General features: G+C 31.7%; 2 protein-coding genes across 5 annotated transcripts; both read left to right on the plus strand.

Moving 5' to 3' along the window:
- Positions 1-35,710: 35,710 nt before the first annotated feature.
- On the plus strand, positions 35,711-36,404 carry LOC127175711 (protein myomixer). The gene has a single exon (XM_051126967.1). It carries the CDS (start codon positions 36,177-36,179, stop codon positions 36,402-36,404), a length of 228 nt encoding a protein of 75 aa, XP_050982924.1. The 5' UTR covers positions 35,711-36,176.
- Positions 36,405-36,466: 62 nt separating this feature from the next.
- On the plus strand, positions 36,467-107,276 carry LOC127175708 (spectrin beta chain, non-erythrocytic 1). 4 transcript variants are annotated; one of them, XM_051126956.1, is made up of 33 exons: positions 36,467-36,922; positions 39,546-39,614; positions 44,593-44,745; positions 52,824-52,970; positions 53,482-53,673; positions 55,400-55,483; positions 55,883-56,001; positions 58,056-58,170; positions 58,352-58,423; positions 58,578-58,693; positions 63,658-63,820; positions 72,854-72,969; positions 73,054-73,135; positions 75,604-75,753; positions 76,761-76,910; positions 78,145-78,401; positions 78,479-78,599; positions 80,661-80,855; positions 80,972-81,124; positions 82,894-83,111; positions 84,708-84,891; positions 84,987-85,142; positions 87,188-87,502; positions 87,636-87,743; positions 94,961-96,889; positions 99,402-99,461; positions 99,595-99,675; positions 99,806-99,892; positions 100,087-100,178; positions 100,292-100,377; positions 101,756-102,028; positions 102,638-102,745; positions 104,626-107,276. In XM_051126956.1, exons 1-33 carry the CDS (start codon positions 36,467-36,469, stop codon positions 104,871-104,873), a joined length of 6,855 nt encoding a protein of 2,284 aa, XP_050982913.1. In that variant the 3' UTR covers positions 104,874-107,276. The 4 variants fall into 4 exon arrangements, with proteins under 4 accessions (XP_050982913.1, XP_050982914.1, XP_050982916.1 ...); XM_051126958.1 differs by lacking the exon at positions 36,467-36,922 and adding an exon at positions 39,037-39,196; XM_051126957.1 differs by lacking the exon at positions 87,636-87,743.
- Positions 107,277-128,977: the final 21,701 nt, after the last annotated feature.

Consider the following 128,977-nt stretch of genomic DNA (forward strand, 5'->3'; position numbering starts at 1 on the left):
CTAAAATATGCTTTTTGTTTGTTTTTTCCTCACCTGCTCACGTCAATTAACGTTATTGAATATATTTTATTTTTATTTATTTATTTTTTGTTTTGTTTGTTTTTGGTTGCTCATCAACCACGTGTGTTGTGTAAATACTTCACATTTTTTCCAGTAAGTTAATACAAATTTGAGGTGGAATGTACAAAAGTTGCACACAAAACCTTACCTTTTTTTTTTGCTTTTTAAAATCTGCAAAAATTGGCATAAAAACTTATACAATAATTGCTTAATGTTTTTTTTTTTCTTTTTCTTTATAGGAAAATGCTTAGTTGTCATGAAAACATTACAATGAAAATAAATACATTTATGTTTTTTTTTAATGAAGAATATTATTTCTTATTTGTTTTCCTAGTTTTGGAGTGAAATATGACTTGGACGTGTTAATGGCTGGTTTAATGAGATTTACCCTGTAGTCTTTAAAAAATGAAATGCATGACTGGAATCAAAGCCTAATCTTGAATATAGACACATGATCGAGATCCACATCATTGGAAGGATTCATAAACACAAACCGGCCCCACATGGACTCGGGAACAAGTCTCAGTGAATAGCAGACGAATGGAACACATTTTCCCATCATCCTGTTTTTTTTTTTTTTTTTTCCTCTCTTTGGTGTCTGTGACTTGTTCAGATGCTCCATCAGTTTTCGTGTGCTAAATGAAACAGCTTGCTGTTCGATTCCCTCTGTTCAGAGCCTATGCAAAAAACGAAAGCCGTGTAGCTCTATATTTCCTCTTGGTATATGTGTGTGTGATGAAGTATGCATGTGTTTCTATGTCCATTTGTTGCGTGTTTTAACGCAGTCAGCAGACTTTAGGAGATCAACACTGGATTTAAACCATTTAAAGCTTGAGGAACTTAAGACTACGAGTGTAGATCTAGATGCATGTGTTCATATGAGGGTCAAGAAAAGGTCATATTTCACCTCAAAATCAAAAGGAAAAATAGGATTTTATATTGTGCATAAATAAAATGAAGATTGAGATTTTTTTTTTTTTTCATTGCAACATTATTTTCTTGACACTTTAAGCACATTTTTCCCCTCCAAATGACTGATGCTAGTACTGGCGGAATTCTCAGAGAAATTGCATTTAATAAAATGCAAATTAATTTTAATTTAAAATGTCATGCATCTAATGTGAAAAACAAAAATTTTATTTTTAATTAAAAAATTATATATCATTTTTATATATAATTAAATAAAAGTTTTGGGGTGAAATATGGTCCACAAATGTTTTCAAGAGAAACTGAACTACTGCTACATTTACAAAACACATGTTAGCACAGGTACTTGAAATCAGATGTTTTAAATATTAGTATTTATTCATGCTATATGTTAGTAGAGGACGTATACTGTGCAAACGCTCAATGCCGTGGAGCAGAATGAAGTTTACGGCAGTCAGAATCAAAGCAGAAGCACAGCTGCTCATGAGAAATGCAGGACCTGTGCCAAAAAAAACGTGAATCACTGCCTCAAACACACCTCCACCGCTTCATTAAGACGCCGCATTTCAATATGAAGAGTAAACGGGTCGCTGTTAATGAGCCGCTCCATTCTTCATTTCATTTGGACCCCACATTTAGTTGTCTTTCCGTAGAAAACAACACCAGTGTCTACAAAACCTGTTCGTTCCTCTCGTGCCAAAATATCCAAGAATTATTTAATCACTGCCAAGACTGCTTTACTAATCCTGCCTTTTTATTTCTTTGTGCATCAGGTTAAAAAGTATTGATTATTAACTGATAAAACTGCCAAGTTCCAGAGAGGGTGAATCTCACATAACCTGTCAAGGCAATTAGAGTAAATTTAACCTTAAATACAAAATGAAGAAATAAACATTTATATTGTACTTTAAGAAAATTTGGATTTTTTAAATGTTTTTTTTTCCTACATTTTTTTTTTGTCAATATTTTTTATTTCATGTACACAGCATCATTAATGTGTATATATTTTTTTATTTTTATTTTTTATCATTTCATCAATGAGATATATATTCATTTGATTTTTTTTTTTTTTTTTAACTTAAAGACAATTAGGATTTCTTAATTTTTTTATTATTAATTACATATATTTTATTATTTTTATATATTTATTAATTCATATATTTATTAATTTTAATTTATTTCATTTTTTTTTTTTGCTTTAAGAAAATTATGATTTCTTATGCTCTTTTTTTTCCCCACAATTTTTTTAAAAATAATTTTTATTTTTATATATACATATATAAAACATAATAGTGATTTCTATATATAATATAAAATATAATAATGTTTAATGATTTAATATATAATAATGATTTCTTTTGATTGATTTTCTTTATATATATATATATATATATATATATATATAATTTTTTTTTTTGTTGTTGTCGTTTTTTACATTTATTTATTTATTTATTTATTTTTTGGTCTTAATTTGATTTCTGTTAATTGAAATATGATTGGGACATGTATTTGTGAGATTCACCCATGAAGCAAGATGAAATCTGCAAATTCTGGCAAAATATTGACCCCGAATGAACTTTTAACATGAGTGTATTATGAAATTGCAATTCCTCAAGTTGACTGTGTTTTTGTAAACTGCCTTTGTTTTTCTGAACTGCCATGTGACCAACCGTTCGCCGTCCCATGATGCATTGCTTATTCATTCTCGGTTTCCAATGCTAGATATTTCTGTGAAACTAAACTCAGAGGTGATGCATCTGTGAGATGTTACTGCCAACTGTGAAGAGGAAAAAAAGGTGAGGCAGATGTTTGTGAATGAATGTGTGGCGTGCGTGTCCTCATGTTGTGTTCTGCATACTGTGGAGCGTGTGGCATCTGCATTGAATGGTGTAAATAAATCTGATTTGTTCTGATGACTTTCTGCCAACCCGATCTGCCACCTCAGTATGAGTTTGTTCCTGTCGGCCGTCTGCGAGACAGACAAACACCCTCGTTTTTTGTACGCTAACCTCTGTTAATAAAATGTTTATAAAATTTATTTTCGCCAAAGATATGCAATTGCATTATATATGGTATTACTGAATAAAAGATGTTGTTTTACTTAAGATGGTTTTGTCCAGATGTTTGTACGTGAAATTTGATTTTGAATAACGTTTTAACACTTTGTCATCGCTTTGTCAACATTTTAACACTGTCATCATTTAAGCATTTCATACTATTTTAAAAAATAATATTTAAATATTATCTTATTTAAAAAAATCTTTTTATAATATGTAATTATATATGTATCATTTTATCTATAAAATAATCTATATAATAATATCATTATAATAAAATCTAAAGTAATATAATAAAAATAATTAATCATTATAGTTATGGCAGTATAAAATCTGAAAAGTTTATAAATTTATGTGTATAATATTTGGTAGAGAGAAATGATTGTTATAAAATTAAATATAAATGTTCCAAAATTATTATATAGATTTTTATTATTTGCATTACAATTTTCAAAATAGAAAATAGTCTTGAAAAATTAAAAATGAAATATTTTATAATATAACATTGTTAAATATATCACTTTTTTACTTATATTATATTATGTAATTATTATAAAATTATGTAATATATATTTAATATAATTAATTGGAATATGAATGTTATAAAGTTGCATCTAGTTGAAAATGTTCCAAAATTCTATATTAAATGATTATAGAGATGTTTATTATTTGCATTACAATTTTCAAAATAGAAAATAGTCCTAAAAAATTTCAAAAATATATTTTATAATATAAAATAATATAAAATATTATATAAAATAATTATAGAAATTATATTATATAATATATAATAATGTAATTAATTAAAATATGATTGTTATAAAGTTTCATCTAGTTGAAAATGTTCCAAAATTGTATATTATTATATGGAGTTTTGTTATTAACATTGCAATTTTTATAATATAAAATCATCATGAAAAATTAAAAATATTAAATAAAGTAATTCTATAAATTATATTTTATAAAGTTATATTAAAGTATATATATATATATTATTAGTTATATTAAAAATATTTATAAAATTATATTAAATATATTAAATATTAAATAAAATAATATAGAAATATAAATGTGTGTGTATATATATATATATATATATATATATATTAAAATTAATTAATTAATTAAAATATGATTGTTATAATGTTACATCTTGAAAATTTAAAAATAATTGTTAAAAATTAAAATATTTTATAATATTAAATTATATAAAAATATATATATTAAATAATCTAAATTATATATATATATATATAATTTATTATTTATATATATATATATATATATATATATATATATATGCAACATGTATGCAATTTTGATACATGATACATTTATTTACAGTAATTACATTTTTTAATATATTTTGTTTTTGTATATATATTAAAGTATGATTATTATAACATAACTCAGAATAATAATATAATACAAAATAAATAACTGACAAATGAAGCAATTTTGTTGTTTTTATACTGCATACAGGCATATAACAAATAAATATTTCAAATTAATCAGCATATTTATGTTTAATGTATTGAAACACTGTCCAACACTGAAGTTTTGAGATGAATAATCTGGACAAACGGCTCCATCTGCTGGTCATGAAATCAACTCAAGAGCTTCTTATGAGGCTTTAATTGATGATCATTTTGCTCTCTCCTGATGTTGTTCTCTCTTATAGACTGTATATAGTGTGTAAATCTACCGAAGCTTGTGTTTATCAGTGGCACTCAGTCAATCTGGCGAGTGTGGTTTGGTTTTGTGAATCCTGAGTCTCAGAAAAGCCTCCATTGATAATTAGCACAGTGTCTCATTCACTTCAACTCAACCAGAAATTACAGCCTCCCAACACGCTTCCGTAGCAACCGCACCACGCCAACAGTCGCCTAGCAACCAGACAGAACCCAAGCCTCCAGGCATGAACTATTGTGTGAGGAGAGACACATGAGATGATGAGGAGACGTTTAGTTCGGCGCATTTATGTCTTACAGTGCTTTTGTTTTGCCTTTACCAAAATGTGATCAAATGTGATTTAAAAAAAGTTGCACAACCTAACCAAACCAAATATTAGAATATAGCCTATATGAAAAAAAAGAAAACGTTTAGCAATATGTAATGGACTATAAAAAAATATCTTAAGTTAAGTATGCATATGCTTGTTTTCATAATAGTAATTTTTAAATATATTGCCAATTACCACCATTTTACCACATTGCTAAAATGATATTTGTAGAAAAAAATGACTAGTGTAAAGAAAAAATTAAAATTAATTAAAATAAATAAATGATTGAATAAATAAGTAAAGAAAAAAATAAATAATTGAATAAATAAATATTTCTGAAGGATCATGTGCCTCTGAAGACTGGAGTAATGATGCTGAAAATTCAGCTTTGATCACAGGAATAAATTGCATTTTACAATATATTTATATAGAAAACAGCTATTTCAAATTGGAATAATATTTAATGATTTTTACTGTATTTTAAAAAAAATAAATAAATAAACAGCCTTGGTGAGCAGAAAAGATTTTCATTGTAATTAATTCAATTCTAAATTAAATGTAATTTTGAAATTAAATGTAAAAAGATATATATATATATATATATATATAAAAAAATATATATATATATAAAATATAAATAAAATCTATATTACAAATATTGAAATTTATATTAAAAATATATTTAAAAATATTGAAATTAAATAATTTTTCCAGTACATTTGTATGATTATATCTATATTTTTATGTAGAATATTTTGTAAAAAATGTTCTATTATTTCATATTATTTTTTTATTTTATTTAAATTTATATATATATATATATATATATATATATATATATATATATATATATTATTATTATTATTATTTTTATTGGTTTTTTTTATACTTTTATTTTTCTTATGGTTTTTCAATTATATATTTAAGAGCAACTTCTTTCAGAGAAAAAAGAAAGAAAGAAAAAAAACCTGACATTTATTGGGAATAAAAGTAGTGATAAGGGGGAAAAATTTTTTAAAAACATTTTCATTAAATATGAGTATATCAATATTTTTTAATATCAGATTTTTTTTAAATGAAGAATATTCTGTTTTTAGGGATTCTTTCTTCGTCGTCTTCTTTTTTTCTAGTGTGAAGGAAAAAATCACTAAAAACATTCACAGTCCTCGTATCTATGATGGACAAACTTTCAGAGACAAAAACTTTGGGAGGAAACGAAACCAAAACAGACAGTCATCATATTCTTTCTTCGTGTTCCTGTGATGTTCTCGATCTCCTGTTCTTCAGTTCTCCACCAGATGGAGCCGTTGCTTGATTCTTTCATGATCTTTTCCATGGTTTTAAAGTTTTCCTGTTTGAAATTAAACTTAACAATGGACTTGTTTTCTTATCAAACTGATGTCTCATCTTCTTTAAAATGAAAAACATGGAAATGGATGAAGTCAATCATGAGAAGAGCAGCTGAAGGTTTGACTGACAGCACAAGCAGGTGAGGCCTGGAGTTCAGCTGTCCAATAAGCTTCTAAATCTCTGCGTCAGGCGGGACGGACGTGTGCGAGCCGGCCTGTGATTGGCAGCTGCTGAGCTGGAGCACAATGGAGGGAGTGTGGAGCAGCTGCCACTTCACCATCATGATGATTACAGACACGAGACTCCACAGCCTTTCATTTACAGAGCTGACCATCATCACGTCACACTCACACTAGTTAATTACACACCGATGGCCTTTTATCCAAGTATGGAAACCAGGAACATCTGTCTGTGAGTGTGAAGTTATAATTACATAAACTACTGTTCAAAGGTTTGAGGTCAGGAGGATACTTTCATTCAGTAAGCATTGATTGAAAGTGACAGAGAAGACATTTGTAATGTTACAGACGATTTCTGTTTCAAATAAATGCTGTTCTTTTGAACTTTTTGTACAAAAAAAGAGTCCTGAAAAATGATATGTATCACGGTTTCCACAAAAATATGAAGCAGTACAACTGTTTCGAACATTGATAATAATCAGAAATGTTTCTTGAGCAGGAAGTCAGTATATTAGAATGATTTCTGAAGAATCGTGTGACTCTGAAGACTGGAGTAATGATGCTGAAAATGCAGCTTTGATCACAAAAATAAATTACATTTTAAAATATATTCAAATAGAGAAACACTTATTTTAAATTGGAATAATATTTCACTTTTTTTCCTGTATTTTTTTTTTTTGTAATGTAGCCTTGGTGAGCAGAAGAGGCTTCTTTCAAAAACAAAACAAAACAAATAAATAAATAAATAAAAAATGTACCAGAAGGACAGGAATGATGATGATGATGATGATGATGAAGAAGAAGAAGAAGAAGAAGAAGAAGAAGAAGAAGAAGAAGAAGAAGAAAAAGAAAGAATCTCTAAAAACAGAATATTCTTCACTAAAAAAAAATTAAAAATGAAAAAATATTGATATACTCATATTTAATTAAAATGTTTTTAAAGATTTTTTTTTTCTTATCACTTACTTTTTATTCCTAATAAAGAAATGTTTCTTGAGCAGCAAATCAGCATATTAGAATGATTTCTGAAGGATCATGTGACTCTGAAGACTGGAGTAATGATGCTGAAAATGCAGGTTTGATCACAAAAATAAATTACATTTTAAAATATATTCAAACAGAGAAACACTTCTTTTAAAATGAAATAATATTTCACAATTTTTTTCCTGTTTTTTTTTTTTTTTTTTTTTTTTTTATGCAGCCTTGGTGAGCAGAAGAGACTTCTTTCAAAAACAAAACAAAAAAATAAAAAAATAAATATTGTGCCAAAAGGACAGGAATGATAGTGAAGAAGAAGAAAGAAACTCTAAAAACAGAATATTTTTCATTAAAAAAAAATGGAAATTATTCCAATTATTCATAATAGTTAGAAATGTTTCTTGAGCAGCAAATCAGCATATTAGAATGATTTCTGAAGGATCATGTGACACTGAAGACTGGAGTAATGGTGCTAAAAATGCAAAATAAATTACATTTTAAAATATATTTAAATAATGAAACACTTCTTTTAAATTGGAATAATATTTCACAATTTTTTCTGTGGTTCTATTATTTTTTATATCATAAATACAGCCTTGGTGAGCAGAGAAAACTTCTTTCAAAAGCAAAACTGTAAATAAACAAATGCATACAAATACATACAGTTATAACTGTATATTTATTTCAACAAAAATAGAACCATGTTGTTTGCATTTTTAATCTTTTTATTGGGAACGTGGCAACTGAGAACATGTTGAGTTTATAGGAGAGTCATCTGTCTGTGTTTGACCACAAAGAATTCACATCTGACCCAGTGTGTCATTATAAGAGATGCACTCACTCACACACTCACACACACACACACACACTGACTCGAGGTCACGAGAGCGCAGACAGTTGTCCTCTTGTTCACCACATCCAACTGCTGAAAGAATGCAAGTAAATAACAACTGCAGAAAGAGCAGATGCTGTGAGTGTGATGGTTTAGCGGCGCTGAGGCTCAAACTCGAGAATGACGGACAGCCTGTGAAACGCCCTGCGGGAGACAAAAGTAAAGGCTGTGTTTTAACATGGTAAAACAGTTTAGTGTGCTTACTCACTGCGAGCACATGCCCAATCATCTGTTACATAATTAACTGTTGTATAAATCTACTTTTTTCAAAAGAGAAAGAAAGTGGTAGAATTAGACGAATGGTTGCTGAATAGGTGTTGACACTTATGATTCAGTTCTTTTTACTAAATCAAAAACATAGAGCGTGTCCATTGTAATAAGATTTCCGACCTCATGACCCTCGTGAAAAAACCAGCATATGCTGGTAGGTATGTTTTGATGCTGGTTTAAGCTGGTCCTTAGCTGGTTTATGCTGGTCCTTTACTGGTGGATGCTGGTCCTTGACCCAGCAACATGACCAGCAAAAACCAGCTAAGGACCAGCTTAAACCAGCACCAAAACATACCTAACCAGCATCCCAGCATCAAAACATACCTACCAGCATATGCTGTTTTTTTCACCAGGGGACTCTCAAGAGCCGGTTCTCTTTAGTGAACCAACCAATAGCGCGACCAACGAAGTCCGATATTTGAGCCGTACTTTTTAGCGAATCAATTACATACAGGGAACCTCCCGAGTGCATGATTCTTATGAGTCGGTTCTTATTAGTGAGTCAAGAAAATAGCGCAACTGCGGTTCTTTTTAGCGAATCAATAACATAAAGTCCAATTCCTGGACGTATGACTCTTATGAGTCGGTTCTTTTTTAGTGCTTTAACAACATATAGCGCGACCAGTTTAAGATTTCCGAACTGACTCTTAAGAGCCGGTTCTCTTTAGTGAATCAATAACATTTAGCGCAATCGATGAACTCCGATTCCCGAACGTACGACAGTCGGTTCTTTTTAGCCAATCATCAACAACATAGCGCACCCAATTTAATAATATTTCCGGACGTATGACTCTTTTGAGTTGGTTCTTTTTAGTGAATCACCAACTTAGCACAACCGAGAACCGGCATCTAAGTTCCGATCTAAATCAAATGATTCGTGATTCGCGTTCCGTATAATAATTCGCGAACCATCATTTCAAATCGAGACTTCGAAGCGCGGTCGCGAATCATTCAATTCGCAAAAATGATTCACGAACCCGCTCCGAAGTTCCAGTCTGAACAAAAAGATTCACGAACCCGCTTCGATCAAATGATTCGTGATACGCCAAGTCCCAAACTGAATCAAAAGATTTGCGAACCCTTATTTTAAATCGAGACTTCGGGTTTGCGATCACTCAATTCGTGAAACCATTCATGAACCCGCTCTAAAGTTCTTTGTTTTGCTCCGAGGTTCCAGTCTGAACAAAAAGATTCACGAACTCGCTCCGAAGTCCCGATGTGAATAAAATGGTTCGGGATATGCAAAGTCCCGATCTAAATCAAATGATTCGTGATACGCGAAGTCCCAGACTGAATCAAAAGATTCGCGAACCATTATTTTAAATTGAGACTTCGGAGCGCATTTCGCGATCATTCAATTCGTGAAACGATTCATGAACCCGCTCTTTTTTTTTGCTCCAAAGTTCTATCTGTCCAAAAAGATTCACGAACCCGCTTCGAAGTCCCGATATGAATAACATGATTTGCCATACGCAAAGTCCCAACAAAAGATTCGCGCACCCCAGTCCTGATCTGAATGATTCGCGAACCATTATTTTAAATCGAGACTTCGGAGCGCGGTTTGCGATGATTCAATTCGTGAAACGATTCACGAACCCGCTCTTAAAGTTCTTTGTTTTGTTCCGAAGTTCCAGTCTGAACAAAAAGATTCACGAACCCGCTCCGACGTCCCGATGTGAATAAAATGATTCGCGATAGGCGAAGTCCCGATCTAAATCAAATGATTCGTGATACACGAAGTCCCAAACTGAATCAAAAGATTCGCGCTCTGCAGTCCCGATCTGAATAATGATTCGCGAACCATTATTTTAAATCGAGACTTCGGAGCGCGGTTTGCGATGATTCAATTCGTGAAACGATTCACGAACCCGCTCTTAAAGTTCTTTGTTTTGCTCCGAAGTTCCAGACTGAACAAAAAGATTCACGAACCCGCTCCGACGTCCCGATGTGAATAAAATGATTCGCGATAGGCGAAGTCCCGATCTAAATCAAATGGGATACGCGAAGTCCCAAACTGAATCAAAAGATTCGCGCTCCGCAGTCCCGATCTGAATAATGATTCGCGAACCATTATTTTAAATCGAGACTTCGGAGCGCGGTTTGCGATGATTCAATTCGTGAAACGATTCACGAACCCGCTCTTAAAGTTCTTTGTTTTGCTCCGAAGTTCCAGACTGAACAAAAAGATTCACGAACCCGCTCCGACGTCCCGATGTGAATAAAATGATTCGCGAAACGCGAAGTCCCGATCTAAATCAAATGAGATACGCGAAGTCCCAAACTGAATCAAATGATTCGCGCTCCGTATTCCCGATCTGAATAATGATTTGCGATTTCAAACCGATGCTTCGCGAATCCTTCAATTCGCCAAATGATTCACAAACCCGCTCTGAAGTTCTAAACCAAAAGATTCACGAACCTCTGAAGTCCCGATGACGTTAATGATTCGCGATACGCGAAGTCCCGATCTAAATAAAATAATTCGTGATACGCGCTCCGAGGTCCCGATCTGATTAATATAGCGAACCCGCACCGAAGTCCGATCTGAATCAAATGATTCGCGAACCCGCTCCGACGTTGCGATCTAAATTAAATGATTCATATGAGCCGGTTCTTTTTAGTCACTCTACAACATAGCGCAACCAGCGTATTCCGATTCCCGAACGCATGAATCTTATGAGCCGGTTCTTTTTAGTGACTCAACAACAGAGCGCAACCTGTGAGGTCCGATTCCCGAACGTTTGACTCTTGAGTCGGTTCTTTAGTGAATCAAACAATTTGCAACCGTTGAAATCACCTGCGCGGTAAACTAATCAAGATGGCCGCCGATCGAGTTTATTTACCTCAGACTCAGAGAAGACTAGAATAATCCATCGCAGGACTGCAAAGGCAAGATCACATTCACTGTGTTTATTGACATTTGTACTTGCATTAATGCTTTTACATTGTTAAAAATGCAATAGTTTGTTCATTTAGTGTATTTGTGATATGTTTCCCCAATGCTAACTAATGTTTCAGATTGTTGTTGTCAGCACTTACATGTTTCAAAGAAGCATTTCTGAGACTGAAACGTTGCATTTGCGCAATAGAAGTGATATAGAGTGTGCAGACATGTAATATTTGTTTCTATAGAGTAAATGACAAACAGTAAATAAGATATAGCTGCCTTTTTTGGCTCTAACTAGCCTACCAGTAAAGGAATAGGCCTTCAGTTTTCCATCCCAACATTTAGCATATCAATCTTAGCTTCAAACTAAATTTAGCTGCACATTTCTAGTATCAGAACAGATGTTTCTGTGAATCTCCACACCCTAAATAACATTCAATCCAACGAACAACAAAGACAACAACTGAGCTGCCATTGCAGTGCTGTAATGTTGTTTTCAGGACTTCAGATGGTTTTATTCGTCATGGACTGTAGCATTCATACTCATTTTGACATGTGGCTTTAATCCAGTGTTTCTGTATGTCTCAAATGTCTACTTGGTGATTGTTTCAATTTAAAAGAGGGTCTTTTTTATAATATTAGTAAGAGTTAAGAGGAATATCTTTTTACAGTGTTGGTGAAAGAGAAAACTTAAAGACCCGTACAAAATGAAGACTAATTTGACCATTTGTGAAAACAAGCATGACATGATCTAATATATTAATCTAGCTTTCCCTAACAAGCTTCGGTCAGACAGAGACATTTAGACGGAGAAAGACAGAAGGATGATGTCATGACACATGATCTAATTCCAAGGCTCGATGATTGGATCATGCATTTTCCCCTAATTTAGGGGTAATTAAATGAACAGTGCTTCTTTTCTGCACACTGTAATTCAGAAGGGACGCTGTGGCGACCCCCTAATCTTACTCTCAAATGAATGACTGCTAGCCACAGCCTTTTCCTGACAAGTCACCATTGAATCCTCTCATTTATTGAAGGAAGTTATTGCAGTAAAGTTCAACTTCGAAGGCACGCTAATTAATGTGTTCGATTTCAAGATTTATACATAAAGAGATTAATTATACAGTTTACTATTGCTTAAGAGATGACAATAATTAATATATCAGTGGTTTTGAACTGGTGTCACATGAACTAAAATCATTTCACAAGTCTGATCATTCACAGATAGTAGTGGTAAATGAAAACAATAAAATGCTGATAACCATAATAAATCATACAGCAAAATGCCATATTTTGTTATACTTATGTAATATTTTATTATTATTTATTGTATTAATTTAGTAATTGTGTTATTATTTTGATTTTTTTTTTGTGCTTTTTCTTTTGTTCTTTTTGTAATATTACTAGTTAATATTATCAGTTGTTATTCAGGTAATTATTATTTTTTTTTTTTCAGTTTTAGGTATTTATTTTTATTTTGTAAATTTAGTGCTTTAATGTTAGGTTAGTTGCCAAAGCAGTGTTTCTTTTTATTTTTTTAATCTAATATTTTTTCATTTAACAGCCTTATTTCATGGTTAAATAGTTTTATTTAAACATAATAACCCTGTTTTGTTATAAATGTTTGGCTGGTAAATCGCACTTCTGCTGATGTTTATGTATTTACAAATTAGTTTATTTTTTGTTTTGGGCCTTTAATGTTTCTGTTCAGTTTTATGTTTGATTTTAAAGATATTTTGCTTGTTTTGTACGATATATACTGTGTTAGGTTGTGACTTAATGTCCAATTGTATCCTCAAAAAAACTGAACAAAATTTTATAAATAGCAAAATAACTAAATAAATTAATAACTAAATAAATTTTTATTTTTTATATTTTTATTTATTGAATTAAAGTTTAGATAACAGTTTATAAATAGTATGAAGTCATTAACTAAATACCATTGCTGTATACCTGTGAAAAACATAGTTAACAGCATAGCAGTGTTTCTTTTTATTCTTTAATCTAATATTATTTTATTTCAGCTTTATTTCATTTACAGCCTTATTTCATGGTTTAATAGTTTTATTTGAAGGTAAAGCCCTGTTTTGTTATATATGTTTGGCTGGTAAATCGCACTTCTTCTGATGTTTATATATTTACAAATTAGTTTATTTTTTGTTTTGGGTGTTTACTGTTTCTGTTCAGTTTTATGTATGATTTCAAAGACATTTTACTGTTTTTGTACGGTAGATACTGTGTTGGGTTGTTACTTGATGTCCAATAAAAATCCAATATAAATTGGTTTTCAATTTTGTAAATAGCAAGAAAATAAATTAAATTAAAAATAATAAAATAAATAAATAAATAAATAAATAAAATAAAAATAATTATATTTATATATTTATTTATTTAATTTTTATTACATTAAATTTTAGATAACAGTTTATAAGTATGAAGTCTTTAACTGAAGACCATTGCTGCATACCAGTGAAAAACAAAAAATATTTAGTGTACCTTTAAATTTAGCTGCTAATATGATGTTAGCCATCAGCTGTGTGCAGATGAATGTGGGATTTAAACATCTGACTCGAGCAACTGGCACACTGACTTCAGCAAGATGGCAAATGCTGAGACGTGTGTTCTCCAGCTGTCGTCTCTCCGCCTGTCTCAAGGCTTGACCGTCACAAACATTTGTTCATTAGTGTATGAAGAAAAACACAAAAACACACAGGATCTTGTCCACTAGCTTTGCCTTCTTTAAAATAGAGATTCACAAAAGGTTTTTAATAGTTAAAAAAGGTTCTTCAGATTATTAAAAAGTTCCCTAATGCTTAAGGCAAAAATGGTTCACTGAAAGGTTTAAAAAAAAAAAAAAACGAAATGGTCTATGAAATATATTTTGTCTCTCACATATTTTGTCTTTCCTGTGGTTATTATGATCGTGCTGTTGAGGATGTACATCAGTTTAAATACCTTGGTTCTGTAATAGATGAAAAGTTGACGTTTGAGGCTCACATAAATGCTGTATGTAAGAAAGCCCACCAGCGTATGATTATATGTGGAATCTTTGTAGTTTTAATGTGGACAGTACTTTTATGAAAATGTTTTATACTTGTTTTATTGAATCTGTCATTACTTTTTCATTTGTGTGCTGGTATGGGTTATTTAACCTTAAAAACAGAATAGATTACAGGGTGTTGTTAGTGTGTGTGGTACGATTGTTGGAAGCACTTTGAGTGACTTGAATGACGTGTATAAAGCCAGGACTTTGAAGAAGTCTGAGTTAATTATGACTGATCCCAGCCATCCCTTGCATGTTTTAAAGTTGCTTACTTCCACTCATAGATATTATCTGCCTTTATTTAGGACTAATAGATTAAAAAAAATATACCAGCTGTCATCTGTCTTTTAAATTACTTTATGTAAATGATAAGCAAAAAATTTTTGCTTAGGGTTAGTGATTTGTTTGGGTTCTTACCTCAGTGATAACATGTACTTTTATAGGTACAGTCTTCAGTGAAGTCAACTGACTTTTGTAAATGTTTTGTAATTCTATCTTACATTTGCAGATGCAACATGTTGCAAACCCACAGAACACCTCATTTATTTTATTTTATTTTATTTTATTTTATTTTATTTTATTTTATTTTATTTTATTTTATTTTATTTTATTATTTTTATTATTAGATTTTTTCTTTATTTTAAAGCAACCATATAATAACCTTATAGCAAAGCAATGGCAAGTTGGCTTTTCAATGTGATTGCAACATGTAGTTCATATTATTTTTTTCTTTGCATTTATTTTTGGTGAGTATTTTATTTTATATATATATATATATATATATATATATATATATATATATTTTTTTTTTACTTTGTTTTATTTATTTTATATTATATTATATTATTCCAGTTTTATTTTGCATTTATTTTTGGTGGGTAATTATTTTATTTTATTTTAGTATTTTTTACTTTATTATTTTATTTTTATTTTATTTTAGTATTTTTTACTTTATTATTTTATTTTATAATTATTTAAGTTTATTCCAGTTATTTTTTGCATTTATTTTTGGTGGGTAATTGTATTGTATTTTATTGTTTTTTTTGTTTTATTTCATTTTATTTTATTGTAGTATTTATTTACTTTACTTTTATTTTATTTTGTTTTGTTTTATTTTATTTTATTTTATTTTATTTTATTCCAATTATTTTTTGCATATATTTTTGGTGGGTAATTATTTTATTTTATTTTATTTTAAAGCAACCATATATATATGTAGCAGCTTCAACACGGTGGAAACATGAATTAAATTATTTTTTTACATTTATGTTTGGTGGGTGATTATTTTATTTTATTTATTCTATTTTTTTAAACTTATTTTAAATTTCCATAAGCAACATTTCATTGCCGTTCAAGTATTGCGTGCTGTGTTGTTGTGCATTTGCTAAATAAACTTCAGGTTCCATCTGACCTAACACACACTTTCAACATACACACACAAGTGTGAAGTGGATGTCCAAACATGAGCTCATCTGTTATCTTTTTATTTCCCTAGATGATGTTTTGGAGATTAGGACGATGCCTGGAAGAGGACAACAAACACTTCTTCCTTCTGAGAGAAGACAAACACACATGCAGACTCGACAAGTAAAATGAATTCATATGATTTTCACAACAGTTTTACAGAAAAGGTTAATATTAATGTTCATAATTTCATAATGTCTTATGAATAATAGTTGCATTCAGTAGATTAGATCTGAGCGATAGTAGTTTTGCAGTGCATTGCATTGCATTTATTTGTATCTTTTTTCCACCTTAGTGCTATAAAAACGCACAGGCACAGACTAATAGGAATGTAGAAGATGCGTTTTGCCAGGGCTCGGTACTAATTTACGCATCTAGAGAAAGGCAAGAATTCACTCGTTACATCAGCAGACGGCCTGATGCGTCTGGCTCTCTGATTACAGCTAACGGGCTGTAAACATTTCCTGCGATTAAACGTCATACCTGCTGGGTGAGAAATGCGATAAATACTCTTAGTTTGCACTTCGACAGCTGCGTCTGTGTGTTTAACCAAACCTCTTAATGTTTCTCATAAACCTCCTACATAATGAAGGCTGCGGCCACCTGACCGCTGGCGATGACATCATGGGTCAAAGGTTAACCCTCCATCACAGTAATTGAAGGGGTAAAAAGTCCAGAGTACAGTAAGTGAGAAAACTCGGCTCCAACATGACATAGATCACCGCAGAACATGACTACATGTTGAATGACCTCATGCCGGTCCGTTTCCTTCTCGCTTGATTGCCACCCGAGGCGGACTTTATATTGAGGTGAATATAGGGACTCACCTAACCATTGTTAGGTGTTTGATTACTGGTGAAGTCTCTAGATGGTCTAGTCAGGGTTATTATAGTTAACCAAAACTACTTTAAAATGGAAATTTTTAATTACTTGAAAAAGTAAAGGTTAACTGAAATAAAATTGAATATAAAAAGAACTTTATTTTTTAATTTCTCCTAGTTTTCTCGTTTTCTCATTTTAATTTAGTGTAACGATGTACTAAAATAACTAAAGATGTACTAAAATAATACAACTGAAATAAAAAGTAAGACAAAAAAGCTACTAAAAATTATTTTCAAAATTACTAAAACTTTAAATTAAAATGAAATTTGAAAATCTAAAAATAAAGTAAACACTAAATCTAAATATTAATATAATTATGCTATTATCTCAAAGAACTGCAAAACCGCCAATATTTTTTACTTAAAAAAATATATATATTTTTAAATATTTTATACAGTAAAATATTGATGGTTTTAGCTGTGTTCCTTGAGATACTATTAGAATTTATATTACAATTTTTTTTATTATAATTTTTATTTTATTTTGAGTTAGTTTTTTCTTTTCATTTTTCAAGTTTTATTAGTTTAGTCTTTTATCATTTTTAGTAGTTGTTCTCATTTTTATTCATTTTTATATAAGTTATATTATTTTAGTATATTTTGCTTATTGTATTACACCAAGTTTAACTAAATTAAAATACAAAATGTTGCCTTGGCAACTAGTTGAAATAATTTTTAATTTTTTTAAATATATATTTTATCATTTCAACTAGTTGCCAAGGCAATATTTTTTATTTTAATTTAGTTAAACTTGGTGTATTACAATAAGCAAAATGTAAAATAATATAACTTTTATAAAAATGAATAAAAATGAAAAAAAAAGTTGTAATAAAAATTATAATTGTGTATCAAAGAAAAGTGCTAAATTCACAAAACAATTGTCACTTGAAATAAAATGAGCATTAACTGAAATAAAAAACATCTAATTAACCTAACCTTAACTTAAACGTTTTTCATTTCAACTAGTTGCCAAGGCAGCATTTTTTTTTTTTTAATTTTGATTTAGTGTAAACTAATAAAACTAAAATAAAAATGATTAAAAACAAAAAAATAAAAAAATACTAAAAATGATAAAAATTAAATTACTAAAAGTTGGAAAATGGAATGAAAAAATTAACTCAAAATAAAATAAATATTATAATAGTATTTCAAAGAAAACTGTTAAAATCACAAAACAAATTGTCACTTGAAATAAAATAAACTTTAACTGAAATAAGAAAATCTAATTGCCTAGCCTTAACTTAACCTTTTTTTTTAAATTTCAACTAGTTGACAAGGCAGTATTTTTTTAATTTACTGTAACTTGGTGTACTTAAAATAAAATGATTAAAAATTAAAAAAATAAAAAAAGACTAAAAATGATAAATTAAATTACTAAAACTTGGAAAATGGAAAGATAAAATAAAATAAAAATTAAATAAAAAATTAAATAAACATTAACTGAAATTAAAAAAATCTAATTAACCTAACCTTAACTTAAACATTTTTATTTTAAATAGTTTCCAAGGAAAGAAAAAACTAATTCAAAATAAAATAAAAATCAAGACAACATTTCTCATTTTAATTTGGTGTAATTTGATGTACTAAAATAACTACAAGTAAAAATGAAAAAAATAATAAAAAGCTATATAGACATTATTTAAAAAAGCTACTAAAAATGAAAATTACTAATATTACTAAAACTTTGAAATTGAAATAAAATTGAAAAATGTAAAAAAAAACCTCAAAATATTAAAAAATAAAAATAAAAAATAAAACATAATCTTTAAATAAAATAAAATGAAAAAAATATTTCAGCTGTTTGCCAGGTCAGCATTTCCCATTTAAATTCAGATTAAAATGATTTACTAAAATAACTAAAAATAAAACTGAAATTAAAATGAATGAAATGAATAAAAACTATATAGTTAAAAAAAAAAAAACTACTAAAAATGACAAAAAACAAAGTCAAGTATGTTTTATATATATGTAGTCTTAAACAATACAGATTGTTTCAAACTGTGATAAACAAGAAAATAACTGCCTCATGAAATAAATACAATTTCAATTGTAAATCAGAACGGTCTGTCACCAAAACGGCACTGTTTCTAGCTGCTGGATACGGCTTGGGTCTGTGGGTCTGAATGTCACTAATTGACTTCCGATTGAGACAAATATAGTTTTGATTGAGCGAAGCGACACAAAAGCAGGGTTCTTGTGCTACAGAGATGTATTGACTGAACGTGCACAGGCTTGAGCGCTGCATTATTCAGCCGGCTGTCTGCGTTCTTCCCCTCTGGTGCCGCTGATTGTAAATGGACACATTGTTCTGGTTTTAAATTTGGATCTGAGGGAACGATCTTGAGAAATGTCTATGCGTCTGACCACAAATCAAAAGTAGAGCATTTCGTCATTTGGCAAGTCTGAGACTCACAGATGTTTCATTTCAGTCGTTTAAGATGGTTATCAGTGTAGCCGGACACATTTGGAGCATTTTCTAATTTATTATTAGTAGTAATAGTAATGGTGCAGTATTGCAATCAAATAGTAGTACTAACAGCACCATCATAGCAATGTGAATCAAACTGTTTTTGCAGTTGTGCAAATTTAAATTTTATTTTATTTTATTTTATTTTATTTTATTTTATTTTAAAGCAAGTTTAAGATATGGAAAGGTACTATTTAAATTGAAATTATTATTATTATTATTATTATTATTATTATTATTATTAGTTGTTGTGCATAAATGACAATTTCCAGTTATTTCCAGGTGGGTACATTTGTTTATTTTATTTTATTTTATTTTAAAGCAAGTTTAAGATATGGAAAGGTACTGTGTAAATTGAAATTATTATTATTATTATTATTATTATTAGTGGTGCATAAATGACAATTTCCAGTTATTTCCAGGTGGGTACATTTGTTCTATTTTATTTTAAAGCAGGCTTAAGATATGGAAAGGTACTATATAAATTAAAATTATTATCAGTATTATTAGTGGTGCTTAAATGACACACTTAATTTTTTTGTTTGTGGTATGGAGGCAACAAAAAAAAAATCTAATTAATATTAAAATTAAAATTCTAATAAAAATCTAATTTTCCAGTTATTTCCAGGTGGGTAAATTTTATTTTATTTTTATAATATTGTTGCATAAATGATATTTAATGTTTAAGTTGTGGTATGTAGGCAACATAAAATTGTAATAATTTTATTTTTTATTTTAATTATGTTTGTAGGTAATTTATTTAATTAATATTAATAATATATTAATATAATTTAACAATTCTTAAAAATTAGTCCAGAAAAATATTTTAAGCATGCAAACCCATACATGCATATTTGACCAGTACATTGTAAGCATACTTTACATTTACGTATCTATGTATAAATGTGGACAAACTAAATGATCTAACTGAGAATGCAATGCTGTGTATGCAAATTACTTTACGAATTGTTACATAATACAACGACCCCATGAAACAAGTTGCATTTATGCTCTCAAGTAAGGCTTTAAATGTTCTCAGTATGATGCAAAATGATAGCAAAAATAGAGATAGAGTACCTTTGTAAGCACAAGTAGATTCTTTAGATACATTACTACATTGATATCCTAAATTATTGCATGCATCTTCTATATATGTGTCTCTCTTTCCTTCTCAGTGATGCACAGCAGTAAGATGGCTTGCAAAATAAGCAAAAGCACCTCCATGGTATCCGTGTCCCAGATCTTGCTGAAACTGAGAACAAGCCTTGTTTGAGATGTCAAATAATCAGCAGGAGTGTTACTGAGAATCACATGACTTAAAGTTGACATGTAGGTATATATATGGAGATTCAGATTCAAAGGTTGCATATGTACTGTGGACGTCCATGCAACCTCTAATGTTCATCCACCTCTGGGTTTATGCTTCTGCTTGGCATCAGGATACAAGCTGATCTCATTTGTTTGAGCACATGACTGCAAATGTAGAGTTCAGTTGGACTTTTACCATGTCTGTTCTCTTTCAGGAATACAATCACTGATGGAGTTCTGGAGTGACCTGAGTGGGGGAAGCATTTGGGAAACATGATTGACAGTAATCATTAATTTGGTAAACCAGTAAGTAATCACATAATAGCCACCTACAATACACTAGCAACATGATATAAACCCTCAGAACACATTAGCAACGTATAGCAATGACCTGGCAGGTATTAACACCACCACCATCATCACAATGAAAAAAACAACATTTTTTTGCAGTTACGCTTGTTTACATATTGAGTTTTTTATGGTATGGTGGAACAATAAATGTGAAATTATTTTTGCAAGTCTGTTTGGTGGTTAAATTTGAATATTTAATTTAATTTAATGTTACAATTTATTTTTTAATTTATTTTACCAAGCAACCTTGAACTAGTGAAAGATTTTATAAAAATGTGACATTATTATTATTATTATTATTATTATTATTATTATTGGTACGTACGTGACACTTGAATTTTGTGGTTAAGTTGTGGTATGGTCGCAATATAAAAATCTAATTTATGCATTTATATTTAGTGGGTCATTTTTAATTTAATTAAATTGTATTTTATTCTTGGTGTGCATGTGACATTTAATTGTTTAAATTGTGTTATGGTGGAATTTTGGTTGCATTTTATTTATTTTTTTATTTTAATTTTTACAATTTATTTTACTGTAAAGCAACTTTAAGCTATGTAATTTATATAATACAAATTTATAACAAATTTATTAAACACATTTATGATTTGATTTGATTTTATAATTTCTTTTTTGTTTATTTTATATAGCAACCTTGAGCTATGGAACGATGCTATATAAGACTATTATTGTTATTGTTATTTATTATTATTATTATTATTATTATTATTATTATTATTATTATGAAACTTCATTTTTAAGTTGTGGTATGGTCGCAACATAAAAATCTATTTATGCATTTATATTTGGTGGGTAAATTTTTATTTTATTTTATTTTATTTCATTTTTTATTTTTGTTGTGTGTAGTTGACATTTCATTTTTAAGTTGTGATATTATGGACTTATTGTTACTTTTATTTTATTGGTTTATTTTATTTTACTCTAAAGCAACCTTGAGGTATGTAATTTATATAATACTAATTTATTAAACTGGTGCATAAACGACACTTCATCTTTAAGTTGCTGTATTTAAAATGATTTTTGCAATTATGTTTGGTAGCTATATATATATATATATTTTAAAGCAACCGTGAGCTTTGTGTGATGTTAAGGTTCTTTGTGAAAAAATTATTATTTTTTTTATTATATATCATTATTTATTAGTGTAGCATGTTTTCCTGTCCAGATCAGTGGTGGTGCAGCTGTCACTGAGCTCCTAACTACTGAGTGTGTTATTTTAGTGGTGAATGGCCTCTTTTCGCTGGCGTTTCTTTGCGTCGATAACACGAGCTGTTGTCTAGGGTCAGTGAAACATGACTAGGGCCACACGGCTCCAGGTGTATGCAGACGTCAGCCATCAGGCATGCACTCCTCTGCGATTGTGCGTGTATATAACTCGCTACATATCTCTGGCACATTTCTGAGCATATTAAATCAATGATAAAGGGATGAAGTCATAGCCGTTGGGTGCCAGAGGGCCCGTTCAGACGGTTAATGTTCCTTAAAACCCGAGACGGAGCATTGAACAATTCACCCTGTTGTGTTTCGTCTTTAAATATGCACGCTTGAGGCGTAAAACAAATGAATGTGCATTATTTACTTTTGCGGGGACAGAATAAAGCGATTGAGAGATTCCAGGGAAGGTCAAGTGTCTAGGCGTCCCACGACAAAAACACGAGAGGTTTAGCTCACGACTCTGGAATTCAAGACAAACAAGATACTTGCACCGCAAATTTATGACTTCACCAGTACTTTGCCAGCGCTTTCGTCTGCCTCTCGGTTGACTTTCGCCTTTGTCTTCACAAACTTCTCATTCACCAGCTTGACAAGTCAAACCAGCCGTCCTCTCTGTGATGTTGTGTTAGCGCTCGCTGTCATTTCATTCAGCTGTCAGTTCCGTCATGTTTAACAATGAAATGAGTGGGTGATCCTGACCATAGCTGGTTGTTCGTGTTGCTGTATTAGTGTAGGAGAACAGCCAAAACCAAAATTCAAATTCTGCACACATAGACATGTTCAGTTCGCATGGGAATTGTATTATAACCAGATTTCAGTCAACACCTCTGCACTGCACTTAAATAAAACAAAGATTATTGGAGTACTTTTTAAGTAAAAAGTACAAATTTAGACTTTCTACTAAAACAAAGCCTAACTATATTCTACAAAAAAAGAACACCACAATGCTGGAATAATATCAGTGGTTGCCAAGGTGTTGCTATACAGTTTCTAAGGTTTTCTGAGTATTTTGATTGCATTGCTGTGATGTTATGGGTGGTTGCTAGGGTGTTATTACATTGCTAAGTTAAGGATGGTTGCCAGGGTGTTGCTGTACAGTTTCTAAGGTCATCTGAGTGTTTTCATTGCATTGCAAAGTTAAGGATGGCTGTCAGGGTGTTGCTAAGTTTTCTGGGTGTTTTAATAGCATTGCTTTTTTATGGGTGGTTGTCAGCGTGTTGCTATACAGTTTCTAAGGCGTTCTGAGTGTTTTCATTGCATTGCCGTGATGTTATGGGTGGTTACCAGGGTGTTGCTAAGGTGTTCTGAGTGGTTTTATTACATTGCTAAGTTAAGAATGGTTGCCAGGGTGTTGCTGTACAGTTTCTAAGGTGTTCTGAGTGTTTTCATTGCATTGCTATAATTTTATGAGTGGTTTTCAGGGTGTTGCTAAGGTGTTCTGAGTTTTAATTGCATTGCTGTGATGTTATGGGTGGTTGCCAGGGTTATACGAAGGCATTCTGAGTGTTTTAATTGTCTTGCTATGATGTTATGGGTGGTTGCCAGGGTGTTGCTAAGGTGTTCTGAGTGTTTTCATTGCATTGCTATAATGTTATGGGTTAGGGTGGCTGCAAGGTTGTTGCTATACAGTTTCTAAGGCGTTCTGAGTGTTTTCATTGCCTTGCTTTGATGTTATGGGTGGTTGCCAGGGTGTTGCTAAGGTGTTCTGAGTGTTTTTATTGCATTGCTAAGTTAAGGGTGGTTTCCAGGGTGTTGCTATACAATTCTAAGGTATTCTGAGGGTTTTTTGATTGAATTGCTGTGATGTTATGGGTGGTTGCCAGGGTGTTGCTAAGGTGTCTCAGGTGTTCTGATTGTTTTCACTGCATTGCTATGATGTTATGAGTGGTTGTCAGGGTGTTGCTAAGGTGTTCTGAGTGTTTTTATTGCATTGCTAAGTTAAGGGTGGTTTCCAGGGTGTTGCTATACAATTCTAAGGTATTCTGAGGGTTTTTTGATTGCATTGCTGTGATGTTATGGGTGGTTGTCAGGGTATTGCTGAGGTGTTCTGAGAGGTTTTATTGCATTGCTAAGTTAAGAATGGTTGCTAGGTTGATGCTATACTGTTGCTAAGGTGTTTTAATTGTCTTTTATTGCATTGCTCTGACATTATGGGTGGTTGCCAGGGTGTTGCTAAGGCATTCTGAGCGTTTTATTGCATTTCTATGATGTTATAGGTGGTTGCTAGGGTGTTGCTAAGGTGTTCTAAGTGTTTTTATTACATTGCTAAGTTAAGAGTGGTTGTCAGGGTGTTGCTATGCTGTTGCTACGTTGTTCTGATGGTTTTTATTAAATTGCTGATGTTGTAGGTAGTTGCCAGGGTGTTGTTATGCTGTTGCTAAGGTGTTCTGAGCATTTTTATCGGATTGCTAAATTAAGGGTGTTGTTATGCTGTTGCTAAGTTGTTCTAACGGTTTTGTTGCATTGCTCTGTTATAGGTGGTTGCCAGGATGTTACTAAGGTGTTCTGTGTGTTTTTATTACATTTCTGAGTTCAGGGGGGTTGCCAGGGTGTTGCTATGCTTGCTAAGTTGTTCTGAGGGTTTTATTACATTGCTCTGATATTATGGGTGGTTGCCAGGTTGTTGCTAGGGTGTTTTGGGTGGTTGCTTGGCCATTGCTTATTATTATACATTTTTATATTTTATAGAGACAGTTAAATAGGCTATTACATTAACACTTTTTGCCTTTATTTTAATGGCATCTAAGTATATTTAATTCCCCAAATTTAAATTATTTTTAGAGATATTTTGATATATTTTTTTTTTTGTCATTTTGATTTGTGTTTTTTAGCAAGTTCTTCAGTGCATGTTTATTCGTGAATGAGTGAAAATTGTTTCTGCATCATTTGTTTTTTTCATTGTGTTTGTTATTACTCAGTGTCTGCTCTTTCAAAGCTCTTAAGACTTAATTGAGTTTTTGGTTGTGTTTCAACTTTTGTGTTTCTCCTAAACTTTCTCCTCAAAGGAGAAATAAAAAACACAATCATGAGGAGTATTGAGAGGATAAAGTGGCAGCTCAGATCATGTTATTTCTCAATCATTTGGTTTTGGAAGTGATTGAGTTCATATTGAGATCATCTCTGATTTTAGATTGCAGACAGAGTTTGAGACATTGTTCAGATCTCTTTTAAAACTGTAGAGTAGAGACGTCAGGCCTTTTTCTTAGAAAGAAAATCTAGCAAAAGTCTCTGTTTGCTTTCACTGAATGTCTATAGTAGGAGAACCATTGAGATGAAAGATGCCATGACTCTTGGGGATCTGAAGAAAACCCCAAATCTAAGCATTAAAGTTTGGCCCTTAACTTGTACAGACGTGAATGATGCTGTTATTTTTCGAAGTGAATGAATTTTGGTCGTCTGCATTGGCAAACAGCATATTTTCTTCAGAAAATGTAAGTCTGTGATTTTTCTTTCCTGTGAAGAATCTTTGAAGTCATTGAGTATAAATGAGCAGCAGTTGACCCGCGTGCTTTTCCAGTGATCAAACACATCAGAAGGTTTTTCTTTCTCTGCGGTCGTAACGCCTGAGCGTCTCGAGCTTCTCCATTTATTCAGAGCATCCGAGTAAGAGATCAAACTGATGTGATACTTGCATTCTGTCAAGTAAATGGGCCCATTGTCTCCACACAGAGCTGTAATTTTCTCTAATGAGGCCCTTGATATATGCTGCGTGTGTGGCACGGATGTGGCTAGACGTATTTATTATGCATGGCACATGTGGTTTCTGCTCGTTTGTGTAAATAAAAGACATTCTGTTGATTTATTCTAACAAATGCACATCAGCCCACTTTTTTTAGCTTTGCTATGCCTGCAAAACTAGTTTCCATTCTGAAAGTTTGTGAAATGCATGGTCATGAAATAATTAATAATAATAATAATAATACTTTTACTTTACTGCTATTGCTATTAATTTCCAAAAAATGGAAAAAAAACCCTGGGGGACTGTAGACCATGTTTTGTTGAAATGTCATATATTACGTTTACAGACAGTTTCATTTGGGAAAATATTAGAATTATAATTTAATATCAAATGAAAAAAAAGTATATAATAATAATAATAATAATAATAATAACTGTTATTAATATTATTATTAAATAGCAGATGGAAAGATTTAATATATATATATATATTATTATTATTAGTAGTAGTAGTAGTAGTATTTATTAACTATTATTATTATTTTATTTAAATGTCAAAAAAATACATATGGAACGATTTTATATAACAATAAAAATAATTATTATAATATTATAATTCTATATAAATAATAATTATTGTTATTGTTGTTATTATCATTTATTATTATTATTATTATTAATATTGTTTTATCATATTTATTAACTATTACTATTATATTATTATTATATTAATTAAATAATACATTCAATATGGAAAGATTTTATATAACAAAAATATTATTATTATTATTATTATTATTATTATTATTATTATTATTATGTAATTAAATATCAAATGGAAGTGTTTTATATATAATAATAGTAATAATAATAATAATAACGATTATTTTCGTTGTTGATTATTAACTTATGTAATTATACTATTATTATTATTTTAATTAAATATGAAATGGGAATATTTTATATAATAGTAATTCTTATGATTGATTTTTTTTATATATAACAATATTTATAATAGCAGTAGTAGTAGTTTATTATTATTATTTATCATTTATTATTTTAATATTAAATAGAAATATTTGATATATATATATATATATATATATATATATAACCTTTGATAGATAAAATTATAGATAAATAAAAAGTAAATAATACTTTGAAAATCTTGTGTAAATTGTTATTATTGTCAACAGAATTTATTAATAATACAATGTTATATATTTATATAACAATGTTAATAATAATAACAGTAATAGTAATAATAATATAATAATTTTGTTTGTTTTAATTTTATTTTATTAAATTTTTCATTGAAAAAAAACAAGCCTATGTGTGCTTTTATTTTACTAATAATTTTTGCACTTGTTTTTGAGACAGTTAAGTACATTTAATCACCAAATTTATAATTATTTTTGAGTAATTTTGAGTTGTTTTTTTGAGATTTGTATTTTATAGATTTTTTTTTTAATTGTAATTTCTATTATTCTCATTGAGGAAATTATTTACATTAAATTTGTACAGTATATCTTATGTCATATTATGTTAAATACATACTCTTGAAAGGTCTACAAGAAGCTCATTACAAGGTAATGAGAATGAGATTGCATGTTGTTACGTAATTCAGTTGCGTGGGGAAGTGCAAATGAAAAATACTAGCAACAAGCAAGCAAAAGTTCATTTTCTGTAATCATAAAGCCTAGTACCCCCAAACCAAATCCTTATGATGAGAGTGAACAATCAAAGAGCAGAGAAAAGCATCCGACCACACGTTTTCATGAGCGCAGTCATGCCATGACATCAGCGCTCATCTCACAGAAGATTGTCGCGTTTATTGACTGCAGTAAAGCTCATGTAGGCCCACCGTATGCCAACCGGCATGTCTTTTATCATCATCTTGGGAGGGCATGATATCATCTAGGCCAGCGTCAACTTCCCGTAGCCAGATCATGTTCAGAGACGAGCACAATATTTATTTAAACAAGAACCATCCGCACACCTCGCTTATTTGATATGCCATAGACGGCAATCTTGCTGTCGTGGTTTTGGTCTGTTTTCTGTAATCTTCTTTATACAAATATTTCCCTTTTTAGTTTCTAACTAGTATTAAGACTAAGCCTAGTTTAAAGACTATTAAAACATCAAAAGAGAACTAGATTTGGCATTTTCCAACAAAATCATTTTTCTACCACCCTAAAATAAAAAAAATAAAAAAATGTTTTTCTGTAAAGTGATTGCCAGTGTGTTGCTATGCTGTTGCTAGGGTGTTGCTTATGTAATTTTTTTTTTTTTTTAATTTTTATTTTAAAATTCGAATTATTTGTTTGAATTATTTTGAGTTATTTACACCGTATTTATAAAATTTAAGTCTGTATATTTTAAATAAATACTCATTATGTTTAAAAACTTTACAATTTAAATAGTACAGCATACTTGTTTCATTGCAGTAGTATCATTACTATAATGTGGATTTTGGGAGAAAATGCAAATGAGACACAAGCAGGCAAAATTTTATTTTATTTTTTTTTATTGTCTTTTGCTTTTGCAGAGGTTTTTGGGTTGTTGTTTGACCGTTACTTATTATAATGTATTTTTATGTTTCTATAAAGTAAGCACATTTAGGCTGTTTTAACACTTTTTGCATTTATTTTATTGACAATTATGTATATTATGTATTTTAATATTTTAATGACAGTTATGTATATTTATTTATTTTAGATTTCCTTTTATTCTCACTGTAGAAATACAGTAAAATTTGCAATATATTTTTTAAAGCCAGAATATATTAAATAAATGCTTACACTTTTACAACTTAAATAAAATAGAAAGCTTTTTTTATTCATTATCATAACAACACAAGCGAGCAAATTATTATTATTTATTTATTTATTTATTTTTACTAAGGGTTTTAGGTTGCTGTTTGACCGCTGCTTATTGTAATGTATTTTTATGTATCTATAAAGAAAAATAAGCACATTTAGCCTGTTTTAACACTTGTTGCATTTATTTTAAGGGCATTTATGTATATTTAATTCCTTCTGTTTATTTTGTGATTTGTTTTGAATAAGAGTAATTTGATTTTTCATTTTATTTTAGAGTTTTCTTTTATTCTCTGTCGAAATATAGTAAAATTTGCAATATATTTTTTAAAGTCAGAATATATTATATATTATATAGATAAATACTCATACTATATAAAAACTTTACAACTTAAAAAATAATACTTTTTTGCATTGCACTAATGAGAATGAGGTCTTTGTCATTATCATAACACAAGCGAGCAAAAGATTTTTTTTTGTGTGTGTATTTTGTTTTTGCTAAGGTTTCTTGGTTGTTTATTATTATATTTTTTATGTTTTTATAGAGATAAGTAAGCACATTTAGGCTATTTTTATAAAACCTTTTGCATTTATTTTAATGACAGTTATGTATACTTGATCTCTTCTGTTTATTTTGTGATTTGTTTGAATTATTTTTCTGAGTAATTTGATTTGTTTTCATTTTATTTTATTTTAGATTGTTCTTTTATTATCTTTTTTTTTTGTCTTTTGTTTTTGCTAAGGTTTTTGGGTTGCTGTTTGGCTTTTGTTTATTATTATGTATTTTTTTGTTTTTATAGAGATAAACAAGCACATTTAGGCTATTTGCACATTTTATTAACACATTTTGCATTTATTTGAATGACAGTTACATATATTTTTTTTGTGTTACAGTAATGAGAACGAGATCTTTTGTCATTATCGTGAAATGCAAGCAAAATATTTTTTACATAAATTTAAACCATACTTTTGAGGTCATATCTGGCCAGCTTATCTGTATAAAATTAATTTTAAGAATTTTAAGTTGTATTTCAATGACCTCATTCCACATCTCCTAGAACCAGTAACTTTACTTTGTCAATATAAATATGTTTTGGCATGTTGTAGTACAGTTTCGAACTATCTTGCCTGAAAACTGTATTATTAGCACAGCGGAGGCTTTTGAGCTGCGGCATCATGTGAAATGAAGATCCAGCGTTTTCTGAACTCCACCCGTTTCGCTCGCGGCCCCTCCTTGTGTATAGAATTATCTCTGATGTTCAAGCTGCAACACATTAAAGGCTGTGTATGGATGACTTCATAGTGAAACCAGAGCCTTTTACAACAGTCATTAACCATGTCATAACCAGGACCGATGCAAGCACATGGACCGCCGCCGACTGACGGATCTGCTAAATGATGAACTAATCCTGAAATATGGGTGAAATGCTCAACTATTCATGTTAAAATGTCCTTTCTGAGTATTTAATGAGGCTTAAAAGACTGCGGATGAAAATTTGATTGCCCTGCAAGAAAAGAGAGCTCTGGAGTTTTCAACCATTGTATTGAAGCATTTCCTTCAAAATGCAAAAAGAAATAGAAATTAAATAGTTCAAACGTGTCAGGTGTGTATAGTAATGAGGATAGAAGTGAGTTTTGACTTGTTCAGATCTATTCTGAAACTGCCGGAGCATGTTTCCACCACTGAATAAAGAAATGTTAAAAGGTAATTGCGACTTTTTATCTCATAATTCTGACTTTTATTCTCAGAATTGTGATATATAAACTTGCAATTGTGAGTTAAAAAGTAAGAATCACAGGATATAAACTTCTGAAGCAGTTCTGATTTTTTTCTCACAATTATGACTTCTTTCTTGCAATTGTGTGATATAAACTTGCAGTGCTGATTTTTTTTCTCACAATTGCGTGATATAAACTCGCAATTCTGACTTTTTTTCTTGCAATTGCATGATAAACTCACAATTTAGACTTTTTTTTCTCAAAATTCTGACTGTCTCGCAATCGTGTGATATAAGCTCGTAATTTGGACTTTTTGCAATTCTTACTTTCTTGCAATTGCATTATATAAACTTGCAATTCTGACGATTTTGTATCTCGCAATTGGCCCTCACAATTCGGACTTTCTTTTCTCACAATTGCATGGTATAAACTCGCAATTCTGACTTTTTCTTGCAATTCTTACTTTTTTTCTTGTAATTACATGATATAAACTTCCAATTCAAACTTTTTTTCTCACAATTGCATGGTATAAACTCGTAATTCTGACTTTTTCTTGCAATTCTGACTTTTTTCTCATAATTGCATGGTATAAACTCGCAATTCTGACTTTTTTTCTCGCCATTGCATGATATAAACTTGCAATTCAGACCTTTTTTCTCACAACTGCATGGTATAATCTTGCAATTCTGACTTTTTCTTGCAATTCTGACTTTTTTCTTGTATTTGCATGATATAAACTTGCAGTTCTGACTTTTTTTCTAGTAATTGCATGATATAAACTTGCAATTCGTACTTTTTTCTCACAACTGCATGGTATAAATTCGCAATTCTGACTTTCTTGCAATTCTGACTTTTTTCTCATAATTGCATGACATAAACTTGCAATTCAGACTTTTTTTTCCACAGTTGCATGGTGTAATCTCGCAATTCTGACTTTTTTCTCACAATTGCATGATATAAACTTGCATTTTGGACCTTTTTTCTTACAATTGCATGGTGTAATCTAGCAATTCTGACATTTTTCCTTGCAGTTCTGATGTTTTTCTCGCAATTGCATGATTAAACTTGCAATTATTACTAACCATGATTCTAAGAAAAGAAATCAGAATGGACCCTTTTCACACGACTGTGATGACGCATTTTAACGGTCATCATCATTATAAATCATTGAAAGTTTTACGTGGGTGTTTCTCATGCTGCGTCTATGGGAGGGACAGTAAATTTGACATTTTTCTTTCTTCTGACTGACGATATGAGTCTCTCTCAGTTTTTTTCTCCTTTGAGTGAAAGTCGTGAAAACACTATCGTGGAGTTTTTCTTTTGCTATTTGAGCAAATTGGAATGCAAAAAATATATTTGTGGTACTCCCTTGCCCATTCACTGCTCTGATTTTACCCAACTATGACAACTTCTGCCATGAGAAACCCAGAAATGTGAGAAAGGTCCATTGTTTATCATGCAGTTGTGAGAAGAATGTCATAATTGTGTGAGATAAGTCGCAATTACCTTTTTCATTTTTTATTCAGTGGCGAAAATCAGCTTCCATATGAAGCTCCTTTGGAGATGTTGAAAGTCTCTTCTTGATCTCCATTCTTTTATCTTGGGGAAACAGACATTAAAGAAAACACATTTTTCCTCAGATATTTTGCAATATGTGCCCATTATGATTTCCTGCTTCTCTGTTGTGACATTAATATGGCTTTCTGTCATTTCAGAACACTTCATCATGGTCTCTTCACTTTTACTGTGAGCGAGTGAGAGATTTATAGCCTATGTTACGACCCCTCATAAAAACTGACATCATGTGTTATGGACAGGTCAAATGGCAGAGGTAACAAGGTTTTTACATTTTCTAATGATTTTCTGAAGATTTGTTTACACAAAACTGCTATGATTGCTAGGCCATTGCTATGCAGTTTCTAGGGTGTACAAAGTGTTTTTTTAGTGCATTACTATGAACTGACGCTACAGTGATCAAAAGTACGAAATCACTCATAACTCCTAAATCTGCAGTCACAGGCACAAGTGTTTTATATCATTGGAATCCTTGGATCACAGTGGACAAAATTTGATCAGATTCGAGTCTGGTGAAATTTTTGGGTATTTCGGATTTTTTTGCAAAACCTACTTTTGCGAACCAGTCCTGCGTTTTTCGCAAATCGGAACCAAACCACATTCTGTGGTTGCAGGACGAAAATCGTGGAGCTTGGCCATTTGGTGGCGCTATAAGAGGGAAAAAACATAATAATGGCTATACCTACACAACCATTTTTCCTATCAACATGAAAATAGCTGTGTACGGTCTTGGTCCAAAGTGCCATAAGTGTCTATAAAGACATTTGAGCATCTCAAAAAAACATTGGCCAATGAAGTTTGAGCACCTGTTTGACAAAATTAACAGTGGGCAATCGGAACGAAACTTGGTGGGCCTGTTTGATTCTCGGCCCCAAAGGTCTGTGAGAAATTTGAAAGAAATTGGCCACTGGGGGGGCGTTTTTCAAGGGTGTACATTGCACGGTTTTTCGCACACACATGCGATATTGGTATCATAGGTTTGGGCGATAATTCGATAACGATAATTATCGCGTTTTTTTTTTTTTTTCCTCGATAAAACGATATGAAGAGTTCGATAAATGTTCAGTATAATTTTTATGTGCCAAAAGCGGAACGAAACAGCACGACTCATTTGGATCGTGCCACATGGACCGTTTATCCGCTCGGACCAAAGTTCAAACTGCCGTGCTGCGCGAACCCGAGTTCACTAGAGAAGATGCATTTATTATCTTGATGTGGTGCGTATGCGCCTGGAAAAAACCTAGCGCATTGCAACCGCGCTGCTTCCGTTATGAGCGCAGTTATCACGCGCCTACATTAGAAATAACAAACTTGAGCGATATGTGAACGGCTCCGTCACGCAAGCACTAAACAACGCTGTGGGATCCAGTGTGAAACACTGACTCTGTGATTCAAACTAGTTTAAAGCTGTGTGCAATGAGACAGTCAGAAGGCTTTTCAGTCTACACTTCGCCATCATTTACCATGGATTTACTGTAGTAACACTCACTGCACCATGGTATTGTGGCAGAAATTTGGGATATTCACATAGAATTTTTACTACAGGAGTAATGGTATATAATTATAGTATGCATGTATTTGTGATTAAGCCATAGCATGTGTGCATTTATACTGAATGTTTTTAGACTACCGTTTTTCATACAGATAGGCTACCTATAAAACCACGTAGTTATATTTTTACCATGATATTGAGGCACCATTGTGTGTGGTTTTAACTGTGTTTATCATGATTTAAAATGTAACTGGGTCCAAATAAATGTAACCATATAAAACTGAGGTTGCTACAATTTTTACAGATATTACTGATTGATAATGAACAAAAATTTACCTCTGCATCCTCAAACTACTGTCAAATGTGCATTTCTAAGAGACAAAAAAAGCGATATTATTATTGTTATTATTATTATTATTATTGTCATTATCAGACCATCCAAACCTGTTTCTTGATTTGAAACAATATAACTTTAATTTTTCTATTTAGATATTTATTTTAAGGAAAATTAATGGTCTGGTTTCTACAACTTTCACTTTGGAGCAAAAATCTGACTTTAAACTAAAGATTTGACATTTATCGTGATAATTATCGATATCGACTGATATGAAAAAAATTATTGTGATTATTGTGAGTAGGGCTGTGAACGATTAATCGCGATTAATTGCATACAAAATAAAAGTTTAAGTTTGCCTAATATATGTGTGCGTACTGTGTGCAAATATTATGTATATATAAATACACACAAATTAATGTGTATATATATGAGAAATATGTTACTAATATACAAAATGGTTTTATTTATATATAATATAAATTATATAAAAATTATAATAAATACATATGCTTGTAAATATTTCTTAAATATATACATGAATGTGTTTGTATTTATATATACATAATAAATATACACAGTACACACACATATATTAGGCAAACTCGAACTTTTATTTTGTATGCAATTAATCGTGATTAATCGTTCACAGCCCTAATTGTGAGTTTTTTTGCCCATATCGCCCAGCCCTATGGTATCATATGATAGAACTTCTCATTCTGGACAACTTTGCCTCTAGAACCATTGCTGTCAATCAAACCATTTGTTAAATGATTGAGAAGATGTAAAAAACCTACTTTTGTGAACTAGTCCATAGGTTTTTCGCTCAGTGTGGGGAAAAAAACACTGTGGTATGGCAGAATAATTCTCTGGACTCTCTAGGTCCATAATTATTAAACATGTTTTAAATTTACCCTTTGGGAAGCTATTACAGGATCGTTTAGAAATGGAGCATGTCTGAGTTTACTCAAAATCCTGTAAAGTCTAAAGGAAAATGTGAAACTTCACAAAACCTGGTGAGCACATATGACAGGTGATTCCAAACAAGCATGCAAAGTTTTAAGGGGATCTGCTACTATATATATGTGTGTATGTGTATATATATATATGTGTGTGTGTGTATGTGTGTGTATGTATATATATATATATTCGATAGCGGATTGAATTGGAAAACGAATCGAATCGCAAGCTTGTGAATCAGAATCAAATCGAACACAACCATAATTTTAGTGCATTTCTAGGTGGTTACTATTTGTTTTTTCAGTGTACTTGGTGGTTTTTAGTACATTACTAAGGTGTTCTAGGTGGCTGTTGCTATGCGATTATACTTAAAGGTGTTTTGAGGAACTGTTAGGGCATTTTAAGAGTGTTCTTGGTGTTTGCCAGGTCATTTATATGTAGTTACTGATGTAGTTACTATGTTAATATTTAATATTCTAAAACAACTTTCTTCTTTTACAGACTTTCACTCCCGTCACGTCTGTTATCTCACTCCATCACGCTGTTTTCTCTGCTGTTCAAATCCGCTGTCTAAATGTGACCACTCAGCTCCACACGCTGTCAAGGGGTCAAAGGTCAGTCCCGAAGGCATCATTTGTTCTTAACACATGGCATTCCCCTGCCTAAATTAGCTTGTGCACTTTCATTGGGGCGAAACCTGTTGAAACAACTGTTCCCGAGGCCCAGAACAAAGACGTGAGGAGAAAGCCCACAGCGGTTCATTTGAGAGCGGACACCGAGGCGAACGCAACTCCAGATTTCACATCAGAAGCATAAACACTTCAGATTTTTTTGCATTTAATCGAAGCCAAGAATCTTTTCTGGAGAACATCTGAAGACCGTCTTCAGTTTTGGAATTTTGGAAGATTCCGAAACATGCCGACCTGCTATTTTTAAATATTTACACTACGTTCAAAAGGTAAGCGCTTCTGTTTTGCGTTGTTGCGTTGCCTCACCCCGACCGAGGGGGTCACCGAGGGGTCTCTTGCCGTCTCCGCCATCCGGCTCTTATCGCCAGGCTCCTCTGTTCTCAGTCAGAGAGGAAGTTTTGACAGCCAGACTTTACAGCCTCCTCTCCCCCTGCCTGCGCTTTGCACATGCTCTGACAGAAACTCCGGTTCGGTGACTTCATCCCTCATTCACGAAAGCTTCCCCTCCTCCTCCTTCCCTCTCTCCCTCTCTCTCTCTCTTCGCAGTCCGGCAGCATGCCAGCCGTTTTCCTCTTGCTGCGCTCTCTGGTTGTCAGTCTCCTTAGTAGCAGATTAGCAGCCTCTGCCGTGCAGCTCCTTCGCAGAAGCCTCACGGCGGCTGCTGGCCACCTCGGCACCGTGCTGCGCCACATCTGGGAGCGGATCAGTTCCCAGGAGTCCAAGGAGGCCATCCTGGGCTGCGTCCTGTGCATTCTCAACATGCACAAGAAGGTGGACAATTAAATTCGATAGGAACGAATATAGTTTGGACTTTCTATTTGCGATTTAGAAGTGCTGAAGTAATCATGTCAGAGAGCATCGTGAGGAAAATCCAACCTTTCACCATCGGGACCAAACTCTCGGCGCCAGCCGTGCCAAAGTGCTCAGACTTTCCCGACAGTTTTCTTCCAAACAGGACGTTCTCGGATAACTGCAAACTGAGGCACCTGAACGAACAGGTGTCTCTTTATCTCGGACACTGCGGACCCGCGGCGAAGCATCGGCGCGAGGAGATGTCCGACGACCACTTGAATCGAAACACGGTCTCTCCACCGAACACTGCATCCAGATCCATTCGTAAAATCACCATCTCCAGCCGAATGGAGGCTGCGATGGACAGACTGACTCCGGGGATGGAGCTGAAGAAAATAAGAGCCAACTCTGAGAATATTAATAACAATAACAACATTACAACTTCCAACACACAGCTGCCTAAAATTGTGGGTGTCAGCTGTGAGAATAAAGCCAGCTCGCAGTTCAAGGTAAGACGCGCTTGTTTTATTTCATTTGTAAATATGTGAACTTTAAAAAAAATCCAGTCAGAATGAAAGTTAATGAAAATATGCAAATGAGAATTCATGAGAAGTTTTCTTGTTTTATGTGATGGCGTCATTGCTTTTTAATGCAGGCGTACAAAGACTTTTGTGTTTTTACAAAAATCTGTTTAATATTACATAATGTGTAAGTAAAAAAAAAAAAAAAAAAAAAAAAAGTTGCTATCCTGAAAACCTAAAAGGCTGTTATTGTTGTAGTTATTATTATTATTAATGATGAAATGAGCATTCTTTTATATGTAAAATGCATAAGATACTTTATAAATGAGTGCTTTTATAGATGTAATGAATGAATGTATGAATAAAAAATATTTTTTATATTTTTACTGTGTTTATTATTAGGTTTAATTTAATATCAAGAGAAAAAATGCACAAATAAATCTAAATGATAATAGAATTATTATATTACAGTGTATTATATTATGTTATATTATATTACAATAATACAATTTAAATATAGATATAGTGATTAGAAAAGACAAAGGCACAAAAATCTAAATATGACTAATAATACAGTTATATTATTATATTATAATGCAATTTAAGAATAGATATTTAATAATAAGACAGAAAATGCACAAACAAATTTTAATATAGATATTTATGTTGATATGTGATTAGAAGAAATAATACTAATACATGTATAAACAATACTAATAGATGTATAATATTTTATTAATGTTACATAATGTGTAAGTTAAAAAAAGTCACTATCCTGAAAACCTGAAATATTAATGTTGCTTTTATTATTATTATTATTATTATTATTATTATTATTATTATTAATGGTGAAATGAGAAAATGAGCATTCATTTTATATGTAAAATGCATAAAATGCTTTATAAATTAGTTTTTTTTATATAATGAATAAATGTATGAATAAAAAATATTTTTGATATTTTTACTGTGCTTATTATTAGGTTTAATTTAATATTAAGACAAAAATGCACAAAGAAAAATCTAAATGATAATACAATTATTATATTATATTATATTATATTAAATTATTTTATATTATATTACAATAATACAATTTAAATATAGATATGTGATTAAAAAAGACAAAAAATGCACAAAAATTAACTATGAATAATACTATTATTATATTATATTATATTACAGTAATACAATTTACTATGTAAATATAACAATTTGATATGTGAATAGAAGACAAAAAATGCACAAAAATCTAAATATGACTACTAATACAATTATTATAGTTATATTATGTTATATATATATTATATGTTATATTATATTGTTATAATAATACAAATTAAAAATAGATATTTAATATTAAGACAAAAAATGCACAAACAAAAATTTTAATCTAGATATTTAATTTGATATGTGATTAAATGAAATAGTAAATGTGTATACATCTATGCTAATAGAAGTAATATTTTATTTTATATTTAAAGTGCATAAAATGCTTTATAAATGAGTGCTTTTATAGATATAATGACTGAACGTATGAATAAAAATATTTTTGATATTTCTACTGTGCGTATTATTAGGTTTAATTTAATATTAAAGAAATTATGTAAATAATTATATTACAGTAATACAATTTAAAAATAAATATTTAAGTGGATATGTAATTAGAAGAAATAATAAATGTTTATACATCTGTGTCGTTTCTAAACGTATGCCGTTGAAGATTTAAATTACATTACAGTAAATATTAAAAACAGAAAGGCTGTAAAATGCCATGTAAGTGCAGTAAACTTAAATTACATTGAGTTAAACGCGCTTACATAAGCTGCTCAGGCCAATAACGTTGCGTTTCTGTAATAAAATGGCATTCCCTGCTATTGAGGAGTTTTTTGAGAATCCACATGAGAAGTCGTTGTTTAGCAAAAGCTTCCGTAATCAAAACACGAGGAGATGCCATGGCAACGGCCGTACACAAATATACTACTGAAGGCGATCTCATCCGGGCTGATGATGTCATCACTCTCTCGCAGCTTTAATATTAGTTCATGCGAGTCCACGTCGAACTGATAGGCACGTCGTATTATGCGACTTACACAAGCTGGAAAAGGCAGGAGATGAGTGCGGTCGTGTGCTCAGGATCTGTGTGGTTCAGATGATGTGTTTATTATGTAACGCTGCTCTTCCTGGAATCACTGCTCAAGTTCAAATGATGTCAGAGGCTCGGCTGAAAGGCTTCATTCTGTTACAGTCAACCTTCAGGATTCAGTGTGTGCTCACTCAGGTTTTGTTTCATGTCAATGGGTCAGCAGGAGAAAAGCTTCTGTACGCTTTCGCTGTACGATATAGAAATAAACAGTGGGCTCCAAAAGTCTGATAGCACTAGTGAAAACGCTTCTGTTTATTTCTCATTTTTATTTCATTATAGATTATATGATCTGCATTTAGTATTTGATTTCTTCTTAATATATTAATACAATTAAAAAGTATATAAAATGTATATTAATATATGCATGTTTTGTTTTCATTGTATGTTTGGTCATGAAAAACCACAGTATTATTTGTCTTGGATAATGAATTTGAATCATGACAGCTCAATGTTCATGTCTTTGTTTAGGTGTTGTTGTGTAAAGATGGTGAAAAGCAGTGTAGTGGCGACCGAGAGAAATTCACTTCTTCTCCACAGGTAACTTTATGATTTGTTAGATTTACTAGCCTTAATGACTATATTCTGAAATGACTGAGAGCACAAGATTCAGATTTGCAGTTAGTCTCTGATTTTACATTTATGCGTTTAGCGGACACTTTTATCCAAAGCGATGGAAAAACAAACAATTCTTTTTAGTGGCCTAGTTTATACATTATTTATTTATTTCTTTTTCTTCTTAAAATATTTATAAAATCTTAATATAGTATATATTTTATATTTATTTCATATACATTTTTAAATGTATAAAAAATAATAATATGAATTATTATTATTATTATTATTATTATATATAATATGCTACATAGAAAATATAATACACTGTAATATATAAATAAGCCTTAATAAATATAAAATATAAAAATAATAAAATAAAATCCTTAATAAAATAATGGCTTATTTTCCTATTCTTTTTAAAAATAAGATTTAAAAAAAAAAATTAAAGCCATAAGGCAAATGAACTCCGAGATGACTTGCACTATCAAACAAGCAAGAAATTATTTTTTATAATTGTTATTATTATTATAATTATTATTATTAACAATTAACTTTTAAAAAATTTTATTATTAAAACCATATATTTTACTGTATTAAAATATTCTAATAACATACAAAAATAAATTTCATCACTGATGGTACTATTTTTTTTAAATTAGTTTTTCTTTCTGTGTTTGTATGTCAGTTATTTTGTATCATTGATATACTACTATAGTTTAATATTTTTATTATATTTTTGGATAATTTTTAATGTATTTTCATTTTCATTTTGATTTAAGTTTTTTATTTTTAATTTTGTGTTTTGTCATTTTAATTAGTTATTATTATTATTATTATTATTATTATTATTATTATTATATTTTGATACACAAAATAAATTTGAGTTATTTAATCATTTTTAATTTTGTTTTTGTCATTTTTTTATTAGTTTTATTATTATTATTATTAACAATTCACTTCATTTTATTATAAAAACAATTAATTTCGTTTTTTTTAATGTATTAAAATATTCTAAATATACAAAAATAGATTTGATTTCAGGTACTTTTTTAAATTAGTTTTTATTTTTGTGTTTGTATGTCAATTATTTTGTATCATTGATATACTATTATAGTTTAATTTTTTGTTTTAATTTTTTTATTACATATTTGTATTTTTTAATGTATTTTCTACTTTTATTTTAATTTTAGTTTTTAGTTTTTTTTGTTTTAATTTTGTGTGTTTGTTATTTTTATTAGTTTTATATTTATACAGGTATTATTAATTTTTATTTCAGCTGATGCTAAAAGAATATGAGAAATATTGCTTTATTATTATTATTATTATAATTATTATTATTATTATAAACTATTCACAAAAAAAAATTTTTGTTTGTTTTTCTTTTTTTATTTTAGTTAAAGTTGTAACTATTTTGTTTTGTTTTTCTTACCTTTATTAGTTATTTTACATTGAGCTATTTAAAAAAAAAAAATCTTAGTTGTTTTAAATACGTCTTTATAGTTTTTATTTTTTTTTTTTTTTCAATTCTAATTATTTTAGTAGATCAAAATTAATGTTTTTCACTTCCAGAACAGGCTTTTGCACTCTATAGAGTCACTTTTACAAAGTAAGCCAGTGGTATTGTAACTGTATCATCTCTCCGTTGGTGTATCGGTTTGCATTTCTTGTACTTGTTTCTCGACCTTTGTAAAAAGGTCTGAAGCACACGACTGACCCCAGACCTGTGTGCAGCAGAATTTAATTTTGACTGAATTCCCTCTTGAGTGGTTTGTGTTCAGCCATAGCCAGATGTATATAAGATAATGGGCTCTTGGAATTTAGGAAGTGATGTCAGTGGCGCAGCGGGCCAAACCTAAACGACTTATTATTTTAAGTGTTCAGTTGGGTTTTGCAGAGGAAAAAGCAGCGGTGAAACTTTTACAGCCGTTTTGGGTTAATGCGAGCCTCGGCCCTTAAAAAGCGGACCGCCCTTTGATGAGATGGCGGCTGCGGTCGGGGCCACCTGCGCTCAGCGCTGTTGTTCGCGAGGCACGATGCCTGCGAAATAAATGTTTACTCGCAACATTAAGGGAAATCAGCACTCAAAACAAACCGGTCGCAGCCTGACGTCTTCAGGCCAAGGCTTGAGTCATCTGCGATCGGGCGCCACGCGAGTGTGACCAGGCCGAGCGCATCGGCGATCTGGAAAACATGAGGTCATACAGGATGCGATGACACTCAGAGTCTCTGGACATGGACGGGACACGCCAATCCAAATGATGGAGCGCCTCAGCACATATGAGGCCTCCATTAGATTTACACACTGCAAAATTCTTTACCTTTAGCACTCCTTTTGTTTTGTTTTCCAGTAAAAGGATCTAAACAGACTTAAAACGACCTGAGAAGTAAATGATATTTAGTTTCTTGTATGTTCAATTAGGTGCATTTGTCTTAAAACACTGGCAAATTGGGTTTTCTTGCGAATTTGGAGTGTGTAAACCATTTTAGTTTATTTTATTATTATTACTTTGCTTAAAACAAGAAAAATAAATAAATATGCTTAATAAATAAATAAATGAATAAATAAAAATAAATATATTTTTGTCTAGTTTTTTAGTTTCAATTTTGTTGTTTTGTTGTAATTTTTATTAGTTTTAATATTTATATAGGTATAATTTTTTATTTCAGCTGTAGTTTTAGTTTAGTATAATCAAAATGCTAAAGGAAAATGTGAAATATTGCTTTATAATAATAATAATAATAATAAAGTTATTCACTTCATTTTATTATAAAAATAATTTATTTACATTTTTTGGAAAATGTTCTAATGATATACAAAAATAAATTTGGTTTTATCAATAAGGTACTTTTTTACTTTTTTTATTTAGTTTTATGTTATTATTTAGTATTTAGTTTTTATTTTTGTGTTTGTATGTTAATTATTTTGTATCGTTGAGATACTATTATAGTTTTTAATTTTTTTAATACATTTTTTTTATTTGTTTTAGTTTTGTATTTTGTGTTTTTTATATTAGTTTCAGTTTTAATTTTGTTGTGTTTTGTTTTTCTATGTGACAAATTTTCCTTATTGGATTTGTGACCAATTAATAAAAAAACATTAATTACAAAATATTAAATAAATTATTTGAATAAACTATATAATTTTAATAACTTTATTTTAAAATTACATTTATTTGCATTTATAATTAATACTTACAAAAACAGTATATAGAAAATATACTATAATGCATAAATAAAGTGCCTTTTTTAAATGTTTACATATATATATATATACACACATTATATATATTATAAATATATACATGTATATACATATACACACACACACACACAAAAGTTTTATTTTTGTATTTTCTGTTATTGTTGTTTTTTTTTTGTTTTTTTTTTTGTCATTTTTATTAGGTGGTTACTATAATATATAAAGTACCGTTTTAAATGTTTACATTTATTTATAATTATTATATATAACTTTTTTGTTGTTGTATTTAGTTAGTTTTTTTTTTTTTTGTATTTCCTGTTTTAATTTTAATTGTTTTAGCTGTTGTGTGTTTTTGCCATTTGTATTAGCTAATGTTTATATCAATATATTTTTATTTCCGCTAAAGTTTTAGTTATTTTAGTACATCAAGATGCTAAAAGAGAAGAAAAAAAGAATATATATATATTGCTTTAATTTATTTATCTTTTGGTGTTTTATATTCTTTCAGTTTTTTTTTCAAGTAACATTTTTTTTATGGTTTTGTCTGTTATACTTTATAAAACCCATATATATTTAATAATTATTATGATAAAGGATAAACAAATGGCTGAGTGGTTGCATTTGCTTCTCAAGTAATTGTATTTTTCTTAAAGGATGTTAAATATTGGAAAACAAGACAAAGACACAGATGAAGATGATTTTTATTTTTTTTTTGTAGGGCAATGTTTTTGCAACACAAACATATGATCTCATCTTTTATTTATGATTGTGATGATGTGTTGATGTAATGGGCCGCCCTTTCCTAACATTGCCACAGATGTTTCCTGACTTCATTTAGTTTGTCAAATCGTTCGAGCGCTTTAAATGTGTCCTCACCGCCATTATCGTCACTGGTTGTGCTGACGGTGGCTTTTCGTTACGTAAGACCGTCTGACATGAATTTGCAATTGCTTACTGTTTTATAACCCATGTCATTACCTGTTAAAAGCTAGCATGAAGTTAATCTAGCACGAGTTACGCACTTTCACAGAAACTCACATTATAATCACTGAAGCTGCGAAATGAAACTCTTAATTACATCTTTTCTGCTCTTTGTTGCTTATGGTGAGAGAATTTGTGCAACAGAACTCAGCGATGACTAATCTGAACGCTCTGATTGGCTCAGTTTTAGAACTGACTAATCTAAACGCGTCTGATTGGCTGTTGCGTTCGTAGGCGCAACAGAAACGTGTGTGATTGGTTAAAAAGTGCCTGTTTATCTTGAATTTGTGGGGCATTTTTTCATTTTGATGGATTTTTTTTTCTCCCACAAGCTCACGTTAACGTCTAAACCTGGTTGCAGACTTAAAATATTATGATTGGAGACACTGTAAATGAGTAGTACCTGAGTTCACCAATGTGTTTTCTCATTCCCTTCTTATACATTGTGTTGTTGTGGTTGATTCGTCACCTATTCAGGCATGAATGGTCCCGATGAGCTGCTCTTCCTCACACGTAGTCATCAATGACATAATCACTGTGGGAATTTACTTTGTGGTTTTGTGGCCCCACGTTCCAGTGATCTGAAATGACCCCGTTTCTTGCCCAGACTTGTTTCGCAGCTCTTCCATTCTGTAAGCGTCTTGCTCTCAATATAAACTCACGATGACATCACACAGGCTTCTCAGGCCCACCAGTGCAGCATTCAGATGTTTTAGCTTGTGTATATATTACCAGTTTTTCCCATGAATAAGTGATAATTTCATATTTCTTTCCACACAGACCCAGATACTCAGAACTCAAGCAAGAAAGGATGTGGCGGATAGTTTGCCCTGCGAGCACAAGGACATGTGTTTGGTTTCTAAAGTCTCAACAGTGCAGAATGAAAACAGTTTTACCCAACAAAACGCCATCTTCAATAAGGAGATCACTCAGGTAGGATTGCTGTACTTGTAAATAAAAATCGAGATTGCTTTAACAAATTGTTCACAGAATAAAAAATGAAACGGTTTAGCAGCACCATTTTATGTGTTATTCATTTGGATTTTATGCATTTGGCAGATGATTTTATTGCATTTAAGACATGCAAGGCATTTTCTTAAAACAGCAAAAAAATATGTAACAATATGGTCAATGTTGCTTACAAATTTTGTTTATTGGATTTGAGACATGGATAAAAATATACACACACATTTTCTCAGGTGATTTTATTTAAAATAAAAAATATCCATTTTATGCATTTTTGCAAATTGTACTAACATGAATAAACATATTAAATACAATTTACAATTTAAAAAATCTATATTTTTAAAATATAAAACATTTATGTAATATAAACATATTTTATATATTAAAAATATATATTAATAAAATATTTATATTTATATATAATAAAATACAATTTAGATGATATCATTAAGATGCAGTTTAGATTATATAAATTTTATGGAAATTAAAGTGGGAAAATACAATGAAATATTGTGTTTTTACATAAAGAAATGAATTATTTTTTAAAACCTATTAAGATATTTTTTTACATTGTAACAGTGTATTTTAACAATAAAATATTGCAATAATTATTTAAAATCAGCTTAAGTTGGTAATTAAATAGTGCAAATTATACTAATATGATATTAAAATAAATAGAACTTTTTATAATATAAACATTTTTATTCTATAAAAAATATTGTGTATAATATGAAGAAAATACAATTTAAATAATATGTCATTATCTTTTATAACATTCTATAGAAATCAATATTGAGGGGAAAATTGTGTGAAAAATTGTATTTTTGCATAAAGAAATTAATCTATTTTTAAAAGCAATTTAAGATGATTCACATTTTACATGCAACAGTTTTAACAACAAAAATATTGCAATAATTAATTTAAGTCTGCATAAATTAAGTAATTAACTAATGTATATTATAATAACAATTTAATTACAACTTTTAATAACATGATAAAATATATATTTTATATAATATAAAAAATACAGTTTAAATAACTAAAGTTTAAATTACTTTTTAGTAATTGGAGGGAAATTAAGTAAAAATGCACAAAAAAAGCTTTATTTTCTTTATGCAAAATATCTTTAGTTCTGGATTTTGGGGTGAAATCAGTCTAATTCATTCACCATTCATTTTGCTTCAATTTGTCAGCTGAAATTCAACCTTTGTTTTAATATTTCCAGCATCGCTGGAAATGACATTGGGTTTTTGTCTCTTTGAATAGGTGGGCCTGTGTTTGGTCACTTTTGATTTTTTCCAGCTAAACTGAATCGGTGGAGTGGTTGCATCTCTAATGTGGAAAATTACACTTGCATTGTACAGACAAAAAAAAAAAACTGTAGATAAAGGTGGAAACAGACAGTCCTGGCCCTTCTGACCTTGTTCAAGCCCCTCTGTTTCTTTTCTTTCTGTCTTTTTGTCTGAAGTTGGAGAGCGGGCAGCACAGGGGAGTGGGAGGGAAGGGAACAGCCACAAGAGAAGCAATTATTTTGGGATGAGATCATTGTTTGGCCGCGTCTATTCACGCCTCTGGCCTTCTGAGACTAAACTGAGCCGCTCGAGCGCTCACGTTATCTCATCGCCACGCTCGCTCTGACATACAAGGACATTTTTCGGGGAGATTTGCTGCAGGACGCAGCTGCTGCGCTCCAGTCCGACTGTCAGCAGCCCGAGTGACCCGTGAGATTTACTGAGCGAAAGTGAAGTGGGCAGCACAGTGTTTTAGATGACAGACGAGCGTCAGGACTTGTAACACGTCGTTAATGTTAATAGGCTGAAGAAACGCTGCCATTCGTTTAGGAAATGGCCTTTGGATGATTATTCGTGTTGGGCAAAGCCTCCATCTCTTTATGGGCGATTCGGTTGACCGATAGCACTGATGAATCTGTGTTAGTGTAGCATTATAGAGTCAAGGATGTGGAAATTGGCCTGCGTTTAAGAAAGGTAAATTAAAGTCAATACATCCTCCAGCGCTCTTTAGGATTGCCCCATAAGACCCTTTAGGGATTCACATAAAAATGGGTTAATTCTATAATTTCTATAATTAAAACAAACTAGATTTTTTTTCTTTTTTTGAAGGAAATGTGCCTGTTCAAAAGTTGCGTGATATTAGTGTGTTCTGCAGTTGCTACGTTGTTGCTTTGGAATTGCTGAGGTGTTCTCTTGTTGATAGGGTTTTGCTATGGAGTCAGAGGTTTTATCTTGTTGCCAGGGTGTTGCTATGGAGACACTGAGGTGTTCTCCTGTTGATAGGGTGTTGCTATGAAGTCACTGAGGTTTTATCTTGTTGCCAGGGGGGTGTTATGGGGTCACAGAGGTGTTCTCTTGTTGCCAGGGTGTTGCTATGGAGACACTGAGGTGTTCTCTTGTTGCTAGGGTGTTGCTATGGAAGTCCTGAGGTTTCTCTTGTTTCTAGGGTGTTGCTATGGAGTCACTGAGGTGTTCTCTTGTTGCTAGGGTGTTGCTATGCAGTTGCTGAAATGTTCTTTTGTTGCCAGGGTGTTGCTATAGACTCACTGAGATTTTCTCTTGTTGATAGAGTGTTGCTATGGAGTCTTTAAGGTGTTCTCTTGTTTCTAGGGTGTTGCTGTGGAGTCACTGAGGTGTTCTCTTGTTGCTAGGGTGTTGCTATGGAATTGCTGAGGTGTTCTGTTGTTCCTAGGTGGATGTTACAGTAGCATGTTTTCCCATTATCAACAAATCAGCATATTAGAAGGATTTCTGAAGGAGTAATGATGCTGAAAATTCAGCTTTGATCACAGCAAAAAAAATACGTTTTTATATATATTCAAATAGAAAATAGTTACTTTAAATTGTAATAGTATATTAAATTTTTAATGGTTTAGCTGTATTTTTTGATCAAATAAATGCAGCCTTGGTAAGCAGAAGAGACTGCTTTTGAGAAAATGACCCCACAATTCTGAATGCTTGTGTAAATCTGTGGGATTTTTTCACTGGTTTTCAGGTGAAATCATGCTTCTGATTTGTAATCTGATAGCACTTGTCTCATCAACAAGACACAAACTAACCACAGGTATGAGGAAGAGTTTTCACTTTAAATCAAACATTTCCTAACCAAATAACTTCATAGATATCGGTTTCACAGGTTTTCCTTTTGTCAATTTACTCAAAGACGGAAGTTGGAGAACCTGCATGACCTCAGTCGCGCTGATGACATCTACAGCTGTATCATTTTACCAAAACATTGGTTATGATTTACAGAATGTTATTTCTTGCAAAACAGACTATTGTTTTAAAGGGAAGTGAAAGAAACAAAGTATGAAGTCATGGGTTTCTCGTCACGGTGGGGTAGAAATGAGGCGATAGAGCTGTTTACACAGGCCGCGAATATAGAAATACCTTTGAGCCTGTGGGAAGCCATTAAAAATAATGGCTGATCTTTTATTAGAAGTGACATCATATTATTTTTTTATCTGCACTCTGAGATCTTGCCAAGCATTGTGGCGAGTTTGTTTTTCTTGACCACATGTGATGTGTATCTCCTGCGTGTTTTTGATCTGAGAAAGATTGGCTTTATACTGAACCTCTAAGACCACAATAAAAGCGATATGATCAGTAAGTCATGGCAGCATATGGTTTTCATGACTTGAAATAATTAAAATAATTTACCAATTTTTTAAGTATTTACTCGGGTTATAAAAACTAAAACTGAAGCCTGAAAAAATCAAATAAAAAATCTAAAACTGAAAAGGCTACTTGAAATAAACCTTAACCGAAATTTCAGCTCTTTGCCAAGGCAATATTGATGTACTTGATGTAATAAAATATCTCAAATTAAAAATGAGATAACAATTAATAAAACATATACATATTTAAAAAGGGGAAAAACTATGGAAATGACAGGCAGACAACAAATAACTAACCTTAATTAAAATGAAAACTAAAAAGATAAAAATAAAAACTGATTTGAACAATTTTACATTAGTTTAAGTCGATGCACAAATATGGCTAAAATGAAAGTAAAAATTAATAAAAAATAAAAATAATTAAAATGACAGTTAACATGCAACAAAATTACTTTTAAAATGACTAAATTAAAATATTAAATCTAAAAATCTAAAAATAAATAGAAATATTTTGTTATTTTAACTTGTACAAAAAACTTGTATAAAAAAAACTAAAGTATTAAAAATGACAGAAAAGCAACAAAATTCTTACTAAAACTAACAGAAATTAGAACAAAATGGGAATTAAAATGCAAAATATTAAAACAAAAAATCTAAAAATAAAAACTGATCAGAAATATTTTATGTTGGTGTAACTTGATGTACTAAAATAACTAAAATGGAAGTAAAAATCAATAAAAGATAAAATGTTAAAAATGACGGAAATACGCAACGAATTTACCAAAACGAACTAAAATTAGAACGAAATGAAAATTAAAATGCAAAATATTAAACAAAAAATATAAAAATAAAAACTGATTCAAAATATTTTACATTAGTTTAACATGATGTAGTAAAATAAGTAATGGAAGTAAAAATGAATAAAAAATAAAAATTTTAAAAATGGCCGAAAACACAACAAATTTACCATTACTAAAATTAGAACAAAATGGAAATTAAAATGCAAAATATTAAAACAACAAAAAATAAAAACTGATTTAAAATATTTTACATTACTTTAAATTGATGTACTAAAATAACTAAAATGGAAGTAAAAATGAATAAAAACTACAAAATAAAAATATTAAAAGACAGAAAACACAACAAATTTACTAAAACTACCTAAAATTCTAATAAAATTAAAATTAAATGCAAAATATACAAAAATGATAAAAATAAAGTTAGTTTAACTTGATGTACTAAAATAGCTAAAATGGAAGCAAAAATGAATAAACTCTATAGACATTTAAAAAAAAAAATTAAAAATGACAAAAACACAATAAAATTACTAAAACTTTACCTAAATTTAAAACAAACTAAAATGGAAAATTTAAAAATAGAAATGTATTCAAAATATAAATAAAAACTATAATAATATACTGCGTTAGACCCAGATTTAGCCAAAAAATGAAAAAACATATTTGAAATAACTTGTACAGCCAAATTTGATTATATTCTTTTTTTTTTTTTTAAGCTAAAGGATGTTGAAATATTTTACAGTGCACATGAGTTGACTTGATTTTATATTTTCTTAAAAAGGTAAAGAAGTCAAGTAAAAATAATAACAGACGGTGTCCTCAGAAATTAATCATGTCTGTCTGGGACGAATTATGAGGTGAAGTTTAATATTTTAATATGCCCTATAGCAGTAGTGTTGGTTTCTATAGCCAGCAGCACTAATAATTATCCTAAGCTGTCTCCTTATATTTATCCCGATTTGTTGGTTTTATTGGTGTTGGAGATCACATGCGTGTAGTCTTGCAGAAATGACAACTTCATTTAACAGTCGTTTGGTTTGTACTGATGTGGGTGGGCTTTTTGAAGACCGCCAGTGGTCATACATTGTGTTCATACCAAATAAACATGTCCAGGACCTATCTGGACTCGGCCAGCTGGTTTCTATTCGCGCAGTGCAAACATGGCCAGAAATGGTGCTCTCAAAAGCCTTATGCAACAATCCGTGAGCTCCGGCCAAAAGAAACCTTTACTGCTCATAACGTGATATCTGAGAAACGGTGAGCAATCTCCCGATGACGTTTCTGAAGTGTTTCTGTAAGTCGAGACATAAGTAATCGCTATTTTCTTCAAAAACAAGAAGTCGCAGAGGAACTTCACTTTCCTCAGTGTGAAATAATAGAGAGCGACTATAACTTCACAGCACATGTGCTGCTTTTAAAATCTATTTGCTTAATATTGTGTTTCCAGAGCGCTCAGAAAATTAAGCGAGCGTAAAATGGGCCTTAAGTGTCTCAACATGTGTTCATGTTTCAAGCATTAACAATAAAATCCAAAGAAAAAACAGAAAGGATGAAACTGACATCCTCTGTGATGTGATCTAGTGTAAATAGTTCTGAAATTTTGCATAGAATTGCCATTTGACCAGGTTTCTTCAGTAATATTTATTAGAGGGAGTAATAGTCAAATCTTCATCCTCGTTCTTGAACAATTCGTCCATTTTGAACGAATCTTTAAAGTGACTCGCGAAGAACGAGTCATCTTGGGGAGTGATTTGTTCAGTCATGCATATAATATATTATATTATATTATATTATATTATATTATATTATATTATATTATATTATATTATATTATATTATATACACTGCACTTTCTTAGAAATTTTGTATCTTTTTTTTTTTTTTAAATTTAAACATTCCTAAACCAAGACAGATTTACTTAAAAAGCATAATGACATAAGATGTTAAGTTCTATTTTAAGTGATTTTTTTTTCTTAAATTCAGAAAAAAAACATCTGCCAGTGGGGAAAGAAAAATAATCTTGTTTTACATTTAAAATAAGATGATTTTTCTTACCCCTTTGGCAGATATGTTTTCTTGTTTTAGGCATAAACTAACAAAAATAACAACAATAATTTTGCTTCTTAAGTAAATAATCTTGATTCAAGGATGTTTAGATTTTTATATGATATGATATTATATTATATTGTATTATATTATATTATTTTATACATTGGAAAAAAATAATAGTAATTTTGTCTCATTTTCTATTACAAATATTTAGCAATTCTTAAACCAAGACAGATTTACTTCAAAAGCATAATAATATATTAAGCTTTGTTTTTTGAAAACTGAGAAATAAATGTTTTTTTTTTTCTTAAATTCAGAAAAAAAAAAAAGAAAAACAATCTTGTTTTTTTTTTTTCATTTAAATTCTAGATTTTTGTTTCTTATCTCTTAGGCAGATATGTTTTCTTGTTTTAAGCATAAACTAACAAAATAACAAAAAGTAGACTTAATATTTTGTAGTTTTGCTTCTTAAGTAAATCTTGATTCAAGGATGTTTAGTTAGTTGTGCTAGAAAACAAGGCAAAAATGCTAAGAAAAATATTGTTTGCATTTATATATAAGCAGTATTATATTATATTATATTATATTATACTATATTACTTAATACTTAAGATACTTAATATCTTATGTAATTTAGTTTCTGTAAGTAAGTAAATGTGTCTTGATTCAAGGATTATTTTATTCTATTCTATTCTATTTTTAAATAAAACATACCTTATATATATATGGTACATATACATATATATATATGGTATTTTTTATTTAATAATATAATCAAGTCAAATAAAGTAATATAATGTAATAAACAAAAGTAATGTTTATAATCAAAAGTTTGGGGTTAGTAAGTTTTTATTTTATTATTTAATTTTTTAATGTTTTTTTTTAGGTATCTTTGTCCACCACAACTGCATTTATTTGCTCAAAAAAAAAAAAAAATACAGTACAAACAGTCAAATTGTGGAATATTTTTACAATTTAATGTAGCTGTTTTCTATTTTAATATATTTTAAGATGTAATTTATTTCTGTGATCAAAGCTGAATTTTTAGCATCATTACTTCAGTCTTTAGTCACATGATTCTTCAGAAATCATTCTACTATGCTGATTTTCTGCTTGAGAAACATTCCTAAATGTTTCTTAGCATTTCTTAACGCATCATTAATAGTGAAATTAGTTTTGCTACTTTAGTACTTTTTTGGAAACTGGGATGCATTTTTTATTCGCACTGCAAAAACTGATTTTTCTACTCTGTATTTTTGTCATTTTCCATTAGAAATATCTAAAATCTTCCGTCAGGATACATTTGCTTGGCTACTAAACTTAGAAAACAAGACTTTTTGCTTTTTGTTTGTAATAGAAAACGACACAAGAATACTGAGTAGGAATAATATTTTTGAAGGTTTCTTTGATGTATAGAATGTTCAAAAGAAACATTCGTTTGAAATAGAACTCTTTTGTAACATTATAAATGTCTTTACTGTCACTTTTGTGTTCCAAATCAACCACAAATGAGGTTTGATTTCAGTTAGTAGGAAGGTAAAGTTCTAGACTGTTGTGTTTGTGTCCCGCAGGCTGAGACGTGGATCAGAGCGAAGCTACGAGACCTGAGGGACGCCAGTAACATCCATAGATGCCCTCTGACCGACTGGGAGGAAGTTTGTCAAACCCTCCAGAGAGATTTGAAGGACTTTGAGAACACAGTCATACAACTTAACCAGGTGAGGACAAACAGTCTTCATTAGGAGAGCAAAAGATTGATGAATCATCGTCAGGTTTCAACAGGCGGCTCAGCCAAAATCAACAAAAGACGTTTCTCCCTTTTGCAAATAAATGGCAAAACATTTACAAATTGTTATGGTAACAATCATGACTTCTTTTTAATATTGACTTGTCAAAACACAATTTTAACAGCTCCGCTTTGACTAGACCTGCAGAGCCTCAGAAGGCTTTTTGCGAGACGCCCAAAGTCACATAAAATATCGAGTCACCCCGTTTTTTCCCCCCAGAGCAGATGCTAAATTTGTCCTCTTCCCTTCATTTTGAAATAGTACATTGAAAATAATTAACCTCTCCTGACACACATCCCTGGTGAGTTGCAAAACCGGATCTCCTGTTAGTCAGAGAACGGGGACTTGGGTGGGTTTCAAGCGCGCTGATATGATTAAGCTGTTGTTTTAGCGGGCCGTGGGTCTTTTGTAGCTCATGTACCGCTGCTGAATGTTTGTGCAGATGGGAGATCAATTAATGTGCAAACTTAACCCGACGTCTGACCTGGTGAAGAAACAGCTGGCTCAGATCCGCGACCAATGGAACGCGCTCAAACTGACGGCAGCCAATCAAATCAAGGCCATGGGCGGGGCTAAAACTCTGCAGGAGTTTAATAAGAAGGTGGACCGTCTGGAGGCGTGGATCAAAGAGAAGGTTAAACGCACCACTAAAACTAGTTCTGCTAATTAACACAGCCTTCTGATGGGGGTGTTTTTGGATTGTGTCCTAAATTGATAATGTTAGTGGATCTTAGTGGGTTATATAGAGAACACGGAGACATGTTGGTCATTCTGCGTTAAGACCAACCTCACAAAAACCGTCATGGTCGCTTTTCAATCCACAGTCAAAAAAGATAAACAATTTATAATAAAAAAAGTAAGAAAATTAAGTTTATTTTTATTTATTTGTTTATTTATTTTAATTGTGTCATTTTAATGAAAACATTTTCCATACAATTCTGATTTATTGTATGTGCTTTAATGCGTCCAAATTCTTTACGTTTGAGCCTTTTTTGTAATTCCTTTTATTTTTTAAATGACTAATTAATATAATATAGTAAAAACATATTGTAAATTTAAAGTTTTCTTTATTAAAATGTACAGTTATAATTTATTCTTTACTTTTATTTTTTAAATAATTCTAATTAATGTAATGCAGTAAAAACAATGTTATACAAATTATTAAAATATTTCAACTTCTTCGTTAAAATGTACAATTATAATTTGTTTACTTTTGAGCCTTTTTTGTAATTCCTTTTATTTTGTATTTGACGTATACAATGTAATATAGTAAAAAGATTGTAAATTAAATTTTTGCAATTTCTTCATTAAAATGTACAACTATAATTTATTCTTTACTTTTGAGCCTTTTTGTAATTTCTTTTATTTTTAAAATGACTCTAATTATTGTAATATAGTAAAAACATTATAAATTAATTTTTCGAAGCAAAAGATACTGTAAAAAATAAAAATGACAAAGGGGAGGGGAGAAATATATTAATATTTCATATTTGAAAAATGTAACTTTTAGTTGAAAATAAGTAAAATATGTTGTAATTGTACAAAGAATTTCTTAAGATGTACAGTTATAATTTTTCTTTACTTTTTAGCCTTTTTTGTAATTCCTTTTATTTTTCAACAACTCTAATTAATGCAGTATAATAAAAACACATTGTAAATTAAAATTTCACAATTTCTTAATTTCTTAATTTATTCTTTACTTTTGAGCATTTTTTGTAATTCCTTTTATTTTTAAAAAATACTATAAAAAATGTAATATAGTAAAAAGACTGTAAATTAAACATTTTTAGTAAAATAATGGTTGTAGACAGAAAACATTAATTGTCAACAAATCTCTACTTTAATATTTTAGTAAATTTAATTGCATTTAATGATATATACATTGAATGTTACATTATACATGATATAATATGTATAATGTGTATATATATTACATATGTACATATATATATATATATATATATTATTTATAAAATATAAAATAAATAGCATCTGAGTGAAAATTAAATTTTATGACATTTATTTATTTATTTATTTATTATGTTTAGAAACAGTTTATTTGTAACATGTTTGGTTTGCAACACAACATAGATTGACCCTTGTAATTTTAAAATACATTGAAATATTTGTTTAATTGTGGGATTTTGGTCATAATATTCTTTCTTACCGCTTTCCTTCACTCGTTAATCTTCGGTCTGCTTTGGATCTGCATCCAAGAGGCCGAGGTGTTACTTAACAAGTCTGTTTTACGTCTCACCATGGTAGCCAGACTCATTTAGAACAACAGTAGCCGCATTCAAAGAAAACAATTGCTGGGCTACAACAATTCAGGCCTGTAAAGCTTTTATATGTGTCAGCAGGAGCAGGAACAATCGCTGGCCAACATCCTTGGGGAAAACACTGACAAGATGCAGCTTACCAGGAAGATACTGGATTTGAAACAGGTGGGTGATTCTAGACAACAGACACAGAAATTGCATCTAAATTCACAGCAGGCCTCAATTATCACAACTGGACAACAGTTGGATTTTTTTTTTATTTTTTTATTTGAGATAATCTGTTTATCGTCCAATTTAGTATCATTGTTTACCTGTAGCTTAGCTATGATTTGCAAAGCAGGCTGAGAGGCTGAGACTTTCCGCTCATTCACATGCAGGCCGTCTCTCTCACAGATGTCACTGATTCACCAGCATCCCTAAAGCTAATTGAAACAGCCATTTGTAACCTCTAGGGTTAGGGGTATTAGCCAAAATTCCAATTCAAGCACCTGGCTAAAATGTGGTTTGGTTAAATGTAAGAAGATCATTAAAGCTCAGGAAATGTTGTGTCTGACTTTCTTTCAGGATGAGCAGCTGTATCATAATCTTCATGAGGAGATCAATCATATGGCCCTCAGACTGGAAAAACAGGGGAAAACTGAAGGAAAGACCATCTCAACCCGCAGGAAACACATCAACAAAATGTTAGTGCATGTAATAATAATTATCATAAATAATAGTAATAATAATAAAGTTTCTTGATTTTTTTTTTTTTTTTTAGAATTTTCCTTATATATATATATATGTATATATGTGTGTGTGTGTGTGTGTGTATAATATATATATATATATATTTATGTATGTATATGTATGTGTGTGTGTGTGTGTGTGTATAATATATATATATATATATATATATTTATGTATGTATATGTATGTGTGTGTGTGTATGTATGTATATATATAGATATAGATATTTATAGATATATAGATATTTGACAGCCCTAATATTTATATATTTTATATTTATATAATTTATATACAAGTTATTAGATTTGATAGTAATTATATGCACACAAATGTGTGTATACATTATATTTTTAATACATATTTGTAAACATAATTATCATTTATTGCAATAAATGCATTAAATTACTAGATTTTATTATTATATATTATAATATATTATTCCAACTTGATATTATATAAATATAAAATCATAAATTATATTTATAAATGAGTATTTGAATGTTATATTTATATATTCCATTTATACATTCCATTTATTTTATATATATATATATATAGAAATGTATATAAATTTAGATAATTACTATAAAATATAATTTATACATACATGTGTGTATACATTATATTTTATAATATATACGTATATGCGCACAATTATAATTTATTACTATAAAATATAAAGCATACACATACATGTGCATACAAATTATTATATTTTATAATTATCCATAATATTGGAATAATAATAATCATTATTTTTATTATTATCAATTATCATTTGAATAATAGTTTATCTAATGCACACACTCACATAAATATGATTATCATTTTTATTTTATAATTTTTATATATTTAATAATTATTAAATAAATGCATAAATATTCAAATACTATTTAAAGCTAATAATAATGACTTATTATTAGCAATTTAGTAATTATTTGAAAATGTGTATATATATTTATTAAATAGTTATTTATCTAATGCACACACGCACATAAATATAATTATCATTTTTATTTTAAAATTTTTATATATTTAATAATTAAACAAATGCATAAATATTCAAATACTATTTAAAGCTAATAATAATTATTATTAGCAGTTTAATAATAATTTGAATAATTATTTGAATTTTTTTATATATTTATTAAAAAGTTATTTATCTAATTCACACACTCACATAAATATAATTATATTTTTTGTTCATAATTTTTATATATTTATTCATTTTTAAACAAATGCATAAATATTCAAATACTGTTTAAAGCTAATAATAACTATTATTATTAGCGGTTTAGTAAGTATTTATATATGTGACCCTGGACCACAAAACCAGTCATAAGTGTCAAATTTTCAAAATTGAGCTTTATACATCATCTGAAAGCTGAACAAATAAGCTTTCCATCGATGTATAGTTTGTTAGGACAGAACAATATTTGACCGAGATACAACTATTTCAGTATCTGGAGTCTGAGGGTGCAAAAAAATCAAAATATTAAGAAAACCGCCTTTAAAGTTGTCCGAATGAAGTTCTTTGCAATGCATATTACTAATCAAAAATTAAGTTTTGATATATTTACAGTAGGACATTTACAAAATATCTTAATGGAACATGATCTTTACTTAATTTCCTAATGATTTTTGGCATAAAAGAAAAATCTATAATTTTGACCCATGCAATATATTTTTGGCTATTGCTACAAATAAACCCCAGCGACTTAAGACTGGTTTTGTAGTCCAGGGTCACATATATTTATTAAATAGTTATTTATCTAATGCACACACTCGCATAAATAAAATTAAAATATATATATATATTTTCATTTTAGAATTTTGATATATTTAATTATTATTAAATAACTATTATTATTATTATTATTATTATTATCATTATATGGATAATTATAATTATGTAAATGCATACACTGTAATTATGTATAATATACATTTAACAATTAAATCTTTATTTATGTATTTATTTTTTTTGTATTATTTGTCATCCACCTAGGTGGCTGAAGGCTCAGTCGCACTTGAAAGAATATCACGAGAATCTCCAACTCGCTCTCGAAGTCTCCTCTTTCTACCAGCAGGCCGATAACATCGTCTGTTCCATCATTAACATGGTAATAATTTTCCTTCATCGAGCTATTTCTGTTCAAACCCCGCAGGAAACCCAGTATCTGTGCCATTTCATTTTGACGTGTCCTTTGATACGAATATGACCCATCTGTGTCTGTACGTTGACGTGCTGATGTAATCTAAGAGTGTTATTTATGGTTTGCTCTCTTTTAACTTCCCATCCAGAGAAAAAGCCTCTCAGCAAGCATGGAAAACACCAGAGACGGGGAAATTCGGGACGTTGCCAGTCAAATCATGGTGAGCGGTCCAAAATTCACATCCCATTATAGTCGCACGCGGGGCCGCGAGCCGTGCTGCGAACACGCTGACCCTAAGCGTTCACGGTCCAGCTCTGTGTCAAACACCGTACTGACGCCCGTGTTTGTCTTCCTGTCTTTCTGTGTGGTTTCAGATGCTGGACGTGAGCGTTTCCCAGCTCTCCAACCTGCACCCGGCGCTGGCGGCCCGCGTCGCACAGAAGCAGAGCGAGGTGAAAGACTGCTGGGCCGTCCTCCAGAAGACTCTCAGGTAACTCAAACTTAGCAAATTATAAACCGCACAAGCCCTACGGTGTCCTCTCGGGGACAAGAGCCGTTTCCCTGCTTAATAGGCTTTCCACAGAGCCGACGGCGCTTTCCACAATCCTGTTTTTGTTGCATGTGTAATCCCAACCACCAGCCGCATAGGACGCGGCCAGGAAACTGCTTCCAAATGATAATTAGATGCATATAAAAGATGTGTGCTTATTTTCATAATGCCACCAATTACCGATCTGAATTTTTTCTCTCTGATTAGTGTATTGTTTTGAAACGCTAAACACCAAAATTATATCAAATTTTGTTGGGAACGATGCTTAAACGATGCTTGTTTGTTTTTTGCAGCTTGCGCAATGAATCACAATGAAGTTTGTGCTTGTTTTGTGTTTTATTGCACCATCATCTAAGGCGTCCGTATTGATTTCATCATTGTTTGAGGTTTAAAAGTCTGCGATTTGTGCTCCTGAGCCCAGTTTGTCATCATAAATTATGTAATTAAAGGAAATTATTTCTTATATTAAATCCAGAACAGTTTATGTGGGCAACGCAGATGTTTAAACCAAATGAATTCATGGCATAAGTTACTTTTTGTAAAATGAAGCTTTTTTGGTTTTTTGTTTTTAGTAAATTATAAGTATCATGTAATTAATTAAGTAATAAATGTATAAATATTCATGTAATTATTAAATTTTTTATCAAACAACTAATAAGAATATAAATATAATATTTTGGAATAATTAAAATACAAATATTTTTATTATTAAATGTTATAGTATTTATAATCATTAATGCTCTAAAAATAGAAATAACTTTATTACTATTTAATATTTAAAAAAATATTAAACAAATACATATACAGTGCAACACAGATGTTTAATCAAGATGAATTCATGGCGTAAGTTGCTTATGGTAAAATAATACATTTTTTATTTTTTTGTTAGCAAAATATAAGTGTAATTTTAATAAATATTAATACATGTATAAATAGTAATGTAATTATTAAAAGAATTATCAAATAGTTAATAAGAATATAAATAACAGTATTACATTTTTGAATAATTAAAAACAAATATTTTTCTTATATAGTAAATATAATCAATAATGTTATGTGTATATATAAATAACTTTTCATATTTTTATAATTATTAAATAAATACATATACAATGTACAAAGTTGTTTAATCAAGATGAATTCATGGCACTTGTGGTAAAAATAATACATTTGTATTTTTTTTGTTAGCAAATTATAAGTATAATATTCATGTAATTATTAAAATAATTATCAAATAGCAAATATAATATAAATAATTAATTATTACATTTGTGAATAAATAAAAACAAATATTTTTCTTATTATATTTTAAAGTAATTATAATCACTGTTATACAAATAAAAATATATTTATTACTGTTTAATATTTAAATACTTATTAAATAAATACATATACAATGCAACACAGATGTTTAATCAAGATGAATTCATGGCATAGGTTGCTTATGGTAAAAGAATAAATTATAAGTGTAATTTAAAAAAATATTAATACATGTATAAATATTCATATAATTATTAAAACAATTATCAAATAGCTAATAAGAATATAAATTACAATATTAATATATTTTTGAATAATTAAAGCACATTCAGAATACATTTATGAATATATTTTATAGTATACGTTATTATAATTATCAGTGTTTAATAATTACATTGATAATAATTACATTATTACTATTTAATAATTAATTACATAAACATAAAATTCAGATAATTATTCAAATAATAATTAAATAGCTAATAAGAACAATAAAATTAACAATATTATATTTGTATAAATATTTTAATACAGATAAATTGTAAATCTAACTTAAACACATTATGCTTTATTGTTATAAATTATAATTAAGTACTATATAAATAATTCTTCTTAGACTATATAAATATTTGAATACACTAAAAAAAATTAAATTATAAATAATATAAAAATATATATAAATTCTAATAAAAAATAAATACATATATTACGCAAATAATTATAATGCAAATAATTATAATGCAAATAATTATAATTATAATGCAAATAATTATAATTTAACAATTAAATAATTAAAATTGTATATTTGTGTGTGTGTGTGTGTGTGTGTGTGTGTATTTATTTATTTATTAAATTCATATATAAATATTTAAATGTTATACACAGCAGTTACCAATTTTTCCTCCTGATTAGTGTTACATTTTAAAACACTAAACACAAAAACATTACATCCGGTATCAAAATTAGTTGGAAACTATGCTTAAACTATCATTTGTTTGTTTGTTTGTTGCAATCTGGAGACCAGATCCAAGTTTGAGCTTGTTTTGTATTTTATGAAGGCGTCTGTATTGATTTCATCATTGTTTGAGGTTTAAAAGTCTGCGTTTTCTTCTCCTGAGCCCAGTTAGTCATAATACATCGTGTGCTTACTGCAAAAAGATTGCCATCTTCTCCTCATGCCTTCAGTTGAGGAAGAAGTATGTTTACCCCTGTAATTAGAGGAATTTATTCCTTATATTAAATGCATAAGAGTTTATTTGGGCAGCGCAGATGTTTAATCAAGATGAATTCATGGCAAAGGTTACTAATGGTAAAAATACACATGCAGCTCATTCTGTTCTGTGAATATAGTAAAAGTTTACAGTTGAACAGGATGTTTCTGAGGGCAATTAATAAAGAGTTACTCTGTATGGAAACCATAATATAAAAACTTAATTTGGATGTTTAAAGCCATTTTTGATGTTATACCCCTGATTTTGTGTTGTATATTGTGTATGTCTTGAATTTGGAGCAGTTAAAGTTCAGCTGTCAGACGCCGGTTCTGGTTTTCTTTCGCACCTGTGCATTTATGGATTATGTACGACTGAATTTATGAAGGGGATAAAGTCAGGCCGGATACTGTGCGGTGTCGGTGTTAACATCCACTCGCTCTAGTCAGCACCATTAATCATTGTTAGATCAGTAGGTACTGTTACTTTAGAAAAGAGGTGAACTTGTCATGGATCAGTGGTTGTGAACTCACAGGACAAAATGCAGGTTTTATGTTTCCTAAGAGTGATTTTTTTTCTTTTTTTCTTGAAGTAAGACACAAGTCTCATGTGTTCCCAAATGTAAAAACGTCTGGATTTGATTATATTATGATTTACATTTTACATTGCATTAGATTGCATATTATGTGTATTACATTTCTATATTGTTTTACAGGTATTTTTAATGTATAGTAATGCTTTTCTTAATTCTGTGTTACTTGTTAATGGCATTAGCATCATAGTGGCAAACTTTACAAAACCAAACACCATTCACATTTTCATCCGTGTAAATGTAACCTATTGTGTCTACAATATAATAATATATAATATAAAAAATATATAATTAATAATAAAAATAATATTTTAATAATATAATTATATTATATAATTATAATATATTTGTATTTTATATAATGATATAATAATAATTTAAAACTATATTTTTAATATAAATTAAAGATATTAATATATATTTGAATATAAATATGTAATGCACATAATAATAATAATATAATAATAAATATATTTGTAAATAAAAATATTTAATATTAATAATAAAAATAAATGTAAAAAATATTATATTTTATATACATGTTCAAAATGTAATTATAATGATATAGATAATATAATTATATAAATCATATATATATTCATTTCTTATTGTTAATTTAATAAAAGATTAATTTTAATATAAAGATAAATTATGGTGTGTATGTATATATAGTATGTATTTATGTCATTACTATAAAATCTAACGTAAACACACACAAATCTGTTTTTATAATTATGTAATAATATAGTTATTATGCTTTATTGTTATAAATTATAATTTATAAATACTATATAAATAATTGAATACACATAAAATAATAAAATAATATAAATATAAAAGTTAATAATTGTATGACAGATTAAATCAATACATATTATACAAATAATATGCAAATAATTAGAATTTAATTAGATAATTATAATATTATAAATATTTATTAAATACATATATAAATAGTCTACTATATATAAATAGTCTACTGTACTATAAACGCCAGTTACCAATATATAATTATAAATATAAAATTAAATGTTACTAATATAACAGTATATTTGTTTAGAATTGTGTGTGTATGTGTGTGTATATATATATGCATATATATATATATATATGCACCTTTTATTAATAAAATATTTATAATTATGTAATTTATTACTAGTGTGTGTAGTGTGTATAAATTAATTATATTATGATTTTTATAATTTTAAAAATTTAAATATTAAATGTATTTCATTTTTATACATTTATTTTGTTTATTAATGTAGAATATTTTTGTTATATAAATATAGATTTAATAATAATAATAATAGTAATTATTATTATTATTATTATTATGTTTTAATATATAATAATGCCTGATTCCTTACTTATAGGCATTTTATTATCATTTCTTTACATTATTTCTTTATCACTTCTTTACACTTTACATCATTTCTTAAGGAAATGTGTAAAAACTACTGTGTATATAATATAATATAATACATAATTTGTGTGTAAAAGAATATTCTTGTGTGTGTTATCCTTCAGAAGTTTAACATTTCAGGCTTTTTTAAGCTTAGGAATCTGGTTATTCCCATGTGCATATTTATTTTAAGAGATGATGTAGTGTGTTCAGTCATGCGTCTCAGTGGCTTTGTTTTGAAAACATTGCTTAATTTTGGAAGTTGCAAGTACCAGATGTGTGATCCGTTATCTCCGGTCGCCGTATTAAATCTCCATGGAGTGACAGCAGAAGCGTCCAGCGTGGACGTAATTAGAGCCAGTGCTGAAGCTTCTGTGTTCTTGGCTTCGGCCTGCGGTGCTGCTGGCAGGTTGATTTGATGGCTGAGTGTTTGTGTTTGTAGGAACGAGAAGGCAGCTCAACCCCCCTCCACCCCCTCGTTAACCAGGGACGCCAGTGACCCTGAAACCCAGAGCCAAGAGCCGCCCGGCAGCGTGGGAACGGACCCACACAGGATTATGGGAAAGGAGGTTAAAGAGGAACAAAATCGTCTGAAGGGGTTTACGGTATGCAGCTTTTAGTCGCTACAAGTATATTCTTGTCCTCTCTGATGCTGCTTGTTTTCTTTTCTTTCTTTTTTTGGTTCTCTTGCTGAGCGGAAATGTTTACAATGACACCAGAGGCCTTTTCACATGTTTCCCAATGCATTGTACTCTGTCTAATGAAGCATCAAGCTATAGACATTATGTCATTGGTTTCACTAGGATGTAGAAGAATCACACAAGCATTTGTGGACTGTATGTGATGCGTTAAATGTTATTTTAATGTATTTGTTCAGTCGGGAGCTAACTCAAACAAGTTCCAAAGCGTCTGCTTTGTTGATTTACTGTTTTCTTTACACAGTTTTCAAAAAAAAAAAAAAGTGGAAAAGTCGATTTGGATGAACTTAGAAATGTCTTAATGTGGTAATAGAGGTTTCTAAGGGACCGTTACACACATTTAACTATTCTGTGCATTTTAATAAATAATAAAATTGTAATTTTCATGTGAAAGTTAAAGCAGTTGATGCTGCTTGTTTTGAGAGATGATTTTAGCAGTGTTATTTTAGTATTATACACTTTTAATATTTTTAACTAACTTGTTTTCATATTTTTTAATTTTTTGCATGTTGTATACTGTTTTTTCACATATTAATTTTGGAGTTCTTAGTAAATGTGTTATGTGCTTTGTTGTTTTTTAAATATTTTATAGTATTAAAATTATTATATATTTTATATAATAATAACTAAATATTGTAAATAATTTATTTATAATTATATATTTCAGTATACATTTTTTATATATAATAATGCTTTTTCTTATTTATTCCTTATTAGCATTATGTTGGCAACTGAAAGGTGTTTTTTAGGTGTTAATGTAGTATTTACACAACTATTATAGTATTTATAGTATATATTTTAAATTTTTTGCTATTATATTTTCTTTTTTTTACTCCATATTTTCATCTTTTATATACACATATTTTAATTTTATTTTGTTTTAGTAATTGCGTTATGTGCTTTTGTCATTTTTATTTATTTTAGTTGTTTAAATGTTTTATATTATTTTTTTTTTTTGTGTTATAAAATTATTATATATTTTATAGAATAGAAAAAATAATAAATAAATAAATATTTTAAATTGATTCATAATTATATTTTATAACTTTTATATATATATATATATATATACAATGTGTATATATATAATGTTTTTCCTTATTTATTCCTTATTATTAGCATTATGTTGGCAACTGAAAGGTGATTTAGGTGTTATTTTAGTTTTATTTATATACTATTATAGTATTTATTAATATTTTAAAATAGCTATTATTTTTGTATTTTCAGTTCTTCATTTTCATTTTAGTTTAGGTTTTAGTAATTGTGTTATGTGCTTTTGTAATTTGTAGTTTCAATTTTTAAAAAATATTTTATATATTAAAATTATATATTTTGTATAATTTTAAATAAATACATATTAAATAATGTATTTATAATTATATATTGCATTACTATATATATATATATATATATATATATGGCATTATGCTGGCAACTGAGAGATGTTTAAGGTGTTATTTTAGTATTATTTCTATACTTACAATTACAATAAATACAATTATAGTATTTATTAATATTGTGAATTTTTAGTTTTTAGATTTTTATTTTTTACTGCATATTTTCATCTTTTATATTATGTGCTCATATTTTAATTTTAGTTTAGGTTTTAGTAATTGTGTTATGTGCTTTCGTAATTTTTATTAGTTTTTTAAAAATGTTTTATATATTAAATTATATATTTAATATAATTTAAAATAATACATAAATATTTAAAATTATTTATTCATAATTAGATTATATATTATTATATATTTTTTTATTATTTATATATTTTTATTATTTATATACTATTATAGTATTTATTATTATTTTAAATTAGCTATTATTTTTGTATTTCCAGTTTTTCATTTTAATTTTAGTTAAGGTTTTAGAAATTTACTTATGTGTTTCTGTTATCATTTTTATTTGTTTTTAAAAAAAAATATTTTATATATTAAACAACTATATTTAGCTTTAATTTATTTTATTTCAGTTTAAGTTTTGGTAATTTTTCCTCTTCAACATTTAATTTCAGTTTGTTGTCAAAGCACCAGTTGTAATATTTTTAGTATATCTAATGTTTATTTTATTTTATTTATTTATTTTTTAATTTTAGCATTTTTTTTATTTAAAAAGAAAAAACACTTTTTTAATAGTTTAATAGTATTTTTAGTACAACAGCAGTTGTTATTTTGTCCTGAGATGAGTCATGTGAACAAACCTTACGTCTTTCTACTGCTTAACACTGAAAAGACCATAATTACATAAGAACCGCTATAAATGATCTCTGACATGTTGAGTCTGGCTCCTCTTATGGCCACACAAGTCAAATACGGTTGCTTCTCTCATGGATGACGGTGCAGTTTTCTGCTTTAATTTGACTGAGTCATTAGTTCGTTAGCAGCGCAGTATGTGAGGCTCCTCTTTCTCTGCGTGTTGGTTTGGATGGGATGTAGATGAGTCAGATGCTGTCATTTATTTTATGACATCCTCTCTATCTAACAAAGCCCAGTTGTCTGTGAGACACACCACATTCAGGAAAGACTTCGAAGGTGTTATTGACACTGGCAGGACAGATCTAGATGTTTCCATGAGGTATGACGCGCTTCGATTGTGCTGCGAGGGCAAAAACGGGCCGCCAGGACAAACAGCATTCTCTCAAAACTCCCAGATCTAGACGCTTTCATATCCGCTGACATTATGGCTGTAAAAACATCTTTTGGACGTACCTGCAGAAAAGAGAGGAAAACACTCATTGGATTAATAAAATAGCAACATAAACCATTTGTTATATTACAGGCCATTAGCGCTGAAGAAGAGCGTCATTGTGTGCTGTATGATTATCTTGGATGTATTTCTGGATATTATTATGCCGGTCCTCCCTTTCTCAATTTTTTTGGTGTGTTTTGTTAAGGAAATTAGTACTTTTATTCTGTAAGGACGCATTAAATGTATCAAAAGTGACAGTAAAGACATTAATAATGTTACAAAAGATTTCTTTTTAAAAAAAATAAATGCTGTTCTTTTTAACTTTCTATTTATCAAAGAATCCTGAAAACAAAATGTGTGACAGTTTCCACAAAGTATGAAGCAACACATATTATGAATAATTAATATTAAATATAAATAAGTTTTATAATATTTATCAGTGTAATATATATTTTGTAATATTGCTATTTTAAATAATATATATATATATATATATATATATATATATTAATAAAACAAAAATAAACAATTAAATAATATAATTAATGCAAATTAAATAAAAAATATTAATATTATTTTAGGTCAGATATTTAATTAATAATTTGGTATAGTTCTAAAAAAAACCTAATATTTATTCCAGACTTCTATATAATAATATATTATATATGAATATATATATCATTATTATTATCTGATGTAAATATAATTTAAATTTCTGTAAAATTTGTGTTTCTGTTCATCTAAATATATATATATATATATATATATATATATATGATTTCTAATTAATATTAATAATATAAATAAAATAAGTATAATTTCAGTAACAGTAATTTTCAGTATTAATGACAATTTAAAATATTAATTATTGATTATAGATTTTTTTATATTTTTAAGCATAATATAAATTTATAATATCACTATTTTAAATAAATTAAATATATTAGTTAATATAAACAAATAAAAATATATTTTAAATGCAAATTAAATTCAAAATATTAATATTATTTTAGGTCTGATTTGTTTCGATTTGTTTCCGAAGTTAATCAAAAGTAACAAGACATGTATAATATTACAGAAGTTTACTATTTCACATAAAAGCTGCTCTTTTCAACTTTCTGTTCATTTAAGAAGAAAACAATATATAAATATAATTTATACAAATATACTTTCTGTATGATTTCTAATTTATATTAATAATAAAAATAAAACAAAGTATAATTTCAGTAACAGTAATTGTCATTGTTAATGACTAATTATTAAAAAGATTTTCACAAAAATATGAAGCAGCACAACTGTTTTCAACATTGATGATAATCAAATGTTACTTGAGCCACAAATCAGCATATTAGAATGATTTCTGAAGGATCATGTGACACTGAAGACTAAAGTAATGATGCTGAAAATTCAGCTTTTCATCTCAAGAATAAATTATACTTTACAATGTATTCACATAGAAAACAGTTATTTAAAAGTGTAATAATATTTCACAATTTGACTGTTTTTGCTGTATTTTTAATCAAAAAAATGCCGCCTTGGTGAGCATAAGAAGTATTTTTGGATTTCTGGACATGCTTTCTCAGTATTTTATAGTACGTAAACCAGTGCTGCCAAAAGTCAAGAGTAATTTCCAGTAAAACATGGACCGCCTCGTTTTTTTTTTTTTTTACTAGTTTTAATTGTTAGATCCCAACATAAGTTTTGCATCAGATGGTTTTCTGGCTTGGTTTTGATTGGCACAATGCTGGCGATGTTCTGGGCTGAAGCAGGTTTGTAACAATGGCCGCTTGTGTCAGTGCTGGTAGCAGAGGTTACCTGGGTGTATCGTGTATGAGAGTCGTGCTCATTATGCTTTATGGAGACTTTTACTGGGAGACACGAATCCCCAGGACTAACACGGTGCCAGACGGCACCGCCGGTCCAAACGGCTCGGCGTCGTCCAGCTCCAGGTCTCTTCAGACCGTTGTTTTGCCATGACTGCGGTTGATTGAAAGAGAAAATGTCTGTAGAAAGAGACAGTTTGTTCTAACATTTATTTGTTCGTCTCTTAATCATCATTGTATTTTGACATATTAGAGTTAAATGTTTTCACAGAGGGAATTTTGGGTATCTCATTTTTGTCAATCCATAATTCAGAAAATACTTAGAACAGACAGAAAGCAATGTATTTTCACAATTTGGGGGGGAATAAAATGTTGTATACAATCAAGCAAGTTAGATATGAACAAATCCCTCTGTAAAAACCTTCAGGTTTGGTTTTGGAAATGGCCGATATTGATAAGTTTGAGTTTGATTTTAAAATTTTTTTTTTTTTTTTTTTTAAGAAGTCTCTTCGGCACATCAAGGCTGCATTTATTTGATCAAAAATACAGAAAAAAGCTGTAATATTGTGAAATATTATTGGAATTTAAAATAATATTTTTCTATTTTAAAATACTTTAAAATGTAATTTATTTCTGTGATGCAAAGCTGATTTTTCAGCATCATTACTCCAGTCCTCAGTGTCACATGATGCTTCAGAAATCATTTTAATAATATGCCGATTTATTATTAATGTTGGAAACACTTTTCAAATAAAAAGTTTAAAAGAACAGCATTTATTTAAAATAGAAATTGTTTGTAACAATATACACTACCGTTAAAAACCTTGTGGTCAGTAATTTTTTTTCCTTTTTGTTTTTTTTTTTTTTTAAAGAAATTAATATTTTTATTCAGCAAGGATGTGTTTAACTGATATAAAGTGACAGTAAAGACTTATATTGTTAGAAAATATTTATTTATTTATTTTGAATAAATGCTGTTCTTTTGAACTTTTTATTCATTAAAAAAATCCTGAAAAAATATCACAGGTTCCAAAAAATATGAAGCATCACAACTGTTTCCAATGTTATTAATTAATCAGCATATTATAATAATTTCTGAAGGATCATGCAACACTGAAGACTGGAGTAATGATGTTGAAAATTCAGCTTTGCATCACAGGAATAAATGACATTTTAAAATATTTTCACATGGAAAACTGTTATTTTAAAATGAAATAATATTTCACAATATTACAGTTTTTTTCTGAATTTTTGATCAGATAAATACAGTCTTAATGAGCATAACAAAAAATACAACAAACAAACAAAAAATCTTCCTAAACTTTTAAATGGCAGTGTATATCTAGAATTTACATTTAAACAGAACAGTTTATTGAAACTTTAGATAAAATGCATCAAAAATACTACAAAAAACTAACCATTATTTCATGTTAGTCTTTACAGGGTTAAAAGAGAAGTCCACTTCCAGAACAACATTTTATAAATAATTTACTCACCCCCTTCATGTTTTTCTGTCTTCAGTCATTAAGAAATTTATGGCTTTTGAGGAAAGCATTTCAGGATTTTTCTGCATATAATGGACTTCGATTGTGCCCTGAATTTGAACTTCCAAAATGTAGTTTAAATGCAGCTTCAAAGGCTCTAAACGATCCCAGCTGAGGAAGAAGGGTCTTATCTAGCGAAACGATCGTTGTTTTCGAAAAATAAAAATTTGCATACTTTTTAAGCACAAAAGCTTGTGTAGCACAGGCTTTGAGATGCGCGTCCACGGGTCGTTCTTGAACGATTCGTTCATTTTGAACAAATCTTTAATGTGACTCGGGAAGAACGAGTCGTCTCAGGGAGTGATTCGTTCAGTCGCGCATGCGCAACATCCTGTTAGGATCTGTACTGGAATTAGTTCACCTGTTTCGAGTCTTCGGGTTTTTTGAGTCGTTCGTTCATCTTATGGGGCTGTCAAGGGGGTGAGTAAATTATTTGTGAATTGTTGTTCTGGAAGTGGACTTCCCCTTTAAGTTAGTCTCTCAATCTGGTGTTTAACTGGCCGAATAAAGTGCCCAAAACTCAGCCAACTTACCTGGATTAGATTCGTTTCAGTTCAGTCACATCTAAACCTGTGCGCTTTTACACATTGAGGCACCACATCCCTCCATTAGTGAGTGTGTGTGTGTGTGTTTGTGTGTATAACCAGACTTCTTGTTTAGTGACGTGAGGTAAACATGACGGAGAGGCCTGTATTTCTACCTAATGGCTCCCAGATGCAGCCGCCACACGCTTTGTATGTGCATCAAGAGCATTTGGCTGACATCACTCCACAACTTTACACTAAAAGACACAGAGAGCTGATGAAATACGGCGCTAATTGACATCAGCGCTGGGAACGAGCCGAGGAAGCCTTTCGGTGATATAATTCACTGTCCCTTAGTTTTCATCATGCTCTGGAGTTTATATAAAAGCCTGGATTGATCTGAAGCAGGCGTGTGGAGAAGAGACGCCGGAGCGTGTAATTACACCACGCTTGTTTTTCAAACGCTTCACGCTCGTGAATAGCCCGATAACGTGCCGTTGTGCGATTAAACTTGAGGCTTCCACTCTCTGAGTGACGTGTTTATAAATGCTATTAGGCCTTGTAAATTTGCTGCGCTCTCCAAATGGCACTTTCTCAGGCGACTGTTTCTTTCTCTCAGGCATCATGCATTTCTGTCTCCCAAACTCTGACTCATTCATCCTGAGCTCATAATCAGAGAATGCCCAGCTCAGATTCATATGCCGCCATAAAGCAGAAATGAGGCGATGGGGTGCCGGGCATGAAAACCGGTTTTGTCTGTGTGAAACAGAGCACTGTGGACGTTTTGCATGATTTTACAGTTGTTATTTTCAACCTCAGTTGGTTCTCATATATGTATTCTAACAGATTATTAGTTGCCAAGTTCTAATTGTGGAAATGCACTGGTTTTAAATTAAATGATTACAGAATTTTTTGTTCTATGTGAAGTTTTGCTTTAAAGTGTTACAATAGTGTTCAAAAATATTTTGTGGAAACTGTAATACATTTTTTTTTGTAGAATTGTACTTTAATATTAATTAGAAATCACATCTATAAAGATATTAATATTTTAAAATGTAATTTGCAATAATTTTATTATAATTTTATATTTAATATAATATTTATATTTTTAATTTAACTTGCATTAATTGTATTTTTATAAATTGTTTATATTAACTTATGTAATTAATTTAAAATAGCGATATTATAAAATTTATATTATACTGAAAAATCTTATAAAATAAATAGTCAGTAATAATTTAATATTAATTAGAAATCAGATCTAAAATAATAATAATATTTTTTAATTTAATTTGCTTTAATTCTATTATAAGTTTTTTATTTGCTATAATATTTATATTTTAAATTTGTAAAAATTGTTTTTATATAAAATGTTTATATTAACTACTATATAATTACTTCAAATTAGCAATATTATAAATTTATATACTGAACACTCTTATAAAAATGAATATCAGTAATAATTATTTGATATTAATAATTAATAATAGTCATTACTGACAATTACTGTCATTAAAATTATGCTTATTATTAATCATATTAATTAGAAAGTATTATATTTGTGTAAATTGTATTTATATAAATTATGTTTATATTTTTTGCAGATAAAGTTGAAAATAACATTTTAAATATCACTAACTTTTTAGACATTTAATGCATCCTTGTTGAATGAAAGTAATAATTGCCTTAAAACAAATATTTGTAATAAATATAAATTATATTTTGCATAATATAATAAAAAATAATATGGAAGCCTAGAATAAATGTTGAACTTATGAATAAATGTATTAAATAACTTATCAATAAAAATTAATAGTTATTATTCTTAATAATAATAATAATAATATGAAAGTCTGGAAGAAATGTTAGAATTTATTTAATAACCTAGCATTGATAAAAAATAGTTATTCTAATAACATTTGTTGGTAATTTTCCCAATCCTTGTGCGTGCTGTCTATTGCTACGATTATTAGACTATCATGTTTTTCATGGCTGATGTAATGTGCATGAATAAGCATTGACCTTCTACTCGAGACATGATTATACAGAATAATTATTTTCCCATGTTGGCTTCCTCGTGTGACGCCAGAGCCTGTTTAACATCTCTGCCTACTGTAACTTTCCCGAAAAAGGTGACTGCCCTTATTTCTGGGATTACATCCACACTGTCCGCACCTCCAACCGCACGCTGTGATATTCAGCCCCGGTTTAGCAGCCAAACACGCAGTTCAGGGCAGCGCGTGACGCATCAATATCACGAAGGACCACCGTGTTTTAAACAAGCGCACAAGGGTCCATTGTAAGCGTTTGAACACATCAGTGTCTGCTGGATGAACACGCACCTTGTGTTTTCTTCCGCAGGCCGGGAGAGACGCCGAGCGCCACGGGAAGCCCTCAGACAGCCGGGATGCAGGAGAGATCGCAGTGCGAGCCTGTGCCAGCGATATCGCCCTCAAACTACACACCGCCACTGAAAGGTGACATTTGCACTTCGGGAAAATTTTGCACGCATGCAAATTAAAGATGCATGCTAAATAGAGGTGCTGTGTTCGACTTTACAGCGGGAACACGGCGAGGCCCGAGTCCAGCGGCCACACACCGCTCCACACGCAGCTCCAGAAGTTCACCGTTTCTGCAGACAAGGTGCCTATTTATTACTTCACCATTACACAAGGCTTACACAATCGCTTATGCTGTGAAAAGACCCACTGCGTCCAGGCGGACAGAACAGGGATACTCTTCCCTGTTTTACTGTGGTTCGGCTGAGTTTGGATTCCTCCAGAATAAATGGCTTTTGGCTCATTGCTTTAGGATCAGCTAGTTTATGTGACTTCCAGGAATTGTTCTGTTTTGAAAATGCAGTCGGCGACTTCTGAACCCAATCTGGGCCAAGCAGCCAGCGGTTCAGAGGTCAGCCAGGTCTAAATAAGGATTTCTTGTCTCTTTTTGTTAGAAATATGTCTTCCTGTTTTTTTTTTCATGCTATGTGATGACTCTGTTTGAAAACCTAGTGAGCTACAGATCGAGAAAACAAGTAGGCAGAATAAGGCATAGACAAAAGATAGTCTTCTTTATGGTAGACAAGAATGAAATGGAAAAGCAGATTTTTAAAATAAGAAAAATTGTAATTAATGTATAATTATATATATATATATATATATATTTATTTATTTATTTTTTATTTTTTATTATTTTTTTTAAGTCTCATTAATGATTAATATTATGTAAGTGTGTATAATTTAAAATAAAAATAAATAGTTCATAAATCTAAATATAATTATGAAATTTTATGAATAATTATACTTTGTTTAATATGAATTTAAAATCTGACTTAAAACAATATTAATGTTATTGTAACAAAAAATTATCTTGCATTAATTATATGTATATAAATTGTTTATTTTAGATACATCTAATTTTTTTTAAAATAGCAATATTGTAAAATTTGTATTATACTGATAAATATGTATAAAAATAAACAGCATTATCACATTGAATAATCAATAATATTAGTCTTAACCATAATGAAAATACTATTATTAAAATTATATTTAATGTAATATTATTTATATTAATTAGAAATTAATTAATTAAGAAATATAAATTATATTTGCATCAGTTTAATTTATAAACATTACAGGTATATTAACTAATATATGCATTTATATATAATCTAATTACATTTAAAATAGTAATATTATCAAATGTATATTACAGTGATGAATTTAAATATATATATATATTTTTTTTTAAAAGGTATTAATCATATTAAAAATTACAATTATCCAAATTATATTTAGTTTAATATTATTGTGATAGTAATTATAAATCAGACCTTTAAAATAATATTTATTTTATAGCATAGTATAGTATTATTTAAGAAATATAAATTATATTTGCATTAATTTTATTTATAGAAATTACAAGTATATTAACTTATATTATTTTAATAATATAATGATGATTATTAATTATTAATCAGAATGAAAATTGCTGTTATTAAAATTCTATTTAGTTTAATATTATTAATATTAAATGGAAATCAGACTTAAAATATGTCAATTGTTTAATTAAATATAAATTACATATGCATCAATTTCATTTATAGAAATTATAGGTATATTGATATATGCATTTATATATAATTTAATCATGATTTAAAATAGCAATATTATCAAATGCATATACTGATAATTTTTCAGATTTTCAGATAATACTGATTATTAATAGTCATTAATCATAATGAAAATTACTGTTATTACAATTATATTAAGTTTAATATTATTATTTTTATTATTAATTAGGAATCGCTTAAAATATGACAGTTAATTAATTAAATATTACATATGCTTCAATTTTATTTAGAGAAATTACAAGTATGTTAACTAAAATATTATTTTATATGTAATTTATTTATGAAATAGCAATATTATCAAATGCATATATACTGATAATTTTTTTAATGAATATCATCAAATATAATAATGATTATTAATAGTCATTAATCATAATAAAAATGACTGTTATTAAATTATATTATTATATTTAGTTCAATATTAATATTAATTAGGAATCAGACTTAAAATATGACAATTATTTAATTAAATAAATTATTTTATTTATAGAAATTATTGATTAATATATGCATTTATATATAATTTAATATTCATTTCTAATAGCAATATTATCAAATGTGTGTTATGCTGATAAATATTATTCAAATTAATGTCAAATTTAATAATAATTATTAGTCGTTAGTTTAGTATTATGAAACTGTAGTGTAATATTTAATATTGTAGCTTTAAATTATTATTATTATTATTAATTATACTAAAACTAATACATTTAGTTTTGTAAAATAATAAATATTACTAGAATTCAAGTGAAAATGTAGGTTTTTTTCTTATCTCACATTTGTGTGTGCTGTGTATTGATTATTAGAGTGTTGTGTTGTTAGCTGAGCAACATGTTGATGGCAAACTATAGTAATGAGTCAAAGTTGCATTTCTTGTGCGGTTTGTGTAGTAGACTGCTGTCTGTGTAGGGAGTAGGAAGTCTCTAGATGTTTAGAACAGAGCATCATGGTCCTATTCTCTTTGTATTCTCCACAGACTCTCTCCTGGCTCAAAGACAGCGTTGCGATGGCCACTCAGATCTGCAGCTTGGCCGGCCCGAACGGTTTTGAAGCAGCCAAGAGGCGTCAGGCCTCATTGGAACAGGATATCCTGTCCAACAGAGCCAGGATAGAGCTGGTCAAGAAGGTGAGCGCCACTGTCAGAGTGTGTTACGCTGGGATGTTTGCTGGCTAACTTTTGTCTATTGCTAGTGCAGTTTCTAATTAAATTAAACATGACTTAAGTTGTTACTGTGTAAAAAAGAAATTATGCTTAGAAGAGCTACTTATTCCAACAAGAAGAAATGCGGTGCAGTGGTTCCTTACTGCATGTCACATTTTATTGCATAAATGTGAATAAATCCTTTTTTATTTTTTTTATTTTTAACTTTAAATCATAATTAAATTGAAGCAATGAAAATGTAAATATTAAGATTTTTCTTTCCACTTATCAATGAAATATTGTGTAAATACGATACATTATAGCAAATTAATTCTTTTGGATGATTAATTCTAGTGAGCTGATTCAAAATAGTGTAACACAGATTAATTTGATATGTTTTTGAATTATATATATTGAATAATATAAAATAGTGTGTTTTGTAGTTGTATTTTGTATGAATGTATGTCTTTAGGATTGCTGTAGCCTTAATTGAAAAGTGTTTTGTATATATTAAATCTGATAAAATTACTATAATTATCCAATTTTGTAGTAATTAATAATGCTCATTAATAATACAAAAAATAACTATTATTAAAATTAGACTTTATTTAATATTGATAAGAAATCAGACGTAATACTATTTTTTTTTATTTAATTGGCATATATATATATATATAAAATCTTTTTTAAATGGCAATACTATAAATTTTATTACACTGATAAATATTATAACAAATTATATAATTATCAGATTTAGGAAAAAAAAAAAAATTAGTCCTTAACCATAATTAAAAATACTGTTATTTAAATTTAGTAAACAGACTTTTAAATATATATATATATATATTATGTATTTATTTATTTATTATATATTTTTATTTATTTATTTATTTTTATTATTTTTTTTTTTTTTTTTTTTGGTAATATAAATTATGTTTGCGTAAATTATTTAAAATGTAAAAATGTAATTCAGACCTCTTGTTTGCCTCCAGGAGGGTTATAGTCTGGTGAGGGCTCAGCATCCGGGCAGCACCAAGATCCAGGAGTTTCTGAGTCAGCTGGAGGTTCTGTGGGACGAGCTGAAGAGAAGACATGAGAGGAACGGCCTGGTCCTGAAGGTCTCAGAGGAGCTCAACTGCAAGGTACATCTTGTGTTTGTCTGAGTGCTTGGAATGGCATACTGTCTTCTGGTGTTTAAAGAAAGTAGTACATGATATATCTGCAATTTATTTTACTTGATATGCAGTAAATGCCAAGATAACCTGCTGCTTTTGCCAAAATGAGTGGAGTACTGTTTCCCATAATGCAATGCATGCAACATTGAGAATCCATTTCCAGTGAACAGGAAGTTTTATTTGATTGCAGTGACAAAATTTAAATACAAAAATACAAAACTGGAACAATGCAAAAACAGTTTAGAAGATAAATTAAACTTGCAATATGCATTTTGCATACTGTTTCACATAAATAGTAGACACTGTATTTTGAATGAAGAATTTAAAAAAGCCTTTTGTAATATTTATTTATATATATGTATTTTAATTTGTGTTGATTACTTTATATACAATATAAATACAAAAACAATTATTTTGTCATTTTTATTTACTTTTTCAGTTAATGTTTTAATATTTACTTTATTACAGTTCTGAAAATATAATGGAAAATACAGAGAAATTAAATAAAATGTATTGATGCCATACAGTAATTTTTAAGAGAAAATATGCTTAATTATCTTGAAAATAGTAAGTGAAATACGTAATAGGGCCAAAATCAAATAAATTATTTAATTAAAAATTACAGTGAATTAAATATTAAATTATATCAAATTATTTGTTAGGAGATATTTGTATGATTTTTGTTTCACTTTACAATAAGGTGTAATTTGTTAACATTAGTTAATGTATTAACTAACATGAATGAACAATACATTCGTTACTATTTATTTTTAATGCTATTTATTTACGCTGTTAATCTTTGTTAATGTTAGTTAATAAATAGTCATTCATTGTTTGTTCATGTTAGTTGACAGTGCATTAACTAATGTTAACTAACACGGCGGTTAACTTATGATTTTAATGCATTAGTGCAAGAGTTGTTCCTTCTTAGTTCATACTAACTAATGTAGTTAACTAATGAACCTTATTGTAAAGTGTTACCATTTTTATGCAATGCAAAATAACCATATTTTTACCAAATGCATGCATTACGTTGTGCAGTGTAGAATCATAATGCACCATTGATTTAAAAAGTAACAAATGCATTTGTGATTTGTGGATTGCATTAAATATTTACAATATAAACTACAACCAGGCAGACCACAGCAGCTACTGTATGTGTTTGATTGATGGTTGTTCGTTGTTTGACTGTGATTGACAGGTGGTTCGGATGCTGCAGTCTCTGGCCAGTCTGGAGGCGTGGTTAGAGGCGGTGGAGCTGTCAATCAGGCAGGCGTCTCTGGCCGGAGACCCCGAGTCCGTGAGCGTGGCGGAGCAAGAGAGCTGCCAGTTGGAGCGGGAGCTGGAGGCCAGACGTCTGGAGCTGCAGACCCTCAGACAGGAAGTAGATCGTCTGAGCAGTCAAAGACATCTTCACACTCAGCTGCTTCCTGCACGCCTGATGGACGTGGAGAAGAAGTATGTGTCACCGGTTCAATGCAAATAGACGTGCACTCTGCGGTGTTCAGATGTATGAGTGTCAGTGTTTCTTTCAGGTTCAGCAGTGTGCAGATGGCGCTGACCCAGCAGAGCTCAGAGCTGAAGGACACGCGGATGCTCACCGAGTTCCTGGAGAAGGTGGAACTTGAGGAAAGTCACTACGGCACCCTGGGACAGGTTAGCTGCGGGTTGCGTTTTTATGGTTCATTTGCGTTCATGCATTTGGCAAGTGCATTTATCCAAAGTGGTTTACATTACGTTGAATGTTTACATTTTATCAGTTTATGCATTCGCTGGGAATCGAACCCATAATTTTGGAAATGCATTTGAACTACAGGAATGCACAAATAATTTCTGGTATTGATAACAGCAGCATGCTAGTACATCAAGGTATTGGAAATAAAGTGTGCCATAAAAGATTGTGTTGTTTAGTGATACTTTTAATTACCCTAGTGAAAAATAAATATGCTAAAAAGTATTAAAAATACACTTAATTTATGCTAAATATACTACAAATACAGTAAAAATACTCTGTAGTTGTACTTTTAGTATACTAAACTGGTATATTTAAAGTCTGCTAGATTTAAACAATTAATTTTGTACTTAATGCACTTTAATTTGTACTGAAGTAGTGTTGAAGTCCAACTAAAGATATATTTAAGTATATTTGATAGTGTTAAAGTGGAAATATCGCAAGTATACTTTTTAAAGTTTAATTAAATATTATTATTATTATTATTATTATTTTAATGTAAGTAAGTCTCAAGCGATATGTCAGTAAATATGTTCATCGACTTGAACTATAAATGCATTTTAAACCTGTTACTTTTTTACTAGGGTATTATCATAGCATCCTCTCTGGTTCCATTCATTTAAGTTGTCATAATAATTTCTGTTGGATTATTATTATTATTATTATTATTATTATTATTATTATTATTATTATTATTATTATTATTATTATTACCACTGTTATTACTAATACTAAAGTTAAAAATAATATCAATGCATATTATTATTATTATTACTATTATTATTATTATCACTATTATGTTTAATAATATCAATAAATATTATTGTTATTATCATAACTTATTATTATTATTATAAAATAAGACTTAATATTAAAATTAATAAATAAATTAATTTGATTTGCATTAATCAAATCAATTAATATAATATTATTTCATTTAATTTAATCTAATTAAATTAATATAATATTATTAAATGTATATTTATAAGCTAAACTATTGTTTATATGATACTATTAATATTTATATATAAAACATATATCATTAATTTAATAATATAATCAGTGATCATTAATAATAATAATAAATAATATCAATAATAAAAAATATAATTATTATCACCGTTCTAATTAATAATAATATTAATAAATATAAATAAATACTACTAATACTTTTATTATTATTATTATTATTATTATTATTGAGACTTAATATAAATATTATTTAATAAATATGAATTTGATTTGAAATAATCATATATAAATGTTATTTATATTAATTATTGTAATATTGTTTCATTTAATTATAATATAATTTATTTAATATAATATTATTAAATGTATGTTTATGAGCTAAACTATTATCTATATATAAAACATATATCATTAATTTAATAATATAATCAGTGATCATTAATAATAATAATAAATGTCAATAATAAAAATTATTATTATTATCACCGTTACTATTAATAATAATATCAATAAATGTCAATAATAATAATAATAATAATTATTATTATTATTAGTGAGACTTAATATAAATATAATTTCATAAATATTAATTTGATTTTCATTAATCATATATTTAAATGGTATTTATATTAATTATTATAATATAATTTCATTTAATTATAATATTATTTTATTAATATAATATTATAAAATGTATATTTATTTGCTAAACTATTATGAGCTAAAATTATGTTTATGTGATACTATTAATGTCACAGAACCGTGCTTCACTGACAAGATGCACGCATGAATATCGCAGCTTTTTAATATCAGTTGCGATATTGTTGCGATTTATCGTGACGCCCTAATTTCTACCCAGTTTTACAGTTTTTCAACTCATAGCCAGAACAATTCAGATTGCATCAATATTGCATGTTCAACCAGTCAGAATCAAGTATTCCAGAGTGCTCAATAATGGTTTGGTCTTTTGGTGGTTTAGTCTTTTGATTTGTTATTGTACTGTGTTTCTCCAGCCGCTGTGCGGTGAGCTTGACTCTGGACCGTCTCTTCTGGGCCTGCCGGTGAGCGGACATGATGAGCCCCTGATGGAAGCCATTAGAAACCCTGTGAAGGAGCTCAGAGAAGCTGTGGAGATGCTGAATGACACGGCGCGGGAGAGAGGCCGCTCGCAGTCACTTGACCAGAGCATCCAGGAGCTGCTCACCAGGGTGTGTGGAGTCAGAAATTACATTACATTAACTTTAGTTTGTGTCGAGGCAGACCTGGCAAGAAAGATTTGACATGTAAGTGTTTACTGTTCTCTGTCCTGTTCATCTACTCCCAGCATGCCATGGTGTCAGCGCGCGTGGAGCAGTGTCTGCAGCGCTGTGCCGAACTCGCCGTAGACGTGCTGGAGATGGAGAGTGAGATGGCTGTGAGATGTGAGCCCGATCGCTGCGGACTGGATGACCTGCAGGAGTACCAGGATCAGATGGAGGTACGGGTGCCTTGACTGTTACTGCAGGACTGCCAGAGAAAAATGAGTTTAGGGTGAATTTCATAAAATCTGGCTCATACTTTAGCTTAGGACAATTTTGTAGTGCTAACATGTTTTTTATGAGTTAAGTAAAAAATCCCCTGTAATTTGAATTTTTTTATTACTTACTTATAATTATAATTTATTATTTTTAAACTTGTAATATTATTGTTGTTGTGATTGGTGTAATGTGATTATTTTTTTTATTTGACAATTAATTAAAAAAGTAATTAAAAACCAATAGTAAAAATGTATTTCATTTTCATATTTTTATTATTATTGTTGTTGTTGTTGTTGTTGTTATTTTTGACAATTATATATGATTACAATTAGTTATAATTAATATTATTGTTATTAATTATTAATATAATTAATATTACTCTAATTATTTATTATTATTATTATTATTATTATTAATAATATTATTATTCACATAATAATCACTAATTATAATAATAATAATTATTATTATTATTATTATTGTTATTGTTATTATTTTAAACATAATTATTAATTCTTATTTTTATTACTTAACTGTCATAAAAATAATCACTTATTTTTATAATCAATTATTTTTGACAGTTAAGTAATAAAAAGATTAATAATTATTTTTTAAATAATGAAAAATAACATAATAATAATAGTAATTAATAATAATAATCATAATACAATTATTATTACTATTATTAATTAAATAATATTATGTTTAAAATAACAATTATTCATTCTTATTTTTTGTTACTTAACTGTCATAAAAATAATCACATAATAATAATAATTACTGTATTTTGTATAATTGTATATTGTATGTATATTGTATTATTATTATTATTATTATTATTATTTGTATTATTATTTTATTTTATGTTTTATTCCAAAAAAAATGTGTATGGTCCTAAAGCTGATTTTATTCATGCAGATTTTTGTTGTGAAATGTTACATTGACATGCTTTCATGCGATTTGTGAAGTTGTTTATTTTTTTAAAGTAAATCCAGACATCGACCAAGTGTTTTCGCAACACAATAGCACGTCCGAAGCAATTTAGCAGCGAAAGCTCTGAGAACAGGAAGCATCATGTTTGCCGGGACTCGCTGACCTCCCGGTGCTGATCTAATGGAAATGTCTTTCTCCCACCTCTTATGAAGAATTTGTTTTAGCACATTGTTTCTAAAATCTGTTTCCTGTTGTGGTTGAAGCTGGACATCCACTGAGGCTCAGCCAGACCCTTGTTTTGCTCAATAGATGTTAATGAAGTGAGCCCACACATGCCTTTATTATCCACACAGGACTCCATTGTGTATGTGTCGGGTTGATTCATTTGTGACCGCAGCATTGTGCGGCTGCGTTGCGATGCCGTAATACCTCGATGGCGTGCAAAAAGCAAACACATTGTCTGGAAACCCCAAAGCGCAAGAAATGACCTAATGCCCCATACTAAAATAGTTTGACGCTCATGCACAAAGCATCTGACAATCTCTGTTTCGCAGCCGCAGATCTGAAACACTGAGCGGCTTGATTCTTATTAGCGCTTTTAATTAGCTTCAGAAACTCTGTCAGCGATGCCAGCAATGCATATGTGAAGCATATGCCTCCTCTAACAGATTTAGAGCGCTGGAAGTGTGAAGCCGTAAGAGTTTGCATAATTTGCAAAGGGTTTGTACTGCCAAAATAGCGCTTGTAGGATGGATGCAATTGTGAACTTAAACCTAGACGTCTTCTCTTCCTCTAGGCTGAATACGGGGTCTTGAAGGAGGAGGTGGAGGCCATGGCGAGTCTGGCGAGACGTTTGTCAGACGTGTGTCCGGAGAGGATGAACGCTGTAGGGACTGAGATTCAGAACAGCCTGAACGCCTGGGACGAGCTTGGAAAAAGTGTGGTTGAAAACAAGAAGCGACTCCTGCAGTTTGGACACCTGCGGCATTTCTTTAGGAACTACCTGGCGATGATGTAAGTCAGTGATAAAACGATTAAAAAATACTGTTTAATTTCACTTTTTGATTATTGTATTAGTACTAAATACTAAAAAATACAAATTAATAAATAATGTAAAAATGAAAAAAATAATAGTAGAAATATTACTTTTTAAATTTTCTTTGTAAAAAATGTGTCCAAACATTTCACATATACAATTTTTTTAGAATAAAAATCAAATTCAATGTTTTGTTTAAAAATACTATACGTAATACAAATTAATTATTTTATAATTAAAATTAAAGTAATTAAATAAAATGATAAATAATAATAATAATATAAAAATAAAAATAATAGAATGATTAATAATAATAATAATAAGAAGAATATAGTAATTTTTACATAATAATTTTTAAAATTTTCCTCCAAAATTTGTATTACTGTAATGTGTCCAAACATTTCACTTATACATTTTTTAAAATAAAAAATTCAATTCAATCTGTTTAAAATACTATATATAAAAAAAATTAGTAATTCATAGAATGATAAATAATAATAATAAAAATAATAATATTAAAAAATAAAAATAATAGAATGATAAATAAATTGTGTGTGTATGTATATATATATATATATATAGTCATTTTTACAAAGTAATTTAGAAAATAAAATTCCTCCAAAATTTGTATTACTGTAATGTTAAGACTTTTCACTTATACAATTTTTTAAAATAAAACATTCAATGTTTTTTTTTTATTTTATATATAATACTAATTAATAAATAGTTAAATAATAGAATAAAACAAATAAAAATAAATAAAATTATAAAATAATAATAATATAAAAAATAAAAATAATAGAATGATAAATTTGATGGATTTTAAAAAATAAAATGCAAAAATGACCCTAAATAAAAAAAAAAAGTAAAATTACAATAAATAAAATAATTAAAATTAAAGTAAAAAAAAATGAAATAATGTCCAGACATTTCAATTATATTTTTTTAAATAAAACAATTAATTTCATTTAATTCTATGTATATATTACTTTATATCTCTATATATATCATTACAGTCATTGATTTTTGTTACCTTTTATTAGTTTCTAATAATTTTGTAATAATTATATTATAATAAAAAAATATTTTTATTTAAAATACTATAGTGTAGTAATGAGAATTTAATAGCAATTGAACATTTACACTAAAACTAAAATGCAAACGTTACACTAAAATATTGCTAAAAAAAATGTTTTGGTTTGGTAGTAAAAAAAAATCCCCTAAACTACATAAAAACATTTAACTTTCTGGACCCATTACAGTAATGCAGATTTGAAGGAAACTTGCTTAATTGTCATTAAAATAATGGCATAATGCAAAAAATCACAACGGCCCTTCTTTCTTCTGATTTTGGGATGAAATGTGACCTGGACGTGTTTTGATGTGATTCACCAGGAATGTTCTATGAATATAATTTGCACATCTAATGTTAGATTTATTGATGGGAGACGTCTGTTCACATTGTGTTCTCTTCATGCGTTTGGAGAAGCGTCTGGTAAGCATCATCTTGAGCTGTGTGTGTTGGCCTGAAGCTCTCGTCATCACCCCTCTGCCGTTCATCTTCTCTCCCACAGCTCTTGGACAGAAGACACCCGCTCCTGCATTTTCTCAGAAAGCGCTCTGCGCCAAAGCCGAGAGAACCAGGAGCCCCTGGTGGAGGTTCTGGATCGGCAGATAGAGCAGAAGTTCGAGGAGTTTGATCTGCTCGCCGTGGCTGGAAAAAAACTCTTCGACTATGAGCATCACCTTAACAAAATGGTAAAGAATCACAAGTGAAGTTTCAGTAATATCTGCTTCATTTGTTTCTGGGATGACAGAACGTTAAAATAGTTTGTTTATTGTGTTTTGTGCAGATCAGAGAGAGGATGGAGGAGCTGAGGAGCATGCTGGGATGGATCCTGGTCCACTGGAGGGCTCAGAAAGATCAGTTGTTGAGCAGACAAAAAGCTGAAGAAGCTCAGACAGACGCTATTTACTCCGAGGCCACGGTCTGCAGCCCGCAAACACAGGTACAACACATTCATTTGTGAATTTCCCCTCTGGGGATAAATGACACTTATCAGTCAGTCAATTAATTAGTCATTCATGATGCAGATATTAAAAACTGATTTATTTGAGCAATTCTCTTTATCACTAGATTGTTGTACATACATGACAATTGTAAAGAAACATGTTAAGATTGCATTTCACAACATAAATAAAATCTCAGATACTACAAACAGTCTTTATAGTTTAATTAATAAAGTTTTCCATTACAGAAATGGAAATTTAAAGATAGGAAATGTGCTATCAGACAATCTATATCATACAGTAAAATATGTTGTAAAACAATAATTTTTCAATTTACTTTAGCATATATGAAATGCAGAAAAAACTACTAAATGTACAAATACTTCACTATTTTATTAATGTATATATAAATACTAAATGTATCAAATGATGTTAAATGTAGAGATACTTATTTTATTAATACAGAATTTTTTTGCATTAAAGTGTCACAATGTAAACAATGTAAATGGTTCAAAAATGAAGTGTTTTCGTCTTTATGCAAAATATAATTTCTTATTACTTTCTTTTGTTTAAAAAATGTGACCAGGAAACTCTTGACAGGTTCAAAATAAATAAATAAATAAATAAATTATATATATATATATATATATATATATATATATATAAGAATATATTAAAAATATATACTATGTATTAAAAGTATGTATAATATAGAGTTAATATAGAATATATTAATATATAATATAATTATAATATTTTTTGCATTAAAGTGTCACAATGCAAACAGTCTAAATGGTTCAAAAATGAAGTGTTTTCATCTTCATGCAAAATATAATTTCTTATTACTTTCTTTTGTGAATGTGACAATGTGACAAGGAAACTCTTGACAGGTTCAAAATAAATAAATAATATATATATAAAAAAGAATATATTAAAAATATATATTATGTATTAAAAGTATATTTAATATAGAATTAATATATATATAATATAGAATTAATATAGAATTTTTTCATTAAAGCGTCACAATGCAGACAAATGACAAAGACAAAAGAAAAATGAAGTGTTTTTGTCTTTATGCAAAATATAATTTTTTATACTTATTAATTTCTTTATACTTTCTTGTTTTTAAATGTGACCAGGAAATTCTTGACAGGTTCAATCAAAATAAATAAATACATAATTAAATTAAAATATAGAGAGAGAGAGAACATTTTTTTGCATTAAAGTTTCTCAATGCAAACAATCTAAATTGTTAAAAAATGCAAAAGTGCAAAATATAATTTCTTATAACTTTCCTTTTGTAAAATATATATAAATATAAATATATATATATATATATATATATATATATATCTGTAATGCAATGAAATACTGTAATGCAATGATTTTTAAATTTTAATCAGCATTAATGAAATGAAGCAAATGCTACTAAATCCAGAAGCAATCAAAATGCAAACAATCTTTTGTTAATATAAATTATACTATACATTTTTTTTGCATTAAAGTAATCAGATTTTGTAGGCAAAATTTAAAATTGAGATTTATACATCATCTGAATGCTGAATAATAAGTTTTCCATTAATGTATGGTTTGTTAGGATAGGACAATATTTTGTCGAGATAAAACTATTTTAAAATCTAGAATCTTAGGGTGCAAAAAAATCAAAATATTGAAAAAAAGTTGTCCAAATGAAGTTCTTAGCAATGCATATTACTAATCAGAGATTAAGTTTTGATATATTTACGGTAGGAAATGTACAAAATATTCATAGAACATGATCTTTACTTAATATCCTAATAATTTTAGGCATAAAAGAAAAATTAATCATTTTGACCCATACAATGTATTTTTGGCTATTGCTACAAATATACCCCAGCGACTAAAGACTGGTTTTGTGGTCCAGGGTCACAAATAGTTTCACAATGCAAACAATCTTTGTCTTTATTCAAAATATTATTTTTTATTTCTTTGACTTGTGAAATGTGACTGTTCATAAGATGCAGTCCTGCTCATAAAGCATGCTAATTCTGCCATTTCTCAGGTGGAAACCTCACCCGAAGTCTCTCAGAAAAGAACAGAAAGCCTTACAAGTGCTCCCCCTGGTGACCTGGAGGATAGTTTGCAGCACAATTACGGATATGAGGTGATGAAGAGCGTCAGTCCTAAGGGAAGCGACGACAGTGGTCATTTAGACAGGCCGGATTCACCGTACCTGGTGCTGAAGGATCCCAGTCCTTCATCTTTAGGAGGCACCGTCAACCTCATCCTCAGCTTCAGTAACTCCGGAGACACACAAATCCAGGTACAGGCGCCTGGCAGGGAAGGTGGCGTGCCGGTGCCCGAACCTGTGCACAGGGTGAGAATGAAAACATCACAATTGCACAAAGCCAAACCCTACTGCACTTATACGCAGCTCTGTCTCTACATTTTCCTTCTCTTTCCTCAACAACAACTTTCTCTGTTTTATTTTCTTGTACATTCTCCTTCAGCCTGCTGAGTCTCACTCTTCTGCCTGTAAAAGCTTTTGGAAGCGCTGCCAGGGGCTTTTTGGTAGTTTAAAGAGAAAGAAAAAGATTTATCGACACAGTGCAGAAGAGGTAAATATAGTTGGTCGATGGCCCTGCACGAGTAAACAGAAATATGGTACTTGTGTGCAGTGCTGGGAGGTAACTGATTACTTTTTATTGCTTACCTGATTACATATTGTACACACAATAGCAATAAAGTATTTATTATTTTATCATCTTTTAAATTTTCCTTTCTAAAATAGCCTGCAGCCGAACGTTTCCAGTTAGTCAGCTGGCTACTGCACAGAAAACAGAAAATTTACAAAAATCTTTTGGATTACAAAAAAACAAAAAGTGTTTCTCAGCATCCTTACATTGCATTGAACAAATTATTATTATTATTATTATTATTATTATTATTTTAAATTATCACTAAGTAAATTATTTGACCAGGTATTACAACATTTTTGAAAGGCTTTTGTCTTTCAAACACTATTATTTTAAAATGATCTGTTATTTTTTTTATTACCTTAATTACTTTTTTTCGCACAACTGCGAGTTTATATCACACAAATCAGAGAAAAAAGAATTGAGGAAAAAAGTTTTTATCCTGTGCCGAAAATGGGCTTCCATGCAAAAGTAATCTAAAAGTAATCAAAAAGTAGTCTGATTATATTACTACATCTTTTTGAAGGATTTTGTCTTTTGACACAATTATTTTAAAATTATTTATGTTAATTTTACATCTTATGCAATTAATTATTAGTAATTCATTTATGCAATTAATTATTAGTTTCTCAAACGCCGGTTTGAGAAACCTTGACGTAATGTAATGTTTACTGCACTTTACTGTATATTTTTAATAACAACAAATGGAATAGATTTTCTTTCTCTTCGTATTTTTATATCAATATGTTCTAAGATTATCCTATTTAAATCAACGTGGTAAACAAGTTAGGTCAAAAGCATGGAAGCCTGTTTCCGCTGCTAAATAAGGAATAAAAAAAGGTAATTACAAGGTTATTTTCCTGCACTTGTGAGTTTACATCTCGCAATTTGGACTTTTTTTTCTCAGAATTGCAAGATATAAACTTGCAGTTGCAAGAAATAAAGTCAGAATTGCGTGTTTGTATCTCGCAATATTTGATCTTGCAATTACAAGTTTATATCTCAAAATTCTGACATTTTTCTCAGAATCGTGATATAAACTCACAATTCTGAGAAATTAAGTCAGAATTGCAAAACACAAACTGGCAATTCAGATTTTTTCCCAGAATTGCATGGTATAAACTTGAAATTGCAAAAAATAAATCCAGAATTGCATATTTGTATCTTTTGTTCTCACAATTACTACGTTATATCTTGAAAAAAAAATTCAGATTTGTGAGATTTAAACAATTGTGAGTAATAAAGTCTAATTCAGAGGCGGAACAAGGCAGATATTTTTTTTCTAAAAAGACCTGACTTTTTTTCCTCAGAATTGTGGGGTAAAATTTCACAATTGTAATTCTGTAAAGCTCAATTTTGAGGGGAAAAAAAATGAGTCAGAATTGCTTGTTTGTATCTCGCAGTTCTGACTTTTTTGTTCCTGCAAGTACGAGGTCATATTTAGAAATTCTCACTTTTTTCTCAAACTTGCAATTCTGAGAAATTTAGTCAGTTGCAAGATGTAAATGGGTTTTCTGATATTTTTTCTCAGAATTACGTGATATAAACTTGCAATTGTGAAATATAAAGTCAAAATTGTGACATAAAGTCAGAATTGCAGGATGTAAACCTGCAATTGCGAGAAATAAAGTCAGAATTGCATGTTTGTATCTCTTGTTCTCGCAATTACAAGTTTATATCTCAAAATTTTTACTTTTTTTTTTCTCAGAATTGTGAGATTTAAATAATTAAATAAAACTCATAATTATGAGTAATAAATTCCAATTCAGAGGGGGAAAGGCAGATTTTTTCAGACTTTTTATCCTCAGAATTACAGGGTAAAATTTCACAATTGTGATTCTATAATGCTCAAATCGGAGAAATAAAAAAGTCAGAATTGTGAGTTTATATCATGCAATTGCAGAAAAAAAAACAGAATTGCTCGTTTGTATCTTGCAATTTTGACTATTTTGTTTTCGCACGTATAAGTCTATATCACAATTCTGAGAAAAAAAAAGTGAGAATTTCGATATATAATCGAAATATCAAAATATAAAATCTAGTCAACTGCAAGATATAAACTGGCAATTCAGATTTTTTTTCTCAGATTTTCGTGATATAAACAATCAATTGTGAGTTATAAAGTCAGAATTGTGAGATATAAAGTCAAAATTGTGAAATATAAAGTCAGAATTGCAGGATAAAAACTTGCAATTGCAAGAAATAAAGTCAGAATTGCATGTCTGTATCTCTTGTTCTCGCAATTACGACTTTATATCTCAAAATTCTTTTTTTCTCAGAATTGTGAGATTTAAAGGAGATTGTGAGTTTTTTTCTGAAGAAAAAAAAAAGTCAGAATTAAGTATATATCGCGCAATTTTGAGGGAAAAAAAGTCCATTCAAAAAGTAGTCTGATTATATTACCTAAAATGTATAATGCAATGGATTACATTACTAAATACACTTTTTGTCATGTAATTTAATGTCAGTAATGGAGTATAATTTTTAAGTAATCTACCCAGCACTGCTTGTGTGTGTGCATGAGGACTGTAGTGTGACGGACTGACTAACATCATGATCTCGAAACATCTCAGATTTTTTTGATTACCGAAACATCTCAGAATCCTAGTATAATAATGTGCTATTCTGACAAATCGCCATTGGCCTGATCATTTATTTGTGCAGTGGTTGGAAAGACAACAAAGCCAAAGAGACTTTGGAAAAGGGGTCGCTGTGGTTTAGAGGAGATTGCAAACAGGTATGGGCAGGTAATGAAACGATGACAGAGGAAATAGCCACTTCCAATGATCTCATTTTGAGCTGCCAGTATATGGGAAGTATTAGAAAACGGGACGGGAAATTCGTCCAAGACACATATAAAGCCTCATTTCAAACATTTGGGTTGTTTATAAAACTGTCTTTGGGAACATTTTCGGTAATTGCAGCAAAAATAAAAAGTCTGTGTTTTTTGGAACGGTTACAGGGGTTTAAAAATATAGTAGCATATAGTAGCCTTAAATGGTTTTGCAATATCCCTGGGACTTTTATTATGCAATTAGGGTCTGTGAAATGTAAACTTAGGTCAGTATTAGAAGTTATTTTGGAAATGTTGGCCATTGCTGTAGGTTTGCAGCTCTCATGTAATCCAGTAGATTTTTTTGAAAACATCAGGAGGATTAGGGCTTGTGGGAAAGTGTCTAGCTGCTGTCATATCGTCTGATTTTAAATGCATTTTGATATCTCTTAGCAGGAATTGTATTTTGTATCCTCGCAGCCTTCAGCACATTAAAACGAGACCCTAGAGATCAGAGTGCATAATCACTCAAAGTCAGAAATGATGATTACAATATGTATGCATTGAGTTTTCTTCACCCATACAATAGTTTTGCATGAGGAATAGAGCAAACTTTGTCTTTTTATTAGCTTGGCCCCCTAATAATAGACTAAACAACAGGCAATGAGAAGAGGCTTAGTCAACCAAAATGTCATTAGTCGATTAGTCACAGAAAATAAATAATTACAATATCTGCTTGCTATTTTTCTGACACATTCATAGTCATTATACTCATCATTTTTGCTTTGCGGCAAGCTTTATGTGTGCGCTTGAGCATTGAATAAGTTATATATTAACCCTTGTGTGACCTTATGGACACTTTTGTCCTTTTCAGTTTTTTTTCCTTTGTTAATGCTAACTGCATTCATTTTGGCACAGTTGTGTATTTTTATTGGAATTTTAATATTTCACCCTTATTTTCTTTAATAAATCTATTTTACACTAGGTACAAAAATAGTTCCTTTACGACCTTAAGGACAAAAATTTCCTCATTGAAACCCATTAAAACTGCAGTTTTTAATCACAGGGCCATTTAACTATAAAATGATGCAATATCTGTTAATGGGCTTTCGTTCTGTTGGCAAGGCTTCAAAAATAAATTTTGTACTGTTTTTTACTAGATGGTGCCATTTTTTTAAGTTTGGCAATTGCTCGCTTTGTTCATGTTTTCTGCTTATACATATTATAGTCTATTATAGTCAATTTGGGTAAATTATGCAGCTGTAATTGTGTGGGTATTTTGGTATGGATGTCCAAGTGTGGTTTGTATGTGTGTCCTAAATAAAATGTTGTGTGTTTGTGTGTGCGCACAGGTAATTTTTGAGAGAGAGAAATTATACTGTACTGCGAATCACAAATCCCACCGCTGTGTATGCCAGCGGAGCTTTGCTGGAATCTAATGGGAAAAATTTAGTACTGCACCCAAACAAAATCTTACTAGGCTCATTTTTTGAGATATCAACTTCAAATTTGGAACACAACTTTAGTTGTTTAATTGTCTTAAATGGTTTAATATTCTATCAGTTTTTAAGTTGTTTCAATTTCTTTTTTACCTTTAACAATCTGCCAAGGGTTTTCTTTAAAATTAAGTCTGTACTCCCAAGCTTCAAGTTTTTATGACAGTTTTTTTGACATGGACATTTTTGTCCTCTATAAACCTATGTGTAACTTTTTGCGCACGAGCTTTAAGCTTTAACCCTTGCGCACAAGGGTTAAAGCTTAAATGGCTTAAATGAATAACTATGAGTCTTTAGTCAAGGTCAGCCCTACGTTTTACTATTTAAACTCTTGCTCCGTCATGACAAATGAGTCGGAAACCAGCAGAGACCAGGGGTTTTTATTAGATCTAAAGATTTGCTGCGAATCGGTTGTTTTAATCAGATATGCATGAACGGAGAAAGACAATGACAAAGGAAGTAGATGATAAGAGAGGTGATAAGGTGCATGCAGTGGGGTTTTTCATTCTTACGTAAGCTCTCTTTAAGCCTGATGTAAACTCATTCATGACAGCCGCGCGGTGCTGAGATGTGACCTCACCCTTCGCTTCCCATGAACGCCGAGTTTTGAAATGGCTCCCAGCAGGAGCGGGGGGTGCTGGAGAATTTGTTGTGAACTTTCTAGAAGGCCCTCTTGACTGCCCAGTGTGATTTATGGTCTGGGGCTGCCAGAGCAGCACAAGATTAGTCACAGGGTGAAAGGTCAAGCCATTACAGCTGTGTATGACGACATGTTTAAGAGCAGATGATTCTCATTAAGCCCACAGTAAAAAAAAAAAAAGGGGTGCTTGTGTAGTCATGCTAGTGTTCTTTTGTTCATTGTGTTCTCATGTAAACCTAATGTCTTTGTGATATTAGTGGTGTGTTTAGGTTTGGTGTGGCTTTTTGATGCAAGCAGCCACTCTGAACACCTTAGATATCACGTAGCAACACCCTAGCATCCATCTAGAACATCGATCACCTAGCAATGCCTTAGCAACCACCTGGAACACCGTCGCAATGACATAGCAACGCACTAAAGAACACTTTAGCAGCTGCATAGTAGTAATGCCTGGCAACTATTTAGAACATGTTTGTTACAGCATAGCAACTCCTTAGCAACCATTTAGAACACCTTAACAATTACATAGCAACGCCTAAGCAACCACCCAGAACACCTTATCAATCACATAGCAACACACTAAAAACCACTCAGAACACCATAGCAGGTACATGGTAACCACACTTTGGCAACCATATGGCAACACACACACACAAAACAGAATATCAGAATAGAATATTTAAGAATAAAAACAGAATATTTTAGCAGCTGTGTAGTAACGCCCTGACAACAATTCAGAACATCTTAGTAACAACATAGCAACTCCCTGGCAACATCTAGAAAACCTTAACAATTACATAGCAATGCCTTAGCAACCATTTGGAACAACTTAGTAGCTGCATAGTAACACCCTGGCAACTATTCAGGCCTCTTATTAACAGCATATCAACTACTTAGCAACCATCTAGAACACCTTAACGATTACATAGCAATGCCTAACCAACCACCTGTAACACCTTAGCAATTACATAGCAACATACTAAAAACCTCTCAGAATACTTTAGCAGCTGTAGAGCAACTCCCTGGCAACTGTCTAAAACAATGTAGCAATTACATACCAATGCCTTAGCAACCACCCGGAACACTTGAGCAATCATATAGCAACACACACACACAGTCTCAAAAAACCTTAGCAGCTGCATAGTAACACCTTGACAACTATTTAGAACATCTTAGTAACTGCATAGCAACTCCCTGGCAACTAACTAAAACACCTTAGCAATTACATAGCAATGCTTTAGCAACCACCTGGAACGCCTTAGCAGCTGCATAGTAACGCCCTGACAACTATTTGGAACACCTTTGAAACAGCATAGCAACTCCCTGGCAACCATCTAGAATACCTTAGCAATTATATAGCAATGCCTTAGCAACTACCTGGAAAATTTAGCAATAAAATAGCAACACACAAAAAAACACTCAGTCCCCTGCAAACATCCATAATACCCTGGCGGTGTTGTGCGAGTTTGGCATAATTTTTCCATACAGAATGTAAGCAATGTTTATTTTTTCCCATAACAAATGTAAATTCCAGCTGCTTAACGTAAGCAGTGAAGGCAAAGATGTTTCAGCATCTTAGATGTTTTTATCATTGCAGAGCGATGTCATCATTCATCAGTAACAAATGTGAAGCAACATGTGTCTATGTTTTTGCTTAGGAATGCTTTGCTTGAGCCAGACACTCACAGAAGTGCTGTGTTCAGATACTAAAACACTTATTTTCATAAATGGTTATACAAATAATCATTTTTCAGTGTTTGAATTGTGAATTACTCTGGCCATAAAAAGTATTTGGACACTTAAGCCACACTTAAATATGAATGTCATTGCACAAGATAACAAAATACCAAACCAAGTCATATTTATCGTAAAGATAACACAGGCACTCTTGCAAGGTCCAAAAAGAAGACACGTTGTGGTTGTAAAACATGTTGATTAGTTAATGTGATGAACTGCATCTGTGTGAATATGAGGACAACTGATTTCATGAATCCATTAAAAATGACACCAGTTGTTTGCAGATGCCACTTCGTTTGATATTTTGTTTTGCAATGCAGTGCAACTGCCCAAATGCTTTTTAGGAGTACTTCACATTAGATAATTAGCATGTTATATCTTTAAAGGGTGACTTTGTATTGAAGTGTGATACTTACGCATGCTAACCTCTTTGTGCATGAAAGAAAAAAGTGATAAAGTGACACTCTAAAACAATCTTTTCCTTGTGTTTTAGGTAAGTACTTACTTGCATGTTACGGAAAACAACATGGCAGTGTATGAGAGTATGACGCTTCCCAGAGACAAAGCCCAGAGGCCCTCTTCCTCCTCTCCCAGGACCTCCCCGTATGCTTTCTCTTCCCCTTGCACCTCTCCATACTCCTCGTCCTCCATCGAGGACACCCTTCAGCAGGCCAACAACCTCCTCCCAAAGAATGGCAACGTCTCAATCTTTAGCAGCCTGAAGAGGAAGAGCAAGAAGGCGAAGAAGAAGAAAGATGACCGTAGACACACTATTCAGAAGATCATGGGAGAGGAGCTGTCAGAGGAGGCTGATTTGCCACCTGTATGTGAACCGTTGACATACGATACACACACTTGGCCCCTGAAAGAAAGGAAGAAGCGGAAAAATGCAAGGAAACCAAACAGCGATGGGACTCAGGTCTTGGACTACATAAAGAACCCTTTAGTGAAAGATATAGATGCAGAATGTTCAGGAGCCGTTGAATCTCCAGTTCATCAAACCTTAGAGGTTGCCATCCAAGGACATGTAAAGAACCACTGCAGATTTCTGTCCTTGGGCTCGGTGTTAAGTTTCGACCTGCCCAAGGATATGAGCCTCATCCCTAGCATTCAAGATGTCATCACAATTGGCCCTCCTGAGCAAAAAAAGACAGACTCTTATCACCAGGACTCTCAGGTTGATCGTCCAACAGCTCTGAGTACCTTTAAAACTGCCCGCTCACCTCCAGCGCAAAAAGAAGAGCCCAAACAAATCTCCCCAGGTGAAGTAACCCTCAAGATTGATTGTACAGACTCCAAAAAGATCAGCATTGACACCCTTTCATTTACTGAAGATGAATTTCCTCCTCCACCTTCTCCAGTTGTTGAAGACATCTCATTTGAGGAGAATCATCTCTCATCACTCAATGATCTGACTAATATCCAACAGAAACACTTGTCTGGGATCAGTATAGTGCCCAAAGAAGAGGTGGTTAGTTGGAACGCAAATGCAGCTCAACTTGAGAACAAGGAGAACCACTATGTAAGTATTCCAGAAGATGCAAGCCAAGGGATAGCCAACCACAGCTCAGCTACGGCAGAGATTCATGTATGTCCTAGCATCCATACCCTGGTTCACAATCTTAATGGACACGTGTTCCATAGGCCAGCGAAGACCTCCAGCACTCAACAGTTAAGTCCTAGCCATGCATCTCATGTGGTGTTGAACTTCAGAGCCAATGGAAGAGAGGACTCAGTGGACTCTGGTCACTCTAGCTCTGGAAGCTTCAAGTTATGTGCCGAGGGTACGTACGTAGACTCCTCAGATTGTCCAGTTCCCAAGAGGACCATTGGGAAGGTGCCATCCATGGATGCAGGAGTCTCCAACAGGAACTTAGAGTTCTCCAAGGACAAGAGCATTACCTTATCTATCGACATTGATGATCCGGTTCATCCTGACCATCAACAGTTTGAGCAGGAAGAGGAGGAGCTAGAGGATATCTGGAACCACACCAACAGCTACCGAGAGAGTCTAAACTCTGACATCATGTATAATGGCTACCAGGCCAGCTCTTCTCCAGACCAGCACAGGGAACCCTCACCCAAAGAACAAGCAGTGCTCTTCAGGAAACTGGTCACAGCCTCTGCACCCAACCTTCTTGTGGCTGAGTTCAGATTGCCACCATCTATCCAGACTATGGTGGCTTCTGGGAAGCAGCAGAACCCAAGGGAAGAAAGGCAAATTCTGGATAAAGGGGACAGGAGGTCATGGGCTGCATTCACTCAACAGGAACAGGTTTACAAACAGGTGGCTGTTAATGAAACTGCTTCAGATATGGTGAAACTACCCGAAATAGAGGACCAGCAAAAGTATATCTACCATTATAGAGAGGAGGAGGAAGAGGAGGAGGAGGAGGAGGAGAAGGAAACTGGGTTTCTGAAGGTGAGGTCTACAAGTTGACAGTAAAACCCAGTTAGTTGTCGTTAAGGTTTAAGTCAGGGGTGTCCAACCCTGCTTAAACAGTTTAGCTCCAACCCCAATTATGAACACACCTGAACTTGTAATCAAGGTCTTACTAGGCATACTAGAAAATTCCAGGCAGGTGTTTTGAGGCAAGTTAAAACTAAGTTCTGCAAGAAAGTGACCCTCCAGGACAGAGTTTGGACACCCCTGGTTTAAGTCCTGCTCCTGAAGGGCCAGTGTTCTGTAGAGTTTAGTTCCAATCAAATACACCTGAACCTAGGAACTAAAGGTCTTCATGATTACTTTAAACTTCTGGGGACAATTCCCTGTAGAGTTTAGCTTCAACTCCAACTTTCCTGCTGAGTTTAATTCCAACCCTAATTAAACACCTGAACTAGCTAATCAAGGTCTTACTAGGCATACTAGAAACTTCCAGGCAGGTGTATTGAGGCAAGTTAAAACTAAACCCTGCAGGACAGTGTCCATCCAGGACAGAGGTTGGACTCCCCTGGTTTAAGTCCTACTCCTGTAGATCAACTATCCTGCAGAGTTTAGCTCCAGCCCCAACATTCCTGTACAGTTTAGCTCCAACCTCAGTTATAAACACCTGATCTTGTAATCAAGGTCTTACTGGGAATACTAGAAACTTCCAGGCAGGTGTCTTGAGGCAAGTTAAAACTAAACTCTGCAGGACAGTGAATCTCTGGGTCAAGCTCCTAGTCTCCAAGTCCTGCTCCTAGATGGCCAATGTCCTGTAGAGTTAAGTTCCAATCAAACACACCTGAACCAAGGAACTCAAGGTCTTCACAATTACTTGAAACTTCCGGGGAGGTGTGGTGGGTCAAGTTGGAGGTAAACTCTGCAGGACGGGATCCCTCAAGGACCGAGTTTTGACACCTCTGGTTTAAGTCCTACTCCTGGAGGGGCACTTTCTTGTAGAATTTAGTTTCAACCCCAACTTTCCTGTAGAGTTTAGCTCTAAACCCAATTAAACACACCTAAACTACCTAATCAGGGTCTTACTAGGCATATTAGAAACTTCCAGGCAGGTGTGTTGAGGCAAGTTGAAACTAAACTCTGCAGGACAGTGACTCTCTGGGTCAAGCTCCTAGATGACCAATGTCTTGTAAAGTTTAGCTCCAATCAAACACACCTGAACCAAGGAACTCAAGGTCTTTAAAATTACTTCCGGGAAGGTGTGTTGGGTCAAGCTGGAGGTAAACTCTGCAGGACGGAGTCCCTCAAGGACCGAGTTTTGACACCTCTGGTTTAAGTCCTACTCCTAGAGGGCCACTTTCTTGTAGAATTTAACTCCAACCCCAACTTTCCTGTAGACTTTAGCTCTAACCCCAATTAAACACACCTAAACTACCTAATCAAGGTCTTACTAGGCATACTAGAAACTTCCAGGCAGGTGTGTTGAGGCAAGTTGAAACTAAACTCTGCAGGACAGTGGCCCCCTGGTTTAAGTCCTACTCCTGGAGGGCCACTTTGCTGTAGAGTTTAGTTCCAACCCCAAATAAAATCACAAGAGAACAAGCAAATCAATGTCTTACTAGGCCAACTAGAAACTTCCAGGCAGGTGTGTTTGAGCAAGTTGGAACTAAACTCTGAATGACAGTGGCCCTCCAATACCAGGTTTGGACAACCCTGGCCTAAGTCCTGGACGGCCACTGTCCTACTAGCTAATCAAGGTCTTTCTAGGCCAGGGGTGCCCAAACTTGGTTCTGGAGGGCTGGTGTCCTGCAGAGTTTAGCTCCAACTTGCCTCAAAACACCTGCTCAAGTTTAAGTCTTAAGCAAGTTTAAGTCTTGCTTCTGAAAGACCAATGTCCTGTAGAGATTAGCTCCAATCAAACACACCTGAACCAAGGAGCTCAAGGTCTTCACGATTACTAGAAACTTCCAGGCAGGGATGTTGAGGTAATTTGAAACTAAACTCTACAGGACAGTGGCCCTCCAGGACTGAGTGTGGACGCCGCCGGTTTAAAACTTACTCCTGAAGGACCAATGTCCTGTAGAGTTTAGCTCCAATCAAACACTCATGAATTAAGGAACTGAAGGTCTTCATGATTACTAGAAACTTACAGGGAGGTGTGCTGGGTAAAGCTGGAGCTAAACTCTGCAGGACTGTAGCCCTCCAGGACCAGGATTGGACACCCGTGACTTAAGTAGCTCACTTATGCTGCCTTCAACACGTCAGAATGATATTTATGAGATGAGCGGTTTAGCAGTGGGAGACTTAGGAAACCCTGGCTTTCTGAGTTAGAAGCTTGTTAATGAAAGAATCATGGTGGAAACTGTTGCATTTGCCGCTAAAAATGCAACTTCCTAAGAGGATTGAGGGGTTTATTTGAAAATCTTGGCCTTCAAATGAAGTCGTGGGCAGTACATCTTGTATAATTTAGCACGTTGTTGTAGTTACGATTAGTGCACATGTAATCTGTTTTTGTCATGTAATTAATCCATTGATATGTGTTCTCTCTCCACAGGACCAGTCCATGAGCCTCCTGTCTGTTCATATGGGATTGGATGGGGCTAATGATATCCAGGTACGCAGAAGTATAATTGCAGATTAAACCAGAACAAAGACTATATGCTTAAACATTCTTCAGAATATTGAGAAATAAAAGACATTATTGTATCTCATCATATAAAGGTTAATTCTAAACCTTTCTTTTTCAGAGCGTAAGACAAGAACCAGAACTGCCGTCAATGGAAGGTACACTGGAGAGGAAACACAAACTACAACTGGGTGGAAAGAAGGTGAGTATCAAAATTATCACATGCCTCATGCTTTTACCTGCAGGCTACTGTGTTAGATGTCAGATTAGGTTGTTATTGTGCATTTTCGGTTGGTCTTTATGCAACCAATAAAATAAATGTACTATTTCAGGCACCATGCAGGGCGTGGAACTCCTATCATGCTGTGCTGTACAAGCAAACAATATGCTTCTATCAGGACAGGAAAGATACACTCAAGGTAAGCTTGAAGACTTCATGTTCTGGATTTGCAACCAAGTGGAAAACTTTGTGTTCTTTATTGCAAACAGACATCATTAGTTACTTTGCAAGGTTGAATTGTGATTAAATTGTGATTGAATTACCTTTAATGGCAGCTGTAAAGCATCTAAGGGTATGATGTAGCCAAAATGACTCTATATTTGTACCCCATAGAGCTGTGTGACCAGCCTTCCTCTGAACCTAATTGGAGCTGTGTGTGAACCGTCGCCAGAGTACACCAAAAAACCCAACTGCTTCTGCTTGAGGTAAATGACAAGCAACTAAAGGGCGTCTCATGTTTATCTTAGTCAGAGATGGAAGTAATTGTTTCAGTTGTTTTCAGATTTAGTTGAATGACTTCAACCATTTTATTTCTCAGGTTGCAGGACGGATCTGAATATCTTCTCAGTGCCTCGTCCCGATTTATGATGAAGAAATGGATCCTCAGAATCCAAGCAAACACTGGTATTGTATTATTAAAGGAGAAGTCCACTTCCAGAACAACAATTTACAGATAATGTACTCACCCCCTTGTCATCCAAGATGTTCATGTCTTTCTCTCTTCAGTCGTAAAGAAACTGTTTTTTTGAGGAAAACATTTCAGGATTTTTCTCTATATAATGGACTGATATGGTGCCCCGAGTTCGAACTTCCAAAATGCATTGGCTTCAAACGATCCCAAATGCGGTTGTAAACGATCCCAGCCGAGGAAGAAGGGTCTTATCTAACGAAACGATCGGTTATGTTCATTAAAAAAATAAAATTTAAGTACTTTTTAATCTCAAACGCTCGTCTTGTCTTGCTCTCCCTTGTCTTGCTCTTAGAAAAAAAACATATTTTCTCCCTCAACTCTCAAAAATCATTTCACAATCATCCTACATCGCTGCAGAAGTACCAAACCAGTCTTTGCGAAGTGAACATGCAAAGAAGATCAAACACCCTTAACAAAAAAGGTAAAACAGCGATATAGGGCGATTTAGGGAGAACATGAGATGGGAGTTTTTTGACATACCCTAACTGTCATGGACCGGAAAAAAACAAAGATAAGTAAGACAAGAGGAGCGTTTGACATTAAGAAGTATATAAATTGTATTATTTTTATGAAAATAACCAATCGTTTCGCTAGATCGAAATCGTTTCCCTTCTTCCTCGGCTGGGATCGTTTACAACCGCATTTGGGATCATTTGAAGCCAAAGCATTTTGGAAGATCAAACTCGGGGCACCATATGTGACCCTGGACCACAAAACCAGTCTTATGTTGCACGGGTATATTTGTAACAATAGCCAGAAATACATTGGATGAGTAAAATTTATCGATTTTTCTTTTGTGACAAAAATCATTAGGATATTAAGTAAAGATCATGTTCCATGAAGATATTTTGTAAGTTTCCCACCGTAAATATATAAAGACTTAATTTTTGATTAGTAATATGCATTGCTATGAACTTCATTTGGACAACTTTAAAGGCCATTTTCTCAGTATTTTGATTTTTTGCACCCTCAGATTCCAGATTTTCAAATAGTTGTATCTCGGCCAAATATTGTCCTTTCCTAACAAACCATACATCAACAGAAAGCTTATTTATTCATATAAATCTCAATTTCAAGAAATGTACACTTATTACACTGGTTTTGTTGTCCTGGGTTGCATATCAGTCCATTATATGGAAATAAATTCTGAAATGTCTTCCTCAAAAAACAATTTCTTTATGTCTGAAGAAAGTAAGACATGAACATTTTGGATGACAAGGGGGTGAGTACATTATCTGTTGTTGTCTTGGTTTTTAATGCTGTATTATGTGACCAGTCATACTCACATGAAATCCTCTCTTATCTCTACAGCGTCTAGTGATTCTCTAGTGAATAGATCAACGTGTCGTGGGTCTTCAGCTTCAGCGACGCTCCCTAGACATTCTCCTGCTATCACCGGCTGTCAGTGTGGAGATAAATGTCACTGCTCCATGAGAAATTATGTCACCACCACCGTTTTAGCACAGAGTCAGCCCGCCTCAGGCCGAACCAAAGAGATCGTAGTCCACACCAGTGACGCTCTGCAGATCCACCAAAGGCATCAGGATCTGTTGCTCCCCTCGTTCTCAGATGCAGGTCATTGTGGTAAGAAACTGTGACTAACCAACAAGGAATGGTGAAGTTACATTTGTTTGTTTTTTTTGAGCTATGGTTCATATAAGCAAACTGATTGGGGGAAAAACATTAATGGCCTCTAAAAATTCAGCTTTGCATCACAGGAATAAATTACATTTTAAAATCTGTTACAATACAAGACAGTTTTTTTAAATGCAATAATATTTATTGTTTTTTTTTATTATTACTTCATTACTATTTGATCATGTAATTTATCATAAACAAGCTATTATGAGCATGCATTAGATTAATTTAGCTTCAAAAGTAGCTTCCTCAGCACTAGCATTTAATGCAAGTAATAAATAATATGCAGTACAGATATTTGTACATCCAAAAGAGGGCAGTAGAGGACTCTGGTACTGACAGAGCTGCACACAGACATTATGAGGCATGGTCACATCTGTTTGCTGTCAGCGTCTTTCTATTTCTGGAGGAGCACTTCTATTCAGCTCTCTGGATTTTGTCATTTCCACCTTGGTCACATTATTTCTTACCTCGAGTACTTTGTTACTCACTTATACTGTCTGCCCTTGTACTGTAGAGGTTGAATGATTCATTTTCTGTTTTTTCTTTTTGTAGAGGATGAGTTTGACTCTCATGGCGAGTGTCTGAGACAGAAACCGTCCTCTTTGTCCACCATTCAGGGCTGGACGAGCGAAAAGAGACGCTCACACTCCTTTACCTCAGGTATAGTAACTAAACCGAGACACATTTGCCACATCCAATTAGGACTGAATTCTGCTGTACTTAAACGAATATAGGGCCCGCTGAAAATTTTTTTTTTTCCCAAATTGATGGTTAAATTAAATTTCTGTAATCTAAAATCATGAAATCATGAAACTTACACAATCAAACAATAATTTAACAACTTAACAGCAAAAAAAAAAAAAGTTCAAATAATTATTGTAAAATAAGTATCAGTTTTTCATTTTTTTCAAAATAGTTTTTTTTCCCGTTTTAGTTTTTCTTCCATTTTTAATTGAATGGTTAAATTAAATTTTAGTAATTGAATATGTTTAATTAATTAAAATCATGAAATCTATACAATTTAACAACAATTTATTCAAATTTGAACCAAAAATACGTTTTTTGTTTTTTTTTGGACCCTACGTTTTATTTTTTTCTTAAATTATTAAAATTCCCCCCCTTCCTCAATTTAAGTGTTTTTCTGCAATTCTGTCTGCGTTTTCCACAGTTTTGCCCAAATTCATTTTTTTTTCTTTTTTAATTTTTCCTCTATTTTTAATTGTTAATAAAAAACATGTCTAATTCATTAAAATCATAAAACCTATACCATTTAACGATTTATTAAAATTTGAACCAAAAAATAATTTTTTAGGGCACTATTTCAATCCAGTGTTTTATTTTTAATATTTCATTTCCTCCGGAATTCAGTTTTAATAGGGTTTTGTACTCAAAAAAGCATGCCTGATCAATTTAATTCATTTTACAATGATAAGGCCCTGTGAAATGTTTTGTTTTTTGTTAAAATTTCTGTATTTATGATTTAATACAATTTATTATCCAAAATGGTGATAATCAAGTGAAGGCATAAAACATTATCAAATTAATTTTTAAATTATTTATAATGTTCAAAATTTAATACATGTTTTAAATGTAACAAGAAAAATGAAACAATTCCACATTATTTTTTGGCAAACAAAGTGCTGCATGTCAGAGGTTTACTGTTAAAATAAAAGAATGAAAAAAGAATTATTATTATTATTATTATTATTATTGCCATTTGAGTAAACATACAATCCTACTTTTTATTTATTCATCAAACATCATCTAAATTCCGTGATGTTCCGCATTATTTAGTAAATTCCTTTTTTTTATCACTGTAATTCTACAATTCTATCTGTGTTTTCCAGTTTTTCCCAAATTCTGATTTTTTTTTCTGTTTTAATTTTTTCTCTATTTTTAATTTAATCATAAAATTAAATTTTAGTAATTAAAAACATGTCTAATTGTCTAAAAACATTTTATTGAAATCTGAAAAAAAAAAAAAAAAACACATTTTAGGGCACTATGAAATGTTTTATTTCAAGTCTTTTTCCTCCCTTTTTGCTTTTAAGTTTAAATAGGGTTTTGTAATCAAAAAAAAGCATGCCTGATCAATTGAAATCATTGAAAATTGAAATCATTAATTAATTGAATAATTCATTTTTTTAATGTAATAAGAAAAATTAAACAATTACCCTATTTTTGACAAACAAAGTGCTGAAAGTCAAAGGTTTGCTGTTAAAATTAAAGAATGGAAGAAGAATTGTGTAATTATTCCTGAAAAATAAATTTTTAATACTTTTATTTTTATTATTATTATTATTATTATTATTATTGCAATTTGATTAAGCATACATCCTACTAATCAAACATCTTCCAAATTCCGTGACATTCCGCATAATTCATTAAATTCCATTTTTGTCACTGGAATTCCGTAATTCTGTCCATGTTATCCACTTTCTGGAAATCAAAGAGCCCTACAAATAAATATGTGGATGAAATCAGTATATATATATATATATATATATGAGCTTTGAATGCTGATATTTCTGTCTTTACAGCCACATATCAGAGGATCAAGCCTGTAGCGCCCCCTTCAGGCAAAGTCCAGGACAGCAGCTCCAGCTATTCTGTGACTCTCTTCATCGGAGATCGTGAGATGCCGTCAGTCTGTAAAAGCACAGCGACGGCCTCGCCAAACGGCGTCCGGCAGGAGTCCTTCTCCGATCTGCCCACGAGGAACTACATGAGCCTCCCGCGACCACCCAACAAATCCGTCTTCAGGAAGTTCTTTGGGAAAAAGGAGTAACGGACACTTTTTTTGTGACACTGCAGGTCAAAGACCTTGACTGACATGTGCAGGACACAAGTTGAAAAACACTTTTCTTACATTTATTTATGGATTTGATGGCGAGAACCATTTTTGTACACTTTTAAATGAGAACTTGTATGATTGCGTTGATGTGTAATGTTCACTCCGTCCGCAACTTCTCACTTTATCAGCCTGTTTGATGTCGGATGTAAATGGATAGTTTAGTCAAAAAATGAAAATCATGCCATTTACTCACCCTCATGCTGTTCCAAACCCATACGACTCTTTCTTTCATAGGACATTATGCATTTAGGTGCAGTTTCATCACTGAGCCAACATTCATAATATGCAACACCAGGTTTATTAGACAGAAAATGCAGAGAAGAACAAGCTGAAATAAAAACAACGAAGTCTGTAAAGCTTCAAAAAGACAAAACACACCACAAAAGTGTCATAACAATAGTGCATAGTTGCTCTGAAGTCATAAAACAGCTTTGTGTGAGCAACAGACCCAAATTAAAGTCTAAATAAATAAATTTATTACTCAAATTTAAGTCTAAATTAAAAAAAATATATATTACTTTTTACCAAGCATTTTAATCAAACTTGATTGAGGGCCTGGGCCAAAAGTAAATACATTATATCCACTAAATTATAATGATATATTAAATTCTATAATATATTAGTTTGTTAAATCCAACTATATTATGTTAAAATGCATAAAATAAAAAAAGTTAAATAATTTGAATTTATTTATTTATTTATTTTTATTTAAAAATTTAAATATCACTATAAATTTTTCAAGAAAATTCACTTGTATTTGTTTTGTTTTTTTTTGGTTTTGTTTTGTTTAGTTTTTTTGTTTTTTACATTTCAAAGTAAAACTTTGTTTTAAAAATCCTAAAACAAAAACGTTAATTAGAAATAGAAATATACTTTAAATAGCTTGTTTTGTTTTTTTTTGTTTTTTTCAATTTAATGGTTAATTAAATTTCAATAATCAAAAGGCATGAATATCATGAAACTTAGACAATTTTACATTTTTAACAAAAAATACATTTTATGATCCTGTAAAATAAGTTTGTTTTCCAAATTCTGTTTTTGTTTTTTTCGCAAATTTGTTTTTTTCTGTTTTAATTTTTAGTTTTAATTTTATAATTTAATCGTTACATTAAATTTTAGTAACCAAATACATCCCCTTTCGTTCAATAAAATCCATCACACCTGCCTAGGTGTTTTTAATGACCCTAAACACTTCAATTAGCTCATTCAGGTGTGTTTAATTAGCCCGTAATACCAAAACTCTGCATGAAAGTGGCTCTCAATAAGAAAGACTGAACAGATTATAGTTCAAAAAGTGAAGAACACAATAAAATAGAAACATCATGAGGGTGAGTAATGACCTATTCTTACTAAAAAATGATTACTGTGTCAAAATGTTTTAGTTATAGCCATCACCATTGGTGTGAACTTTCATTTATGAACAAACTCTTTCTTCAACCTCAACATTTTCCCATGCTGAGATTTCATCATTTGCCAGATCTTATTTTTCATGTGTATAAATGAGTGCAGTTTGCTGTGGATGTGATGACAGCCGTAAAATACTGCCATAATGAATCTACTGATATGAGACTTTTGATACTTTGTGTTTTCAGTGTTCTCACCGCATTCCTATTTCAGTTTTCAGTTCATGTATGTTTTGTTTTTGGCATGGGTTGCAATTTCTGTTGATTATTATCTCTGAGTTTCAGATGTCCACTCATTGTTTAGTTTCTCTGAGGTTTTGGCACATATTATTTGTCAGCTTGTCATGTTTTTTTTTTTTTCTGTTGGCTGGTTTGAGTTCTGTGTGGTCTTTCAGGGTTCGTTCAACCAGAAATGAAAGCTGTGTCATTATTTATTCACTTGAGGGTGAGTAAATGTTGACAGTAATTTACATTTTTTGGCCAACTGTCCCTTTAACATGTGTGTGTTTCCAGACTAAACATTTGATTCACTTACTCTAGCTTTGCTTTCTGTATTTAAACTAAAGCAGTGTGTCAGGATGTTTTTATAGAAGATGTTTTTTTTTTTTTTTTTTTTTTTACTGTTTGGTCATGCATGATCTTTTGAGATCTTTTGAGACCATTTTTACACAATTTAAACGTTATGCATAATTTTAGATATTTTACAGTGGAAAATATGTTCAGATTGTACAAAATTTCTTGACTTGTGCCTTGAAAAGAAAATAATGTTTTTATAAGCATTGTAAGAAAAGGTCATTTAAAGATGTGGCAAATCAGAAACGCTGCACTGGTTATGGTATCATTTTATTGAGTGATATGCATCCATAAACTACCATGCAATTATGAGTGTCCAAAAATAATAAATTGGATTAATAAATACTGCAGAATAAGTATAGCTGAAATCTGCACACAGCATCATTCATCAGCATTTGTACCCAGCAAACACACAACATTCCCAGTTGGTTGCTTTTGGTCTCTAGATATGGCTATCTGTACAATTTGTATTTTTTAAAATTACTTTCAATGCTTTGTGTGACCCCTAATGTATATTGCATTTGCAACAAGTGTTTGCAATCATTTGCATTCAAGGTGCTAAAAGGCTTAAAGGCTTAAAAACCCTTAAAAACAGCAATATTCCTGAAGAAGTACTGGAAAAGTGTTTTAATTATTGAAAGACAAATAAGTGTTTTTATTTAGTCAATTCAAAAAACATATTTTTTGCTTATTTCAGTTCGTTTTAGAAAATAATTGAGTTAAGCAAGTAGACAGTGTAGTGTAAACATGGCTGAAGACGCTAAAAGAAAAACAGACAAACCGAATCAATTGAGCGAGTCATTTACACTGGAACCGCTCCGATTGATTCAAACTTGTGACTTTGATCATTCATTTCAAGCGATTCACTAGCAAAAGCCAGATCAATTTAAAAGAGCCATTTATTTTATAGTTATAAAGTTGCTTGTAACTATTTAAAAAGTACATAGTGATGGGTGAAACGGAGCTTTTCGAAACTTCGAATCAGGTAAACCATTGCATCGCAAAATTATAAACTGTTTTGAAGCGCTCCAATCGGATCGCGTATTGTGAATCATTTGATTCAGATCGGGATTTTAAATCGCGCATCGCGATTCATTTGATTTAGATCGGAATGGGTTCGTGAATCATTTCGCGAATTGACTGATTCAAATCAAATGATTTGCTATACGCGATTTAAAGTCCCAATCTAAATCAAATGATTCACGATCTGCGATCCGAGTCTGAAATGATGGTAGGCGAATCATTATTCAGATCGTATATTCAGAGCGTGGATAGCGAATTGTTTGATTTGGATCGGAAGGGGTTTGCGAATCACTTCGCGAATTTAATGATTCTAATCAATCGATTCACGATACGCAATTTAAAGTCCCGATCTAAATCAGTTGATTCGCGGTACGCAAAGTTCCGATCTAAGTCAAGTGATTCGCGATCCGAGTCCTGATGTAAAATGATGGTACGCGAATCATTATTCAGATCGGGACTTAGTTTGGATCGGAACGGGTTCGTGAATCATTTCGCGAATTGAATGATTCAAATCAAATGATTCACGATACGCAATTTTTTTTATAAGTCCCGATCTAAATCCAATGAAGTTCCGATCGAAGTCAAATGATTCGCGATCCGCGAGTCCTGATGTAAAATGATGGTGAGTGGATCGCGAATCATTTTATTTTGATCGGAACGGCTTCGTGAATCATTTCGCGAATTGAATGATTCAAAGCAAATGATTCAGGATACGCAATTTGAAGTCCCGGTCAAATTAAATGATTCGCGATACACAGAGTTGCGATCGAAGTCATGATTCGCGATCCGAGTCCTGATGGTACACAATTTATTATTCAGAGTCCGTGGATCGATCTTTGATTTAGATCGGAACGAGTTCGTGAATCATTTCGCGAATTGAATGATTCAAATCAAATGATTCAGGATACGCAATTTGAAGTCCCGATCTAAATGATTCGCGATACGCAAGTTTTTGATAAGTCCCGATCTAAATCCAATGATTCGCGATACGCGAAATTCCGATCGAAGTCAAATGATTCGCGATCCGCGAGTCCTGATGTAAAATGATGGTGAGTGGATCGCAAATCATTTGATTTGAATCGGAACGCGTTCGTGAATCATTTCGCGAATTGAATGATTCAAATCAAATGATTCGCGATACGCAAAAGTTCCGATCGAAGTCAAATGATTCGCGATCCGCGAGTCCTGATGTAAAATGATGGTACACAATTTATTATTCAGATCGGGATTTCAGAGCGTAGATCACGAATCATTTTATATGGATCGGAACAGCTTCGTGAATCATTTCGCGAATTGAATGATTCAAATCAAATGATAATTTGATAATTTGAAGATAATTTGAAGATAATTTGAAGTGCCGGTCTAAATCAAATGAGTCACGATACGCAAAGTTCTGACCGAAGTGAAATGATTCGCGATCCGAGTCCTGATGTAAAATGATGGTGAGTTAATCGTGAATCTTTTACTTTAGATCAGAACTTCAGAGCGCGGATCGCGAATCATTTTTGCTTCAGATCAGAATTTTTTTTGCTTAAACAGTAGAGGAGTACAGTTATAAAAACAAAACAAAGAAAAAAGTATACACAAATACAAATCCCTTAAGAAAATTAACCGTGGTTTTACTATAGTAAACGTGTATTATACTTTGCAGGTGCTTCAATTTATTGCCTTTTTTGTTGTTGTTTGTTTGTGTGGGGTTTTTTTTTTTTTTTTTTTGTATGTTTTTATCTATTATTTTATTTATTTATTTATTTTATTTTTTTTTTTTTTTTTTTTTTAGAATTTTAAAAGACATTGTTCAAGAGATCTCTGATTGAAGTCCTTGACCATCAAAAATGTAGTGCTTAAAAGTCCTTGAAAGTCCTGGAATTTTAAAGTAAATTGTGCGTCTTTGTTTTGTGAAAAGAGCAAAATGTGTTTCGTGTAGGCAACACAAAAGACTTCGGTTCTGGGATAAATCAATGACCGCAGCTTCTCTCAATGTGGACAAATGAGCAGTTTGTTTGTTTGATGCCTGTTTTAACGATCCGCCGGGCGCAATTCAACACACCCTCGTCTTTCCCCCTCAGATGGGGATTTCAAAAGCGCTGATATGGCAACTATAGATAAACATGGTAAGAAATCCTCCACAATAATCATTAAAACAGCGCGGAGGAGATCTGAGCCTTCCGGCTCGAGCCCAAACCCTCAGAGGTCGATTCCGAGCTCGTGCGTTTGCATATGAAAAGCTGTTATGACTGGAAGCTGCATGCCCCTCCAATCCCTTTAAGCTTTCAAAGAGTCTCCGCATATATAATTGCTTAGTATTTCATGTTGAAATGATAATAAGAGACGGTACAGTCGCCACTCGAAATGAACTGAGCGGGGATGCGAAACAAAAGAGGATCCGCGCTAAATCCGAGCGTCCCGGAGCCGCTGACAGCGGGGGGTGAAAGTGCTCAAACAATGGCTTCCATACACGGTCAATGTCGGATTAGAATGCATTAAGTACTCGAAATGTGCCAAGTGCAAAGGGACGGAGCTTTTTTAATGGGCTGGAACAGTGTAGTGTGTAAAACGCTGTAGCGCCATTCAACATCGGCCATGTATATGCAATACAATATTCAATATTCTAGTCAAGTTTGGAAAACAAAACCCAGTCAGATATGTAGCTATTGCTTCTGATACAGTAAACAAACGCAAATCTTTAATACAGGACACACAAATCATTAAAAAAGCATTACAAGTCATTAAAAAGTCATTATGAACTGTAAATGGCTAAACTGAGCAGAACAACGCAGAGACTAAGCAACCTAGCAATATGTGTGTTTATATTTTTAGCATGTTGCTATGCTGTTGCTCATTGGTGTTTGCCATATTCTGGTCTCTATCTACTTAATATTTCCCCCTTAAGGTGCGTTCACACCAGACGCGAATGAACCCAGCAGGCGCACAACGTCATAAGACGCTGATATTTGGTTAAATTTCGGTTGCGACATCGGCTAACCAAAATTCAATGTAAATTCAACGTTTAATGTCAACGTTAAATTGATGTCCAATACCAATGTCAGCTGACGTTGATATTTTGTTGTTTTTAGGTTGTGTAACCAAAATCCAACATTAAGTCAGCGTTAAATTGACGTCAAATACTGACATCAACACGATTTTCATTCTCGACCAAAACGCAACGTCTGTCCGACATCATGTCCAACGTCAACCTGACGTTATATAGACGTCCAGTGCCTGCTGGGAAGCGTTAAGCGCGAGTGATTTACATGTTAAGTCAATGCAAAGACGGGAATAGACGTCCTGCGGCGCGAATTGAGCGTTTTGGGCGTTTGACGTTGACGTTTTTTGAGTTGAAAAATCTGAACTTTGGCGAATATTCGCGCTGTGTTAACCAATGAGGAGCTTGCTCTAGTAGTGACGTGATTACAACGTAGCGAGTGGAGGCAAAAATCCGAAACAACAACGGAGGACAAAATCATTGTCGCTGTATGTGGATACCCGGAGCTGTACGATACATCTTCGTACTTTTATAGAAACAGGAATAAAAAGGATCTTGCTTGGAAGAAAGTGAGTGAGGAGGTTGGACAATCTGGTAAACTGTAAAAAATGCTCTTTACTCAATTTCAGCTGTATACATATTGATGGACTAATGTGATGGACCCAGACACAGCACCGAACGAGTCTGCGCCGTTTTTCAGCCTTCCATAGCACATAAAGCGCAGCTACCCTCTTAACAAAATCCATGTCAGCCATTTCACAACAAGACTGGAGTCGCCTGGCAGAAGCCCCTCCCATGACATGAATTCACATCTGTTGTGAAGTGAATTTCATGCGCAAATGAAGCGAATTTCATGCGCGAATTAAGCGAGTAAATATGTTCAAGTGTCCAACTACGCATGAATAGCACGATTTATTTGCACAAGTCGCGTCAGATGTGAATGAAGCGTTAAGCGCAAGTGATTTACATGTGAAGTCAATGCAAAGACGCCATAGACATCTTGCGAATGAGGTGGCGCGAATCGTGCGAATGACACGACGCAAATTGAGCGTTTCGGGCAAGTTGAAAAAATCTAAACTTTGGCGAATATTCGCGCCGTGTTAACCAATCAGGAGCTTGCTCTAGTAGTGACGTGATTACAATGTAGCAAGCAGAGGCAGAAATACGAAACAACAACGGAGGACAAAATCATCGCCGCTGTATGTGGATACCCGGAGCTGTACGATACATCTTTGTACTTTTATAGAAACAGGAATAAAAAAAAAAAAAGAGTTTACACTAGGGATGCACGATATTATCGGACTGATATCGGAATCGGCCGATAATGACGTTAATTGTAAATATCGGCATCGGCCCGATATGAAAAATTATGCCGATATGTCTTGCCCATAAGATGAATATGTTAACTCACATGTGCTGAGGGTGTGTTAGGGATTAGATCATGTCAGCAGTGTGGCTCATTCTTGAAGCAAAGTTTTGACTGAATGAGGAGTAGAATCACTGTTTTGGATCGCTGCATTTAAACTGAGAATGCACATACAGAATGATGCGTAGCAATAGCACGTGCAGTGGCAGCAGTGGCTATAGGAGAAAGCGCGCCGTTGTTCCATTTGGGATCATTTACTGTTCGCCTGTTTCATATCCAGTCACTAGATCGCTAAATGCACATTTTAAATGGTCTTTGTTGTATTTTGAAACACAATGGCTATTTTTGCAAATGACATGATCTGCATTTAAAATAAAATGATCCCAAAAATAATTACGGCGCGCGGTCATTGAATTCTCTTTCTCCGGCGGCGCAACGGCAAAGCACAATGTTGAAACATTTTTGGATTCATGCGGTTCGAGCCCATACATTTAAAGCTATAAGCGGCTTTGTGTCGTGTTTTCCCGGTTGGTCACGAATTGCCACAAACTTCATAATATTTATAGTTTCTTTTCACAAATCATCACCGTCTCACCCTTTAATTTCGCAGGTTTATTTTCTTGTCATTTAGTTTTAATCCATGTTGTCGTATCTTTTATGGTGGTAAACTGCGGGTGGGAAATAAAATATTTTGTGGCAATAAATTTAGAATTCGTTACAACGACTTTTTAATTCGTTACCTCATTTTACAAATTAATAAATTAATAAATCGTAGGAACGAATTAACAAGTTGTAGGAAATAATTATGTCCTGTTCGTGTCCCGCAGCCCTGTCAAAGAGCAGTGATCCGTATAAAATAATTAAACATGACTTAGTGACTACATTTCTATTACTTTCCATGTTGAACGCCTTAGTATTGCAGGGCTCTAGACTGATCAAAACTGTCACATTTTAGATAATTTTATTTATTTATTTTTATTTATTTATTTATTATTATTATTTTTTATTTTTTTTTTGGTGCAAGTTAAAATTTGACGTGGTCGTATTTGTGCGAGTGCATGCTCTGCAGTGCTGAAGCATCTGCTCCATACAGCGGGAGTTACAGAGTTATAAAGCCGTGGCATATTCAGGATTTCACTGATCACGCGAGTATAGTTTTCGTTGTGAGCGCTTTGGATGTAGAGCCTGGTTTGTATTTGTAGGGTCAGCACGAGGGAGGAGGTGATAGCAAAAATTACGTGACTATTCTGGAAATGATGGCGGACGGAAGATTTGGTAGGGTAAAAGACCGCTTGTTAAACCATAGAAGGTAAACATGTTGGTATTCTTGTGCAAAAAAAAAAAAAAAAAAAAAAGTGTACTGTTTTGCCAGTTGGTCACGAATTGCCACATAACTTAATATTTTTCTTTTCCCAAATCCTCACCGTCTCACCCTTTAATTTCGCAGGTTTATTTTCTTGTCATTCACTTTTAATCCATGTTTTCGTATCTCTTACTGTGATAAATTGCGGGTGGGAAATAAAATATTTCGTCGGAATAAATTAATAATTGGTTAATACTACATATTAATTCGTTCCCTCATTTTTCAAATTAATAAATTAATAAATCGTATGAACGAATTAAGAAGTTGTAGCGATGAATTATGTCCAGCTCACGTCCTGCAAAGCACCCTCACAGTCACCCTGGGGTGCTTTTCCCAAAAGCATCTAAGCTAACTATGGTCGTTAGTTCCATTGAAATCTATTGGTAACGATGGAACTTACAAACATAGTTGCTTTCGGGAAACGCACCCCAGTTTAGTTCTACTTTTCTTTTTGTTTTTGTTTTGAAATGTTGTTTTCAGATTGCGAATTCGAAAGTGAAAGCATCCGAAATTCGGCTTATAGCAAAAGTAAACATAATTCACAAAATTTAGATAATAAATAATGCTAGCCTACTGATGGAAAAAGGGATTGAATGTAAACCACTGGTTACTATTTATTTAATCCTAACAAATAAGTCATTGTTAAAAACTAACTTTCCAAACAAAAGGATATATATCGGTATCGGTATCGGTATCGGCCAAAATGAGATGAAAAAATATCGGCATATCGGATATCGGCAAAAATCCAATATCGTGCATCTCTAGTTTACACGCTTCACTCGCACATGAAATTCACTTCACAACAGACGGAAATTCGCGTCATGGGAGGGGCTTCTGCCTGATTTTGTTAAGAGGGTAGCTGCGCTTTATGGAAGGCTGAAAAACGGCGTAGACTCGTTCGGCGCTGTGTTTGGGTCCATCAGATCGGTCCATCAATATGTAGATGGCTCAAATTGAGTAAAGAGCGTTTTTTTTACAACTTACCAGATTGTCCAACCTCCTCACTCACTTTCTTCCAAGCAAGATCCTTTTTATTCCTGTTTCGATAAAAGTATGAACATGTATTGTACAGCTCTGGGTATCCACATACAGCGATGATTTTGTCCTCCATTGTTGTTTATGCCACATAGTAATCACGTTACTACTAGAGCAAGCTCCCGATTGGTTAAGTTTTGATTTTTCAACTTGCGCAAATTTGTCAAACACCCGAAACGCTCAATTTGCGCAATTCGCATCATTTGCGCGAACAGCGCCACAGGATGTCTTTGCATTGACTTAACATGTAAATCACTCGTGCTTAACGCTTCGTTCGCGTCTGGTGTGAACGCACCATTAGAGTGGGCACGGTGCTATTTGTAAATTGTATGGGTCTGGCTTCTGGTCTCATCGCCGTCCAGCTACTTTTAGCTGTACAAAACAGCTGGTTTTGTTGCATAATATTGAAAATGAATGTGTCTTACCATGTTATTTTAATGTTTTATTCTAATTATGAACACACTGGTTTGTAGTGCAAACAGTTTTATCATTTACATGTGATTTATTGCTTGCCAGATACTGTAAAATTAAATTCCAAGACTTTCAATGACTTTTAAAGCACTACGTTTTTGATTGTCAAGGATTCAATCAGAGGTCTCTTGTCGTACAATGTCTTCTATTTCAAATTCTGAAAAGAGAAAAATGGATCAATAAAAAATACTAATAAATAATGGGAAAAATAAAGTGAAGCACAAGTGAAGTATTACTACTGAAGTATTACAAAAAACTACACAAATCACATTTGTGCGTACTTTTTCTTTTAACTTCATTTTGTTAATGGTTTGATGTTTTGTACTGTTTAAAAAAAATAAAAAATCTGGAAAGAAGATTTGCAAAATCGCTCCAAAATCCGGATATGAAACGCATGATTCATGAACATGCAAAGTCCCGATATGAATAATGATTCATGATCTGTGCTCTGAAGTTGATTGTAATGATTGAATGATTCACGTAACATTTTACATCAGGACTCCGATCGCGGATCACCAGTGATTTAACTTTGATTGGAACTTTGCGTATCATGAATCGTTTGATTTAGATGAGGACCTCAAATCGAGTATCGTGAATCATTTGATTTAAATCATTCAAATCGCAAAATGATTCACGAACCCGTTTTGATCTAAATCAAATGATTTGCGATCTGTGCTCTGAACCAAAAGATTTGTGAGCGCACTGTAAAATCCCAATCTGAATAATGATTCATGTATCATAATTTTATATCAGATCGTGGATTGCGAATCATTTGACTTAGATCAGAACTTTGCGTATAGTGAATCCTTTGATTTAGATCGGGACTTCAAATCGAATATTGCGAATCATTTGATTTGAATCATTCAATTCGCAGAATGATTCACAAACCCGTTCCAATCTAAATCAAATGATTCGCGATCCATGCTCTGAAGTTCTGATCTGAATAATGATTCATGTACCATCATTTTACATCAGGACTCGGATAGTGGATCACAAATCATTTAACTTGGATCGGAACTTTGCATATAGAGAATCACTGGATTTAGACTGGGACTTCAAATCGCATATCGCAAATAGTTTGATTTGAATCATTCAATTTGCGAAATAATTCACAAACCCGTTCCGTTCCGAATAATGATTCATGTACCATCATTTTACATCAGGACTTGGATTGTGGATCACCAGTGATTTAACTTAGATCGGAACTTTGCGTATCATGAATTTAGATCAGGACTTCAAATCGAATATTGCGAATCATTTGATTTGAAACATTAAATTCGCAGAATGATTCCCAAACCCGTTCCAATCTAAGTCAAACGATTCACGATCCACACTCTGAAGTTTCGATCTGAGTAATGATTTGTGTACCGTAATTTTACATCAGGACTTGGATCGTGGATCATTTAACTTGGATCGGAACTTTGTGTATAGCAAATCATTTGATTTAGATCATGACTTCATATCACTTATCGCAAATCAATCATTCAATTTACAAAATGATTCACAAACCTGTTCCGATCTGAATAACCATGATTTGACATCAGAACTTGGATCGTGTATCACGAATCATTTAACGTAGATCAGAACTTTCAGAGAATCATTTGATTTAGATGAGGACTTCAAATTGTGTATTGTGAATCAGTTGATCTGAATCATTGAATTTGCGAAATGATCCATGAACCCCTTCCCATCTAAATCAAATGATTCACGATCCACGCTCTGAAGTCCCCATCTGAATAATAATTTACATACGATCATTTCAGATCAGGACTTGGATCGCAAATCGTGAATAATTTAACTTAGATCAGAACTTTGCATTTGATTTAGAACAGAATGGGTTTGTGAATCATTTTGCGATTCGAATGATTCAAATCAATTGATTCGTGATCTAAATTAAATGACTTGTGATACACACTCCAAAGTCCCAATCTGAATCAAATGATTTGCAATATGTGATCCAATTGGAGCTCTACAAAACAGTGAATCATTTTGCGATGCAATGGTTTAACATTTGTAGATTCGAAAAGCTGAGTTTTACCCATCACTACATGCTTTTTACAAGCGATGTTAAAAACTCAAATGAATGGATCTGGTTTTTGCTAGTGAATTGCTTAAACTGAAAGATCAAAGTCACAAGGCTGAATCAATCAGAGTGGTTCCAGCGTAAATGACTCAATTGATTTGGTTCATCTGTTCCTCTTTTCGCATCTTCAGCCATGTGTACGCAACACTGTCAGTATTACTACTTGCTTAGCTCGATTGTTTTCTGAAAATGAACTAAAATAAGTGAAAAAAGGTGTTTTTTGACTTGTGTGAATTTAGCATGAAACGATATGTGCTTATTGAGAAAATTAACACTATGAAAATAAATGCACTGTCTTTCGATAATCCAAGCAATTTTCAATGACCTCTTCAGGAATATTGCTATTTTCAAGGGGTTTTTAGGCTTTAAATTTCAAAAAGTCATATTGAAGTATTTATAAATGTCTTTACTGTCACTTTTGATTAATTTGTTGTGTCCTTGCTGAATAAAAATATTGATTGCTTCCCTAAAACAAAACAAAAATCTTTACAAACCCAAACTAGTAAACGGTCGTGTATATGTAGTCGCTCCTGTTTTTCATTAAGTCTGTGTGTATGGCTGTATGCCGGACATCAGCGAGACGGGACGTTCATTTAATCCAGTTTTCTGCCACTGACTCATTTCGATGAGTCAGTCATTTACAATGAGCAAAGTTCAGCATCACTGCAATTTTCCTCTTCGTCCACATCACATCTCACCCCAGTTTATTCCCCTGTGCTCATGATGAATCACTGAAGGCTAAAAAACTCAAGGACATTCACAAAAGACATTCATCTGTGGCTATTAAAGCCTCCCACAGGAAAGCAAATCACAAGTGAGATCTGCTTAAAGATTAAAATGATTTGAGCTGCTATACTCATTGATTTTCATTCTCCATATGAGACAAAGTTCATATTCATCTGGCATATAGTAAGGCCCAAAAGTCTGGGATCGCTAGTGAAAATGTCACTTTCTGACATCCTGCTGTCAGTTTTATGTCATGATGTTGATAAATGAGCGGAGCGTGTTTAAAAAGACCATTGACTGGTGGTGACGAGTCAATTATGCCGACGAAAGCCAACAATCGAGGTCTTTCTCTGCCGGTCATCAGAAGGGCTGAACTGAAGAGTATGCGGTCAATGGCAGGGCAGAGGGGCGTGTGTCACCTCACTGCCCGTGTCACAGAGGTCACGACCTGCTCCTGTACCCTGCGTCGCTGTCAACATTCGATCACGCCACAGGTCAAACTCACTCCGCTCTTTGGGGCACAAAAGAGAAAATCAATGTGCACTAACAGGCGTCAAACATTCTCAATAGTCTGTATTTTTTCCTGACACCAAAAATTTACTTGGTTTTATCAAAGATATAGAATATATATTTTTGATACCAGTCAAAAATTTGTAATGAGTAGGATTTAAAAAAAAAAAAAAAGGCTTTTATGCTCACCACGGCTGCATTTATTTGATTAAAATTGTGAAATATTATTACAATTCTAATAAACCTTTTTTCTATTTGAATATATTTTAAAATGTAATTTATTCCTAAGATCAAAGCTGAATTTTCAGCATCATTACTCCAGTCTTTAGTGTCACAGGATCCTTCAGAAATCATTCTAATATACTGATTTTCTGCTCAAGAAACATTTCTGATTACTATCAGTGTTGAAAACCGTTGTGCCACTTCATATTTTTTGTGGAAACCATGATCATGACCATGACCATGAAACCATGAAGGATTTAAAAAATAATAATAATAATTTTTTGATGAATAAAAATAAATCTTTCACAACATAAATCCATTTACGGTCACTTTTGATCTATTTAATGCATCCTTTTGGAATAAATGTATTGATTTTGTTATTTTTTTAAAATCTTACTGACCCCCAAAAAATGAGTTTTACCATTGATGATAATCAGAAATGCATATTAGAATGATTTCTGAAAGATCATGTGACACTGAAAGCTGTAGTAATGATGCTGAAAATCAGGCTTTGCATCACAGGAATAAATTATATTTTAAAATATATTCAAACAAAAAAACTGTTTTTCACAATATTACTGTTTTTACTGTATTTTTAAAACATTAAATAAATCTACAAAACATACAATAGCATTTCCATGATTCATTTCTAGTGGATTTGGCAAACCATCTCAGTGGTGAGTTAAACCTAGTTATGCATGGGCAAAAAAATCTTAAAAATGTATGGGAAGGCTAGCTAACTTTCAACACACTCCTCTTGTAATTTTAATGCTTTCTTTTCTCTGAGTTCAAGCTGACGGGTTTGACCCGGTGTCATGGGAAACTCTCTGTTCAAATGTGTCCCTAAGGGCCGTTTCTGACCATCTCTCTTGTTATTGTCACCGCTGGCCAGTTCCTCAGAGGTCACGACCTCTCTCAGTACCCACTGATTCATATGAGGAGGCTGGAATCCTATATCATGTCCCAGGGCAATAAAGACGTGTTTGTCAGATGGAAAAGACTGAATAACTAGAGCTCTTCACTGAAGGAAAAAGTAAAAGTTGTCGTTTGTGCAGCATTTGTTTCAATAATTTCACATTCATGCATTTGGCAGAATAATGACTTCACAGTCAAAATGTACATTCTGTCAGAACCCGTGAGTTGGATGTTGTAGGCATTATGCTCTGTTTGGGCTAGAGAAAAACATTTTCTTGGTTTGTAAAAACATAAATAGTGTATACAGTAACACACTCACAGCAGAAGTCTTTGAGTCGGTTGCATGAATTTTGCATTTCAGTTGATTTTTGCATAAAATGTGCATTATGGTGATCTGCCAGCCACAAAATCAGACAAACACAGTCTGCATAGATAAAACACAAATGTGTAACACTGGTATGAATATAATAATGTCAACATGTAGTTTTGTCTGTATAAAAAAAAAAAAAAAAAGAAAGAAAGAAATAACTGAATTAATTATTTAATTATCATTTGATGAACTAATAGCAAATAATTTAATTTGTCACATTTGTCCCTTTACAGTGTCTTGCACTATAGATGTCCATTGTAAATGCATTACTGTAAAAAACAATTTGTGCTTGTTTGAACAAACTTAAGGACGATTCAAAAGGATTTTCTGTCATTAATGGAGTTTAACCTGGATGATTCCTGTAATATAATGAGAGACCTTCTCATACGTTGTACCAGAGATGCATGCAAATGGTTAACCTTCAGTCTAGCTTTACTTCCTCACACTCATTTATTCACAAAGCTTGTTTTTGAATAGATGTGAGAGTGGCTTGCTCATGAACAGGTGTCTGGTATCGTGTGTTCGGCGCTCCAGTGATCTGTGCTTTTATATCTCTTTACTGTGGTCTTCCTCAACCGCTTTGATCTGCGTGGCTTCAAAGGTGAAACTCTACACGCGTGTTTTGAAGGGTAGTGATGTATGTGTGTCCTCAAGTCATCAAGGCGCACAATGCTTTTGAAGGAAACTTCTGTTTTTGTGGTCGGTCCTGTACTTTTGTTCTGCTCTTTCATATGAGTCACCACAGACTGTATTTTAGGAAAGGGTTAAATGTGCAAATCTTATGTTTAAAAAAAAATAAATAAAAAAAATCTGATAAACCTCTTTGTATTTGAGCTGTCCAATATTTAAAAGAACAATAGCTGGACAAACTGTAATTTGATTAGCTAATAGCAAATAAGTCAGTATACGAACAAAGGGTTAAATGTGTAAATCTGATATAAATATGAATCTTATAAACAGTTTTGTCTGTATTTGAACTGTCAATTAAAATATGAATAAATATGAATAAATATGAATTGAATTATAATTTAACTAAGTGCAAATAATTCAGTATGCAAACAAAGGGTTAAATGTGTAAATCTAATATAAATATAAATCTGATGAGCAGTTTTGTCTGTATTTTTGCAACCAAACAATTAAACATTAAACATTAATGGAATTAATTGTAATTTGGTTAACTAATTGCAAATAATTCTATAAGTAAACAAAGGGTTAAAAGTGTAAATCTGATGTGTAAAAAATAAAATAAAATAAAATAAAATAAAATAAAAAATCTGATAAACCTCTTTGTATTTGAGCTGTCAAATAGTTAAAAAAAACAGTAGCTGGACAAATTGTAGTCTGATTAGCTACAAACAGTTTTGTCTGTATTTGATCTGTCAATTAAAATATGAACTGAATTATAATTTAATTGCAAATAATTCAATATGCAAACAAAGGGTTAAATGTGTAAATGCAATATAAATATAAATCTGATGAACAGATTTGTCTGTATTTTTCCAACCAAACATTTAAAAACATTAATGAAATTAATTGTATTTTGATGAACTAATTGCAAATAATTCTATAAGTAAACAAAGGGTTAAAAGTGTAAATCTGATACAAGTATACATCTGATAAACTGTTTTGTCTGTATTTGAGCTGTAAATCAATTAAAAAAACAACAAAATTATAATTTGATTAATTAACTGCAAACAATTCTCTATGCAAACAAAGGGTTAAGTGTAAATCTAATATAAATATAAAAATTATAATCAGTGTTGTCTGTATTTGAGCAGTCAATCAATGAAAAATAACTGAACTGTAATTTGATTACCTAATTGCAAATAATCCAATATGGAAATAAAGGGTTAAAAAAACGTTAATGTTAAAACTTGATTGTAAATAGTGCAATTGCAAATCATTTGAACTCAATCAATTAAAAGTTAACTAAATTATAATTTGATTTAAACACTTGAAAAAATATTATGCAAACAAAGGGTTAAGTGTAAATCCAATATAAATATACATCTAATATAGTTTTGTCTGTATTTGAGCTGTCAATCAATTTAAAAAAATAACGGAATTATAATTTTAACTAACTGCAAGTAATTCAATATGCAAACAAAAGGTTAAATGTGTAAATCTAATATAAATATAAGAGCAATTTTGTCTGTATTGTAGCAGTCAAAAATGTACATAGGGTTAAATGTATAAATCTGACATATATCAGTTTAATCTGTATTTGAGATATCATACTATTAAACATGAACTAAATTAACTTTAATTTACTAATTGCAAATAGTTCAATATGCAAGCAAAGGGTTAAATGTATAAATGTTTATATAAATAAAATAAATGTAAATCTGTTAAGCATTTTTTCCTGTATATTCCATAAATTAAAAATTAATTTAATTAATTAGAATTTGTACAGCAAATAATCAAATCCGTAATTACAAAAAAAAAAAATGCCTAAAATGATATTGTCTTTGTTTGCATATATATTTTTTTTTATATGCATTACAATTAACATTGCACATGATAACAGTTAAACAATAAAATAAAAACGGTTTTAAAAAGCTTTTAAAAACAAGACCTCTAAATTCTGCTCTATCCTTTTGACCAAAATATTGTGCTGTCTTTCATTTCCAAAGTCTGTCTTTTATGCATTTAATAATTCAGTATCTAAGACTAATACATGCTGCTGTCTCTTTATTCTCCAAATGCTGCTTTTGTCCGGCGTGCATCTCTCATTTGTTGTATTCTGAGCCATTGGTTAACTGGTAGCACGCCTGTCTGTTGTGATTCATCTTAATGTGTGAGGAAGCTTGTTGTACACTATAATATATTAAAAAGGTGTTCACAAAAGATCCCTCACTCTACACTATACGCCCCAGACTGTAAAACCCCCCTGGGCTTCATTCAGACGTTTGCAGGGAGGGGTTAGACATTTAGCGTCTGCCCTCCATGAATGCATGTCAGCGATATGGAAATGAAAGCCGATTCGAAGACGTCCAAACATGCTTATTCAGTAAGGCTTTGTGTTGACGGCTCTGTCAATGAGTGAAGAAATACACACGTACACACACCCCATCTGTATGTGCTGGCACCGGATGGAGGAGCTCTTATGGGCAGACGCTCGTGGTTATGACCAAGACTCTTCTGCAAGCTCAGATAAAGTAGACTTATGGAAATTGCTTTTGTCCATTTTCGGTGAGGCTGAACTCATCTTTAGTGTGCACAAGGGAAAGCCACTGAAAGCAGTTTTAGAGGAAAATGGATAAAAAAACAGATACAAAATCATTAGGCGTCATGATGTCCTGGTGTTAAATGCTATTAGTCCATATAAAAGAGACTGAGTCAACATTTATGCAGAAACTTTAGTAGGCTAATATTTCAATGTTTACGTCAAATATGATTAAATTACTATTCTAAGCAATCACCTACCAGACCATTACACAGAGGAGAATACTCTTATTTATATTGAAAGAGGAAACTGAACCACTCAGAACACCCTAGCAACTGCATAGCAACACCCTGGCAACCATCCAAAACATCCTAGTAATCACATAGCACTATACCAACAGCCCCTTAGAATGTTTCAGAATCTGCAGAACAACATTTTAGAAAACTAACCATTCAGAACACCTGAGTAACTGCATAGCAACACCCTGGCAACCATCCAAAACATCCTAATAATCAGAGCAACATCCCAACAGCCCCTTACAATGTTTCAGAATCTGCATAGCAACATTTTAGAAAACTAACCACTCAGAACACCCTAGTAACTGCATAGCAACACCCTGGCAACCATCCAAAACATCCTAGTAATCACATAGCACTATACCAACAGCCCCTTAGAATGTTTTAGGGTCTGCATAGTAACATTTTAGCAATGTAACCTCTCAGAACACCCTAGCATCTCCATAGCAACACCCAGGCAACCATCCAAAACATCCTAGTAATCATAGAGCAACATCCCAACAGTCCCTTAGAATGCTTCAGAATCTGCATAGCAGCATTTTAGAAAAGTAACCACTCAGAACACCCTAGCAACTGCCCAAAACAGCCTAGTAATTGCATAGCAACATACCACTTGTTTGCTGAGAATTCTTTAGAATCTGCATAACAACATTCTAGCATTCCAGCAAAGAAACCACTCTGAATACTCTAGCAACTGCATAGTGACACCCTAGCAGCCACCCAAAAAAGTCTAATAATCACATAGCACCAAACTAGCAGCCTCTCAGAATGCCTTAGCAACTGCAGAGCAACATTCTAGCAATGCAGCCACTCAGAACACCCTAGCAACCATCTACAACATCCTAGTAATCACATAGCAACATAACATCAACCCCTGAGAATTCTTTAGAATCTGCATAGCAACATTCTAGCATTCGAGCAAAGAAACCACTCTGAACAGTGCATAGCAACACCCTGGCAACCATCCAGAACACCCTAGTAATTACATAGCAACACACTAAATGCCCCTCAGAATGCCTTAGCAACTGCACAGCAACATTCTAGCAATGCAACCACTCAGAACACCCTAGCAACTGCATAGCAACACCCTGACAACCACCCAAAGCAGCCTAGCAATTGCATAGCAAAATACCATCAACCACTGAGAATTCTTTAGAATCTGCACAGCAACATTCTAGCATCGAGCAAAGAAACCACTCTGAAAACTCCAGCAAATGCATAGCAACACCCTGGCAACCATCCAGAACACCCTAGTAATTACATAGCAACACACTAAATGCCCTTCGAAATGCCTTAGCAACTGCACAGTAACAATTCCAGCAATGAAACCACTCAACTTTGAAAATGTTCTGCCCCTTTGCAACCCTAAAACATTGTGAAGTGTAAATATTTAGTCTTTATTAGTGAATTTCTAAATCTACTTTCACGTGAAACAATTTTTTTTTTATTTATGGTTAAATTGATTTCCCAAGGCACATGGTTGGTTATGCAAGATGACGTGAGGTTAGTTAAAGGGATATATCTTGTAAGACAAATGCATATAGGGTCAGTAATGTCCATCGCAGTGGGTGAGATATGAGACAGGAGTTGGCACGGCCCCCTTCAGCGCTATTATGTAATCCATCTGTGCTGCCGCTGCGGGCGATTGGCACCAACTTTAAGAGAACAGCAACGGGGTGACCCTCACCAGTCCCCTGATGGCCACAGCTCTACCCACAATCCCCTTCTCAATCTGTCTGGCCCTCTGCAGCCCTTCACCTTCAAATGACCTGGAACAAACACACACACTGTGATTCAGAAACATTATGAACCTGTTTTGATGTTCAGTGATATTTAAGGAACACTGGACATGATGGTGACTGTGTTGTTCTTTAAAAGCAATGTTTTAACACTTTTTAGGGGTTGTTCACAGAGGACATGTTCTTGCCTTCACATTCTTGTGTCAGAATTTGTAAGCAAAATGTGTTGTGAATGTTATTTGACGTGTTGTGAGACCCCATACATCCTTGTTGAAAACTACATGAGCAGCAAATAGAAATAACATGTTTTATACACACCAAAACACCCTAACAACTACCCAGAATTACCAATCCCTCAGACTGCCTTAGCAACTGCATAGCAATATTGTAACAATGGCATCACCCAAAATGTTCTAGGAACTGCATAGCAACACCATGGCAACCGCCCAGATCATCCAAACAATTACACAGTAACACATTAACAGCCCCTCATAACAACTGTATATCAGTATTCTAACATTTACTTAACAATGTATAGCAATGACCTAGTAATCACTCTGAACACTCCAGCAACTGCTTATGCTAACATCTACTTAACAACTGCATAGCAACGACCTATCAACCACCTAGGCCAGAACACCCTAGCAACTGCATAGCAACAACCTAGCAACCACTCAGGCCACAACACTATAGCAACTGCATAGCAACGATCTAGAAACCACCAGGACAGAACACCCTAGCAACCACATAGTAACGCCCTAGAAACCTACCAGAACGCCATAGCAACAAACTAGCAACCACCCAGGCCAGAACACCCTAGTAACTGCATACCAATGACCTAGCAACCACCCAGAAACCTGTAGCAACAACCTAGCAACCACTCAGGCCAAAACACCATAGCAACTGCATGGCAACAAACTAGCAACCACCAAGGCCAGAACACCCTAGTAACTGCATACCAATGACCTAGCAACCACCCAGAAACCCGTAGCAACAACCTAGCAACCACTCAGGCCAAAACACCATAGCAACTGCATGGCAACAAACTAGCAACCACCAAGGCCAGAACACCCTAGTAACTGCATACCAATGACCTAGCAACCACCCAGAAACCCGTAGCAACAACCTAGCAACCACTCAGGCCAAAACACCATAGCAACTGCATGGCAACAAACTAGCAACCACCAAGGCCAGAACACCCTAGCAACTGCATAGCCACAACCTAGAAACCATCCAGGCCAGAACACCCTAGAAAATGCATAGCAACAATCTAGCAACCACCCAGAACACCGTAGCAACTCCATAGCAACAACCTAGCAACCACTCTGGCCAAAACACCATAGCAACTCCATAGCAACAACCTAGCAACCACTCTGGCCAAAACACCCTAGCAACTGCATAGCAACGACCTTGCAACCATCCAGAATGCCATAGCAACAAACTAGCAACCACCCAGGCCAGAACACCCTACACTGTAAAAAATAATTTGTTACCTGGCTGCCTTAAACTTTTTTTTTGGAGTTGACTGATCTTAAAATTTTATTTAACTTGAAATGTTAAGTTATGCTAAGTGACAACTTAGATATTTGAGTTAATTTAAATTAAAAATTTAAGGCAGCTGGGTTACTTACCCAGCTTTTAAGTTTAACAAACACAAATATCTAAGTTGTTTCTTAGTACAACTTAACATTTCAAGTTGACTAAACTTATTTGAGTTGACTGAAACTTAAAATTTGAAGGCAGCCAGGTAACAAATTATTTTAAGTTGACTCAACAAATTGTGTTTTTTGTTTTTTTACAGTGTAGTAACTGCATACCAATGACCTAGCAACCACCCAGAAAGCCGCAGCAACTGCATAGCAACAACCTAGCCACCACTCGGGTCAAAACACCACAGCAACTGCATAGCAACAACCTAGCAACCACCCAGAACACCATAGCAACAAACTAGCAACCACCAAGGCCAGAACACCCTAGCAACTGCATACGAATGACCTAGCAACCAGCCAGAACATCCTAACAACTGCTTAGCAACACCCTAGCAACCACCCAGGGGTGCGTTTCCCGAAAGCAACTACGGTCGTAAGTTCCATCGTTACCAATAGATTTCATTGGAACTAACGACCATAGTTGGCTAACAATGTTTTCGGGAAACGCACCCCAGAACACCGCAACAACCTAGCAACACAGCAACAACCTAGCAACCACTCAGGACAAAACACTGTAGGAACTGCATAACAAAAACCAAGCAACCACCCATGACAGAACACCCTAGCAATAGCATAACAACCATACTGCATAGCAATGACCTAGCAACCACCCGAACCAGAACAACTGCATAGCAACGCCATAACAACCATCCAAAACACCCTAGCAACTTCACATATATATGCTAACATCCTTTTAACAACTGCATAGCAGAGATTTAGCAACCACCCTGGTCAAACCACCCAGAACAGTGTAGCATCTGCATAGCAACAACCTAGCAACCACCCATAACATCATAGCTACTGCATGGAAACAACCTAGCAACCTCCCAGAATGCCATAGCAACTGCACTGCAAAATGGGTTGTGAATGTCCTAATTGAAACATGTTTTTAGACGCATTACATGCTAATTGAAGACTATACGAGCAGTAACTATGAATAGCATGATTATACAGACTAAAACAAGAGTTGAGCAGATGATTCATCTGTCAGAGTGCTGCATTTGTTCCACTGCCTGATAGTGGACGCCAGTGCAGAGCTGAAACTGGCAGAGAACGGTCTGTGACGCACATCTCGCCTGGCACTGGCCTTTCCTCCTTCCTTTGCATTTGGAAAGAGCTTTAGCAGCTGAACCTGTTCATCTGCAGACCCTCTGAGTCCTGCAGAAACTCCATCAGCCACAATTCACACACAAGCACAGTCTATCGCAGCACATCCGAGAGGCAATCCTCACTAATTAATGCAAATGCAATGGAAGAGAGATGAATTTTTAATTTGATTTCACAAAAGAGGATAATCCTCATAGTGAATGTTGCACACCAACACTATAGGTTTAACTAGCTATACATTCACAGTCACCTTAATTAAAGTGAGATTAAACATTATCAGGTGTTGTGGTTAGATTTAATAGCATTGCATCGTTCAAATGTGAGCTTTACATTTTTGCATTGTCTGATAAAATTGCATGTATGAAATGTCAATATTTTTTAAGGAATGTTTTGAGTTAAAGGAATTATCAAAGACATCATTTATTCACCTATTGTTCCTAACCTTTGTGCATAAATCCCTTTTTTAATAAAAAATATAGTTCCAAGAATTATTAAATTGGAAAATGATTAAAATTAAGAATAGCAAAAAACAAACAAAAAAACAAATTCTAGTTCTAAAAATGTTTAAAATTAGATCAAACATGATGTTGTAAAGACATTAATAGCATTGCACTGGTAATAAATGTAATAATATAATATAACATAATATAAATATAAATATAAATATATATATATAAATATAGGAAATACACTCACGTTACAGTTCCAAAGTTTTTTTGCATTAATTTAAAGAATAAATAAATAAATACAATTAAAATAAATTAAAAAACAAATTCTAGTTCTAAAAATAATTAAAATGGGATCAAACATTATAAAGTGTACACACTGTTATTAAATTTAATTTATTAATTAATTACTTTATTTGTTATTATTATTATTATTATTATTATTATTACTTTAATAATATTATACGCATTAATCCAAGTATTTTAGTTTAAGTAATGTTTTGAGTTAAAGTAAGTGTTTATCAAACAA

The sequence above is a fragment of the Labeo rohita genome, chromosome 13, assembly GCF_022985175.1.
Source record: "Labeo rohita strain BAU-BD-2019 chromosome 13, IGBB_LRoh.1.0, whole genome shotgun sequence".
NCBI classification, from domain to species: domain Eukaryota; kingdom Metazoa; phylum Chordata; class Actinopteri; order Cypriniformes; family Cyprinidae; genus Labeo; species Labeo rohita.

What these genes read in the sequence shown, in the direction of transcription:
- LOC127175708 (XM_051126956.1), top strand. Translation starts at nt 36,467, where the DNA reads ATGTCAGAGAGCATCGTGAGGAAAATCCAACCTTTCACCATCGGGACC. An exon ending in GGATAGAGCTGGTCAAGAAG is followed by an intron (nt 75,754 to 76,760) that starts GTGAGCGCCACT and finishes GTTTGCCTCCAG; the next exon opens with GAGGGTTATAGTCTGGTGAG. An exon ending in ACAGGAAAGATACACTCAAG is followed by an intron (nt 99,893 to 100,086) that starts GTAAGCTTGAAG and finishes TGTACCCCATAG; the next exon opens with AGCTGTGTGACCAGCCTTCC.
- LOC127175711 (XM_051126967.1), top strand. Translation starts at nt 36,177, where the DNA reads ATGCCAGCCGTTTTCCTCTTGCTGCGCTCTCTGGTTGTCAGTCTCCTT.